Source organism: Eublepharis macularius, chromosome 2, assembly GCF_028583425.1.
Source record: "Eublepharis macularius isolate TG4126 chromosome 2, MPM_Emac_v1.0, whole genome shotgun sequence".
In the NCBI taxonomy this organism is placed as follows: domain Eukaryota; kingdom Metazoa; phylum Chordata; class Lepidosauria; order Squamata; family Eublepharidae; genus Eublepharis; species Eublepharis macularius.
Window position 1 is genome coordinate 148,810,824 of NC_072791.1, and position 137,452 is coordinate 148,948,275.

Genomic DNA, 137,452 nt, shown 5'->3' on the forward strand with positions numbered 1-137,452 from the left:
GGACCCTTAGTCCATGCCTGCCAGAGAGCAGAAAGTGCTGGCCTTGGTGATTTCTGAGATTGCAAAGAGGTCCACATTGGGTGTTCCCCATTTTGCAAAAATAGGGAGTAGATATTTCAGCTTGACTGACCATTCGTGGTGAGGTTTGAACACCCTGCTTAAGGAGCCCGCCCCGTTGTTTATGGTGCCTGCTATGTGGATAGCTTGGGGGAAATACACTGTTCTGTATGGTCCAGTGCCATAGGTCCGTGGCTTCAGAGCACGAAGCCAGTGAGACAGTTCCGCTTTGCTTGTTCAGGTAGTAGAGGGTAGTCGAGTTGTCGGTGTGGACCTGAACCCTCTTGTTGCACAGGATATCTGCAAAGGAACCAATAGAGTAATGGATTGCTCTGAGTTCTAGGAAACTGATGTGCATAGAGTGTTCAGATTGTGACCACAGTGTGCTCCCCAACCTATGAGTGAAGTGTCTGTGGTGACAGAAATGTCCGGTAACTGGATTCCAAAAGGTGTACCCCTAAGGAGGTTTTCGTCACATGACCACCAGTTTATGGGTCTGATTATACCTCTTGAAATGGAGAGTCTCCATGGTTGGGAGTCTAAGTGGATCAAAGTGTCTGAGGAGCCAGTTTTGTAAAGGTCTCATGTTTAGGCAGGAGAAAGGCACCATGTTGATGGTGGCCACCGTAAGATCTAGAAGTCTTTGAATGTCTCGTGCTGATTGGAAGCAATTCGCTTGAAACCTGTGGACTAGAGCTCGTAGTGACCTGGTTCTGTCTAAGGGTAGGAAGGGCTCTCCCTGTGGTTGCATCCAATCTAGCTCCTATGAACTAGATAACCTGAGTAGGAACCAGAGACAAGTTTTTCCAATTTATAATGAGGCCCATACGTGACATAGTTTGGATGGATATATTCACATGTTCTAGAAGAAGGTCAAAGAGGTATTTCCAGTTCGAAGCCTTTGGGTAAGTTGTGCCCAGTGGTAAAGGGAAGGCTGTTGGTACAGCTGATGTGGTATCAGATGAATCGGAACTGAAGGGCGTTGAATTGTGCTTGGGTTCAGAGACAAATGAGAATGGAAGTCTTCAGAAGACTTCACCCTCCTCCTCACGTTGCAGTGAGGGGGTGGGTGGAGGTGATGGAGTGAGGGGTGTTGTAAGGATCTCCTCTTCAACAATGGGAGATGGAGTAGACGTCGGAGAGTGGTGATGGTGGTGATGTGTAGGGATGGAAGCTCTTTCACCCCGGTCCGGAGATTTACATTTCTTCGGATCTGACTTCTTCGCACAGTTGGCAGGTGCTGAGGTGTGTAGTGAAATATCATTTGGAATGGAGGGAACTGGAGATCAGTTTTGTGCTGGATCCAGAGTGCATCAAGGAGGTTCACTTCGATCATGGCTTCGGTTCCTACTCAGCGGATGGTATTGCCGTCGGTCTCTTGGAACCTTTTAGGGACATTTCCCTTAGTCCTCCTTTAGATGAGTAGCACAGTTGTTTCTGGCCTTTGGTGTAAAGCTTTTGCAGTGCCGACAGACCATGTTATGGGTCTCACCCAGGCAGAGGTCATGCTCATCTGAATGAGGCATTTTCACGTTACATCATGTACACTTTTTAAATAACACCTTGTGAGACATCTTCCAGCGAACAACGATTGTAGATTAAACTGATCGGAAAGAACACTCTGAAAGACTGGCTTATACTACATTGGAATTGGATGGTCTAGCTGTTTTGCTGCTACAAACTAACACGGCAAACTCCTTTGAAGCCTCACACAGGCCAACTGATCTCCACACCAAAAGGAGATGTTTACATTTACTAGCAAAGGAATGTTTTGGTTGCATCCTCCCTCTCCCCCTCTAATTGCATCTTGTCTCTCCTCCCCCCTCCTCTTCTATATTTGACCAGTTTCTGTACCATGCATCTGACAAAGAGAACTTGATTCTCGAAAGCTTATGCTACGATAAAATTGGTTAGTCTTAAAGGTGCTACTGAACTCTTTTTGATTCTGAAAGAGGAGAAACAGGAAGAACCTTTCACAGCGGCTGCAAGAAAGGAACTGAGGGAAGAGTTGCTGCTCTGCCCAACAACATTGCATTCGGTGGGAAACTGCTGCACATGTGTGGAGCTGGGGACAGGAGCACCCTCTACTGTTTGAGAGCTTGAGAATCTTTTCCAGCAGCCAGCCTGCGCAGCCCGTGTGGACTCTACTGAAGACCGATGACAAACTGCCTATTTATATCTCTGTGTGTGTGTTTTGATTTTTTTATTATAAGGTATTTTGAGGGCTTGGTATAAATTTGAAAACAAATATTTGGTTGATCAGAGAATAGAAATATTATTTTCTCATTGAACTTCAGCCGCTAGGGAGCAAGGAGATGAGAAAAATTAAGTCATACTTCTGTAATTCACTCAGAGTATTATTCAAGGATCCTCGGTATTGGGCACTGAAGTCTTTGCTTTGCCTGACACACCCTGGAGAGTTGCTGACAATACTGAGCTCAATGGCCCATTGGCCTGACTTAGCATAAAAGAGTTTCTGATATTAAACTATTAGCATAAAACAGTTTCTGACATTAAACTATTCATCAGTACACTTTTTTTAAAAAATAGAACATTTCTAACTAGAAGTGAACTCCTAGAACATTCATGAGAAAATAAAATTTAGCTATGTAACCATACAATGAAGCTTAGAAAGTTGACCTTGGGGCTTCAGGTTACATTTTCCTCCTTCCTTTATTGCATCAGAGAAAAGTGCCCTTAGAGATGAGCTCTAAGCTAAACAATAATCTCATCTACACGTGGTGCTTCGGTAATCTTACATCTAGATTAGCACAATTTGCTTCATATGGGGTTGCCCTTGAAGACTGTTCAGAAGCTACAACTGGTACACAAGAATGTAAGCCTACTGCATTAGTCTGCTTTTGCAAACAACATAGGAACATCTTTCAGATTTGCTTTTGACAGTTGATAAATATGGACTCCTTCACAATGGGTTTTGCTCTCTCTTACAATTCTTGACTTACATCATTTGATGCTTATTCATTCCAGCTGCGAGCCAGTGAATGATTTGCAGAGGTGGAAGGATTTTTTTTCTCACCTCCACATACTCATTGCAGCCCAGAATGCTTGCCTCTGCTGCTCATGGGGGTACCCTCTCTTCAAGAAGCAATATTACTTTTGGCTGCAGCAGGATGGGGGAGACAACAAAGTCCTGCTCCACAGGCAAAAATCGTTCAACCTGTGGAAATGATATGTGGAATCCAATGCAATTTTACTTTGGGATGAGGGGGACTTGAAGTCTACTGCTTTCTGCCAGTGTTGCTTGAAAATGTTCATTCTAGGCATAACTACTGAGTTCAAAAGTTACCAGCAATGGAATCGGTACTCTATGAAAAGATTAATAATGATATCTTCTGTTATTGAGGTTCAGAATGAAGGAAGGAATGCTCTTCACTTACCTTTGGGAAAAAACCTTTGAAGTTAAGTGTTAGGCATCAGTACATTGCCCATAGTGTCATCTAAAAGGCTGTATTGGTCAGCACTGCAAGACCACACTAAAGGACAACCACCAGAACCTATGTCATCCCCAAGATAACAAAATAAGAACTACACAAGTATGGAGGGAGTGGCTCATTATATTTTTATTCCTCATTTTAAAATGGCTAATCATAATAAAAATAAAAGTGTGGCTCTGTGGAGAGCACAGTAAAGATATTGCCATAGAGAAAGAGTCAGTAGTGCCTAGAAACTGTTGGATTCCTGGGTTGCTGTATTTTTTTTTTTAATTTCATGGGTAGAGAGAGATTTTTGGCATATGAAAAAAATAGTGTGTTTTTTATTTCAAGGGTAGAGAGATATTTTTGGCATATGGAAAAATATTGCTTTTTGGTTTTCTGTTTTTTCCTCTTCTTTCTCTTGCCCAGTTTGGAAATCACTGACACCGCAAGAAATCAACACGGAGCAATTCATACAAGCAATGTAAAAAAAAAAGCAGGAATACCACCTGGGAGAGGGATTTACTAAATACAAGTGATATCTCCATGTCAGGGACCCAGCCCCAATTCCAATGCCTCCCTCCTTCCTCAGCACAATACCCCAAGCCCTAATACACACCCAACACCTTGCATGCTGCTCTGCCTAGCTTACTGTGGATGATGTGTTCACTTAGAAGTTTTCTAGAAGTCTAAGCCTGTCCGGAAGCCAGAAACGCAGATCTTCATAATCTCTCCTTGTTTTCCTGAACCCTCCAAGTCCCTCAAGAAAGGAAGGATCTACCCCTGGGGAAGTTCCAGAAGGATACAGCCTGGGCATACAGATAAAAGAAAGTTGATGGACTTCATCCTTCCCCTCCATGTCCTGAATGGACGAGCCAATAGGTGGGTAAACAAGCCAGGATCATGCCCAGCTGGTAGAGGAAAGGCAGGCTACAGTCACTAAGATAACCAGGCAGAGAGCAATGGTCAAATATCATATTGAACTAGACGCGGCTGTTTTACAGGGATGTCTTAATCCTCTAGGCTGCCTGGCCCAGAAAGCAAATGACTGGTCTGATACAATCATTCAGACACTTTTGAACTTAAATGCTTTATACATGTCTCCTCAGGCCCTGTTAATGAGCTCTGCCTGGGTCTGCCTCCCTCAATATGGGTAGATATATAATTTCTTTTTTATATTTATATTTATATATAGATATTTATATATACACACACCCAGTAACTCAGAAGAGGAAAAAAATAGAATCCGTAACAATAATAAAAAAAATTTAAAAATGATCCACTCCTACTGCATTAGGTGAGCGATTGCACGAGGTCCACTACTGAATGTCCCGTTGGTGGTAGTGGGGCAGGCTACAGCTTGCACCTTCTCCCACAGAGGAGAGCTGACCACAAGCATCTCTCCCCACCCCCCTTCTCTCTCGGCAGTGTATGCTACAAATTGCAGTCTCTTGGCTGGTTGAGAGGAAGAGAGCAGACTGAGGAGCAGGCTGAGATCCTGCTGTAGTGTTTAGGGACTCTCCCAATCCCAGGTATTTTAATTTAAAAAGGTAATTGTCCCTGCCAGTTTCCACATCCCCCAAAACTGAATTTGTTAAAAAAACGAGTCCATGCACGTGATGGGGTAACCGTTTGCTGAGCATATCCCCTCACCAGGGACAGTGCATTTTGGAATCAGCCAGGGAGATGACACTGGGAAGATCTCCTCCTCATACAGAAATCTCATACGTAGTCCCACCCACTCCAGAGACCTTCTTGACTCCTCCACGAGTGGGGCTGCTGAGAGGTGGCTGGCCTGGGGTGGGCGTGGTTGAACCCAGGCTCTTGGGCTGTCCATTGGACTTGCTGTAGGAGGGTCTCATCTGCACCTCGTCTCTGGGAAAAGGAAGGACATAAGGGTGTCAGGAAGTGACCATTCACTCAATGGCAATGGAAATGGACAGTGTCACACTCTCAGATAGGGGAAGGAAAGGAAAGCTGGGGAAATAGCTTGCACTGCCGGGGGTTGTGGAAGGGAAGAGAGCCGTGGCTTGTCAATATCTACAGAGCAGTGGGGTACTACCAACATAGCACCAGCAAGGTGCACCCACAAATTCACTAGATTGGTCTAGATCTGTCTACACATGCAGCATCATTAAGGAAGAATGCCACATGTAGCCAATACAGCACTCACCGGAAGGAATTAAAGGGAAGAAGGTGTTTGACAAAAGAAAAAAACTCCCAAGGATAAGTGACAGATGGTTCATGTTTCCACCATCTTCAGAAGGACAGATGATTTCTCACAGCCCTTTTTCTGATGATGGGCCAATGTGTCTCATGCACAAAGTCAACACAGGGAAGAGAAACATAAACTGAAGGAAGGTATGTAAGCAGGCATTATGTATATAATACAGGGAACTCATATGGAAGCCAATGGCCACTTTGCAACTAAGGGAAACAGGAAAAGGAAGACCCTCAAACCCACACACCTCACAAAAAGGAAGGTGATATTATGGGATTTTACTGTATTCTATAGTGAAGGGAGCGGCAGATGGGCTGGCCCACGCACCAGAGGGAGGAAAGGAAAGAAGGGGCAGACGAGAGCAGGTACTATCTGTAGATCATCCCGGGCCACTCCTTTCAGATGCTGTTGAAAGGAAACAAAAATGCTTTGGGGTCCTTGGTCAGAGCAGTAATGGGGCCAGGCTGAACGTAGCGCATCCTTCACCAAGTCAAAGAACACTTAAAGCGTGAGGCAGGTGTCACTTGTACTTACTTTGGCGCCAGTAAAGGCTGCAAGGCCACCTCCTCAGTCTCTGGGACGATGGCTTGGGGTGACTGTTTTTGGCTGCTGTAAGACACAGATTTGCCCAAGTGGGGGGCCGCAGGCTGGTCTGGTGAACCCAGTGAGCGCATTCTGAGTGCATGTGATGGTTCTGGTTTACCAAAGCGAGGCGGCACTGGGCGGGTGAGTGGGTTCTTGCCAAGAGGCGAACGCTTTGAATCGTCCGAGGAGGAGCTGGTACGTGGGGCATTGCTGGAGCCTGGTGTGGACTGGATGCCCGAGTCCCCTAGCCCTGTATCCTCCTCTCTGGCCAGAGGTGGTGGTGTGGGTGACTGCTGCAGTAGTTTCTCCCTCTCCTGCATGGAGGCCACAATGTGGCGCGAGAGATTGTCATAGCGGACAGGTGAAGGATCACGGGTTGGCTGGTGCTTAGGTGAGCCAGAGCTTGGGAACCGACTGTGCAGGTCAGCCTCCCGCTGCTGAGCAATACGGGCTGAAAGGAAGGGAGAAGTATAACCCATGGGAGTGTCTGGCTCTGGGCCTGCCTGCACTGACTCAAAGTCAGGGCTATCAGAGGGTGTGAGAAGGCTGTCATATGACAAACTCCCATTGCGTGTCTGGTTAACCAAACTCTTGTAGGATGTTGATGTGGTACCCTCAGAACGGATTGACTGAAGATGGCCTAATTCAAAGCCCGTGCCTTGGGCAGACTTGAGGCTGGAAGAGCGGGAGCCACTGGAGAGAGGATCAAAATGGAAACTCTTGCCAAATGTGGGAGACCGAAAGCTTTCTGGCTCAAGACTTGGCTCAGAGCGGTAGCTGGGATTTCGGCTGCTCTCAGCTATGGAGGTAGGCTCCTTCAGGCTGTCTCCTCGGTTTAGCTGCAGTATAGAGAAACAGATTAGATATTTGCAAGTCTCCTGTGTTATGGATAATAATTCAAACATATAGGGTCCCTTGTGGAGTTTATTCTTTCAAAGCACACTACAAACATGCACCTGAGCTTACTGCAAGTAATCGGGGGGTTACTGCAAACCCCCCGATTTCTCAGTATGAAAAGAACACTGCAAATGCACTGTAAATACAATTATGCAAGTTACATAATCTGAGAGCCAGTGTGAAGCAGTACACAGAGATTTGCCTTGAACCAGAGAAACTCAAGTCAACTCCATGCTCATCTGTGAAGCTCACTAGTGACCTTGTCCCACTCATTCAGGCCTAGTCTACTCAAGCAACAGAAAACAGTGGCAGAGCTAGGTGAATGAAATGTACCAGCTCAGACTGCAGATGAGGGATTACATTTTTCAAAGTATAGTGAAAAAAATAGCACAGCATAGAATATCTCTCCATGATGTACCAATGTTTTATTTGTAGCAAGTTTCTATAGGTGACACATTAAAAAGGTGACTTTCCCTACATCTGAAAGGGTACAATCCATTTCCCCCCTCAGAATTTATCCACCATTTTTCTGCAGTGTAGACCAGGCCCTCTTAGTCAGTGTGCACCTTACTAGGTTGTTAAGAAAATAAAATATAGCAGCCCCACGTACACCACAGAGCAAGATACAAATGTAAAGAATACACATTCATAGGACAAGACAAGGAGCTGTGAAGGGTGAAAATGGTTCATAAGAGCCCTCTTCACATACAAAATCTAGGACTAGGGTCTTTAACAGACTTGTGATGTTTTCACGAATGCCCTTTTCAAACAGTAGCGAAGACTAGTATTCTCAGCATATACATATGGAATACATATTCTATATAACAAGCCAGAGTTCTTGATTATAGAGGATTAAGCACATTGACCAAGCTACATCAGTGTGAATGCTACTTTTTACTCCTCATCTGCAGTTATCCCAACCTTTCATTCTAAACAAGTGTAAAGTTTCATTACCTTGGCACTGGTGGAGTGAGGCATTGCAGCTGACGAACTGCTGCTGCTATAGCCTGGTCGGTATTTATACATGGTTGGAGTCTGAGGGCTGTCCTTGCCTAGCAAGCTGCTGTCTGCAGAGAGCAGGAACAGATATACTCAAGCAATGTTATATGCTGCCCTGTGACATTTTCCCCAGCAGGTTCCAAAAGCCTCTCTAGAACACCTTACCAAAGTTTCACATATGGTAAGTGATGGGTCCCTAAGAACCAGACAAAAACCTCAGGCAGGTGAACACACCATGGAGGTCTAGGACTCAATCAGGAAGTAAGGAGTGTATCACAGGGAGGAGTTGAAATGGAGCAAGAGGAACATTTCCCCAACAATAAAATCACACATGTAGATTCCAGCATCTGCATGCAAGCCTAGCCAGACCTGGCATTTGGGGTTCAGTAGTGAGTACTTGTAAGCTGAAGTACAGCATTGATCAGTGAACGCTAATGTTAAAACTAAAAGAAGAACACTGAGCACTCCACATATCACATTTTCTTTCAGGGTGCTGCTCCAACTGGAAACACTAGAACCACAGTAAAAATTAACCAGGTATCACACCCGCAAATGTGAAGTGACACTAGCCTTTTATGTCTTACCAGCTCAGACAGCAGAACAAAGCCTCCTCTGGTAGCCCTATAACCCACCCACCCCCCTCAACATACAGTCAACTTCCATCCCCAAGCCCTGACAGCTCTTGGCAGTCTTCATGCCTGAAAAAGAGCTGAAGTTGGGGATTTTAAATCCACACAACTTTTTTAGAGTGTAACTTAGCTACCAATATAGAACCTGCTCCAATAACCCACTTGAAGCTTTCCTTAAAGGGAAGACAGGCAGCTTATTGAACAATTTCTACTTCAGTACCATCCTAACAGCAACTCATATGACCTAATGATTATTTCCAAAGCTAATTCAGCTGTCACTGGAGTTTGTCAACAGTTCAGAGCTACCTGGTACGGTAGTCATGAACTGCAGCCCTCATGGCAGATTATTTACTTTATTTATAGTCTGCCTAGTGCACAGTTCTTTACATTCCTTGTCTGCCTGACATGCTCTTCTTACCCTCATTGGTGGCCAGGGTTAAATGTGTCCTCAGGCCTGTGTAGCGGCTGAGGTCTGGCTTGGGTGGGGGTGGTGGCTCAGCATCAGCAGACTGGCTTTCCGTCACTTCAAGGCTTCCTTTAGACTGAAGAGACAAAGTGCAGAGAAGCAATCAGAAGGATAAGGCAGAACCCTAAGTCCTGAACATTGCCCCCAACTGGAAAAAGGAGCAAGTAATATCAGAAGGACTTGCAGCCACCTAGCATTTCTATTAGTGATTGTAGACTGTGCATGCCTCAGCTGCTGGATGAGGAGAGAAAGGACAAGTCAAAATTACCTAAGACACACAGGAAGCCACTCCTATGTAGCACTAGCCACATGGGAAAGAGGGAGAACTTCACTCACCCAGGAGAATACAAGGAGTGATAACATGGAGGAAGGATGTTTAAGAAACTCATTTGGTCCCTACTCACATGCATAGCTGCATCATCAGGGTTTTGCAAAAGGCCACTGCTTGGGCAACATCTTCATGTCCTCCTTACCTTTGTTCTCTTCAGCTCAGCCTGGATACCATTGTCCATGATCTTTACAGCAATCTGCCCATCTGATATTTCTGGCCGCAGGAATGGTGGCCTCACTAATACAGTCTGCTCTGGCTTTGGCCGTCCAAGGTATCTAGTGGAGCATAGAAATAACAGAGGTAACACACTCCTAGACTGAAGTTAGCAGGGAGAACCAGTAGTGGTATAGTGGCTGGTGTCAGACTAGGATCTAGGAGACCCAGTTTCAAATCCACACTCTGCTATGGAAGGTTTCTCGGGGACCTTGGACCACACTTTCACAGGGTTGCTGTGAGGATAAAATGGAGGAGAAGAGAATAATATAAGCTGCTTTGGGTCTCCCCTGGGGAGAAAGGCAGGATATACATGAAGTAAATAAATAAACAGGGATGTCAACAGGAACAGTGTCTCTTACAAGCATGTTGCGATCTTAATGGATATTTTTACTTGAACCAGCAGGACTACGTAAAAATGTCTGGGGCATGAGCTTTCTTGAGTAAGAAGTCCTCCTTGCTTCATGATCTAAGATGTGTTATTCACAAGACTTCTACTTGGTATGAAAGAATCCCACAGACACCTGTGATTTCATAGCAAATGCAGTTGTGCCCCACCCAGCTATGCAGAAAACAATCTGTTAAAATACTGTATTTTTGTCTTTTGGTTTCTCTGGATAAGAAGTTAAGATTAAACACTGAAATTAGCATGTTGTGTTTCAAGGATGCAAGTGAAAGGAGCCAATACACAGTTGGAAAAACTTGAGTATACCATAGAAAAGGCAGTAATTATTGAAATACTTTAGTAACTCTGAAGAGTGCCAGCCTCCAGAAACCTCTATAAGAAGCAAGTGCCAAGTCATGGAATTGTGAATGTAATCTGCCCTCTCTCATACTCATTCATGTAATTAAACGTAAACAGCTTTTTCACACCAGCAGCCTGTTCACACTTTTAGGCAGCTGTGAAGGGTATATAACACGTAACAGATCACAGAAGGAAAAGGTAGTGTTACTAAATTCTGACTTGTAGGAGTGCAGACATGCAGTGCGCAGAAAAGAAACCTACAAAACTCAAGTGCAAATGCACATTAAGCATATATTCATCTCTACAGTAAAATCCTACTATAAAGAATATTTACCATCTTAACTCAAAAACAAGACAATATTTTTTACTTGGGGGCTTTAAAGGAGGGTCTTCAACTCACAGACAAATTTACTAGCATGTAAAGTTCATCCCATTCTATTACTTGAAGGCTGTACTGGGGCAGAGGAGCTGCCATTCCCACAGCTTGCAGAGAGCAGCAAGAAGGTAGGCCTTCCATTAGCTGGGTCTTGCAGGCTGGAAGCACTGCTGGGTGCACTCTCTCCCCCTCTACACTTTGTGGTCAACCAGAATGCATGGAGAAAGACAAGCCAGCCATTATTTTGGGGAGGAGGTTTGAAGCAGCCCACACGTACAGAGAGAGCCCTTCTTTGGTCTGGGTGAATGGGAAGGAACTAGTTGAGAGAAGGTCCACATATGTTACAGGCACAGAGGGATGGGGTGAGGGAACAGCAAAATGGCACTGCCTTATACCCACCCAGAAACCCATGCAGAACCACCACAAGCATCAGCAGCCCCAAGAAAAGTTGAGCCCCACAAAGGCTCTCACATTGGTCAACGGACAGAACCAAGCTGAAGAGCCAGGTGCTTGGGTCCATATCCAGTAGAGGAATTGCAGTACCTGACAAGCACTGTTTTTCTCAGGGCTGCACTCTGAATTGTGAGGGGCAAGAGAAGGAGGAGGAGGCAGTGACAAGAGGGGTCAAGGGTAGGAAGGGTGATGGGAAGAGAATGGCATTCCATACTGGCTGGATCACCTCTTTTTTGAGGAGTCATCTGCTTTTATGTATTGGCTTCTCTTTTTAGGGGGGTTATTTTATATCCAGGGCCATCTTCCTTTCAAATAAATACAGTATCAATATTTCAGTCTACACAGTTTATGCTGAAGTGTTTATAAAAGGATACCAGAAGGTCTTCTACTAGTATTGTAATTTGCCTTTCACTGGCAAACTGCCCAAATGGCAAGCTGCACAATACTACTGCAGCACACTCACACCCCTTTCTCTACTTTCAGGGTACAACTGTTTAAGGCTACACAAGAAAAAGGTGAACCGCATATTAAGTTGCCTCAGTGCTGCCCTTGAGGGGAAATTAGGACTGCTGACATGCCATCTAGTTTAAGCAATATGACTCTGAAAATCAGGGCTTGGCAAGTTGCCACAGGTGTCATCCAGAGACCCATCTAGGTGACCTTTTACTTTTCCTTTGTCTACTAAACTATCTGTTCTCTGCAGCTGGGAAATTTATCTCTATATCCTGCCAGAGGATGGAGAATACAAGGGGATCCATTGCTACTGGAATTACCCTTGACCACTCAGGCTCAAGTTAAGCAGCAGTCCCTGTGTTTGGTTTCCTTGCTACTGGGGAAGAGGAGGTGGCAACCACCATAAAATTAAGTTAGTTGCAAGTGTGACATATCAGTTGCATGTTAGTAGTAACATCTTATCAAAGATACAATTATACTCAATTCTTCACATTATATTTGATTAGTGAAGGAGAATGCTAACAGAATTGGCATTATCTGGCACACAGACTCTTTCCAAACTTCCTCAGGACTTTCAGTACCTGATGGCTATTATACACTATGCTTGGATAGCACTTTTAACACATATCTCCTTGCTACATGCCATATATCTAGCAGAGCTACGTTCAGGCTTCATTCAGACATCAAACACCTGGTTTATTACCATACCCATGAGGTTTCTCCTAGAAACTGGTTACTGAAATGAAACCAACACCAATTTGCTAACGTTCTTGCATTCAGAGTCTGAGCCAAGACTTGAAAGCCTGAAGTCTTCAATGGCACTCCATCTACAGGATGGAGAAGGGAGGGAACGTGACAATAAACTAGTTTCGTGCTCAGCACAAACTCTGGGTTGTTATTGTGATGTCTGAATAGAGCCATTTAAAAATCTGCCCTTCAGTAAGCTACTAGTAAACAAGACAATGAACCACAGTATCTGCGAAAGCACAAACATGGACACACACACACTTGCTCTCTTTGGAAAGAATGACTTGAAAACTAACTACTAGAGATGGGTATGAACCAGAAAAAAACTGAACTTTGAGATTCGTGGTTTGGCCTGTTTGACAAACTACGAACCACGAATTTTTACGAACTTGCCTGTTTCACAAATCGGTTCATTTGGTTTGTCAGATCCCAGGGCCCTAGAACAGCCCCTTCACACTCAGAGATGCTATACTTGCAGGGAGTCTTCAGAAGGCTCTCCTCCAGCCACCGTCAAAGTTTTACGAAGACTGCAATACAGATCTTCGAATTATAGACCCCCAAAGCCAGTGCTCCCAGGAAAGTCCCTTTGGATATAATTGGAGCTATCAATGGCTCCATTTAAAGGCACTGCAGGCAGCACCAAAAAGTTATAGGAAGGACTTAGAGAATCTTCATCTGACAACAACAAGAGTGCGATGCACCAAAGAAGTGCACAATAAGAGAGAGAGCAAACAGAAGAGTGAGGAACCCACTAAGCTGGGCCCCGGAGCCAGGCAGTGGCCCTGAGTCTCGGCTGGGGGGAGAGTCCCAAAACCACCACACAGACACCTGCCCAGGCAGGACAGGTGCACAAAATAAAACCAAAGGAAACAACAAGAGTATGAGCCCTCAAAAGAGCAGAGAAAGAATTAAGAAGAAACAAAGACAAGCAACAAAAAGGGGGGTGGAAATGTCAGTCAAGCTAGGCCCCAGAGCCGGGCAAAGGCCTGAGATTAGGGTGGGGGTGGGTGGAGGGGAAAAAGGCACCCTCACATAAAGACCTTCCCAGCAAGGACAAGTGAGGAAAATTAGAAAGAGGCTTTTCAGTCTCTTTTTCAAGCAGCAAATCCAGCCCAAAGCTCCCAACTCCACTCTCTCGCACTCCAAATTCCAGCAACAGTTCCTCTCTCCCTCTGTCTACTGGAACTGAAAGCATGAGGCAGAGAGCTGTGCTTTATAATAAGAAACGCTCACACAGAGCAAAACAGGAGCTCTCTGGTTGGCAGACTGACCTGCCTAACAGGGTTTGGAGGGATGAGATTGGTGTTCCCATGGTTACTGTAGGCCCATCTTCTCAATGGCCTAAGGGATTAATCCCCCTGCTCCTTGCTGTATAGGGCAGAATGGGAGCTCTCCAGTTGGCAGGGAGAGCTGCCTATCAAAGTTTGTGACCTAAGATTGGGAGCAACAAAAGATCTAGCCTCCATTGCCTGGGGAATCAATGGATCAGCGCTAGGCTGTCTGGAGTCATGGATTGATTACGAATCAAACGAACCAGCAAAAAAAAGTCGTGGAGTTCGTGAAAACTCGTTGTTTTACCGAACTATGAACCAGCCGATTCGTCATGAAATTTGATTTGTAATTAGGTTCGTGTCCACCTCTACTAACTACACTTTTCACTTATGGAAGACACTGAAGCAAGGTGCGGGGAGAACTCTTCTGCCAATTCCCCACGATCAAAAATTCCTCACACTGTTCTGGAGTCTCCCAGAACAATGTGTTCCTCACATTGTTCTGGGAGGGGTGCATGGCAGGCTGCACCAGAAGGTGGAAGCTTGGAAAATGTTCTTCTGCAAGTGCTGCTGTGTTCACATAGCACATGCCTATGGAAAGCAAAATGACTAGCTTCATTGAGTCAGGCTGAGCAATTCCAATCCTTGTCAAAGACACCTTAAACAGAAGAGAAGCACTACAAAAATATGGCATATCAACACTAAGAACACTTCTCTCTGACTAATTAAATCATCTTCTTTAGCTAAAGCAATTAAAAAAAACTATAAACTGGTAATGCATACATTAAATTTTTAAAAATATGAACCACAATTACTATCTGAAGCAGCTTCCAGGCTAGAAAAAGAGTTTCAGAGAGAAGCTAAGATATCATTAACGATGGCATTTTAAACAAGTGAAAAACCATCTCTGATAAAAGGAAGGTTATAAGCTCTATATATATTTATTTCTTTGGTTCAGTAGTCACTGCAATCTTCTGTGATCATGCAACGGCAAAGAAATGGGTTAAGTATCAGGTTCATCTGTTTGGTAGTTATTGTCTCATGTACAGGAAATGAAAAGATGACCAATACTTGTCTATAGTAACACAGTTTACACCAGACTCCTTCAGCTGGAGGAAAGCTTCAAACTTTGCCAAGCAAGGCAGTAGGATAAAAGCCATTATCTTTTTGTTGAAATCTCAATTTAAAAGGCTGTTCCTTTTTCTGTGTCAGAATTTGAAAAGAAAGGTTAAGATATTGCAGAATATTGTTAGATGTGATCATGATTAATGAAGAATTTATATTCATGCAGAGTTCTGTCCTCACTAATCAAACAAAGGTGGGAAAAACACAAACGCATTTGTTGTAAGGGGAGGGAGAAATCATTGAAATCATCACACACTTAATCAGTGATTAACAGGCCTTGTCCATCACCCCAAGCAGGAGTACAGTGTTCAATGTTTAAGACTTTCCCTAATAAACAGGATGCTGAGAGAGCTAACACTACCCATCATCGCTTCTGAGGAACATATACTTTAGGTGAATAATACAAATGGAAGGACTCCTCTTCCACAAAAAAGGACTGCACCCATTAGCATTTAAAGGAACCCAGAGTATCATGAGCCTTAAGATAACTTTCACATTCATTCAATAGTATTCATGCATGATTCTCGAAAGCTTATGCTACAATAAAGTTGGTTAGTCTTAAAGGTGCTACTGGACTCTTTTTGATTTTACATATGCATCCACTCCCTTGAATTCAATCTCTGAAAGAGAAATCTGAAGCTGTGGTGTCAGTTCCTTTAGACCTAATTGCCTAAGAGCACAAGAAGGGCCCTGCTGGATCAAACCAATGGTCCATCTAGTCTAGCATCCTCTCACACAATGGCTAATCAGTTACACTGGAGGGCAAACAACAAGTCATAAAGGCTGAGGCCTTCCCCTGATGTTGCTTCCTGACATTGGTATTCAGAGGTCTACTGCCTCTGAATGTGGAAGTTCCCTTTAGTTACCATGGCTAGTAGCTGCTGACAGACCTATCCTCCACATCTCTCTTTAGTACCCTTTTAAAGCCATCAGTACTTTCTCTATTGCTTGTTATACAGTAACACTTCCCCACTGAAGCATTCGTAACTGCCTCTGAGTATTATTCATCACCTTTCCATCCTTTTACAGGCCATCCTCCCCAAGAAATTAGAACCATAAAGAATAGTGCTGCTACAACTTTATTGTTTGGGTCATAATTACCTGGGTGCCGGGGAGCTGCAGAGAACACGACTGACATTCTTACAGCAACCATTGGTAAATGGGTTTACTCCACCCCGAAATTTGCCCGTAACCTACCAAGACAAAGATTTGGTCAGGGGAACCATGGTACAATGAATCAAGATGGGATAGTGTGAAAAATACATACCTGTTCATTAGTCGTGCGACCCCTAGCTACCAACACTACATGGAATCCTGTAAGGCCAGCCACAGGAATGAAAAACAAGCCAGCCACACACATCACAGCCATACTGTCAAAGGAAACACAGTTAAGGACCATCATGTAATGTTCTGGGATGCCTTTTCTCAACATAGTAATAATCTGGCATTCTGTCTAAGGGAACACATCAATTCCCATCTTTATTAAGGAACTTCTTGTACTCCAGACAAATAAAGGATACGTGACAGCCATGCGGATCCCAGAGAGCTCTTCTACTTGATACAGAACATACAGTAAGCCAAAGCCAAATACACCCATAATATGTGCTGTCAGTGAGAGCAGAAACAGGAAGAAATAGCGGTAATTGCGCCGTCCAATGCAGTTGTTCACCCAAGGACAGTGATGGTCAAACTCCTACAAGTGAAAACAAACACAGAAAACTGAATTAGGTACTTCATGTCTAAGAGAATACAGTAGCAGTGTCTAATACCTGCAGAGCCACTTGGCTCCAGAACATCATCTTATTTCCAGCTTTCACCCCACTAAAATTTGACACAGCACATCCCCTCTGCCTCTTCAGTAGATTATTAACAAACTCTTCTCTGAGAAACACATTCCCATACCACAGGACAAGATGCAGCTCAGTAACAACAAGGACAGGCAGAAGATATGTTGTGGTTGGCTAGAAGTACTCCACAAATGCCCCACAACCATTTTACCTCATTGCCCCGCCTCACTTTTACTTCTTTAAAAAGGCATTTTTTGTGTATGAGAATTGTGCTGTACGTGTAATATTTACAATGGCCATCCTCAGCTTCTTGCCTGGGTTCTCCTGTCCCCATGAATAGCAACACTACGGCATCTGGCTGGTGCTTTCATAGCCTTTCACTGTGGGATAGTGGTATGAACTCACTGGTGCTGGTGGTACAAGGGATGGAATGCAACACTCTAGGCTTTGGTGGTTTAGACAGGTGGTAGAGCTTTGGCTGTGCAAGAAACTGTGCGGTGCTCACAGTAGCAAAGGCAACAGCATGGCAATGAATCCACTAGCCTCAGAAAAAACTGTTTCATACCTGTAACTGTTGTTCATCTAGGTCTTCCGTGCAGTAACACATGGGACTGCGCACGCACAGGCCTGCCGATCTCGGAGATTTTTATAGCTCTGAGCCACTAGGGGGCGCCCCAGCCTCTCTGCGCGCATGCGCGGCCGTCTTTTCCCGCTGAAAATGGCTTCTAAGAGGCGGGGAACCCCCGACGTACCCTCAGATCCTCTTCTGCCGCCGACTGCAAGGTAAGTACCAAGAGAATTAGCGGGGAAGGAGGGAGGGTATGTGTTACTGCACGGAAGACCTAGATGAACTACAGTTACAGGTATGAAACACTGTTTTTCATCGGCGGTCTTCCTGTGCAGTCCCACATGGGAGATTACATAGCATAAATACCTGGGTGGTAGGCATAGAGGTATCACGACAGGAATATTGATTGTAGGACCGCTGTTCCCACTGCAGTCTCTTTCCTGTCCAAGGCGTCCGAAGCATAATGCTTCACAAACGTGTCCGCAGACGCCCAAGTCGCTGCTTTGCAGATATCTTGTAACGGCACGCCTCTCAAGAGCACTGCCGAGGATGCTTGAGACCTGGTGGAGTGAGCATGAATCTCCAAGGGACAAGGCAAGTTAACACCCTTGTAACTCAACAAAATAGCCTGTACCACCCAACGGGCCAGTGTCTGAGAGTTAGCCCCTCTTCCCTTTTTAGGGCCTGCAAAACAAACAAAAAGGTGAGAGTCCTTCCGGAAAGGTCTAACCCTGTCTAAAATAAAAAAGGAGAGCTCTACGGACATCTAAGGTATGAAGAGATCTCTCCGCTTCCGAAGTAAAATCTTTAAAGAAAACAGGTAATGAGATTTCCTGTGCTAAATGAAATTTTGACACCACTTTAGGTAGAAACTCAATTTTTGTACGAAGGACCACCTTATCCTGATGAATGCTCAGATAAGGGGGGTCACAGGAGAGGGCTGCTAATTCACCCATCCTCCTGGCAGATGTAACGGCTACCAAGAAGGCTACCTTGAAAGATAACAAACTTAAAGGGCAGGAAGCCAAAGGTTCAAAAGGTTCTGAAAGGAGTCGCGTCAACACTAAAGGCAGCGACCACTGGGGAACCAACACTCTAATTGGGGGAAATAAATTATTAAGCCCCTTCAAAAACAATTTAGAGGTGTAGTGGGAAAATACGGTCTTCCGGTCAATAGGAGGGTGGAAAGCCGAGATAGCGGCCAAGAACACCTTGACCGAAGAATTAGCTAGTCCAGATTGTTTAAGACCCCATAAAAAATCCAAAACCTCAGAGAGGGAGGAAGCTGATGGGTCAATCCCTCTGTCCCTGCACCAAACAGAAAATGTGTTCCATTTCAGGGAATAGGACTGTCTGGTAGACAACCGACGGGCATTCTGGAGGACATTCATCACCTCCGCCGAAAACCCTAGTCCTGGAGGATCAACCATGCCGTCAGTCTGAGTGAATGTACTTTGTGATGAAGCACTCCTCGAAACAACAGGAGATCTGGGCAGTCCAGGAGATGACGCATCCGACTGTGCAGTCTCATAAGGGCATGGAACCATGGCTGTCTCGGCCAATACGGGGCAATCAGAATTCCTGATGCTCTGTCCATCTGGATCTTGGATACTACTCTGGTCAGCAGGGGAACCGGGGGAAACATGTAGAGGAGGGGACCTGACAAACTCAACTGAAAAGCGTCCCCAAGAGACTCGAGGCCGACGCCTCCTCTGGAGCAATACTGGGGAATCTTGTAGTTCTCTTCCGAGGTGAAGAGGTCTAACTCTGGGGTCCCCCAGTCTGTAAAAATAGGATGTAAATATTTAATGTGAAGGGACCACTCATGCGTGTCCGCCGCCAGTCTACTAAGATGATCAGCTGTAATATTCTCTTCCCCTGGGATATGGATAGCTATGAGCCAAATAGAGTGGCCAATCGCCCACTCCCAAATCTTTATGGCCTCCTCACATAAGGGCCTAGACAATGTACCTCCCTGTTTATTCAAATAAAACATGGTTGTGATGTTATCTGTTAAAACTTGAACAATCTTATTGCACACCATTTCGGAGAAAGAAATCAAAGCGTAGTAGACCGCTCTTAACTCAAGGAGGTTAATGTGCTCCTCACTCTCCGACTCATCCCACAACCCGTGGGCATAAGACCCCTGGCAGTGAGCGCCCCACCCTAGGTTAGAGGCATCAGTTGTAACTGTAAGGTCAGGCTGCCTGTAACCAAAGCCTATCCCTTCAAAAAGGATAGAGTCTTGTAGCCACCAGTCCAAGGATGACTGAACTGTGCGAGGGACACTCAATTTTTTGCGTTGAGAGTCCCTTTCCGGACTAAAGGCACTAGCGAACCAACCCTGAAGCGGCCTCATTCGTAACCTCGCTAAAGGTACCACAGCCGTAGTGGTGGCCATGTAGCCCAATAGGACCTGGATAAGCCTGGCAGGTTGAAACCTACACCCTTTAAATTTCCTAATAAGGGCTTTCATTTTACTCGTCCTGTCGGGGGGTAAGAAGCCAGCATTCTGATTCCCATCTATGATGGCTCCAATAAATTGTATGACCTTGGTAGGGGTGAGTGTCGATTTCTTTAAATTCACAAACAGCCCCAACCTTAAGCAGGCAGCCAGAGTGATAGCAATCTGGCGGGAAACATCATCTACAGATTGCCCAACGATGAGCGAGTCATCTAGGTATGGAAAAATACAGCAGCCCTGTGTTCTGAGGTAGGCGATTACCACCGCCACACATTTAGTGAACACCCTAGGGGCTGTGGATAACCCAAACGGGAGGACACGGTATTGGAACACTTGGGCACCATAAGTGAAACGCAGAAACTTCCTGTGATCAGGAAATATAGAGACATGAAAATATGCGTCTTTTAAATCTAATACCCCAAACCATGAATTTGGAGGCAATAAAGACAACACCATTTGCAGTGTGGTCATCTTAAATTTCCGAATCCTGATGGACTTATTCAATTTCCGTAGATCCAGAATGGGGCGAAGACCCCCATCCTTTTTGTCCACTACGAAAAGGTTTGAATAAAAACCCTGGGAGGGAGGGGTAGAGGGGACATCCTCTACAGCCCCTTTCAAAAGTAAGGCAGACAACTCTGAGACCACCCCAGGCTGGGGCAATTGAGAAGAGAAAACAGGGAGCGAGAGACTAGGGTAGTGAACAAACTCAACTTTATATCCAAACTTAACTATGTTCAAAACCCAAACATCTGATGTGATCTCACACCACTCATCAAAAAAGGAAAACAGCCTGTCCCCAAAAAAGGGTTCAGGGCCCTGTAATTGTCAGAATTGTTTCTGAGAATGTCCCGACTCCTTGGCTTGATGCTGAGGGGTGTTCTGTCGGGTCTTGGGCCCTTGTCTCTTCCTCAGGAAGGAGGGTTGTGGGCTATAATGATGCTGGCGTTGGGAGCCGTAGCTATAATAAGGTTGATATCGGTGTTGACGATACCTGGGATACGGCTTGTATTGCGGGCGACCAGGTTGGTGCTGCTGCTGTGTGATGCCATACGAGCGCGCCGTAAGCCTGTCTTTACGTTTCTTCGACAAGTACTCGTCTGTCTTGTCCAAGAACAGGTTCTGACCCTCAAACGGTAGGTCCTCCACCTTGGCACGCATCTCATTAGGCAAAGCCGTGGTCCTCAGCCAGGCAAACCTTCTCAGGACTAGGGAAGATAATAGTGCCCTAGCAGACGAATCAGCCATATTTCGACTAACTGTAATTTGGTGTCATGACAACCGGACAGCTTCCTCTTGGATAACTCGGAGGAAGACTCGCTGGTCTTCAGGTAACTGAGGGACGAACGTAGCCACCTTTGTCGAAAGTAGGAGTTGATAGGCAGCCATCATAGCGGCATAATCGGCTATCTTAATGCCAAAAGCTGAAGATGTATAGACCTTCCTGGCCAAAGAGTCAATCTTTCTACTGTCCTTGTTGGACGGAACGGATAGGGATCCCTGCTTGGGTTTTGCCTGCATATCCTCTGTTACCGGAGAAGAGGGAGGAGGATGTAAGGATAAGAAAGGACACTGTTCGTCCTTGATCCAGTAAAGTTTTTCAACCTTCTTGTTAGTTGCCGGGGTCGAGGCGGGTTTCACGTTAAGCCCAGACAGCAGCTCTTCAAAGCCTTCAATCGTAGGAAAGGCAATGGTTGGGGTCGACCCCGAGTACATATGCTTCAAAATCTTGTCTTTTGAGCGCAGTTCCGAGGAGACCACTTCGATTTCAAGAGCTCTCGCCATTCTCTGTAACAATTTGTTGTAAGCGCGGAAGTCTTCTGTAGGAGAAGCTTCCTCCGACGGGCCAATGGTTCCATCAGGCGACTCCGATGGTGGTGAGTCATATCTGCCATAGGCAAGGCAGTCATCATATTCGGTGTCCGAATACGCCGGGGTCCGTTTGGAGCCCTCTATGGACATAGCCGGTAAGAAGGGAGAGCGTGAACGGTGTCTCGGTTCACGATCGGAACCGAAGGAACCCTCTCTATAATGACGACGTGTTGAGTAAGGACTGTATCTGTCACATTTGGACGAACGTCCTCTGTCAGACCGGGAAGATCGCGAGGACCAGGAGCCACGAGATGGTGAATGGGGCACCCCCAAGGGGGTCGGAGGTCTTTCCACCATAATAACGTCAGAGTCTCAAGACCTGGCAGACACCGGTGTTCTTCTCGGAGAAGACGCGTCCCCGGAACCACGGGGGTCGGGTTCGAGGGGATGCTGTTGTACCCGCTGAGGGGTAATTACACTCTCCAAGACTTGCTTGTCAGACTTGGATGACAAGTGCTTCTTCTTCTTCTTCTTCTTGTCAGGGACAGAAGCCGGAGGAGTAGGATCCGAGACTAGCGGAAGGTCCAACACCGAGCCGCTGCGGGATGTCCACCGAGCCCATGCGGGTTCCGATGGAGCTAAAGAGCCCTCTCTTCCCAGAGAGGCGTTCGCTCTGGAGCCCGAAGGTTCCGATGCTGGCCTCGACTCCGACATCGGATCCAAGGAGGCCAGAAACGCTGGAGTCGAAGTGCTCCGAACCATCTGTCTCGGGCTCAGGTGACTAGACGTCGGGGAGTGTCGGGAACGTGACGACTTCTCAGAAGACTTCGAAGCAGGGGTAGAAGCTCTTTCGGGCGCAGGTGACTTGCCCTGAGCAGAAGGGTCGGTCGCAGCCATAGTGCGCCGCCACAAATAAGCCTGGAGTCTCCCCGAGCGTTCTGCCCTGGCCTTCGGGGTGAAGGTGCGGCAGTGTTTACAGACCTGCGGATTATGTGTCTCTCCCAGGCAGTAGAGGCACTCCGAATGACCATCTGACTTGGTCATTTTACGGTCGCAGGTAACACATCTCTTAAAAAGAGCTTTATCCGACATTTTCCTTCCAATGAAGTACCGAAGCAGAGCCAACAAGAACCTCTTCAGTCGGCGGCAAAAGAGGAACTGAGGGTACGTCGGGGGCGCCCCGCCTCTTAGAAGCCGTTTTCGGCGGGAAAAGACGGCCGTGCATGCACGCTGAGAGGCTGGGGCGCCCCCTAGTGGCTCAGAGCTATAAAAATCTCCGAGATCGGCAGGCCTGCGCGTGCGCAGTCCCATGTGGGACTGCACAGGAAGACCGCTGATGAAGTACAAGTTTCATACCATGCTGGTAAATGGGAGAGATCTATGCCCAGGTGCATGTTGTGACCATTCTCTTGCATCTTCTGCACTGTGCTCCCTATGTCTGTGTCCTATGCTGCTACCTGCCCTCCGTCCCATGCCATTCATGTTCTCTGCAGTGCACGTGCTTCCACTTGCTGCTTACTTAGCTCTCTTCAATGTCTCACACATATGCAAGCTACAGTATATGGTCAACTTGTAACCTGACCTGGTCTGATTCTCTTTGAGCTATTTGCTCTGCTTGTCCTTTAAGTTCTGTCATCGATTCACCATGTCTTTGGTACAGCTCATCTGCAGAAGTTCTCTGATCTGCATTCATTTTAATTCCTGAATGTAGCCTGGATTGGTTACATTGATCAATAGCTGCCTGATATCATGGGTGGATGGTAATGTGTGGTAGTGATACGGAACTGGCAAGCACAGTATGCAATATCTGTACTCTGAACAAACACTGAATTTTCTATGGACTACTCCTACTGACCTACCATCATAAAATGGTATATTTTATGACTATGAACTACATGACTAGTACCAGATGACAGACCCTACTTTGGCTAAAAAATTACAACATTCAGAACTAGATTTTGAACTTGCCTTTATCTATTGCCCTAAAATTGATCTCAAAATGCACAGAACACCTCAAATACTTCAGTCCCTGCAGAATAACCAATTCAGGTCACTTTAGACCACCTCTTCCTAGTTTCTCACCTCCACACAGTTGTCACAGACACTGCAATGGGAGCAGCGTGGAGGTCGGTAGAAGCGGCATGTTGCACACCATTTCATGCGCACCTGGATTCCCTTTATCTCTACTGTCTTGTAAAGTGGAGCTCGGAAGTCATCCTCCTTATCTTCATCTTCATCAGCTGGAAAAGAAAAACACACTCAGATCCAGTGCTACTAAGCAGATTCAGCATGCTGGTATGGCAAATCAATTACAGAACTACTGTTGTTATTATTGATTGTTATTGAACATACATTTTAAAGAAATAAATTATTGCAATGGCTTCCTATATTCCATCCTATTTCTTAGTAGATGAATGGAGCGAAAGGACTCAGACTAAAAATCTTAAGACCCACAATACCAATTCATGGATTCTGCAGCAGCTAAGCACATAATGCTTCACAAAGTAATATAATAAGGCTAGAAAGCTACTGATCAGAAGTGTCAAAAGTGCCCTGAATGTGAAGATTTGAAATAGCAGTGAACACTTAAAAACTTTTCAGATCAGTGCCATGCAAGATATTTGCTAGGCAGGAACAGTTCTTACCTCGAGGAAATATGCCTGGATCCATGAAGGTGGCCATGCTGAAGTTTGCCAGCACAAAGAGGAAGACCACAGCATTGTAAATGGGGATGATTGGAGAGATATGCAGGCTGAGCCCTGGGCACCTGGACAAACAGAAATTGGGGGAGTTGGGGTGAGATAAGTAAAGACAGCCCTGGCAGCTTTTTGAAGTGTACTGACAATTTTTTTGCTTCAACCTCCAATAAAAGGTTTGAGATCTTTTCACCTATCTAAAGCTGCAGAACAACAAATGGAAAAGAAAAAGAACAATCCCCTTATTGCCTTGAACAAAAAGTTACTCTCTTTCTTGTCTTTATGGTTGCTATTTTCACAGAAGTCCTACATAGCAGAACCTGGACTAATAGTAAGAAGGAGAATGTGGGTACGAAGAGTCCTCACTGTAGTCCAATGTTTCAAAGTACAAGCTGAGAAGTGGTGAGGCTTGATTGAACATGTCCCTAAATAGGTGGATATGTCTTCCACATCTACTCTACCAGCAATAAACACTCCTCTGCCTTGCCTGCTATTTGGTTTGTTTCAACAGACATTCTGAAGCATAATATAAGCACATTATTTGGACAACATGCCAGGGGTTCTTAAGACAATTGGAATCTATAGGGTACAGAGAGCCAGCTCAGGTTTTTTCAGGAAGCATTGCACACATTAGGCTCTGGGTCACAATATTCAGGACCCACATAAACTATCACACTTCTCTTGCATGAAGAGATTTTGTGCCCCTGTAGAAACACTATACACTATAGCAAGGGCAAACAGACTTTGACCTAGCTTCTAAGTACACACAATTTCCTTGGTGCTCAATAGAAAGGGATCTCAGAATTTACCCTTGTTCTATGACTCACACACTTTCACAAAAGGCAGTTCATAGTCAGGGAACTACTCAGGCTAGATACTGACTGCCCTATAGTAAGCAGCTTATGAATATGTTTATCAAAAGTCACTACCAGCATAGAAGCACTGCTCCACACACACTGATACAATCAATTTTTAAAAGGCTTAAATATATAATTTCATATCCATATAATACTAAGAGTCCCATGGCGTAGAGTGGTAAGCTGCAGTATAGCAGCCCAAGCTCTGCTCACGGCCTGAGTTTGATCCTGGTGGAAGCTGGGTTCAGGTAGCTGGCTCAGGGTTGACTCAGCCTTCCATCCTCCTGAAGTCGGTAAAACGAGTACCCAGTTTCCTGGGGGTAAAGTGTAGATGACTGGGGAAGGCCATGGCAAACCACCCTGCAAAAAGTCTTCCAAGAAAACGTCATGATGCGATGTCCGCCCATGGGTCAGTAATGACTTGGTGCTTGCACAAGGGTCTACCTTTACCTATAACACTAATTCTCTAATGTGTAAAATATCCCCAGCATCTGAGACTCCTCCTGAATTCAGCTTTCTTGGAAGATGGCTGGCTACAATGATCTCTCAGCAGAAATGCACTTTCATTCTTTGGAAGACTACAGAGAGCAGATATTATCTGAAGTGCTGTCTGTTTGTACTCCACTCCTGCCACAATCACGCACTGCCTGACGGCCAAACTATACATACAAGAGGCTCCTGTTTGGTAATATACAAGCAAAACATTCAGTAGATTCTAATCATAACATTCAGAAAAGAATGACATTTTCTGTTCTCCACAATGTACAGAATGTGGCAACTTTAGCACCTGTTAAATGTCTCAAATCAAATGCTCTCCTGTCCAGTGCTGTAAGCAGCTTTAGCATGCTCACACATGCGCATACCGTGCAACAAACAGAAAGGTCATTTTACCCCTTTTCCTAGATTTTATATTCAGGAAAGGGAAGAAAATAGGCACAGAGTGAGATTTGTTCACAGAAAGTCAGAAAAAGTTAGTTCCAGTTTCTTGATGCCAACTTTACTAAGGGCTAAATATTTCAAGTTCCTAGTTGTTCAGGAAATTAAAATCTAAACTTTTCCCAAACCAATTAGCATTCCTAGACAAACTCATTAACAGCAACAGTACAATAGCATACAGATATCATTAATAACTTTCCCCCACATTTCTATGAACCAATTTTGTCCCTGTAAAAGGTGGGGGTGGTTTAAGCAAGAGCTCATGTAGAGAATGGGGAAATATTTGGCTCAAGTCATCCCAGCCATAAACTTATTAAATGGCCTTTGGCAAGCCACCATTTCCGCCCCCCCCCCAAGTATAAGGATACTGTATAAAGATACTGGCCTATGTTACAGGTTATTTTAGGTATTATTGAAATAATGTACTTTGAAAACTCAGGAAGTATGATGTATACATAATACATGATGAAACTTTTGACATTGGTATTAATTGCACAGAGTTGCTAGTTTTAATCAAGAACAGTTTTCTGAAGTCAGGACATACATTATGATATGCACAAATTACCGCTGAAAGTAATTATGTAAATAAAAAAATGCCACCAGTAAGCAGTATCTGCTAACCTAGATACTACATAAGCATATATACATGCTTTTTAAATGCTTAACAGTTTTGGACAAATGACAAGCAACTATTGTTACTCAACTTGTCAGGAGGATGTGATGTAGTAAGGAAGAAGAGAAACAAGTCAAGCCTGTCTGACTAGACAGTTCAAATGAAGAAGAAACATCCCCTATTAAACCAGTTGTACTTACTATAGACAAGGGAAGGGACAAAAGACACTATAAAAACCACTTCAGAACCAAGTCAGATAAACCAAAATGTTTACTTACTGCACTGAAACCAATAATAGAGTTTCAGAGCGAGCTTATCATTGATCGGGCAGCAGATACAAAAGCTCTCTACACCTACGGTAAAAAATGGAATACAGCTGAGGTGGGAGGATTTAAGGGCTGACAGATGTAATGAATATATACAACGCTTGATTGCAAGTGATTATATTGGATTTGATGAGATCAAATGTGATAATGCTTCAAACCCAACATGAAAAGGGAAAGGAGTATACCTGCATCTACGCCTTACAGGAAATATTCAACATATACTAAACATTCATTCAGGACTGTAGCAGGATACACTGCTTCACATTTTCAATGCTTACAGATTAATTGGATTCTAGTCTAAAATAGTAAAAGCAAGAAGAGATCCTGTGTGCGCTATATTCTGGATTAACATGTAGAAGAAAAAAATAAGTAAACCCCAGAGTTCCAATTTCTGATATGTTCAGTGGAACTCACTACTAAAAATAATTCCATACTACTTTTCAGCCACAAGGTACTCAAATTGATTTACAATAAAGTATTATAAAACAAATTATATTTGGACTATGCCTTAAAGATATGAATGTAGCGAGATAAAAAATGGATTCAAGAAGGTTCATTAATGTAAGTGGTTCTATATACAGTAGCTTCATATCCATGTTTGTACAGAAGCACAGTAAACATTAGAAAACTAAGGCTATGTATGGGTCCTTAATTTTTGATTATGTAACCTTGTAATTATACGTGCTATATTGGCTATTTACAACTGTAAATAGCCAATATATCTGTAAATAGCCAATATATCTATTTACAACTGTTGGCTATTTACAACTGTATCTCAGCATGGCTTTGATTATCTTGTTTTGCATGTACAGTACAGGTAAGCTGAGAATAATCAGATACTACTAGAACCAAGGGTACCCTGATATATCACTGTGACTGCAGAGAACAATATGTGCTGGCATGCTTCTGTGAAAGTAACAGTGGGTATGCTGCATGTTAGTACTATACTTTTTTAAAGATAGACATACAAAACTAGCAATATAGAATAAATACAAACAATGTTGCAGTCCTTTGTTGTACAAAGCTCTTACAGAGTCTATGTCTTTAAAGCATCCCCCCCCCCATGTAGTATTCTTCATAATTATAAAAACCAAATGACTGAATATTGGCTTGAAATCTCATATTTCAAAAGTAAGTAAAATGTTTTTTCTATGAAACTGTCAGCTGAATCACTTTTCCTTTTGAAGTATGCCAATTCAGATATGAAAGCAGCTGATCAAACATTTCTAAACCAAGTTATCAAAGGAAAATCTTATTTTTTTCCCAAGGCAATACACATTTTAGAGGCAAATAACAAACACATCACTAATTCCCATTCAGAGATATTTCCTCAGTCTATGAAATAACCAATGAAGATCACCCTAGAGGACTAAAATGTAGCGCATACCCTGTTATATTTCTCATTGTAGAGTGCACCCAGTTGATTTTCCCATTATATCAAGAATTTCTTACCAGAAGCAACTAATTTTTAGATGAAGCCAAAAGTCATGTAAAAAGTCAAGCACTGTGGTAAATGTGCTTGACAAATATACAGAAGGCAATATACCATATACAAGTCTGGACCATGTATAAGCACGGGGGTTTGTCCATGTTTCATATTCATTTCATTCTGCCCATCTAACATCCATCCAATTTTTATACTTTTTCTCTTCAACGTGACTGACTTGCAGCACAACAGCCTGGACAACTATAGATAAATAGGCTGTATTTACTTATGTGAGTTGGAAATTTTTCCATAAAAATACAGCATCAGAAAAAATTCTAGAAATTTTTCCGTCCCACATCACTGGTAGACAGTTCTCACCCTTTCCTGCAAAAGCATCATATACTTTCTAACAGCACTTCCGAACCCAGCCAGCACCAACTTATCCCTCCTGCTTTAGTATGATATTTCAAATGGGGTTATGATGCTTGCAAACACTCATGTCATTACACCAATACAGCAGTCTGTATATGCCAACCTGAACACTTTTTATTCAAGCAGTGAATTGTTAACTTTGTTCCTTGTAGTACACACTGTAATGCAATTTTTAGTTACATGTTCATTCATGTACTACTATTTCCAGCAGACTTCTTTTCTAGCTAAAATCAGTTCAGGTAAAAATAGAACAAACAGATGCTTGCTCTGATTTATAAATTGTACAAAACCAATTAAAATTCAAACCCATATGTTTTTTGAAAACCTATGCTATACTGGGAACTTACTAACATTAAATATAAAGAAGTAACCCTCACTTTTCCCAATGTTATCATTTCTTAGTTTCTTACAGTGAAATCCTAAGATGAGTTACTCCAGTCTAAGCCAATTGAAATCAATTGACTTAGACGGGAGTAAATCTGTTTAGGATTTCACTGTAAGTCAGCAGTGGCAAGAAATAACTGCCCTGACAACCAAGACCGGCAGGCCCAAACCGAGTACAGCTGCAGCACACATGACTATGTTCCTTCAAGGGCTTTTAAAAGTTTAATGCAAAATGGGAACGTCGCACATCCATGTGCAGAGGGAACATGGCGCTTTCAGAAATGGGTATATGCTCTTTCCTTGCTGCTCTTCTTGATTGGATACTATATGGAAATAAGGTTTTACCCATTAAGCAAACAAGGGCTTTCTAGGGAAAAATAGAGTGAAAATAGTAATGTTTAAATAAAATATAAGTAGCCACACTTTGAAGTACAGTATTTTATTCTATTATCTATTTCCAGTTGCAGAACATGTGACTGACTACCCTCTCTGAGACTAACTTTTGCTCTTCCTTTTTTTCAAAAAAAATTTCCTCATGTATTGCAATGTTCATATTTTTAATTGTTTCAGGTGGGTAGCCATGTTGGTCTGCAGTAGAAGAGTGGGGCCCAGTAGCACCTTAAGAGTTTATCTGATAACAGACTGAATGAACCATCTATTAATTACAAACAATGTTTTCCATGCATGCTTAAAGCTCAGCTTCCTTCTTTACTCCATCTTGCAACCAACACTTAAAGCTGTCTTGCATCCCATTTGTAGCCTCCCTACTATCCCAATCACTCTGGGCAATCCATTAAACTCAGCTTTTGTGAAAACAATTTCAATTTATTCAATATTTTATTTTTTAAAATAGAGTATTTATTTTGGTAGCAGAGCTCCTTAGTACATTTTTAGACTCCTAAACACATCCATATCACAAGATCTCTCAGGCAGTCATACAAACCAGATTTAGTACCCAGGTACTCATGCTGTATCAAGGCTAATTTTTTTTAAAAATAAGTTGCGATGATTATGGTAGTGCACAAACTTCATAAAGTCACGCTTTCACTACTGCTTGTAGTCCTATCCCTAAGGCCTGACAGATTATATTACACTAAAATTCCTTAATGTTCAATGCTAATGCAATTATACCTGGCTTTGAATTAGATACCAGGTTAAAGTATGTACATCCATAATTCTTCCACCCCTTTTTATATTTTTCTTCCCACCCACAAATTAGGGCAAGGGCAGAAAGCATTACTGAAGTGGCTGGATGTAGCTTGAGCTATGAATGCCAATATGACCACAGCCCTGCAGTAGTTAGTCATGGTGTATCACCATGACATGACGGGTCAGATGATAAATCATGCTAAAGTATGATACAGCGGCCTCACATAAGGCCTTCAGTGGCTCAGGTAGTACACAGCAAAGGGGGAAACGGGATGACAATATACATCATGGCCTCCACTGACAGTATGGTAAAAAAGCACTATGTTAGACAGATAATGTCACCTCCATCTCCAGAAAATACTCAACGTTTTTTGAACATGATATATGCAACTGAGTCCCACATACTTTTGTCTTTCATGCTGACAACTGGTAGTCCCACAGTTTCCCTCAACTTCTTCCTGTAGAGCAGAAGGACCAAGCAATGGATAGGGCAGGTACTCCTCAAGCTAGTCTGGGTTTACCCGAAGCGGGGGGAAAAATCTGGAATTACCAGAATCTGGTATTTGGCTCGCTTCGATATGCTCTGTAAGTACTGAAGTGAGAGGGAGCAAACCCCCCACCCCCCCCATACCTGGCCGGCAGGGAGAGGGGAGTCTGATCAACTGGGCGGCGGGAGGACGGCGGCGGCCCTGTTGACATGCTGCTGCATGTGGGCCGTAGCAGCCAGCTGGGCAGTGGGGTAGGCTGGAGCCACCCCCTCCAGCCCTTCCTGCCCCTCAAATGGCTGCCATGGTGGACATTTGAGGGGCATGAAGGGCCTCCTCCACCTCGTTCGCTGCTGGGTGGAGGGAGGGGGGAAGAGTTTAAAAGGTAAAACGCTCCCCGCTCCATTTACAAATGGCGCGGGGAGCCTTCTACCCTTTAAACTCTGCCCCTTTCCAGCCAGCTGGAGGGAGGGGGGGTTGAGTTTAAAGCAAAGGCTCCCTGCGCCGTTTGCAAAAGGCGCAGGGGACATTTTCCCCTTTAAACTCCCCCCTCCAGCAGACCCAGAAGGTCCTTTAAACTTCAGCTGGCCTGTGGGGCCAGCTGAAGGGCCCCAAAGCTTCCCAAAGTGACCCGAAAGGGCCCCAAAGCTTCCCGAAGTGACCCAAATAGCTTCAAGAAGCTTTGATTCGCATGTTCTAAATTGGGGCCAGGTTTGGAAAACCCGAATCTTTGCAGATCGGGTCCAATTCAGGCATTTTTTCCTAATCGGAAACCTGAAGTGCACACCCCTAGTTAAGAGCACAGGACTCTAATCTGGAGAACTGGGTTTGATTCGCCACTCCTCCACTTGAAGCCGGCTTCCGGTTTGGGATTTATGGAGGTCTGACGCAGCTCCAACTGTGGAGCTGACCGGACTGCCGTTTTAACCGGCCGGCGGGGGCAAAATAGCCCGCGGCCGACTGCTCTCAGGCGGAGAGCAGGCAAAGAACGCTCAAGACCTCAGGGCGCGTTGATCTCGGGCGAGGGGGGGCTCTACGTGACGGGCCCCCTCACGACCCTTGAGGTCCCACCCTGTGACAGGTCGGCAAAGATCTCTGCGGCAGATTCGGGGCCAATGCGGTTGGCATAAGACCTACGTACCCAAGCTTCAACAGGGGAAAGAGGAGTGGAGGAGAAACGAAGATTGAAACAGTGATTACAACCCATGGAAAGTGAATGGGAAGGTAAAGATCACTATCTCCTGATACGGGACAGATTGTTAAAAGTAAAGAAGATTAAAAGTTGATTTTAAAACTGCAACAGGCTAATTATAACGGGGAGAAGACTCGGCAAGAGTCGAAATAGAAAAAAGACTAAGTTTAAAGAAGTTATTAAAGAACTAGGACTATTGTTTTGAATACTTGCGGTTATGGAGCTGTGAGAAAATTCTGCCATCGCGAGAGCTACTGCGGGAAGTCGGGAAACAGGAAGTACGTAATAACAATAGAGTTGCTGGAGAGAAGCGGCCCCTGCCGGAGGGCAGGAAGAAGGGAATCGCCATCTTTGAAAGGGGAAAAGCCGCGGCTTCAGCGGAAGAGGAAGTAAGCCATCTTGAATTACAAAAACTACAGAAGAACCATAGAGAAAAGACGCCCGACATTTTGGATTCTTTAAAAGTTTTTTCTTTGCAAAAAAGACTGGGACATTTAAATTAAAAAATAAAAAGACGCTTAATTTCACGCCACGGAGTTAAGGAAGAGGGCGGACTCGTGGGAGCGAGCCAAGGCAAGCCCCACGATGTCGAAAAAAGAGTGGCAATCAGCAATAGAGAATCTAGATAAAAAACTCTTAGAAGTGATCAAAGAGCTTAAGGACATTAAACCGGAGCTGATTAAAGAGGTTAAACAGACAGTGAAAAGTGAGCTGTCAGAAGTAAAGAAAGGTATGGAAATAATGCAAAATGAACTGCAAGGAACACAGCAGAGAGTTAAAGCAGTAGAAGGCGCAGTGGAGAATTTAACTGACACGCAACAAACAGAGATGAGGCTGATGAAGGGGAGAATGGCGGTTGCGGAAAGCAAACATATGGAGAAGCAGCTAAGATTTCGCGGTTTGCCAGAAGTGGAAGGAAAAACAGCGCAAGAACAGATGACGAGGTGTTAGCTGAATACCTGGGGAAGGAGGAGGAGGAAGTTGTGGCTATCCTGGACGTGGCATATCGTGTAAATTCAAGAATTGCGACCCAGAGGAAACTACCAAGAGATGTGATTGTGCAATTTACGACCCGAAATATGAAAGAGAAGATTGTGACTAAACAGTTTCAAGATCCATTGGAGATTGACGGCAAGACGATTATCATTATGAAGGAAATACCCAGATCGGTGTTACTGGACCGGAAAAAATATAAGGCGTTAACTCAGATTTTGAAGGACATGAAAATCAGGTACAGATGGGAATTACCAGAAGGAGTGTCCTTTGAATTTGGAGGGGCCAAAAGACGCATCAGATCGGAACGAGAGATGGAGCGATTTATAAGAGACAATGAAAAGGACTTACCAGCAACAAGATTATGAGTATGGAGTGTAAAGTTATATCTTGGAATGTAAATGGACTTAACTCACCGAATAAGAGAAAAAGCATCTTTCACTGGCTATTAAAACAAAAATGTGATATTGTTTGTTTGCAAGAGACCCATATTCGAAAACAAGATGTAAAGTATTTAAAATCAAAAAAATTGGGCAATGATTTTGCAGCGGCCTCCAATAAGAAAAAAAGAGGAGTAGTGCTTTATATTAAAGAGGAGCTGCAGCCAAAGTTTGTAATGAAAGATGTGGAAGCCAGATTTATAGCAGTGGAATGTGTATGGAATTTAAAGAGAGTGCTGGTAGTTGGAATTTATGCACCTAATGGAGCAAAAGAAAGCTTCTTTGAGGACTTAAGGAAGCAATTAGATGAACTTTCATATGATCAGATAATACTTGCTGGAGACTTCAATGGAGTGACAAATCTGGATTTAGACAAAAAATCATCAACTGCACAAAAGAAAAGAGGATTGCTACCAAAGTTGTTTTTTGAACTGATACAACAGGAAACCTTAGAAGATGTATGGAGAAGACAAAACCCGAAAAGCAGACAATTTACGTTTTACTCCGCAAGACACTTTACACTATCGAGAATTGATATGATCTGGGCCTCAAAAGACTTAGCGTTATGGACTAAGGAAGTGGAAATAATGCCGATGGTAGGCTCAGATCATAATCCAATTATGTGGAAATTGGGGAGAAGGAGCAAAAGGAAAGGATGGAGAATAAATGAGGACTTACTTCAAGAGGGAGAGAATATGGAGATGCTGAGAAGAGAGACAAAATTCTTCATACAATACAACATGAATAAAGAAGTACCAACCAACAAGGTTTGGGATACCTACAAGGCGGTAATTAGGGGCATACTAATGGATTTAAACGGAAGAGCCAGAAAAAAGAAAGAGGAGAAGAGGCAGGAGATTATGGAAAAAATAAAAGCCAAAGAAATACAGTTAAAGAAGAGACCAGGGAAAAAGAAAATTTACCAGGACATTAAAATATTACAAGAACAGTTGACAGCAATGAATAATAAAGAATTGGAGTGGAATCTCAAAAGACTGAATCAAAAAGGATTTGAAGGTGCAAACAAACCTGGGAAATATTTGGCATGGCAATTGAAAAAGAGAAAGGAAAAGAAAATAATAAACAAAATATGTGAAGATAACAAAACGTATTTGGAACAGACATCCATTAGTAGAGCCTTCTATAAATTTTATGCTAAATTGTATAATAAGAAAGAGGTCAATAAAGAATCAATAGCGACATATTTGGAGAAAATGAAGCTCCCAGTAATTTCGGAAGCGTGGAGAGAGAGATTGAACAATGAAGTAACGGATGAGGAAATAAAAATGGCAATACAATCAACAAATTTGGGAAAGGCACCAGGGCCAGATGGACTTACAGCTAAATTTTATAAGACAATGGCCAATGAACTGGTACCATTCCTAAAAGAAGTGATCAATGGAGTATTAAAGGATCAGCAGATTCCAGATACCTGGAAGGAAGCCAACATTTCACTGATCCCTAAAGAGGGCCAAGACCTAACTAATGTGAAAAACTACAGGCCTATATCCTTACTTAACAATGACTATAAAATCTTTGCGAAGATACTGGCAGAGAGAGTGAAGGGATGGCTTTCGGAAATTATTGAGGAGGAACAAGCAGGTTTTTTACCTGGCAGACAAATCAGAGACAATTTAAGGACAGTGATCAATGCTATTGAGTATTATGATAAGCGTTGTGACAAAGAGGTTGGTTTCTTCTTTGTCGATGCAGAAAAAGCGTTTAACAATTTGAACTGGGACTTTATGTTTGCCACCATGGAAAAGCTACAAATGGGAGAAAAATTCATAAGAGCAGTTAAAGAAATTTACAGAGACCAGAATGCAGCAATTGTGGTGAACGATGAGACTACCAAGAAACTGACTATAAGTAAAGGAACAAGACAAGGTTGCCCGTTGTCTCCGCTGTTATTCATTTTGGTACTGGAGATACTGATGATACAAATACGACAAGATGAAGAAATCCGCGGAATAAAAATAAAGGACTTTTCCTATAAAGTTAGAGCATTTGCGGACGACATAATGTTAATTGTGGAAGATCCAACGGAGAATATGCCAAAAGTGATAGAGAAGATCAAAGAGTTCGGAGATTTGGCAGGGTTCTATATTAACAAAAAGAAGTCAAAGATATTATGTAAAAATATGACTAAGCAAAAACAACAGCTGTTAATGGAAATAACGGACTGTGAAGTAACAACCAAGGTGAAATATTTGGGAATTGAACTGACTGCAAAGAATATAGATCTATTCAAAAATAACTATGAAAAATTATGGACTCAGATTGAGCAAGATTTGATCAAATGGAATAGATTGAATTTGTCATGGTTGGGAAGAATTGCAGCAGTTAAGATGAATGTGTTACCAAGAGTAATGTTTTTGTTACAGACAATACCAATTATCCGAGACTCTAAGCAGTTTGAAAAATGGCAGAGGAAAATATCAGATTTTGTTTGGGCAGGCAAGAAGCCTCGAGTGAAAATGAAAGTTTTACAAGATGCAAAGCAAAGAGGCGGAATGCAACTGCCCAATCTAAGACTTTATTATGACGCAATTTGCCTAGTGTGGCTGAAAGATTGGATGACGTTGAAGAATAAGAAATTATTGGCCCTAGAGGGATACAAAAAAATATTCGGATGGCATGCATACCTATGGTACGACAAAGTAAAAGTGAACTCTATGTTCCTACATCATTACATACGGAAAAGCCTATACGCAACCTGGAAGAAGTATAGAGACTTCCTACAAGAAGGAACCCCCATGTGGGTAGTTCCGTATGAAGTAATAGATCCGAGAGCTGTCTATACTGAGCAACAGTGTTTAACGTATAAGGAGATAACTCAAATAGAATCTTTCAAACTTAAAATAAAGACACAGGACGAGTTATCACCTAACTATGATTGGTTCCAGTATAGGCAGATCAGAGATCTCTACAACTCGGACTGTGCAAAGGGAGGCATAAGAACAGAGAATTCGGAACTAGAGCAGACACTTTTAAAAGAGGATAAGAAGGAAATCTCCAAGGTATACCAAGTACTGTTGAAATGGTATACTGAAGATGAAATAGTTAAAGTACAAATGGTGAAGTGGGCCATAAACTTTAATAAAGAAATAACAATGGAGGCATGGGAACACTTGTGGAAAAACACAATGAAGATCACAACGTGTACTAATATCAAAGAGAACATTTACAAAATGATCTATCGTTGGTACATGACACCAAAGAAGATTGCGCTAGGGAATCTAAACATTTCTAATAAATGCTGGAAATGTAAAAAACATGAGGGCTCTCTGTATCATATGTGGTGGACGTGTGAGGTAGCTAGGCAGTACTGGGGAGAAATAATAAAAGTAATAAGTGAGATTTTACAATTTCAAATCAATAAGAACCCAGAACTCCTGCTACTGAACTTGGGAATGGAGAACATTCCAGCCCAACATAGAACATTGCTATTTTACATGACAGCAGCGGCCAGACTTTTGTATGCGCAAAAATGGAAAGTACAAGAAGTACCAACTATTGAGGATTGGACTTACAAATTGCTGTATATGGCCGAAATGGACAAAATGACAAGAAAACTGAGAAATCTGGACCCAGGACAGTTCAACACAGACTGGGAGAAGCTGAAGCAATATGTGTTGAAGAAATGGGAGGTGGGAAGAGAACTGTGGCAGTTTGAGAACTACTGAAATATGACAAAATGTAGAGGGGGGTGACTTTACCGGGGGTAGAGAGAGAAATGAAAATGTCTAAGCAGCTATTTTGTTAGAATGTTATATATAGAAAAATATATAGAAAATGGATAGAAAATAATTATAAGGACCGACTAATTAACATCGTTTCTGGTATAAACGTGTAACATGTTAAACTGAATGAACCTACGTGAAGAAATATATGGATTAAATTGATTGATAACCTTTGAGGATAGTTATACAAAGTAATATACGGAATATAAGTTAAATTGGTTGACTTATATAAATGTATGGGTTATAGGGTTTATATGGTATATGGTTTACAGAAATACTTGAAACCAGGAAACTATGAAATTATGTTAAAAAGCGACAAATTGTTTGTCTAATATGGAAGAAAGGATTCCAAGATAAGGTATAGAGTAATAAAAAATAGTTAAAGAATTATTGCTTAGATCAAAGGGAAAGTATATGTTTGTTAGATAGATGAATTTAAAATGAGTAAGAGAAAAGGGACAAAGGGTTGGAAAACTGTTGGAAGTCAAAAGAAAAGGGGGGAAAGGGAGGGGGTTAGAAATTGGGAAACGGGAATTGATTGTAATGTGAAATTATTTTATTCTAATTCCAATAAAAATTTTATTAAAAAAAAAAAAGAAATGGGTATATGCTCTTTCCTTGCTGCTCTTCTTGATTGGATACTATATGGAAATAAGGTTTTACCCATTAAGCAAACAAGGGCTTTCTAGGGAAAAATAGAGTGAAAATAGTAATGTTTAAATAAAATATAAGTAGCCACACTTTGAAGTACAGTATTTTATTCTATTATCTATTTCCAGTTGCAGAACATGTGACTGACTACCCTCTCTGAGACTAACTTTTGCTCTTCCTTTTTTTCAAAAAAAATTTCCTCATGTATTGCAATGTTCATATTTTTAATTGTTTCAGGTGGGTAGCCATGTTGGTCTGCAGTAGAAGAGTGGGGCCCAGTAGCACCTTAAGAGTTTATCTGATAACAGACTGAATGAACCATCTATTAATTACAAACAATGTTTTCCATGCATGCTTAAAGCTCAGCTTCCTTCTTTACTCCATCTTGCAACCAACACTTAAAGCTGTCTTGCATCCCATTTGTAGCCTCCCTACTATCCCAATCACTCTGGGCAATCCATTAAACTCAGCTTTTGTGAAAACAATTTCAATTTATTCAATATTTTATTTTTTAAAATAGAGTATTTATTTTGGTAGCAGAGCTCCTTAGTACATTTTTAGACTCCTAAACACATCCATATCACAAGATCTCTCAGGCAGTCATACAAACCAGATTTAGTACCCAGGTACTCATGCTGTATCAAGGCTAATTTTTTTTAAAAATAAGTTGCGATGATTATGGTAGTGCACAAACTTCATAAAGTCACGCTTTCACTACTGCTTGTAGTCCTATCCCTAAGGCCTGACAGATTATATTACACTAAAATTCCTTAATGTTCAATGCTAATGCAATTATACCTGGCTTTGAATTAGATACCAGGTTAAAGTATGTACATCCATAATTCTTCCACCCCTTTTTATATTTTTCTTCCCACCCACAAATTAGGGCAAGGGCAGAAAGCATTACTGAAGTGGCTGGATGTAGCTTGAGCTATGAATGCCAATATGACCACAGCCCTGCAGTAGTTAGTCATGGTGTATCACCATGACATGACGGGTCAGATGATAAATCATGCTAAAGTATGATACAGCGGCCTCACATAAGGCCTTCAGTGGCTCAGGTAGTACACATAAAAGGGGGAAACGGGATGACAATATACATCATGGCCTCCACTGACAGTATGGTAAAAAAGCACTATGTTAGACAGATAATGTCACCTCCATCTCCAGAAAATACTCAACGTTTTTTGAACATGATATATGCAACTGAGTCCCACATACTTTTGTCTTTCATGCTGACAACTGGTAGTCCCACAGTTTCCCTCAACTTCTTCCTGTAGAGCAGAAGGACCAAGCAATGGATAGGGCAGGTACTCCTCAAGCTAGTCTGGGTTTACCCGAAGCGGGGGAAAAAATCTGGAATTACCAGAATCTGGTATTTGGCTCGCTTCGATATGCTCTGTAAGTACTGAAGTGAGAGGGAGCAAACCCCCCACCCCCCCATACCTGGCCGGCAGGGAGAGGGGAGTCTGATCAACTGGGCGGCGGGAGGACGGCGGCGGCCCTGTTGACATGCTGCTGCATGTGGGCCGTAGCAGCCAGCTGGGCAGTGGGGTAGGCTGGAGCCACCCCCTCCAGCCCTTCCTGCCCCTCAAATGGCTGCCATGGTGGACATTTGAGGGGCATGAAGGGCCTCCTCCACCTCGTTCGCTGCTGGGTGGAGGGAGGGGGGAAGAGTTTAAAAGGTAAAACGCTCCCCGCTCCATTTACAAATGGCGCGGGGAGCCTTCTACCCTTTAAACTCTGCCCCTTTCCAGCCAGCTGGAGGGAGGGGGGGTTGAGTTTAAAGCAAAGGCTCCCTGCGCCGTTTGCAAAAGGCGCAGGGGACATTTTCCCCTTTAAACTCCCCCCTCCAGCAGACCCAGAAGGTCCTTTAAACTTCAGCTGGCCTGTGGGGCCAGCTGAAGGGCCCCAAAGCTTCCCAAAGTGACCCGAAAGGGCCCCAAAGCTTCCCGAAGTGACCCAAATAGCTTCAAGAAGCTTTGATTCGCATGTTCTAAATTGGGGCCAGGTTTGGAAAACCCGAATCTTTGCAGATCGGGTCCAATTCAGGCATTTTTTCCTAATCGGAAACCTGAAGTGCACACCCCTAGTTAAGAGCACAGGACTCTAATCTGGAGAACTGGGTTTGATTCGCCACTCCTCCACTTGAAGCCAGCTGGGTGACCTTGGGTCAGCCACAGCGTCTAGGAGCTCTCTCAGCCCTACCCACTTCACAGGGTGTTTTGTTGTGGGGATAATAATGACACACTTTGTAAACTGCTGAGTGGGTGTTAAGTCGTCCTGAAGGGTGGTATATAAATCAAATGTTGTTATTATTATATTACTATTCCTGTAGCCAACTGTAGTAAGGCAGTACACCTTGTACAACCCAATGTTGCCCTGACCAAGAAAAAGCAGTGTTGATCATGAAGTGGGCCTGTCCTGCCAGCATGGAATGTACCAGAACTGAATGCTCTAGACTCACCATACTGTCAGGGGTATGACAACCACATCATGCTATATTGCTTCAGCCACATATGGCCACTTGTCAGTGCCTTTCTCATTAGCTACTCAAACATATACACACAATCACTTCAAGCAACTACACATGGGAATTACAGAGGATGACTATGGAATCGTAATAAGTACAATTCGACCATGACTTTCAGTACTCCAGGCAGGCTCAAAGCAAGGTTATCTGAGCATAGTGAATGACTGTGGTTCAGATGAGGGGACAACTCACCCATGCAACTGAGCAGCTATGTACCCCAAATGGCCACCTTATAAAGGTGCTGCTCAGACCAAAAGATTAACTTTAACATCTGTAAAAGATGTTAATTTTGTGGCCTAGAGAAGAGCAGCCTGTTAATATTATAGACATACCTTATGCTACATATTTAATATGATGCTATCAAACTGCATCTTGGTTTTTTTAAAAACAAACTTGTTGTCAGGCTATGGATGACAGGATACAGCAGACAGATCTCTGGACCACTGCAGCAAGACACAAGTGCTTGGTCAAATGGCTTTTATGCAGCAATCAGATCATTTCTATATACAGGTCCATAGGGCTGCTTAGAAGCAAGGTAGACATCTAAGCAGCAAGAGTAGAAGTTGACAGGAATGACATTATGTGAGAGAAACTTATCTTTTAAACATTCTAGTTTACTCCTTTCTCCCCCCTCCCAACTGTAAACAATACTTTGGCACTCTCCTGGTGTGAGAACGTTTCACATATTTGTGATATCACGTTGAGCTACTAGGAAGCAAGACACAGCACTGTCTGGGAATGAGCACAAGGTCATAAACACTGGAAGCTGTTACAGTCCAACAGATAAACACCTGTGAAAGCCTGAGAAACGAACAGTTATGACACTAGCAAAGTGATATTGAGCCATAGCAAGATACATTGTGTTCAGCAGAACAGAATCAAAACTGGCATGGATGGGGCTCAGACATGACACTTGTATTTCTGCCTTTGGGTAAAATTCAAATTTTGGGGAAATACTAGGCTCATAGTTGCTATCATTAGGGGATACTGCAGTCTCTTGTGCCAGGGCAAATAGTCACATGACTAAAAAATAAAAAAACACAAGTTGTAACTAGAAATCAGAAAATATTAAGACGATAGGAGGGATTCAGGAATTGCTTCCATAGAAAAGCCTGACTTCAGGACCCAGCAGGCTTCCCTCTTGAAGGCGCCGGTGTAATACCCTAATCTCCTTTGCTGCTGGTAGTTTAATCCCAGATTTAGGACAGCATCTGTCCCTCTTTCCCCAATCAGAGCAGTCATGATCAACAGATGGATTTAGGCCACAGAAGCACAAAGCCAGGAAGAGAAATGCTTGACCACCTGAATAGAACGATATATGGAGCAAGCCAAGTAAATGATAGCATGCTCTGAACCCACCAAGGAAGTCTAATAAGATAAAGGCGTGTGAGGCATCCCTCCCCATGTATTCTCTCCTACTCAGATCTTATTACCAAAATATCCATAAGGAGGCAAAGGCCATTTTTGCTCTTCCTTGTGTTTATGGGTCAGTGGGAGCACAAGTTTAATCTCTAATACAAGGCGAAGGAGAGACTGTAGTAGCAACTCAAAATTGATTCAACAAACCTAGCCTACAGGCACCAGGCCAGCTAACGAAAATCATTTCAAGAATGAAAGGGTGGCAGCTGGAGGAAAGGAGAATGACTCAAACTTCAGTGTATTCTGAACAGCAGCATCAGGAAATACTAACAGCCATGCAAGAAAACACTTAGCACACCGAAGAGATTACACAGTATATGGAAAAGTCTTCATATGAGTTAAGGAGAGAAAGTCTCCTGGAAAAAAAGAGCAAGATTCTAGTACAGTAGCACCTTAAAGACTAACAAAATTTCTAGGGTATAAGCTTTTGAGAATCAAGCTTCCTCTGTCAGCTACCTGGTATTTGACAAATGGAGTTTGACTCCTGAAAGCTTATACTCTGGGAAACTTTGTCTTTAAGATACTACTGAACTCGAATCTTGCTCTTCGACTGCAGACCAACATGGCTACCCTCCTGAAACTCTCTTGCCCCCTATCTCTCGTCCCATGACTTAGTCATGGTGATCCATGCAAAAGTTACCTCCAGGTTGGACTACTGTAACTTGCTCTATGCAGGGCTCCCCTTGGGCCTGACCTGGAAATTGCAACTGATCCAGAACACAGAAGCACAGGTCCTTACGGGGGACACCATTCAGGACACACATCCATCTAATGCTATGCCAGTTGCACTGGCTCCTGGTTGAATTCCAGATCCAGTCCAAGGTTTTGGTTTTGACATTTACGTTCCTTAATTAACATACTTGTGGGGCCACCTCTCCCAATATGTCCCCCAGAGAGCCATGCACTCAGCTGACAAGCAGCTACTGGTAGTCCATGGCCCGAGGGACATTTGTCTGTCCTCGATTAGGGCCATGGCTTTTTCAGCACCGGCATCGGCCTGGTGGAACTCTCTCCCAATGGAGAACCAGGTCCTGCAGAATCTGTTAAAGTTCCACAGGGCCTGTAAAACAGAGACGTTCTGCCATGCTATGGCTGAGGCTCGATGATGACCCCCTCTGATTGTCCATGCCCCTGCTGTGCTGCCTGGAGCGTGACTGTTCCATCTTTTCACTATCTGCAGTTTATGGTCATAGCTCAGCCTGTATTTGATTGGTTTTATGTGTTTTATTGTGGTACTAGGTGTATATTTTAAACCCTGTATTCAAACACTGTTGTGAGCTGCCCTGAGCCTGTGTGCAGGGAAGGAGGGATATAAATGTCATAAACTAAACAAACAGATAAATAAAAGGGAAGAGATGGAATCTTTTGCCATTAGACTAAGGCAACCTGTATCAATCTGGCAATCAGTTCCATCTTTTCTTGCTGACCAGGTATCATAACACTACAAAGTAAGCATTATTAGACATGAAGATATCATTACAGCCATTACCATTTCAAAAGACCAGAGAATACAGCCTAAAGACCAGACAAGACCCTGTGGAATTAAAAATATCTGGGAAAGTGAAAAAGATGGCAAAGCATACTAAGAAGAGTTGATGTTGTTGCTGATCACGAGGCAACCAAAAAAGGTACTTTGATTCTTTTAAAAGTATCCATTCTGTGTACATGTGGCAGAGCAAATATCTAAAATCTCAGCTTCAAGGAATACCAAGCAGAAAGAAGAAAATACACAACATGAGACAGTCTGTCTGCTTGCCTTGCTGAGCTGAAGTGCTCTGTGATGGAAAAAAAATAAAACAAGGTGGTAGCAAATGAAAAGTGGCCAGTATGTTAAAAACAGCCAAGTGTTGAAGGTCTCGCCCTGGTGGCAATGTTTAGGGAGGTGACGATTTGGATGAAGGAGGTGATGATTTTGATTTAAATGATTTTAGGGAGGTGATTATTTTGATATAAATTATTTGGATGAAGGAATAGAGGGAATGCTTACTAGATTTGCAGATGATATTAAATTCGGAGGGGTAACAAATACGGTAGAAGACAGAGTCAGGATACAGAATTATCTTGACAGGCTGGAAAACTGGGCTAAACCAAATAAAATGAATTTTAACAGATAAATGCAAAGTTCTGCGCATTTAGGTAAGAAAAATCAAAGGCATAATTATAGGATGGGGGAGACTTGTTTTGGTAGTAGTATGTGCAAAAAGGATCTAGACGACCATACACTGAACATGAGTCAGCAGTGTAACGTGGTAGCCAAAAAGGCAAATGTGATTTGGGGCTGTATCAACAGAAGTACAGTGTCCAGACCACGTGAAGCGATGGTATCGCTTTACTCTGCTCTGGTTAGAGTAGATAAGAGTATTCTGTTCAGTTTTGGGTACCACAATTTCAGAAGAATATAGACAAGTTGGAACATATCCAGAAGAGGGTAACAAAGATGGTGAGGGGTCTTCTGGAGATCAAGTCCTATGAGGAAAAGTTGAAGGAGCTTGGTATGTTTACCCTGGACAAGAGATGACTGAGCGATGCTATGATAACTTTCTTCAAGTATCTGAAGGGCTGTCATATAGAGGATGGTGCAGAGTTGTCTTCTGCTGCCCCAGAAGTTCGGACCAGAACCAATGGATTGAAATTAAATCAAAAGTTTTTGGCTAAACATTAGGAAGAACTCCCTGACACTTACAGCAGTCCCTCAGTGGAGCAGGCTTCCTCAGGAGGTGGTGGGCTCTCCTCCTTTGGAGGTTTTTAAGCAAAGGTTGGATGGCTATCTGACAGCAATGCTTATTCTGTGAACCTAGGCAGATCATAAGAGGGAGGACAGGAAGGGTTACATCAGTGCTTAGTTCTTGTGGCCCCTTCTTACATGCCCAGGGTAAGGCCAATCGCCACCTTGGGGTCAGGTAGCAAATTTCCCCAGACCAGTTTAACTAGGGATCCTGATGGTGTTTTGCCATCTTCTGGGGTCACTAGGGGTGTGGGGAGGGGAGGTAGTTGTGAATTTCCTGCTTTGTGCAGGGGGTTGGACTAGATGACCCTAGAGATCCCTTCCAACCCTATGATTGTATGAGATACTCAGGCAGGAACTCTAACAACCTATCCCAGTAATTAACCCAATTTATTTATCACTCTCTCCTTACAGACATTATTCCAGCATCCAGCTTAGAATTCCTCCCAAACATCTGTATGGCAGATGACACCTGTATGCCCAATCCACTTTTGTATTTTCCTTGCTGCAACAAAATGGAAGGTAAGAAAACATGACTCGTTTACAATTCTTCTCCTATTGGTGAACCTTCCCAGGCTTCCAGCTATGTCAGTGACATTCCAAGCCTATTGCAGAGATGGCTGATAGCGTATACGAGGAAGACTATACAGCTTATTCATCAGGAATTTGGGATGTCTAAACTGTGTGTTCTTGATTACATCAGTCACAGAGGGCCTACATAAATCTGTTGTGAGAAGTACATTGATCTAGATGAAGAGATAAGTGGGTAAGAAACTGCAAAGAAGGGTAAGCATGACCAGCTGCAGAGACAAAATCCTCAGTGGTGCTCCAAAGCAGGTCCAAAAGGATCTTCCACAAGGTGAAGAAATTTGTTAGGTCTCTAAAAACATCTTAGTGGATTGAAATGTGAGCCATAAAACTTATTTTGGACACTTCTGAAGCTTTAGCTGTTTTTGCATTATTTTGCCCGTGCTGGGAAACCAGACTAAATAAGGATCAACAACACACTTTCTGTTTAAATCACCATTAACCTTGTCTAAAACTGAATTTGCCTACCTATATATCTCAACCCTCTTCGAAGAAGCTCATGCTGACGTACAAGGTACTCCCCCTCCTCTATTTTATCCACACAACTCTGACAGGTAGATCAGCCTGAGTGAGAGAGTGGATGACCTGATGTCATTCAGAGAGATCCACAGCTGAGAGGGGTTTTTGAACCCATGTCCCCAAGTCAGTTTGACACTTTAACCATAGAATACCATACTAACTTGGATGGACACACTGATCACATCTTTGGGGGGAGGGACTGTTTCTAAAAAAAAAAAACACTTCAACTGAATCTTACTGTAAAGCACAGATCTTCATCTCCAGAAAATAATCAGGTAGCTGCTGATTAGGCTTGGATTTCCAGAAACATGTATAATAAGTACTGGTTTGCAATAGTTGCAGAGATGAGCCTCTTCTTTTACTGTACTTTTTATAGTTGCATCATAGATGTCTCTTCCTTAAGAATCAAAATTAAAATATATTGCCACCAGGGCAAAGGGGAGGAGCTGGCAACAGGAATCTACCTGCTTTTTGAAACAGCCCATGAAAGATGTTGGGCTGTATTTCAGCAGGAAGCAGGGGCACCATGGCTCCCTAAGGTCCCAAATCCCCCAAATTTGCAGGAGACCTACTCCTAACTGTCCTCTAAAGACCCCTCAAGTTTCAGGGAGATTGGATCCTGGGGAAGCCATGATCCATGTGTTTCTCAAGTGGTAGTTTTTCCCCACAATAGAAACAAATGGGGTGGCTGGGGTCCCTATTATTCCCTGGGGGGAAAACTATGAGGGCTATCCAGGGGGATAGGGCAGTTTTTTTCAGAAGAAACCTACAAAATTTTCAGTATATGTACCACTGACTGTCTTCTAAAGACCCCCAGATTTCAGGGAGATTGGACCAGGAGGGGACACTATGATCCATGTGATTCTGCAGTGGGATTCATTTTTTCCCCACAATAAAACTAATGGAAAGTGGCTGGTCAGCCTGCTCAGGGGGTCCTGAATGTTTTGGGAGGGGCTTCATTTTGGTTCTGTTGGGCTGTCTGGTGCGGAGATTGTAATTGGGAGTGTGCCTGTGGCCATGGCAGCCTTGATCTATGTGTTCCTGCAGCTGGATTCAGTTTTTCCCCACAATAGATAAAATGGGGTGACTGGGGACACCTTATCTGGGGGGGCCATAAAATGCCCTCCTGAAGTCCAATCTTTAATAATCTTGGGCAGCGGGTCTTTAGAGTACAGTCAGGGCTATTTCCACCGAAAATTTTGTAGATTTCTTTTGCAAAATATGAACCCTCCCCCCCAACAAAAACAATCACCCCCTGAGCAGAATGACCAGACACTCTCCATTAGTTTCTATTGGGGAGAAAAAATTAATCATGGATCATCCCCCCCCATCCAATCTCCCTGAAACTTTGGGGGTCTTCAGAGGACAGTTAGGAGTAAGTCCTCTGCAAATAGAGGGGGTTTGGTTGCAAAATGCCACCCTAGCCCCATGTTTAGCTCCCCTAGATAGCTCCCTTGGTTAGCTCCCCTAGTTTTCCCCATAGAGAATAGTGAAGATTGGAGGTAGATAGGGGCACCTTCTATAAAATGCCTTCCCAAGTTCAATCTTCATGAGACTTGGGGAGTCTTAAGAAGACAGTCAGGGGTATATCCCCTGAAAATTTTGAAGATTTATTGTGTAAAATGCTACCGCTGTCCCCTTGGGTAGCCGCAAGCTTTCCCCATACAGAATAATAGAGATTGAAGTGGATTGGGGCAACTTCTTTGGGGGGTCATAACATGGCCAATCAAAGTCCAATCTTAATGAAAGTTGGGTGGTCATAAGAGAACAGTTAGGAGTAGGTCCCCAACAAATTTGGTAAAATTCAGTCAAAAATGCCCCCCCAGCCCCCCAGAAAAACCTGAACCGTGTTTCCCATTGGAAATAGGCAGGAAGCAGTGATTCTTGCTGCTGTGGCTCCCGAAGCTTTCTGAAGCACTTTGATAAACTTAGGTTCAGTATTACTGTATCGCTTCAGTAATACTGAACATGCTTCAATTAATACCTAATCCTACCAAAGCGAGTAAAATTCAGTATTAAAACCTGAATCCTGAACCCAAATTGCACATCCCTACACCCAAAACAGAGCCATAACCAGTTCCAGTTTGGCAAGTACACTGCTATCTGGTCTTTTTTTTCCCCCTAAGGGTAGGAACTAGGTATTGTAGTCTTAGTATTTGAAAGGGTTGCAAATAGGTTCCCCTAAACTATTGATCAATTAACCTGCTGGATATAGCCTTCAAGACGCACAGCAAAATTTTGCTGTGCAAACTGGAGGACTGGGAAACCTCCGATAAGGTTATCCATCCTGAAGAAGTAGAGTTCAGGAAAGGGGTAGGCACTACTGATCACTGCCTAACTCTTTACCAGCTGCCTCAGAGTATCTAGGGCCCCACCAATTAGATTTACATCCTGCCTTCCCAGCACAGAGGCTCAGGGTGGCTCACAGCAAGCACCTAACTGCCGCCTTCAGCTCAGTAGATCAGAACTGACTGTGAGCGAAACTACCAGGTACTAATATGGATAAACGCCTATTGTTCCTGATTTGGGTATTTCATTCTAATATATTTGCTAGAGTTAAGGTAGACCCCACAGGCTCTCTACAACAAGAGATTCCAATTATTGGAGGAGGGGAGGTTGAAAAGGGTATGTTTTGGCCACTTTGCTCTTCAATTGGTATTGAAACAATATAGTTTTAAGTCTGCCAGGCCCTGAGTTCTTTCCACCATCTTTGGGGGTGGGGGAGTCAAGTACTGATTCTCCTATATGCAGGTGACATTTAGTTAGTTCCTTAACTTGTATCAGTTTAAGAAATATGTTGTACAAACTGGGCAATTTCTGTAAGAGTGAGACTTTAAACATCAACTTTACCAAGACCAAAGTAAAGGTCTTTGGGAAGAGACCTTGAAGATTTAAATGATCAATAGATGGCAATCCCACTGGTCAATGTAGAACCTTTAAGTATCTTAGGGCGACATTTACTGAAACCCTCTCATGGGAATCCCAACTGACAATTGTAGCTTTGCTTTGTGGCACTCCAGCAGCTTTGGTGCAGGCTGAACCTGGGTTATCTTCTATCAGAGCCCATCTGCACCTGGCCTTATTTATATTCTGATAGGGGTATGCATCAAAAAAAGATCTGGGTTTCCTGCTTCAGGTTTACTGAAGAGGGAAAAATATTCAGGTATTTTAACTCCTTTGGGATTACTCGGTAAGATTCGGCCAGTGTTTCCAATGGGAAACTCCATTCCTGGCTATCCGGGGGCCGGGGGGGGAGCATTTTCTTACCAAATAATTCCAAATGTTCAGGGGACCCTCTACTAACCTTCCTCTCACAACCACCCTAGTTTCAGGGAGATTGGACTTTGGGGGGCATCTTATGGCCCCCCAAAGAAGGTGCCCCTATCCACTGCCGATCTCCATTATTCCCTATAAGGAAAATTGGGGGGAGATCCTAGGTGGCTTGGGGTGGCATTTTGCAAGCAAAATGCACCAATGTACAATGTACGCCCCCATTTTCCTCACAGAGAAAAATTGAGATTGGCAGTGGATAGGGGCACCTTCTTTGGGGGGCCATAACATCCCCCCCAGTCCAATCACCCTGAAACTTGGGTGGTTTTGAGAGTAGGGTTAGGAGAGGGTCCCCTGCAGGTTTTGTGCGTTTTGCTTGCAAAATGCCACCCCCAGCCACCTAGAATCTCCCTGATTCAAGTTGTTCAAGAGAGACCATGGTAGAGTTCCTTATCTGACCAAAATAATCTTTTCTAGTCTTAGAATGGCTTTAAATTCTCTGAGGTTTCAAACCATGCCCTCAGCCATTCTAGATGGTCATTCTGCACGAACACCAATTACTGCCTTTTTTTTAATATTGGGAGCGTCAGTTCCCAAAGACCTTCCACACTATATTTTGTTCTACCCTTTGTATACAGAGCCCAGAAATGTGGTTAGAAACTATCTGTGGACCTTCAGCCATTGGAGGCATCCAGTTAAAGCTATAGGAGCTCATTTTATAATTTTGAGTTTTTTTTTTTTTTTAATTTTGTCTGCAAACCCAGGGCATTTTTCAGGTGTGTAGGAAGATCTGTCTTGTCTGTTCATGGCTTCAATTTCTAGATTTAAGTCATGGCTATTAATATAGAAAATAATTCCTATATATACTGAAAACATGCAACATTTTCAAGATTTTTATGTAGTATTTTGGCAACAATTAATATACTGTAATGCGTTTAATGTTAATACACTGAGAAATTAAGCGTTCTCAATATTATACAATTTAGTTAAAGATCTAAACATGCTTGATGTTTTGCCTTACTGTGTTTGAGAATGTTTCTATGCAAATAATACACATTCCTTTAAGAATGAATAGGGCACGGTTTCCAGTCCTGAAAAACACCAGACTAACAAAATACCTGACATCTTATAATAGCCCTACAGATAAGATTAGCATGTCAACCACCAATCCATATGCAAAAAGAACCTCCTCAGGATACAGTGAAGCGTCCCTCCATTCGCATGCCAAAACCTGGGTAACTCTTACAGGATGACTCAGCCCAAACTCACCTTCCTGAGTAGATATAAATTACCTGCTAACATTTTCTCCACACATTGACACTGAGAGAATTCTGTCTTTCAGAGCTACACCTCTGAAGATGCCAGTCACAGCTGCTGGCAAAACATCAGGAACTACAATGCCAAGACCACAGCCATACAGCCTGGAAAATCTACAACAACTAACACTTCCTTTTGTTTGACAGAATTTGTTTCCTAATTTCTACCTTCAACTCTTTGCCCCCTACTTCTCAGATAGCAAAATTATATACTATATGTAGTATATATTATATACCATAGTGTGTGTGTGTGTGTGTGTGTGTGTGTGTGTGTGTGTGTGTGTGTGTGTGTGTGTGTACACACCATATATATACCATAGTGTGTGTGTGCGCGCGCGCGCGCGCGCGCGCATGCAACTCCTGCCTGGTAGACATAGTTTTTCTTACAGAAAATTAAAACATTTATAACTTTTAAATTCCATAAACATGCCATATAGTAGAATATTATATGATAAATTATAAATGATGCATTTTAAGTTGTTAAATCAGTAAAAATGGATAGGAAAGTACGTATTACATATCTTCAATTTCCTTCCACATTTCATTTTTTTCATGGTCATGAACTCAATGCTGCCATGTGCACAGTGGGACTTTTTGCCTTTCCCCTCCCATAACACCCCTTGTACAATTTGACACGCTGTTTCAAAGTACTTTGTGAGGCAATGTGGATGACCTGTGGTTAGGATAAGTAACTCAAATGTTCTTTATCTGTGCTATTAAATAAGGAAACTCTCATGACTAGAGATAGGCATGAACCACATTACGAGCATCAAAAACCCATGAAAATGGCGAACGCGTGATCGTGACCCAGCGGATCGTGATTGTCCACGGCCAACGATCCAGGAGTCGGGAGAGGCCTGGATCGTAACATTCAGGCTCAGTTCGGGAATCCAGACACTCAGGCGCCAGCAATCTATTCCCCTGGCAACGGAGCCAGGAGAATGCCTGAGCTCTGTCTGCCCTCCTTCTGTCACCCTAGAAACCCAAATGGAAGCCCAGCTTTCCTTGATCAGCAGGGCTTCCTTCCAACCACGGAGCTGCAAAGCAGTTACAAGTTGGGAGAAGACACCCAGGGGAGGGAGGGGGAAGGGGGTGTTCTGTAGCCATGGGCACTCCAATCTCATCCCTGCAAACCCTGATAAGCAGCTCTGACGGCCAAACAGACCTCCTGTGTTGCTGAATAGGACCCATGCTTATAAATAGCCATGGGCTGGGAACAGCGGCGCGCCCCGCTGCGTTTTCCACGATCCACGATCCGGGTTCGGTTCGGGGACAGGATGGTCGTTGCTGTTCAGGAACTCGGGATCGTGGTCCGCACCGAACCACGATCCGCTGGTTCGATATTTTTTTTTGGTTCGTGCCCATGTCTACTCATGACCACAGCCTATCATGCTAAATGAAATCTCTCTCTCTCTCAATCTTTAAAGAACCCAGAAAAAATTCTCACACTGCTTAGTGGCACTGGGAATGCTGACACAAAAAGGCAAATACTACATCTCTGCAGTTTCAAAAGACCTGTGTAATACCACTGGATGAAAGAAGCTGATCTAGACACAGAGAGAACCAGAGTACTAATTCCAATAAGCTGATCTTATTTCCTCATCCCCAATCCTCAAATGGTGAAACTGGCTTTAAGAATTATGTCTTTCTTCCACTTGGAATTAACTATTAGCTTGTAGGAAGGGTAGGGTATAAGCCAATAAAAATAAATAAATAAACTTATGTCAAATGCTTGGTTTCTCTACTGCACATTCAAGCCATCAGGTAGTAGGAAATACCAGCTCCTGAAAGAATTAAACCTATTTCCTAGCCTCTGGTTCTCACTTTGACAAGTGTACAATCATCATAAACAGCTAAATGATTCAAGTATGCAAACTGCCAAATACCATTCTGTAGACAGTGAAAGTTAAAATCCTTGACTTGTTTCCTATTCTGAATGTGAAACCATCTTGCCTAGAACAAGAAAAGTACACAAGCATTTGAAGACAACACTCTTTCTGGGACTAGGCATTCATATCCCAAACATGTTACCCTAAGAGTCCACACTTTCCTCCACAACTCAAAGGACAATTCACAATTCTAAGTTTACATCTATCATCCTGCTAACAGTACCAGTTTACACATTCCAAACAGCAAAGTTTGCCCATTCATTTGGACCTCAGTTACAGATGAACAAACTGTCAATCAATCTTCTGCTTTCTTCTCTCCCTTCTATCTCAGGTCTTTCAACTACTCTTGATTTAACTAGAAATGTAAAATTTCCAGAAATGTAGCAGCCACAGGAAAACCCTTTTTTTAAAAATAAATAAATAAATTCAAACTTTGGGGAAAAGTGACATATATGCAATCCTATTTTCCTATCACACCTAAATCTAAATTCTTTACTGACATTAGATGCATCATTTAATGTCAATAAAATAAATAAATCATACTGTAAAGATATAAATCATACTATTTGGCATATCGGTGGAATTTAAAAGTATAAATGGGTTACTTTCTCTAAGAAAAATTATAAGTATATGCTTAAATGTTACAAACTACTTCACCCAACATTACTTACATATATGTGCTAACATATATCTAAATTTTTCCTCAGAGGAAGGGAAAAAAATAAAAGCTGACGACAGAAAAATTCTGTAGTCAACAAAAGAGAATGTATTATTTGGACTGAAATACTCATACACAGTCACAATAAGTAGGGCCACCAATATATGTGGATATCAAGTTAAACTTTATACCACTGAAAACAATCTATTCTTTAATAATACTATCATTTAATACAAAGCAAAAATATTTGTCTAAATAAAAACATAAGGAATTATCTAATACTGTAGACTGTCTTACTTTAAAATGTTTGTATTACACATTGAGAATAGCTTCATCTTGAAAAGCATTGCACTCGTTCCTAAGGGGGGGGGGAACCAGTTTCTTTCAAAGTTTCCCAAAATTTCCCAAAGTCCTTAAACTTCTTCATACTATACATTTTCAGTAAGAAACTTTGTCTTAAGAAGCATTTCACCCATTCCAAAGGAACAAATGTCACAGGAGTTTTCCCCCGCCAATGTCCCCTCCAAATTTCCGGGGGGGGGGGTTCTCTAACTTTTCAGGTTTTTATTTTGATCCCTCATATCTCGAGATCCAACTGTTTCCAACCAACTTTTTCTTAGCCTCCTTTTCTCCAGCTGTCACCAAACTGTTTCCACTCCTACTCTATTTACCTCTCCTTCCTTTCCGTCAATATTATAAAATGTCATTGTAATCTGGACTGAGAAGCAAGGAGAATGATCCTTTCCTACTTTTTCTAGGGGGGGGGGGGAAGGATGAAAACTTGCAGTCCTTAATTTACTGGGCACTCATTCCACAGGTTAGTAGATCCAGAAACTACATTAAAACAAGGCAGTATCCATGAAATACAAAAGGTATGGCAAGGACCATTTACTTGCAGAATTCTTGCTCAGGCAGATAATAGAAAGCCCACCATATCTGAGACAAATGAAAAGCACTAGATGAATTACAAGAAAAAATCTCAAAAAACAAACATCCCAACCAAAATGGCACCAAGGTATCTACAAGTTTAAATTTCATCCATTCTGATGAGCACAACATACTGCTAACTTGGGAGGAGTACTTTACATACAACTGCCTACCAAGCATTCCTGAAAACAATTTCAAGTGCTATTTTAATGTAGAGACACTCAACATCTGCTGAATCTTGTTTTTCACCAATGGTAACAGGTCTCCTAGAAACTCCACTGTCCTGGCTTGCCAAATACACCGAGTCATATGAGGCCTCTTTTTGTTAATAGTTCAAACTGAGTTGAGACAGTTTAAGTATAATATCTAGCTGTTTGAAGGGTGTTTGTCATCTGCTGCAAAACCCAACAAGATTGCTGTAAAAAAGAAACTTTAGAAGCATAAGCTGCTAAGCTGTTCAGCCAAGTTTGTAATGAGGTGACTTGGTTATAGTTCTGCCCACATTCAGCAGAATTGCATCATACCTCGTGGGGCACAAGATGTAGCCTTCACTAGTTTCAAAGACCCAATGACTTTTGTTACAAAGCTGGTAGAAGACCAAACAACACATCTTTTCAAATAATTGTTCTTCTGTCTATAAGAAATCTGATACTCTTTAGAACAGAGGTCCCAAACCGTTTTGAGCCGTGGGCACTTTGGAATTTTGAGAGGAGCGGTGAGCATCCCAAAATGGCTTCCACAAGAGGTAAACCCAAAATAGCTATCTCAGGAATCGCAGCTCAACACAACACTTCCTCCATGCTTTGCAAAATAATTGCAGAAGAGGGATAAAGAGAAACAAAGGAGCAGGGGGGGGGGAGAGAAGGGGGAATTAAAAAGAAGGAAAACCTGAAGAGGGAATGAAACCACAAGCCCAGGTGCTTACCATTCCTCCCGATCCTTCAGCAGATGCAGCTGACTTCATTTCAATGAGGACAGCTAGATGGACACCCCCCCTTTCTGAAAAGCTTGACAGACACCAGGAGAAGTGGGTGAGCACTATGGTGACCATGGGTGGCACGTTGTGTAACTCTGCTTTAGAATCTTGCTAGTGTGCCAGAATACAATGTTGGACCTATAGTGGATGCTCCTTCCGTTCCAAGAGAAGAGCATTCTTGACTGAAGAGCAATCTGGCCTACTTGAGAGACATGCTCATTGCTCCTGGCAAGAGGCACTCATGCTAAACTTTATAGACTACTGGAAGGAACGAGGTAGTCAAAAAGTCACAATTATAGGTTCTGCCTCACAGAGCTGGATATGGGACTGTAAATTTTGTGCGTTAGAGGATTCATCCTGATGACAACTCATGCTTAAGGAATTTAACTTCCCAAAAGAGATCCTGCAAACCTGCAGATGTGCCAATACCAGAAACGTAAGACTACTGACCTACAAGTTACTGCCCAGTGCATCTATGATCACTCCCAGATATTATAAGTTATTGTTTGGAACTGAAGAAGTCTTTCCTTGTTTATTAAATACTACAAGTGGGGGGACTGCAAAAGTCTCATCTTCACTTCCTTAATATTTCTTCTTTCCCTTTCCTGAAAGCTCTCACGGCCTCTCCCCTTTCCTTGCTTCCTTCTCTCTTTCCCAACCACAGACAACCTACCTTATCCACCCTCCCATCTTCACCTTTCCCTCCTTGGCACCCACTTGCAGCCTCTACCCAGGAAAATGCTACCCAAGTTGCACAATGCCAGCTAGGCTAGGCCCAGTTGCTTTGTGTGTGTTACACAAAACCTTGAATTGAGTCTAGTAACTGATAGGTAGCCAGTGGAGTGACTGCAGAATGGGAGAAATATGAATACTCTGCATAGCTCCCGATATGAATCAAGCTGCAGCATTCTGCACCAACTGGAGGGGCACAGTAATCTTATCTTGATATTACTGTGGCATGGATCTACATGGCTAGATCAGCCATGACAAGATAAGAGACCATCTTCCAGGCTAGACTGTGTTCAAAAGACTTTTTTTGCAGCTGTATTTCCTTGCTTCCCTAATAGCAACGCTGGATCCAGTACAACCCTAGGCTCTTAACCAAGTGTGCAAGGATCAACTGAACCCTACTGAAAGTGGAAAGCACAATGTTCTTCAAGATAACAGGGTTGAACATACCTGTAACTACTGCTCATCGAGTTCTTCTGTGCAGGCACACATAGTGGCTGGCCTGCACACATGCGCAGTCTCATGTGGGACTACACAGAACAACAACAATGAACTCCATCTTCCTCACCAGTGTCACTTCCATCTTGTTTTGGTTCAGTTTTTTAAAAATTTATTTTCAGAACAAAGAGGGGTACAAAAGAAGAAGGGGGAATAACAGGGTCAGAGGAACATTAAGATTTTGCACTACAGGAGTTGTTATAATAAAATGCAGAGTACCCAGAACGTAACTTAATCAGAGTTCATCAATATTGTATCTCCTATTCCAACTCCTGTGTGTCTTCTCAAACTAAATACGATCTTTTTCCTACACAATATTCAATTTTAGATCAACTAAAGGTCAAAACAAGTGGTCTCCCTGTACATTCTAACTGCTATATCTTAGTATGGTCTATTGCTTCTATACAGATCATTTCTATCTAGCTTAACTATTTTGCCAAAGTTTCCATATCATGCATTCTACCTCATTGCTAATATTTAACCAATTTCATCTGATCAGAACCTAACCTTATATCCAATCTATATCAGTTTACCATCCTATTCTGGTTTCTAAAACTAAGACATTTTATGCATTTAATCCTTTGTAAGCAAAATAATTTCCCCATTTCTCTTAGAATTCTCTCATTGGTCTTCTGTTTAAATAGCTTGTTAGTTTTGCCATCGCTGTGTATTCTGCCATCTTATCTCTCCAGATTTCCTTAGTTGGGCATTCATCTTCCTTCCATCTGGTTGCAAATACCACCCTTGCCACCGTCATTAAATATCTAAATAGTTCATGTAATTTTCTGTCTACATTTTCTGGTAGTATTCCCAACAGCATAGTTTGTGAATTCATGGCAAAGTCAAATTTTAAAATCTTTTGCATCTCAGCATGTATTTCTTTCCAGAAGTTTTTGCTTTTGTGGCAAGACCACCACATGTGATAGAAGGAGTTTTGGTTCAGTTTCAATGTGTTCGCTTTCAGCCATTTGATCACAGCAGTGAGGTTGCAGAACTTCTACTGCAACACCAGGGAATTTGCCTAGCAAGATATAGAGCTGACTGTCATCTGCATATTAATGACATGCAATTCCATAGCTATGAATGGTTTTCCTAAATGGAAAATCCATGTACAGGTTGGCTTTACACGGAGGTTGAATAACACTGGGCATAAAAGTGTTCCCTGTGAACCCCTGCAAGATCATTCTTGTACTGAAGATAGCTGATCTGCAACAGCAAACCTTTGAGTCTGTTCCATGAGGAGTTATTTAAGCCAGTACATGGTACATCCCCTAACACCCACTTCCATCTCTAACAGCTTCAACAGGATGGCACGATATACTGCATCAAAGGCCACAGATAGATCCAGGAGGAGCAACAGAGAATCATGGCCTTTATCTACATTCAGATGGAGGTCATCTATTAAATATAACAGAGCCATATGAGCCATAGCCTGGCCTGAAACCAAATTGAAAAGGGTCCATAGCACAAGAATTATCCAAGAAGACCTAGAGTTGGTCTGCTACTGGTCACTCAATCACTTTGCCAAGAACGGACCTTTGGACACTTACCGTGAAGGGTCCTTCTCCTCTGAGGAAAGGAGGACATCTTGGGTGTTTCCCATCATCCTATCGGGGAGGCAGAAAGTAGAATTTCTTCCTCTTACTCTAGTAGGGGGGACCACCCTCTCTATCCTCAGTTCAGGTGACTCCCTTCAGCAGTGTACGTTCCCATAGGAGATCAACTAGTAATCAACCTGTAACAACTCATAACAAACTCCCTACCAGCTAGATAACCAAGCAGCATTCAAGAAAACTAGGAATGTAGAGAGGAAAGAAAGACAGATACTGGGAGAGAAAAAACAACAGTTCTTAAAAACATCCTAGTAGTCTCTTGAAGATCTTGGGAGGGTAAGATGTCCTTCTTTCCTCAGAGGAGAAGGACCCTTCACGGTAAATGTCCAAAGGTCCGTTCTCCCTCTGAGGCGGAGGACATCTTCATCTTGGGTGCTCCCAAAACAGTACACTATTTCCTGGACAGGACCAGATCTTCATTCTCTACCACGTGTTGTAGCACCCTTCTTCCAAAGGCTGCGTCGGCTGATAAGTAGGTATGTAGCTGATAGTATTTGATGAAGGTAGAAGACAAAGACCACATGGCAGCTGTACAGATCTCTTCTAGTGAAGCGTCATTCTGAAGGGCGGCATTGGTCACAGCGCTTCTGACCGAGTGTGCCGTAATTCCCTCAGGAATGACCAACTTGAATACTCTGTATGCTTCCTCGATGCAGGTCTTGACACTATGAGCAACAGCTGCTGGAGACATCCACTGACCCAGCTTAGGAGGTGTGACATTACTGAAAAGAGAGTCCGTTTGTCTGATATGTTTTGTTCGGATCAAATAAGCTTTCAGGGTTCTCCGCACGTCTAAGTTATGCCACTCGCGTTCCTTGGAGTGTCTAGGATTAGGGCAGAATGAGGGCAAATTGATCTCTTGAGAACGATGAAATTTTGAATATGCCTTGGGTAAGAAGGTCGGGTCTGTTCTCAAGACCACTTTATCTTGGTGAAAAATACAGAGATCCAGTCGTATAGACAGAGCCCCATGTTCCGATATTCGACGAGCTGAGGTGATCGCTACTAGGAACATCGTTTTTTATTTCAGCCATCTCAATGGAACATCCCTTATTGGTTCAAAGGGGGCTTTCATAAGGGCTTTTAATACCAGATGTAAGTGCCACGTCGGAAAACAGTGCAGCATTGGAGGGCTCAGCAGCATCGCCCCCCTGAGGAAGCGGCGTATGTGAGGGTGTAATGAAAGCGACTCATCCCCTACGGCTGGTATGACCGTACTTATTGCTGCTACCTGTTTCTTTAAGGTCGCTGGTTTTAGACCCCTGTCAAGACCCTCTTGAAGAAACCCCAAGATGGTTTTCAGAGATGGTTCCAATGGATCCAGCTTTTTGCGTCTGCACCACCACGTGAAGGCTTTCCAGGTGGCATTGTAGATTCTGGTTGTTGAGTCCTTTCTGGCTGCTAACATGGTCTTAACTATCTGTGGCTGGTAGCCCAACAGGACAAATCGTTTCCATTCAATTTCCACCCTGTCAGAGACAGCCACTCTGGGTGAGGGTGCCAGATCGGTCCTTGCTGTAATAGGTCCGGCTGTGTTGGTAGATGGAGTGGTGGCCCCTCAGATAGATGATGAATGGAAGAGAACCAAGGTCTCCTCGGCCACCAAGGGGCTATCAGTATTACTGTCGCTCTTTGATCCCTTATCTTTCTTAGCACCTTGGGGAGCATTGGAATTGGAGGGAAACCGTATAGCAGCTCCTTCGGCCACGTAGAGGTTAGGGCATCGATGCCCTCGGCTTTGGGGTGAAAATACCTGGTGAAGAACCTGGGAAGTTGATGGTTCAGGTGTGAGGCAAACAAGTCCACTGTCGGAGATCCAAAGTGGGCCGTGACAAGAAGAAAAACCTCCCTCTTGAGAGACCACTCCCCCGGGTGGAGGCATTCTCGGCTCAACCAGTCTACTTGGACATTGAGTGTGCCCTTTACGTGTTCTGCTTGGATAGACAGTAGATTCTTTTCCACCCAGCCAATGATCCTGTTTGCTTCCCTCTGGAGTCGCAATGACCTCATCCCCCCTTGTTTGTTGATATACATCTTTGCTGCTATGTTGTCCGTTCTGATCAAGACGTGTGTATGAAGAAGCTGACTGCTCGACCTGTTTAATGCAAGATATATAGCTCTCATTTCCAGTACGTTGATTGGTAGAGATAACTCCTTGTCTGTCCAACGTCCCTGGGTTGGGGACCCGTTCATCATGGCTCCCCAGCCCAGTAGGCTTGCATCCGTAAACATCTGCACATAGGTTGGGGTGAGAAAACTCTTGCCCTGTTTCAGATTGGACTCCGACCTCCACCATTGTAGGCTGTCCTTGACAGGTCTTGGCACTTGTAGCTTGACAACCCGTTTTTGTGCTATCTGCATCTAGAATGGTCTCAGGAAGGATTGAAGAGGTCTGATGTGGAAGGGGCCCCACTGAATCACTTCCGCGTCCGCTACCAGCAGGCCTTGGAGCTTGGATAGTTCCATGAGCAGAGAGGCAGGTTGTCTGATGATGTTCACTGTCATCCGTCTGGTCTTGTGGATCTTTTCCTTTGGAAGAAAGAATTGTCCCTCCTGAGTATTTATTGTCAGACCAAGATGCTCTAGGCTCTGTGATGGTTGAAGGGAACATTTGGCCTCCTTTATGATGAAGCCGTGTTTCTGCAGAAACTGAATTATGTATGCAGTGTCTTGATGGGACACTTCCCTCGACCTGGACTTTATGAGGATATCGTCCAGATATGGATGGAGATGGAGCCCCATTTCCCTGAGTCTGACTACTGGGACCACAAGGAGTTTGGTGAAGACTCTTGGGGCTGTCGCAAGACCGAAAGGCATCACTCTGAATTGCAGATGAATGTCCCCTATGCAGAACCTCAGATACTTGCGGTGAGCGACAGCAATAGGCACATGTAGGTACGCCTCCGTTAGGTTTATGGAAGTTAGAAATTCCCCTTTCTGGAGGGCCTCTGCTATTGATCGGAGGGTCTCCATCCGGAAATGACATAGTCTTATGAACTGATTCACGTACTTCAGATCCAGGATGGCTCTCCAGTCCCCATTCCGTTTTGGGACCGTAAAGAAGATGGTAGACCCCTCTCCCCCTTTTGGAAAAGGGAACTGGTTTGACTGCCCTGATATCTATGAGGTGACGAATGGCTTTGACTGTGATATCATGTCTTTGTGGATTTCGTTTCAGCGGCGAAGTCAGGAACCGCTCCGGTGGAAATGAGGCGAATTTGATCGAGTAGCCGTTGGATACTACTTCTCTGGCCCAGGCGTCCGCCTTGGATTCCAACCATGTTTGTTGAAAGAGAAGTAGCCATCCGCCCACCGGAGTCTCCTGTGAGTCAGGGTTTCTGCCCTTTGTCCTCCATGTCTCATCTACCGCCGCGATTCAGTTGTTGTCTTTGAGACCTGGTCTGAAGGTTCCTCTGCGCGTCTGATTTTTCTGGTAGGTCCAGTTACGTCTGTTATCTTGTCGAACCCTGGGAAGGGTGTGCTGTGATTGGAAAGGCTAGTAATTGAAGGACCTCCTCTCTGTTTGTTTCAGGGATCTAGGAAGAGCCTTTTTCTTGTCTTTAGTTTCGACTAAAATCTTGTCTAATTGTTCCCCAAAAAGTTTGCCCCCTAGAAACGGGTAGGACATCAGAATGGTTTTGGCCTGTACATCCGCGGGCCAGGCTCGGAGCCACAGAAGGCATCTCACAGATGTTGTTGAGGCCATTGCTCTGGAAACAAAAGACATGGTGTCGAGTGCAGCGTCTGCCGTGAATGTACTAGCTCTAAGTATCCTCTTGGCTCCTTCCCGAAGTCGTTTGCTGTTGCTAGGTAGCAGCTCCATTAGTCTCCTGACCCACACTACGGATGCTCTGGAGACGATTGATGCTATGGCCGAGGCCTCATTGCCATGGCCATTGCCTCATGCGCTCTCTTGAGTGCCCCGTCACCTTTCTTGTCCAGACCGTCTTTGATGGTCCCCTGGCCATCTTCAGAAAGTAAGCCATGCAATTGTAGGGCTGTAACTGGGGTGTCAACGACCGGCACCTGCAACAACTCAGTAGCAAAATTTGGAAAGACATAAAGCTTTTTTGTTGAATTAGAAAATTGTTTGTAAGCCGCTGGTGTTGCCCACTCTGCCCTTTATTGTCTTTCAAAGTACTCAGGGAAGGGAAAAACATTAGGCCTGTCTTCAGATCTTGGGAAGAATTCCCTGTTCCCCTTGGGTCTGACCTTGGAGCCCTCTGGTTTGGGGTCTTCCTCCTCCCTCTTTTGGGCCTCCTTGAGGTCTAAGGCTGCCAGGGTTTTTGACAGAAGGTACTGATAGTCTTCTGTCTGGAAGAGCCTGTGGGCTTGTTCTGCTTGGCAAGATTCCTCACCCTCCTCCTCAGCCATGAAGTCTCCCTCATCTGAATCCTCACTGGGAGAAGACCCTTCCTCTGGCCAGCTAACTGACCGGACTGTCTTTCTGGCTGCTTTAGTGGGCCAAGTGCCACCTATTACTTGATTAAGTTGGTTGGCCCCTGCAGGCGAAGGAGGGGAGCCCTTATCTGCTCCTTGTGTCTCATAGTGGCAAAGGGACAAAAGCTCTTCTCTCTTAGTCTTTCTGATAGCTGACAGAATTTCAGGGGACAGGCTACCGGCAGGGGCACTCACGGTTTCCCCTCAGGCCCATCTCGGCTGGAGCTCTGAAAGGTGCCTCTTTGTTCCAGATGATCTTCTCCCGCTGGGAGAATGGCAACCGCGTCTTCGGGTTTGCGCAGGAAAGTTTCTGCCACCGCAGCATTTCCCGCCGAAATGGAGCTCCACCGATTAGTGTCGCCCTCAGCCGGCTGGATGGGGCGTGCTGCCTTTGCCGACACCCAGCTATCGAGACGGGGCCGTTTTGGGTGCTTGGGTTCAGCCCGAGATCGTCCCTTGCCGGGGGGGCTGCGCAAGCCTCGGAGGATTGCCGGTGCCGGCCAGGTGCATTCCCACTGTCAGTAGGACGGTTCCTTGGGAACAACCTGCTGTCGGATTCAAAAAGCTGTCTTTGGAGTCCGAAGACTCCCTTGATGTCATGGCTCCTTTTTCCATTCCCGCCCCGCCGAGGGAGGGAGAAAGTTGGGGAAAAAGGTAAACGGCGCAGTAAAAAAAGGAATAGGGCAATAGTTCAAGGCACTGAGAAAGAATATATCAAAGGTTAAGAAGAATAGAGAGACTAAGAGTTAGGAATAGAATGTAGGTAGCAGAGCTAGCCTAGTATAGAACTGTTCTCCCCGGAGGCAGGAAAGAACTGAGGACAGAGAGGGTGTTCCCACCTACTAGAGGAAGAGGAAGAAATTCTACTTCCTGCCTCCCCAATAGGATGGTGGGAAATACCCAAGATGTCCTCCGCCTCAGAGGGAGAAAGAGTAGATTAGAGACTAGACAATAAAGGCCACATTATTTTTTATGGATTTTTGTTTTTGTTTTTAAGTAGTGGGTAGATAACAGCCTCTCTGAGTAGACTAGGAAGGGTGCCCTGAGTTTGTGACTGATTTACTAAACAGCATGGTGACAAGTAGATAAATATTCTTCTCACTGCTGTCCCACTCAGGTATGGGCTAAATGAACAGTTCTTGCTCACCTGAGTCATAAACCTGAGCAACACATACAACAGATGCTTTATAGGCCATGTTCCACAAAGATTTTTCTTTTCTAGTGATTGCCTTTTAAGGCAAAGAAATGTGTGACACTGTGCCTTTAAGAGTATTACAACTCTAGGCCTGCAGCCATTTTTACTTCCATTTTCAGCCCTTTTGTGCCTCAAAGGAACTTTGGCAGGCTCTGGGTTCCTTTTCTGGTTTCCTTTCCTTTCTAATATCCTCTCAACTAGAAATAATGATGGGTAGCCATGCTAGTCTGACTGTAGTAGCAGAAAAGAGCAAGAGTCCAGTAGCACCTATAAAACAAACAAAATTTATGGTAGAATATGAGCTTTTCTGAGTCACAGCTCACTAATAAAATGTGTGGTAGGGTATAAGCTCTTCAGAGAAGTGAGCTGTGACTCACGAAAGCTCATACCCTACTACAAATTGTATTAGTCTTACAGGTCCTACTTAACTTTTGCTCTTTTCTACTACTAGAAATAAGGAAAGAGAATAGTACCACAGCTAAGAACATCCCTTGTTTATATCTCAGCTTTCTGTTAAAAAAAGTTGCTGGTAGTTATGTATCTAGGCTTAGGGAAGTTAAATATGCAATGTTTTATTTATCAGGTCAAAGAAGCAAAAATATATTGCTTGCTTTACTCCCAAAACTATTATAACTGTACTGTTTATATATTTTTTGTTTGAATAAGATTGTACAAGTTTCAATTTAATGTCTTAATTCAGAATTTGCATAACCTTTATACTATGCACATACTTTACTATATTTTCTTTTCTTTTATATAAAATTCTTTTAGGAAAAAAAAGATTGCTGGTAATGGTGGAAAGCACACTCAAATCGTAGCTGACATGGCAACCCCTGCTTGAGTTTTCAAGACAAGAGACTAAAGAGGTGGTTTGTCATTGCCTGCCTCTGCATAACAATTACTCTCAATTACTAACCATGGCCGACACTGCTTATCTTCTGAGATCTGACGAGATTAGGTTTGCCTAGGATATCCAGGTCAGCAAAAAAAGGTTGCAAATAAACACAAAATATCCCAGCATATACCCTCTTGAGCTGATAAAATTACTGAGCTCTTTTTTCAAGTTGAAATCAGATGAGTTCTACTGATTTCTACTAAAAAGATTTTCAAACCCAGTAGTTAGGGTATATGTGATGTTCAGTCTGATCACATGCATATTTATTTACAAGCCCTAGAGGGTTCAACCAGGCTTATCCCAACTAACTGCACACAGGATTGCAGCCTTGAAACAAGAATGTTTTTACAATCAAACTATTACTCCAGCCAGCCTAGCACAATCTACTCTGACTGTGCTACATGGAAAATAGTGGTGGAACTGGACTTTGCCAAGTGCTAGTTGAAAATAAATGCTGGCTATCATGCCCAGCCACAATTTGTAGATTTCTGTCTATAGCACCAGAATGCCAAGATTTGAGGATTAAGAGAATAACTGAATATTTCCTGTTCACCTGGCCCTAAAACTAAAAAGTCTAGCAATGGTGATGTATCTCTAGACCACTGAGGTTTGAGATTACAGCTTCATCATCACCTAACCGTAAACCTCAGCAGTCAGTACCTATGAACATTTGTCCTACAGTGCTAGCCTGCAAATTTGCACAGTCAACTGATCATGAAGCTAGCTCTAGATCTCGGTAGACTGGTATTACTGTGCTATCTAGGGGGGTATTATGGAGTGCTGGTAAACAAAAGTTGAGAAGTTTTTTTTTATATAAATAGGATTGCTCAAAACTAGAGGTGGGTACGAACCAGGAAAAAAACGAACCGATTGGTTCATGGTTCGTCCCATTTCACAATCCATGAACCATGTGAACTTGTCCCATTTTGCAAACTGGTTTGTGGGGTTTAAATACCCCTTTCCATGCTGCTGTGAAGTGGCACAGAAAGGGGCATTTCACCCCCCGCCCACACACACACACCAGCTTGGATCAGCAGCTTGTTGGGGATCTCCCTGACAAGCAGCTGATGGGGGGGGGTTAAATGCCCCTTTCCATGCTGCTTTGCAGCAGCACAGAAAGAGGTATTGGGGTTTTACATGAACCAAACAAACTGGCAGACCAGTCTGTGGAAGATCGTGGAAAAGGGGCTTCCACGAACCGCTGGTTTGCAAAGCATGAACCGGCCCAGTTCGTGACGAACTTTAGTTCATCTTGCAATTCGTGCACATCTCTACTCAAAACGGATTCAATATGAAGTTTTAAGGAATTATGCCTATATGTCAATGATGTATACTTAGTATACAACCTGGATAATTACAAAGTAAAGAGTTGTAAAGCCAGGCTATTCTGCACAAAGTATTTCACAACTTATGACACGCTAACAGAAATCCATCAGTACAGAATACTGTTCTACAGAACTTTGCTCAGAGGTGTTTAAATTTTCTTTGTGAAATTGGGAATATTTCTTACCTTGGCTTGGTTAGCTTTTCTCGAAACACAACAGTCTACAACAAAAATCACTCCTAATTACATTTAAGTTTAGTCATATGACCTGATGCTTCTCCTAATTAAGTCCATAAATTAAAATGGTCTTCTTGGCCTGGGAATATAATTCTTAGTACCTGATGAGCCAATTGGAAGTTATGCTTATGCAGCATAAGAATTTAATACTAAATTAACTTGAGTCATGTAATTACCGAACATCAAAAGCTAAGTGCGTGCTGAATAAACAGAGCAGACTATTATCAATTTCTCACCCTAAAGTTAAAAAAGTAATCAAAAACCACATTAGAGTTTGACATCATGAAATTAAATCTTTTTCTTCATTTTTCATGTATTTGAGCTTCTGTATCTATGCTTTAACTTTTCCAGAAACACACACTTTATAGTGAGTGTTCTTATATGAAACATAGCAATAAAAAGACATATGCATCCAAACAGTCTTGCTGGAAATTCTTGAAATTAGCCTGGGTTGCCTTCAGTTGCCCACTTGACTGACACTCTTATTAGAAAAAAAGAGGTAGATCATCTAGCTCTGCCAAATCAACAGGACATGGCTTTAAGCCTTATACCTATTGCTTCTATGGATCTTAAGCTGCAACTTATTTACAAAAAAATATTTTTAGGATATACTGGATACCATAGCATCTTTTTAGTAAAGGATTAAGTGCAGCGTCCAACTGTTGGCATAATTTACAAGATGCATCTCTTAAGCATATGCTTTGGACATATCCAGTTACTCAGTCCTTTGGGGAGGAAGTTAGTAGTCATTAATTTTGTATTATAACACATTTATTTTTGCGGAAGTTTACTATTTTTTATCTATTTTCCTGTCTCATGGAACATAATCGTTGGTCAACGGAAAGGGACCCTCCATGTCCTTAAAGTCTCTAAAAGACTTATACTGCAACACTGGAAAGACAAAAGCCCAATTCCTGTAATTAATTGGATTGAGGACCTTATAAACTTATCAATATTCAAACATCACATATGGACAAAAATTGTGTATGGACTATTTGGGTACCTTTCTTAGAAGCCTATGTATAGATTTGCCAACATTGTTTTTGTTTTTTTGCTTTGCACAAGTAAGTTTTTTAAAAAAATAACCAAAAAGGGACCTCAATACGGATAAGATATTTATTTCAATGCCAGAATTTCAAAAGAATTATAAAATAATCCCTTCTCCCCACACCCCCCACCCCCAATTTCAGAATTAAGAAAATTAGGGAATTCCTAGAAAGAAGATCAGTTCACACATGCATGCTCAGCAGTGAATGATTGCAACATCAAATAATGACTTGCATATATGAACAGACACAGATCAACACTATGGATAGGCTTTTTGTATCATCTCAAATGAGATGGTTCAAGATAATTAGTATACATGTTCAATTTCGATCACCAAGAAATCATGTGATGTACATGCATTTACTTAACTGAAAAACGTATACTCCTACCTGTGGATCAAATGAGCAACAAAACAATTTAGAACATATTAAACAACTACAAGAAACACTAACTTCAGTACTTGCTCATATCCTGAAGCAGCTATGATATTAAAGTCCCTTCTAGGTCTCTGATGTTTCTTTCTCTTGCTACTATCCTTATGCAGTCACCAGGAAGCCTGTGGAAAATAACCTCTACAGGAAATATGCTGCCAAGTTGGAACTCTCTGTAGAAAGCAACATTTCTCCTTATCCAAACCACATAGTATGTAGCTCCAAGTTGTGTTCCGCATGTACAAACTGGCTCAGTTAGCTTTATTTTTCTCTCAGGGACACATGCAAAAGAATCAAGTATGTTCTCACACATCTACACCCACATCTAAAGATCTTTGAAAATGCAGTTGTTATAAACATGCCCATCTCAGACAGTTGCATGTTGAGAAAAAGATAAACATTCCAAACTAGTATATTTCAGCTATTAAAGTTCATTTTTAATATGTCTATAAATATGGGGGCTATACAAATTGTACCCATCTCTCTCAAAAGGATGTGAGATAAGAGTTCGGAAGTCTGGTTCAAAGATGTTTAACCATATGCTACAGTGCTAAGAGAGACCCCGACAAATAGTTCTGAAAAGAATTTAAATTGCAGGGCTTTGATCTGTCATGTCTGTGCCCCATCCATGCCACTACTTGATGCTGACCTGTTGTTTGCTGACCTGTTGTTTCTGAAACAATGTTTCATGCTATAACTTGATGTCATATTGCCAAAGCCATAACTGTTTCCTTTCAAAGGCTTCTTGAAGCTCCAGGTGCCTTATCTAACGGACTGTAGAAACGTTCAGTGCTTCTGACCTTGTATACTGCTCACTCCCATGAACTGCTATGTCTCAACTTTGATCTCTTGCTTTCTCAGTGTCTCGACTTGATAGTACAAATATGTGAGACGTTCTCAGGACAAGGTCGCGCCAAAAGTCCTGTTTTACGGTTGGAGTGGGAAGGAGCAAATGTGTGTGTTAAGAGGAAGGATTTTCCCACAGGTTACTATTCCTGTCAACCTGTTCTTACTGCTTAAATGCTTACCTTACCTCTGAGTAATTCTATGGACATATCTGTGGAAATGAACTGATTTCTGAATAAAGCCATTTAACCAAGAGCCTGGATTAATTGTTGCAATGGTACAGGGATCTATCTGCCATAGCCTGTCATCCATAGCCTGACAGCCTGTATTCATAGCCTGTATTACAATGCTTCAAATTTAATCTGAAGTTATAAAAAGTAGGCTAGCTAATTTCAGCTGACCTACAAACATAGCATGCATTCCAGCAGAGGCCACTTCAACAGGTACACATTGCAAACCCACAAAAGCTACTGCTATAAGTGTGCACACACTCCTCCCTTCCTTATGTACACTGCAGCAATCCACAGTGGGGAAGAACCTCAGCTCCCCTACTGCATCCTTCTTTGTACTTAAGGTGGGAATAAAGGGTTAAATGTTAGTCACTCCAGTCTATTATAGAATAACCCATGCTTATTAAAACTCATTCCTAAGAATGTGACTCAGTCCTAAGAATGCCTTTAAAAATTGATCCTGCAGCTAAACCTTTTCTGTCCTATGGACCGAAGCTCCAATATATACATAGTTTATCGCCACTGATATTTTCCTGTGTAGTCTGCATACACTCTCAGGAAAAATCAGCAGGCCTACCAGGTAAAATGTGATCGCATTAGATCACAGAAACACTCCTTCGTGCAACAAAGTAATAAATATTTCTAACAGCCATTGTGATAAATGGTCACATATATATATATATATATATTTATATATTTCAATTTATATACCGCCCATCCCCAGGGGCTCTGGGCGGTGAACAGTTAAAATCAATAAGAACAAGAACTAAAATCAATATACAAACAATAAAACAAATTAACAAAGTGCAGTGGTGGGGAGAACCCTCCCTCCCCCCACCCCAAAGGTGGGAGGCCGACATGGCACCATCCCCGAACGCCTGGCGGAACAGCTCTGTCTTACATATATATTACAAAGGCTGCTAATCATCATAGCACACCACCACTGATAGATGACCCCCCCCGCCATCAACCCGAAAACAAGCAATTTTTCCACCTATAAACCAGAGCATACTTTCTCCACAACAAAAGCCAAGTCAAAGCTTTTATATTAGAAACAGAGGACATATGTTTACAAAATTATAATGGTATGTATAGAACAAAATATCCCCCCCCCCGCCCATCTGTAACTCAGGGCCAAAGAAGTTAATGGTAGTACATTTGGAGCAGGTGACTTAGGAAGTTTGCTACAGTGAGATGGTAATGGAGTGTTATTGATCAAGGTCCAACATTTAGCCATTACCCTATACCAAACTGGCTACATTGCACATAAAATCATCACAGACAGAACTATCTTTCAGTGGAAGAGAATAGGACTCAAGCAGTTCCAAAGCAGATCTGCCTCACCATGAACAACTAACAAAAAGTGAAACTGAAGGTGCCCTCAATAAAAGTTAAATTGTATAAACAGACTGCTAATACATCCTCTCAGCTTTTTGAACGTACTAAAGTTAGTATATTAACTGTTTTATCTGGGGTTTTCCCCCTTTTAATGTAAGGAATGTAAGTATGTTACAAAGATATATAACTTTAAAACCACGTTGTGTGTTCTGCTGATTCTTCCAAAATAAAAATTTCAGTTTACTTTTAGCTACCAGAAAAACTTTGTCATTTATTCAACATGTAAAATGAAGGTTGTTGTGGGTTTTCCGGGCTGTATTGCCGTGGTCTTGGCATTGTAGTTCCTGACGTCAGGAACTACAATGCCAAGACCACGGCAATACAGCCCGGAAAACCCACAACAACCATCGTTCTCCGGCCGTGAAAGCCTTCGACAATACATGTAAAATGAAGTTTAACTATTTTTTAAACAGCAGTCAAACATGATAAATCTGAACCAAGCCCATTTAAGACACAGAAAGAATTCACATTTTACAGGATTTTACATTTTACATTTCACATCAATGACTATACTTGAAGAAAACAGAGGATGGCCATCAGTGTGCTTGTGAGCGTGCTAAGGCATTCTGCTGGTCATTTTTAGAGACAGAATGGAAGATTTGAATTCACTTACCATGAAGCTTCCTTTCTCGATGGTTCGGCAGTGGGGCATTCCGGAAGAATGGGAACTTAGCTCCTCCTTTCCAATGCAGGGTCAGCCGACTCTTTCGATCCCAGAGGGGAGGGGCTCGTTCCAGCATTCTCCAGTTCCTCTCTAAGCCATGTACCTCTGAACCTGCCTGAATCTTGGAAAACACCATGTTGCCCTCCCTTACACAACTTCAAACCCCTTCCCCCCACCCAAAGGTTGCAACTAAGAACTATTTACATCATTATGTCTACAGTGATCGCCTTCTCTAATCAGCATCTGCTTACACACCCTCTAATCCCCGGAGCCCTTCTCCCTTTATGAACTTACAGGGTGGGTCGGAATGCCCCACTCCTGAACCACCAAGAAAGGAAGCTTCCATTCTCCGGTGGTTGGGAGTGGGGCATTCCGGACAATTGGGACATCTAACAGCAGTATGCCCCAGGGAGGGTCCAATTTTAGCTCTGTGATTAGAGAGTATGTTGTAACACCCTCCTTCCAAAGGCTGCCTGTGCTGAGACTATTCTATAGGGCCTTGTGAAAGAATGCACTGATTTCCAGGTTGCTGCCTTGCACACTGTCTCTAGAGATGCAAATGCTCTATATGCTGCTGATGTGGCTGCCTCTCTTAAGGAGTGCGCTGTAATACCCTGTGGTGGTTCTAAGTCTCTGGCCTTATAAACCAAAATAATGCAGCCCCTAAGCCATCTACTTAAGGTAGAAGTGGACACACTGATTCCCAAGGAAGACCTACGAAACAAGTGACTCTGATTTTCTTATTAGTTTGGTCCTCTCCATATAAAAACTCAATGCCCTGCGAACATCCAGGCAGTGCCATTTCTTTTGTCTTGGACAGGGTTAGGGCAAAAGGATGGGAGGACTATCTCTTCATTCCTATGAAAGACTGAATTTATTTTAGAAATGACAATTGGGACTGGTCTAAGCATCACTTTATCTTTGTGGAACACACACAGCTCTTTATCCACAGACAGGGCTTTAATTTCAGAAACCCGTCTTGCTGATGTGATGCCTACGAGAAAAATGGTTTGAAAGGTCAGTTCTTTCAATGGAATCAGAACACCCAGCTATTTACGGGACACCACTGACTTCCTCAGGAAAATACAGTCCATTGACAACCTACCTGATGACACCATCCTAGCAACCATGGATGTGGAGGCTTTATACACCAATATCCCACATGCAGATGGACTACTAGCCATAGGGAATACTATCCCGGACAAAACCACAGCACACCTCGCCACTGAACTTTGTCACTTCTTACTCACTCACAATTACTTCGAATTTGGTGACAACTTATATCTACAGATTAATGGCACAGCCATGGGCACACGCATGGCACCACAATATGCTAACATATTCATGGCGGACTTGGAACAATGCTTCCTCAGCTCCCATCCACTGGAACCACTACTATACTTAAGATTCCTGGATGACATCTTCATCATTTGGACCCATGGGAAGGAAGCTCTTGAGAGATTTCATCAGGACTTCAATAACTTTCACCCTACTATCAACCTAAGCCTGGACCACTCTACACAACAGGTACACTTCCTGGACACCACTGTACAACTACATAATGGACGAATAAATACCACCTTATACCGGAAACCAACAGACCGATACTCATATCTACATGCCTCCAGCTACCACCCTAAACATACCACTCGGTCTATTGTCTACAGCCAAGCCTTACGTTACAACCGTATCTGCCCCAATGCTCTCGACCGAGACTCACACTTAAGAGATTTACAACAAGCACTTTTGGGACTACAGTACCCACCAAATGAAGTGAAGAAACAAATCAACAGGGCCAGACCAGTACCCAGAAACAGTCTACTCCAGGACAAACCTAAAGGAACTAACAACAGAACACCACTGGTTGTCACCTATAGCTCCCAGCTCCAACCCATCCAACGTATCATCAGTGAGCTACAACCCATCCTGGAAAATGATACCTCTCTCTCAGAAGCCCTGGGTGGAAGACCTTTCCTTGCCTACAGACAGCCCCCCAACCTTAAACGACTTCTCACTCACAACCATGAATCGGCCAGCAGAGTCACCAGCACAGGTACCAGGCCCTGCAACAGACCCAGATGCCAGCTCTGCCCCTATATCTACCCAGGGAATACAATTACAGGACCCAATGGCATCAACTACACTGTCTCTGGCTCTTACAGCTGCTCATCCTCCAATCTGATATATGCCCTCATGTGCCAACAATGTCCTTCTGCTCTGTACATTGGACAAACCAGCCAACCTCTACGCAAAAGAATAAATGGACACAAATCTGACATTAGAAATGGAAACGTCCAGAAACCAGTGGGAGAACACTTCAATCTACCAGGACATTCCATCAAAGACTTAAAGGTCGCTGTAGTTCAACAGAAACCTTTCAAAAACAAAATCCAATGGGAGGCTGCTGAACTGGAATTCATATGCAAATTTGACTCTGTCAAGCTGGGACTGAATAGGGACTATGAATGGTTATCACATTATCACAGGTAACAGATTTCCTCTACAGAGGTGGGGTCTGGGGGAGCTCAGTGGCACCTGACGTGGGCTTTCGGGAACCACAGATCTTTGTCAGATGCATCTGGCAGGGAGAGCTGTGGTTATCGAAGGCTCATACTGCATTGGAATTGGATGGTCTAGCTGTTTGGCTGCTACAAACTAACAGGGCAAACTCCTTTGAAGCCAACTGATACACACACTAAAAGGAGATGTTTACATATACTAGCAAAGGAATGTTTTGATTGCACCCTCCCCCTTCCCCCCCTAATTGCCTCTTCTCTCTCCTCCCCTTCTCTCCCTCCTCTTCTGTATTTGACCAGTCTCTGTATCATGCATCTGACGAAGAGAACTTGATTCTCGAAAGCTTATGCTACAATAAAATTGGTTAGTCTTAAAGGTGCTACTGGACTCTTTTTGATTTTGCTACCACAGACTAACACGGCTAACTCCTCTGCTTCAATGAAATCGACGCCATCGATTCAAAGGGTTCCTTGGTTACAGCTTTCAATACAATATTGAGGTTCCATGTGGGGAATCTATGTACACTTGGACAGTAGATGAGTGTACTCCCCCTTAAGAATCTCTTGATGTGTGGGTGTTGAGATAGAGGTCCCCTTTTTGTAGGACCCCTAATGGCTGAGATAGCTGATACTTGTCTCTTGAGGGTACTAGAACCAAGCCCCTTGTCCAGCCCCTCCTGGAGGAAAAGAAGAATCTCTTTAACTGGTGCTCTTAGAAGATCCGTTTCTCTCTTTGTACACCAGTCCTGAACACCTGACAGGTGTTGTAACTCTTGTTTGTGGAATTTTTTCTTGATACCACCATCATCTGGATCACTGGCTCTGCGTATCCCAGTTCTTTCAGTTGTTTGCGCTCAACCGCCACACTGTGAGTCTTAGCATAGCGGGTTGAGGATGTTGGACAGACCCTTGGATCAGTAAATCCTCTTGTAGCAGTAGATGCCACAGTTCCATGATCAATAGTCTCACTAATTCCTGGAACCATGCCCTCTGGGGCCAATGTGGTGCTATTAATATTACCTCTGCTTTTTGTTTATTTTTTTGTACTACTCTGTGAAGCAGTTGTACTGGAGGAAAGGCATACAGGAGTTGTTTCGACCATTTGCAATTGAGGGCATCCACTGCCCATGCCTGAGGATCCTGAGTCCTTGAGATGTAAGTTTGTACCTAATTGTTTGGTTTGCTTGTGAAGAGGTCAACCTGAGCCTTCCTGAATCTTTGGCAGATTTGGCAGAATATTGTTTTGCATAGCCTCCATTCCTCTTCATCTACAGTTTTCCTGCTCAGCCAGTCTGCCACTATGTTGTCCTTTCCAGCTAAGTGTGTCACCTTTGTGGATTTGAGGTGTCTCTCTGCCCAGATCATGATTACGCTGGCTTCTTTGTGAAGAGATTTGAACCTTGTTCCCCCTTGTCTGTTGATGTATGCTTTTGCTGTCGTATTGTCTATTTGGACGAGCACGAGACAGCCCATCAACAGGTCCTGGAACTCTATCAGACCTCTCCTGATGGCTCTGTGTTCTAGCAAGTTGATGCTCTGGGACTTCTCTTCTTCCTTCCACTTCCCTTGGGCCATCCTCCCAATGGAATGTGCCCCCCATCTCCACAGGCTTGCTTTCGTGGTCACGATTATCCTTTTTCGGCTTTCTGAAAGGGATTCCCTCTGAGAATCTGTTCGGATCTTGCCACCAGTTGAGCTCTTGAATCAGATTTTCCAGAATCTGTAACAGTTTGTGCCTTTTCTGTGCTATGAGGTCCTGGTATCGCAGGAGAAATTTCTGAAGGGGATGTGTGTGGAACCTTGCTCATTGTTCTATGTCCTGGCATGAAACCAGGGTCCCCAACAGTTGTGCCAACATCATGACTCCAACCTTCCATTGGTTTCTGACCTGTTTCAAGATGGATATGAATTTTACTTGCCTCTCTTGCGATAAGAAGACTCTGTCCCTGATTGTGTTTATGTCCACCCCCAGATGGGTGATCATTTGGGTGGGGAAAAGGGAGCTCTTTTCCATGTTTATTATGAATCCGTGCTCTCACAAGCAAGATGTTGTAAGATCTACTGCCATCAAGCCTGCCTCCAGCGATGGGGCTTTGATGAGTAAGTCATCAAGATATGGGAAGAGGGACACACCCTAAAGCCTCAGGTGTGCCACCACAGTTACCAGTATCTTTGTAAATACTCTGGGCAATAACTTCAGACCAAAGGGCAGTGCCCGGTACTGGTAGTGCTCCCCATCGTACACAAATCATAGGAATATTCTGTGTGACTTCCTTATAGGGACATGCAAGTAGGCCTCCAAGAGATCAATGGATGCCAAGAAATCCTTTTCTTGAATGGTTGTCACTATGGAGCTGATTGTTTCCATTTTGAATTTGTGAGTCCTGACAAACTTGTTTAGCCACTTTAGGTCCAGTATTGCTTTCGTGTCTCCATTCTTCTTTGGTACAATGAAGAGGACTGAGTACACCCCTTGGGCTCTGTGATCTTCTGATACTGGTTCTACAGCTTCTATTTCTAGCAGGTGGTGAATGGCTTTTTGTAAGAGCATGTGTTTCCTTCCTGATTTGTTCTTTGGTACCTGTCTGAAGCAACTGGGGGGCATCAAGGTGAATTCTAGGATGTAGCCATTGTTTATTATGTCTAGTACCCATTTGTCCATCACTGAGCGATTCCATACGTGTGAAAACTTGTGTAGATGCCCCCTGACCCTCTGTGGTACCTGACTTCCCGGATAGTCATGCCAAGGGGATTTTTTTTTAATTTTTATTGGATTAGATTATAATATCATTCAGTGCATTCATTACCCCCTTGTAAGTCTATTTCTAACCCCCTCCCTTTCCTCCCCCCTTTTTAGTTGACTTCCAACAGTTTTCCAACCCTTAGTCTATTTTATTACTTAATTACTTAATATCTCATATACCCTATTAAACACACACTTAATACTCTTTTCTCTAAGCTTATTAAATCTCTACTAAAAATATCTCTATATCTCTATGGTACAAGTTTCCCTTTAAATACCTCAGGTAAACCATATATTCTACCTAAAATAATGCTAGCATAATCATATATATTAGCAATCAAGATATTAAAAATATAACATTACATCCATTTTACTTTCCGATTATCTAAACTCTTTACTTTCCACAATCCTCCTGATTCTAATATTAACTTAAACTCTAATATTCTATTACACACCCATCTTTTACTTTTTCTTGTTCTGAGCTTATTTTAAGTCTATAAGGTAACTGTTATACTCAAATATCTATTATATACTCTTTACTTAAACTATATATTGTACATAATATCTAGCTAGCTTAATCTTATATATCTTATGTATCCATAGTAAAACATCTATTATTTAATACTCTATAATTTTTACTTTTATCATAACCCCAATAGTAGCTTAGATTTCTATAATTATATTCCCCCTTTCCTGGTAAAGTCACTTCTCTCTTCTTCTTCTATTACATTTCAATAATTCTCGAACTGCCACAGTTCCCCTTTCACGTCCCATTTTTTTTCTAGATATTGTTTCAATTTCTCCCAATCTGCATTAAATTGTCCTGGATCAAGATCTTTAAGTTTTCTTGTCATTTTGTCCATCTCAGCCATGTACAGCAATTTATAAATCCAATCTTCTGTAGTTGGTATTTCTTATACTTTCCATTTCTGCGCATATAAAAGTCTTGCTGCTGTAATCATGTAAAATAACAATGTTCTATACTGCATTGGAACATCTTCCATTCCCAAGTTCAGTAGCAGCAATTCTGGGTTCTTATTTATTTGGGTTTGCAAAACCTCATTAATTACTTCAATTATATCTCCCCAGTGTTGCTTCGCTACCTCACAAGTCCACCACATGTGGTATAATGATCCTTCATGTTTTTTACATTTCCAGCATTTATTCGACATATTAATATTTCCTAGCGCAATTTTCTTTGGTGTCAAGTACCAACGATAAATCATTTTGTAGACATTCTCTTTAATACTTGTACATGTTGTAATCTTCAAAGTCGTTTTCCACAGGTATTCCCACGCCTCCATTGTTATTTCTTTGTGAAAATTTATAGCCCACTTCACCATCTGGACTTTTACTGTTTCATCCTCTGTAAACCATTTTAAAAGTACTTTATAAATCCTTGAAATTTCCTTTTTACCTTCTTGAAAAATTACATCTTCTAATTCTGAATTCTCCATTCTTATTCCTCCTTTCAAACAGTCCGAATTGTAAAGATCTCTGATCTGTCTATATTGAAACCATCCATAACATGGAGACAGCTCTTCTTCTGTTTTTATTCTCAATTTTGAAAATTCTACTCGAGTTATCTCCTTGTAGGTTAAACATTGCTGCTCATTATCAACAGCTCTCAGATCTATTACTTCATACGGAACCACCCAAGAAGGAATTCCTTCTTGTAGGTAATTTTTATACTTCTTCCAAATTGTGAAGAGGCTTCTCCGGATATAGTGGTGTATAAACATAGAGTCTGTTTTTACTTTATCGTACCACAAATATGCATGCCATCCAAATGTTTTTTTGTATCCCTCCATAGCCAATAACTTGCAGTTTTTCAACGTCATCCATTCTTTTATCCATGCCAAACATATTGCTTCGTGATATAGTCTTAGATTGGGCAGCTGCATTCCACCTCTCTCTTTAGCGTCCTGCAATACTTTCATTTTCACACGAGGTTTCTTGCCTGCCCACACAAAGTCCAATATTTTCCTCTGCCATTTTTCGAACTGTTTGGAGTCTCGGATAATTGGAATTGTTTGTAACAAGAACATCACTCTTGGCAATACATTCATCTTTACTGCTGCAATTCTTCCCAACCATGACAAATTCAACTTATTCCATTTTATCAAGTCTCGCTCTATTTGTATCCACAATTTCTCATAGTTATTCCAAGGGGATCTTTTTTGATCCCTTCAAAGGACATCCTGTTTTTCCATATGAGAAGAGTCTATTTGTGTCTCTGGTCTTTGGATGCCATTAATCTTTAATTGGTCTTGTGTTGTTTGTACACCATGTTCTCTTGGAGTCTCAAAAGCGCTGGAAATTCCTTGGTTTGCTCTCTTTTTTCCTCGATGGTAGGATCTTTTTCTTTTCTTTGTCCTCTACTAGATACCTATCCAAGGCCTCACCAAAAAGGTTGACCCCCTTGAATGGAATCCCTGCCACCTTGGCTTGTGCTGCTGGATCAACATCCCAATTTCTGAGCCACATATTACGTCTGGCTGCTACACTGAAAGCCATAGCTCTAGAGGCTAACTGCCAGATGTCTAAGGAAGCATCTGCTGCGAAAGCCGCTACTAGTGTGATCTTCATCTCATCTTTGATCTCTTTCAGCACTTCCTTCCCTGCCGCCACAAGGTCTGAGGCCCGGGAATATGCTGCCCTTGTGAAGAGTGAACCCGCCACTGATGCCTTGAGTGACATGGATGATGCTTCAAAATCTCTGTGGAGGGCTTGCTCTATCCTTTTGTCACAAGGGTCCTTGGGTATGCCTTGCGCATCCATGGGTAGCATGGAGGTAGATACCAAACTGTCCACTGGGTCATCTACCAGAGGCAACTTAAGTTTTTTAGTAGCCTCTGGAGTCAGTGAGTAAAGCCTCTTATAGACTACATAGGGAGCTTTTGGTTTGGCTGGGGTTTCCGATTCTGTCTTGATCACATCAAAAAATTTTGCTGGCAGTATGCCTGAAGTGACAGTCCCTGACTTGGGGAGAACTCTCTCTGACCCCTCTGGGAATTCCAGATTTGGTTCCTCTTTCCCTTATGGTTTATGTGTTATCTCCAACACTCTCAGTACTTTGGGTAACAATCTACTGTAAATGGTTGTTGTTGGTTTCCTGTAGACCTTGTGACCTAACTGAAAGTTTGCTTTGCGGATGACCAGGGTATCTAGAAATGGAAGTTTACCCTCGATTTCTTTCTCCATGGTGAATTGTATGTTCAGGTGGATATTATTTTCCAGAGGATGTAACAGCCTTATTCCACCATTGTCTGACAACCAGTTACTTCCAATGGGATAACGAATTCTATGAACAGATGGATGGGGTGGCCATGGGAAGCCGGCTCAGCCCAGTTATAGCAAACTTCTACATGGAACATTTTGAAAAGACAGCTCTAGAATCAGCACCCCACAAACCTAGTCTGGTTCCAGTTCGTGGATGATACCCTTATCATTTGGAGCCACGGTGAGGAAGAATTGATAGAGTTTTTAAACCACCTCAACAATATCCGCAAAGCATACTTTCAGTTAGGTCACAAGGTCTACAGGAAACCAACTCACAGGGATCGGTACTTACACAAAAACTCCAATCACCACCTTCGACAGAAAAGAGGCATAATAAAAACATTAGTAGACCGTGCAAGACGGATATATGACCCACACTTTCTCAACGAGGAAACTAATAATCTAAACCATGCACTTCAAGCAAATGGCTACTCCAGAAATGAAATCAGAAGAGTAATTAAACCAAGGATAAATCAAACAACTAAGGAAAAACAGTCTCCCACAGGGAAAGTGTTTTTGCCATATATCAAAGGAATTACTGATCAGATGGGAAAGCTTATGAAAAAGCACAACGTGCAAATAGTATTCAGACCCACCAGAAAAATACAACAGATGCTACGATCAGCAAAAGACAGTAGAGACCCCCTCACTTCTGCAGGAGTTTACTGCATACACTGCAGCTGTGGACAAGTTTACATCGGGATGACACAACGTAGCATCCAGACAAGAATAAAAGAACATGAAAGATACTGCAGACTTGGCCATCTGGAAAAGTCAGCAGTGGCTAAACACAGCCTAACCCAAGCAGGACACAGCATCCTATTCCAGGACACTAAAATACTGGATAACACTTCCAACTACTTCGTCAGATTGCACAGGGAAGCCATTGAAATTCATAAGCATAAGCACAATCTCAACAGGAAAGAAGAGACCTTAAGAATGAATAGAGCATGGTTTCCAGTCCTGAAAAACACCAGGCTAACACAGTACTCTACATCCTACAATAGCCGTGCAGAGAAGATTAGCATATCAAGCACCAATCCATATGCAAAAGAACCTCCTCAGGATACAGTGAAGCCTCCCTCCATTAGCATTCCACACCCTGGGAAACTCTTACAGGATGACTCAGCCCAAACCCACCTTCCTGAGTAGATATAAATCACCTGCCAACATCTTCACCACGCTGTGACACTGAGAGATCTCTGTCTTTTGGTGCGACACCTCTGAAGATACCAGTCACAGCTGCTGGCGAAACGTCAGGAACTACAATGCCAAGACCACGGCTATACAGCCTGGAAAATCCACAACAACCATCGCTCTCCGGCCGTGAAAGCCTTCAACAAAATCCACTGTAAAGCTCTTGAGGAAACAGCCTAGTTGTGTATGGTAGGCATTAGTTCCTCTTCCTCCTGCTCATCCGATAACTCACCCTCTTCCCTATCTGAGGCAGATCCCTGAGAGTTCTCTGATTGACTATCTAGCAGAGGGCTAGGATCTCTGTGAGCTTGTTTCTCCTCCCTCCTTCTTCTCTTAGGTCTTAAGGGAGATTGAGATAAATCCTCTCTCTTTCTTTCCCTGGGACTGAATCTCCTTTTAAGGGATCTTCCCCATCTCTCTGAGAGTCCATGGGGAGACATCCTGGGAAAGCTCCTTAAGGGCCTCCCTGAACTCTCTCTTAATTTCTGTCTTAAGCCATGTCAACAAACTAATTTTAGCCTCTTCTCCCCCCAAGTCTAGTTCCTGGGATCTCTCCTGCTCTCCCCTCCCTGATCTCTGAGAAGAGGTGGAAGCCAGAGAATTGGGCAGATCCAAATCACACTTGGCGTTTGCAGTATCAGCTGTATCAGTGAGGCCTGCTCTAGCTGCCATATCAATTGCCAGACGTTCCTTCCCACAAAAACAGGAGAGGTTGGAAGGGAGAGAATGAAACATGAAAATGAAATAAGAGGCAGGTTGGGGATCCCTCAAACTAGGCCAATCCATCCCTCTCCCCTTCTAGGTAGTCTTACCACCTCCAGTGCTTATGCTGTAGCCTGCTTTTGCTTGTGCCTAAGGGTAGGAACACAGTTTAACTCGTCCCTTCCTCGCACCACGCTGGGCTGCTGCAATCGTTTTTGTGCCTCCCTAGATGAGCAGTTGCCAATGGAGGGGGTTCGCCCACAGAGCCAAGTTCGTCTCTGGAGACCGTCTTTTTTTCTTTTTTTTTTTCCTGGCTCCTAGGAAATTCAAGGACCATCGGCTCTTGTGCCCTCTGTGTCCTGTTTCAGGGCAATCACCCTCCGTGGACCTGAGGAAACCCAAAAGTCCATCAGTTGGGTAGCTCTGTGGCTTCACATCTTGAAAGATTAAGAGGGAGGAGAAGGGGGCAAAAAAGCCATTCCCGTCCTTCCTTGAAGCTTATTGTGCTTTAGTTCTAAGTCCATCTGATCCTTTGATATGCTGGAATCATCGCTCTCTGCAGAGCATAGTCGGAGCAGACCTGCATTCAAGCAGGGCCAGAAAAACTGGAGAATGCTGGAATGAGCTCCTCCCCTCCAGGATCGAAAGAGTTGGCTGACCCTGCATTGGAAAGGAAGAGCTATGTTCCCAATCATCCGGAATACCCAACTCCCAACCCCCGGAGAATGCTGGACACATTGTATAATCCAGTTAGGCAACTCTTACACGCAAAACAAATACTTCAAGATGAATCAAGGAAGATCAATTGGTATTATGTAGTTTGCTTTTAGTCTAGGAAACAATTTCTGTTTTCTGCCCCTACAGTCCTATCAAACGATACCCAAGTGTAGACAGTTTCTTACATGAAAGTATACCACAAATATTGCACTGTGGGTAACTGGTGCAGTTGAATAGGTTGTGGGTGTGTCACCAGAAAAAGACTACAGAATAATGCAGCACAAGAGGTTTTTTTCCCTTCTATGTAAGAAGCTTGCTCTAGTCAAACAGTAGCTCCCTAAGCTGGTATCAAAAGCAAATTGACTGCCACTAGTAGTATGGACTATAAGGATTCTCATTATATTCTAGGTTGGAATGGACACTGGTGTCTACCCACAAACCTGCGGGGAAGACAAAAAGGTAAGCCCTCAGTACAAAGCATGAAAAAGACCATCATGCAAACTAGAACTACCTCATCTCTGAGGACGAGCAACAGTCCTTATGAGATTTTTCACCAACCTGCAGTATAAGGATAATCTCGCTCTCACCATAAACAGCTGCCATGAAAAAGAACAAGTCACCATTAGTTCACATGAGCACATTTGAACTAGAAACAGTAAGGAGTTATTCAAGTTTGTGCATTAAGATAGGTACATCACAGCCAATTTCTGTGGCTGCAATTATTTAACAAGACAGAAGCACTACCTCTATACTGATAATCACTTATTCCTCTCCAAATTCTATACTGAATGTTATTCCTCTCCAAAGTCCTTAAATAGCAAATAGGCAGTGCAATGATATTAACCAGGCTGCTTACAGATGAGCCCTATGACCACATGTATAATCTCTGCACCTTAACAGAGTCCACAAATTTCAGAAGATCCATAGAAACTAGTGATTTTGTACAACACAACTATACAACCTCTTAAGGTTTAATTTTTCTACTGTAATTCAGTTTTACAGCTGTCGAATAAAATTTTTCTGTATTTCAGATTATGAGGCATACTAACATTTAGAGTAGAGAAATACACACAAGATCTTCAGACTCACAACTTCAGTTCAGTTCTTTATTAGCATTTAACAGACATGCAAGTTACTCTGCAGTTAAAAAAGAAATCTCAGTGCCTATTATTGCTTACTGGTAGGTCTCCCACTGCTGGATAACACCTTTCCTTTGGGCTATAAGCAGGAAAAAGCAGTAGCAGCTCTACCTACCACTGGTACATGGCACCATCACTTTATAATGCAAGCGAACCCTCAGACATCATTATGGCACAGTCTCGGTGAGGATACCGAAAATGAGCTTCCTCAATAATCCCTACAATGTGAACCATTATGTTTGCTATGTATTACAATCAAGAATTCCCTTACATGAAGTCTATTATTTCCAACAATGTCCTGTTTTATAAGCTGCAAGAATGGGATCATTCAAGAAAGAAACAGAAATTGATCTTGCCCATTGAAAATGAGCAAGAGCTAATACTTTCATCTTAACTTATATGCAACATGCATGCAAACTTCAGAGCTAAACATAAATATACAAAACACTGTGTTCTGCGCAGATGACATTATGTTTTAATATCAGGTCAGATTTATCCCACTGTGATTTTATAATCTATACTTCTCTCTGCATAGGACTATGAAATAAGTATATGAGCTCTTTATGTCTTGTTTTGACCAAACAACCAAGTCTGCAAAGGCAACATAACAGAAAGAAATGCTGCTATTGGATACTCTCAACACAACAGTCTCCTGTCCAGATACTGTTGCTAGCTCAACCCACCCACTGAGACTAGATATTTTCTTAACTCACGTAAAAGCGAAGAAGAGGGTGGTGGCTCCTACTAGGAAGATTGCAGCAGCTGATACTGGGACATACTTGCTGGGTTTGAATCTTTTTCCAGATGCTGCGGGCATGTTGGAGCTCTGGAGGATGATCCGCCCTGCAGCATAGCCCAGGCCCAACTGAAGTCAGAATGGACACGAAAATGGGGAGAAGGACCTTCAAAAAGGAACACAACTGTGTGAAGGGGAAACGTTTAACAGTTATCCAGGTTCTTGAAATTAACTGATATACCAAAATTAGATTAGATTTATGGTATAATCCTGATGGAATTGTTATCAGCAATAGAATGAAAGATGGAAGTATTCAGAATCGAAGTGTCATAGCAGACAATCAAGAGAATTCTATACTGAATCCCAAGATTTCTGGGAGCAAAGAAGATTTTAAAAATAGGCTTGTATTCCAATTTAAAGTTCTAGGACTCAGAATAGCTAGCAACAGGTAGAAGTTCTTGCACCAGGCAAGCTTTGAAAGGAAGTAGCTTGTGGAGCTGGTCCTCTTCAGAAGATGACACAAAGAGTTGAGAAATATAGCAGATAAAGCAGCTTAACTTTTTATGTGCAAAGGGGCAGGCTGAGCCAGGTGAACACTCCAAAGAAGTTGATCAATAATGGCATCAAGTCTCCACCAGATATTTTTTAAAAACAGTCAGAGTAGATTCCAACTCAGAATTTGGGGGAAAGATTCTCCTTCTCCTTTTCAATCTGATCTTAGTGTAAAACAATGCATGGTGGTTGCTACTCAAAGGAAGGTTATCCTGCTAGCAAAATCTGCCAGTCTTGCACATATTACTTCTCCACCCCACCCCCAAGTCTTCCTCTCTTGAGGCAGGAGCACTCCTGATTCCACGAGGAACTGGGGCTGTCTAGCAGTGGTGGTTTAATTTTGTTTATTTCTCAACTGCTAAATCCAGATAACAGCTGGTGCGAGGTTGAGCTGTAAATCCTTTTCTTTCAAGGGGGAGTGGGGGGCATGCTGAAAGGCTGGTCCTGTGTTTTAGTCTTCTTATTTGTTCCCTTCCATACAATGCCCCAAATCCTTTTTTAAAATACAGGCAATTACATGTCAAATTACATCTTTAATGATGAATCAGTTGTCTCTAGAGAAAGCCCAGCTGAAGAGGAACACAGTCTTGATCTCAGCTTTCAAATAATATTTTCCTAAAAATCCAAAATGCAATTGTCAGTTCAAGAAATGCTGACCAGGCCCCTCCACTTCTGAGTCCTTAGTTTGCTCCAAAATGATCCATGGTCAGGGTTTCTTCGCACAAGTAAAACCAATCCTTATTCATTCATGTTTGCTTTAAAACTCTCTAGTGATTACAACTCATCATCTTGAGTTCCTCCTTTTACCTAGAAAAGAAAAAATTAAGTTAAGCATTTTTGATAGCACATTAAGAATACTGAAGAGAAATGACAGTGGAGTAAAATAACTTTCACACAAATGTTAGGAGAGTTGAGTACTCCTAAACAAGGGACATAGGTTTGTCCATGTGAGATGGGTTTTATTTAGGAAAACATCAACACACATTAAGGATCATAATTCATTTAAGGAAAAATCTTTCAGGAACTTAAGTATATATTAACTCGTTTGAAGTTTGGATTGGCTTCATTTTAGCCTAATAAAACTGAAGCTCAACTATCAAATAGCTTGCTTTTATACTGGGCACATCAAAGAAAACAGCAAATTCTCAAAAAAGTGAGTCTACTAAACAGCTACACTTTGAAAAAATATGCATGTCGCCTCAACATAATCTCTACTCTTCCAGAATTTTGAAGTTGTCTGTTGTTATGATATTTAGGGCTGACATATATTTAAAGGGAGAGAAAAAATATGAACTCTCTTCTACAGCCCAGTGTATTCTCCTTGAAAGGCAATATCTACAGTTTTAAAATAAATTTTAAAATGTATTATGTTTTAAAATACCTTTAGAAAATTTTCCTTTCACTAACATTGCTCTGCATAACATGATAAATACACTCCCATGTTCATGAGGCAGATGTAGAGCTCGTACAGCTAGGCAAACAAGAAGATCAGACGTGGATAGGCTTCTCTAAATGTCATTCAAAGATGACCAGTCCATTCAGAACTCTAAGCAGCAATTATATAGAGATTATTTTGAAATGGAGACCATTACAGACAACCTCATCAAATTTGGAAGTCTATACATCTCTATACATTACTGACAGTATAATTCTAAACAAAGTTACAATCTATTTAGGACAGCATTATGAACAACCTGAGTAACAGATTTGGTAAATTACTCCCCTTAACACAATGATTACTTGTCCTACAGCCAACACCGCTGATATTTTATATACAAATAGGATTCTTTTAAAAAACTAGCCATTTACACGAATTAGCACAAAAATCAGCGAAATTATTATAAATCAGGACAAACGGAATTTAGATTAAATTTCACTGCTAAGCTTCACTGCTGTCATAGTAACTGCAGTCAGTCTCACCTTCATTATTCTATAGCCTCTAAGGAAAATTCTATTACATTACACATAAATTAGTACTGTTTTCATTTTACTTCAGTTCTACCTGTGTAAGTGTATTCTAATAAAAATCATAGACAGATCTAGAAAGTCATGAAATTATGGCATAAGCAAAGATATATCCTGTAAAACAAAGTCAAATATATATTTATTCCATTACTGGAATAACATAAATTGTATGATGAGAATAATATTTAATTTCATTATTTTCCAATAAACTCATATTTAATACTTGCAAAATAACTCGGATATGGTGCAAGGCACTCTAGATGAGCCACTGAGAGTAGGGGTGTGCACAGGAAAAAAAAATTGGTTGGTTCACTTCAGTAATACTAAACTGGAAAAAACCTCAGAATTTGGGGAATACTGAATACATTCTCTACTTCAATTCGATAATACAGAGTAAATTGGGTAGAATTTGGCCATTATTTCCTACGGGAAACTGAATTTGAAAATTTCTAGTGGCCAGGGTGGGGGTGGGTAGTCATTTTTTTTATCAAATTCCACCAAATTTGCAGCAGACCTACCCCTAACTGTCCTCTAATGATCCCCAAGTTTCATAAAGTTTGGGCCCGGGGGGGGGCATTTTATGGCCCTACCAAAGAAGGTGCCCCCAGCCACCTCTAATCTCCATTATTCCTTATGGGGAAAACTCTCCGGGGGTTTCCAGGGGGCTGGGGGTGGCATTTTGCAAGCAAAATCCACCAAATTTGTCAGGAACCTACCCCTAACTTCCTTCTAACAACCCCCCTCCCAAGTTTTATGAAGACTGGACCACAGGGGACATTTTATGGCCTTGATTAGTAATTGGATGGGAGACCTCCAATGAAGACCAGAGTTGCAGAGGAAGGCAATAGCAAACCACTTCTGTTAGTCTCTTGCCCTGAAAACCCCACCAGGGGTTGCCATAAGTCAACTCTACCTCGAGGGCTCCCGCCTCCTTCTCCAATGGTGCCAACATGCACCTCCAATCACCATTATTCCCTATGGTTAGGAAGCAGAAGTATAAATTTCAATGTTTAGATTGCTTGGTAAAAATGAATCCCCTAAAAATCAAGATCATTATTTAAATTAATGGGTCAAGCCCATATAAATGAAAAAAGCTGGAAGGTCTTTCAACAACAACTATCCCTTGCCCTCTGAGTAAATTTGGCATTTGCAGATCTCACTGCTGATTTTAATAGGATATACTGGAATAAACTATGGCTGAAACTGTGAGGCACAATGGTGACAGACAACATCCCTATCAAAAATACTTTATACAAATACAATCAATAAGAAATGAAGTAGGAGTAGCTGTCAGACTTTACAATGTAATTTTACTACCAGAGGCATGAAACAAACCTATCAGATCAGATCCATTCTTATTCAATCATTACGTAAGTGGCTAGTTCTACAAAACACTGGGATATTGCCCTGTGTTAATTATATCACGCACAGTAACCATATTAGAATACACTTGGCGACACAATACTACTGTCAACTGCACAAGCTGATTGCTATAACATTATGGAACGTCTGTCAGAGGAAATTGTTAAATGTCAATTATAGCAAGACCAAGGTAATAGATTTGGAGTCTGTTCTACTTACCATAAACTGTTACTAAAAAGCCAAAAATCGAGCAGGTTCATATGGTTGGATCCTATGCAAAAAGCCCATGGAAGACTCTGAAACAGGCAGGTTTTTCTGACCTTTTCCTACTCAAGACAGCTTGTGAGCCCTAAAAAACCAATGCTGGATGATTGCATGGACAAAAAGCAGTGGCAGTGAGGAAGAAGAAATGGGGAGGGTTGTTGAACATGAATATTCATTCTTCTCACTGGACGGAGAACATCCTGGCTCAAGTAGCTCCTCTCATCTACTTCTGGAGACCAAACCGCAACACTTCAAATACTTCACCCAAATAGGGTGAGCATCCCCCAGTGTCTGCTAGAAGCTGACCTTATGACTGCTGGCCTGGCCTTAGATGGGATTTTTATGTTCACATCCTTCTTTCAGTTCAGAACAGATCTGAGGGTACGATGGGGGAAGGGATAATACTCAACATCAACTGGACAAGATACACTGTAAAGCAGTGTTACAACCCCTTTCTTTCTCTTGGGTAGATTTTGCCTTTAATCTTTCTCTTACACCCTCTGGGTAGATTGCTGCCACCAGGAATATTATATTCCAAGTTATTTTATTAAATTTCCCCTTTAGTAATGTGCCCAAGGGTCAGGCTTTTTCCTGGTACTATGTGGCCCTGAGGAAAGGCCACACAGGTTATATTTCTCTCAGACAACATAAACAAGCTCAGGCTGCACACAGCTTGACTCTCTTGCCATGACTGAATCTTTTTTCTCCGCTCTCAGTCTAAAACTACATTCACTCCACCCACTCTCTCAGTCATCAACCAATCATATCACCCACTCATCCCTCTCTTTCACCCCCACTCTTCATCTATACCACACCAAGCATTTAAAGACACACACACACACTTACTTAAAATCATGACAAATCCCCCCTTGTCCTTAAGGGTTCCCCAACTTGGCACCCATGGGCCTTTCTTTGTGTCCAGTAAATATTTTTAGAAAGTGGAGGGAGCAAAGTGGGAATATTTGAGTTTGATGTTTATGACATGATACAGACAGTGGCTGTATGTAAAGTATTTTACCTGCACAAATAGTGGAATAATATTCTAAAAATACAGTGGGACTTACTTCCGACTAAGCACGATTGGGCTGCATGGCTAAATGCTTAATGTGCCTAACTGGAACTTCTATTGAAGGCATCAGATCTTACCAGTTTTAGTGTATTCTTATAATTCATGGGGAAGCTGATAATCTCACTACATCAAATTTCACTTACTTTTCAAACATCATTTATGTTCCTGTCCAAATCTGACCAGAATATGCAAGGCGCTCTCACAAGCCCTTCAGCACCAACTGTCTTTGTTACAAGAAATAGTGCAAATTAAAAGGACTGAGCTAATGAGAAACTGGCTTGTACAAGATGGCAACCAGGAAAGGAAGCATTTGTTTTCTTTAACATAAGTAAGTTAGATGCCTACAAAATGAAACTAGCTAGCTCAATATTTATTCTTATTTTGTGTGTATGCAAGAACATTTTTAAATAGTATGTACATTTTAAAAGACATCACATTAAACAGAGCTTCTGCCTGAAATGATGAAGACCTACTATCAGAATTATTCATAACCTCACTCCCTGACATTTGATGGTTGGCTTCATCACCCTGTGACAGACATCCAAGGGTGCATGAAGACCCAGAGACTCTCTCCCCCAAAAAGAGTGGGGCAGGAGGACATGGGACACCATAGTCCTGCTATTCCATAAAAAACAGTGGGCCAAAGGATCCAAGCTACCAAGGAGTGGTCCTCTACAGAAAGCACTGGGAACCTGCACAATTCGTGTCACAGTTCAAGGGCACTTCCCAATCAATCAGCATTTTACTGTCAAGGTCAGACAGTTTTGCAATGGCAGCAGCCAAACCTAAGACTTGCCATGAGAATGCAGTGGCAATACTATCCCTCCAGCCAATTGAGAAGTCAGAGAGCCAAACTAGACAATACTTGTTTTATGCATTTGCCACAGAGCCAACTAGTGTTCCCCACAGCTACACAGCAGCTGGAGAAAATGGCTTCTTTTTATAAAAAAAAAAAAAAAAGAGCCCAAACAAGCTCAAAATGTTGCCCTGAGGGAAAGGACTCCATATCTGCCTCCCCCAAACCCATTTTCCCATACAAGAACAGCACTGGCAGGAGTTATTTTCCCATTTTCACTGCTCCATGTGGAGTATTTATGCATGTGAAGTAGTGAAAAAAGGGAAGTAATTCCCAACCCCAGTACTGTTTTTGCATGGGAAAACAGCTTGATGGAGAGGCAGGAGCAGAGTCCACCCTCTTGTGGCAGCACACCAAACCTGTTAGGGCTCCCCCCCTTTTTTTTAGAAGCCATAGGTGGGATCTGAGGAGAGAATAGGAGGTATCCAAGGCACAAATAGCTGATTTCACGTGCTCTCCCCTGCTACAGCTGCCCATGTTGCCTGGTTATTTGACTATGTAGGTCTCCAGCTTCTGGCATTGCCTTTTCATGGCTCACAGGCAGCAGTTGTAGGAAGGTAAGAAAGATCCACATCTAATAGCACATGATAGTTTGGGGAGTCTGCTGCAAAATATGCCCATCTAGCCTGAACCTCTGCTTCCTGTTTAAATCATTTATAATCCATAAATATAGTGACCTCTAATCCTATGACCGCTAAAAAAATTTAGGAGCCTTTGACAAAGGGATTTGTTAAAATAAATAATGTCTACTGGATCACCCTCATCTTTCTGCTCTGAGTTACATGGAGAAGTCGACCATAAATACTGTAAATAAATATAAATACATGCTTGTTGGAGCCTTAATTATTTCTAAAAGCTATTGATGCTTAGGAGTTAGAAACTAACAGGCATGCAATTGCACCCGTATTTAAAAAGTTAGTGCCGCATTAACAAGAGTATTATAGTGCTGTTTATTTTACTTAAAAGATCAACAATCTACAGATTAACTGAATTTGGAGGTGAATACTCTGACTTTTTACAGTGTAAATTTTTAGGTGAATGCTCTGGCTCCAGTGACTTTTTACAGTGTAAAGGGGATCTAAAGTCTTGGTTTTTGTCACACTTGACTAGTTCTTCAGATGCACTATGAACAAAATTATTTTATTTAGGCTCAATTTATACCCTACGTTTCTGTCTAACAGAAATTCAAGCCAGTTCATGTTAACCTTCTCTTTAAGATGTTTTTGCACTGAAGACAAAAGAATATATTTAGTGTCTCTGCAAAGAATGCACTTAATCCACAAATACCCATCTTCCTTCACTACTACTCTTATATCTATAATGGATCAACTGCTTCTCTGGCTGGTTACCTCCTAAAGATTTTTTTTTCATTTTCCATCTTTAACAATCTGCTCCTGCAATTCATTATCTGGCAATCCAGGCATAAACTAGTTGCCTCTCACTGTTGGTTCTATGACCAATTGTCCCAAAGCACTATCATTATTGTATCTAAAAATCCTCTCACTGTGGACATCAAATCTTCTTTAAAATTGTTAACCGTTTACACAAAAACAGCTGAGTGAAAATAATAAGCATATACGTGGTTATATTTCTTAATGTACTATATGAAAGGAAAACTGACAAAAATACACAGGGCTAATTATTCTGCTTAAAAAAATCAGCATGGATGTCAGGGAAGAAAAAGCCTTCAAGAAATGCTGTAACAGACATATCCCCTACTCATCACACCATCATGTAACTCCATCATGTAACTTCCAGATCTCCTGGAATTACAACTGATCTCCAGGCAACAGAGACCAGTTCCCCTGGAGAAAATGGCTGCTCTGACGAGTGAACTCTATGGAATTACACCCCACTGAGGCTCCTCAAGAGCCAAAAGAGCCTTGCCCCACCCCAAACTCCACCCTTTCCAGGCTTCACCCCCCACCCCCCAAATCTCCAGGAGTTTCCCAACCTGGACCTGGCAACTCTATTTCCTAGCAAGTGGTAAATACGATTGTTGGCATATAAAAATACTCTCACATTTATTATTTCCCTACCCTATTAAATGGCAATATTTTTCTATCCACAATACCAAAATTCACTAGATTGACAATTTTTATTCCAAGTAATTATGTTGGATTTTATCCTTATTTAAAATGTAGGCTCTCACCTAGTAAGCGTAATCATCTGTCACATTCATGTATGCTTAAACCAAGGGCTGCTAGTGCACAAATGTTACACATGTATGAACAGGTATTCAGAGTAATTGCTTTTAAATGTTATTGGCAGCATGTAGCTCCTATTCAGTTAAGAACTGCCTGCAGCTGGTCCTCAATGGTCACCCTATTATTTTGAGATTTACCTTATGGTCTACATGAGCTCTACCAGAGCTCACATTTCATTATTCTACAATCTCTTCTTCCAATCTGATTCCAACACTCTTGTTTCCAGCCTCTCCTCTCATCTTATCTCTCCCTTATCTTTTCCCACTCTTCTCTATGAAGAATTTAAAGCAAAAAAAAGTCTTTCAACCCACACACTTCCCACAAGCCATCACCTTCCTTTAAACAAGCACATGAACATGTTCTCCTGTTCACCTCAACACCTTTCAACTCAGCTACCACACTTAGCACTTTTTAAAGGCTACCCATATCAACAGACGCATCCTCTCCCCCTCCTTGGCCCTCTCTCCAGTTTTCCTATTAAGATGGTTCTTATTGACTATGCAGTTGTGTTTCATCTTTCCAAACTCCAGGATTGTTCCCATCTACCGTGACAGCATTCCTTAGGACTCTGCTCTCTAGTTTATTCACTGCTTGTCAAAATTTGCAATTCTTCTTTCAAAAATTCTTTTTACAGTTCTTGGGGGAATATTTTTGCAAGCATTCATATCTCTACTATCTGCAGAACCATTCTGTTTTACTCAAGGCACAGCCAATTTCCAAATTTATACTTTCACTAACATGTGCATGTGCACTCTGTCTCTCTCTCTATGGTGAACCAGAGTACTACCATCAATCTACCCACATACCTAAATTCAATCTACAGTTTGCCTTCACAATTTTTATTCAATAATTGCACTGCTGATGTTAAATTTCTTCCCCCTCTGCAGATTCATACTTTCCTTATTCTAGAATAGTTTATACTCCTAGAATAGTCATCCTGAAGAATACCAAACTTCTTTCTCCAAAACATATCAGCAACCAATAACCTCAAAGACTAGCTCCTCCCCATTCTCAAAGTCCTACTAAGGATATCAATCAGTATCACATGTTCTCTAGGAAGAACAGAAACAGTAGCATGAGTGTCACCTGGAACAACTTTCAAGCTACTCTGAGCAGCATGCACCCCCCTCAAGCTGCTACGCTAGAAAGACAGTCTTTTGTGAAAAACTGCATACATATATTATAGTTTTGGCAGTATTGAATTTTTAACCAATATGTGAATACAAGTATTGCAAAATCTCAATGAAGTTTCTTTAAAGCTGAATGAACTGTTTAGACAGTAATCTAATATATTTCCATAAAATTTGGGAATGTACAGTATAAAAGGGGGGGGGGGCAACAACAGTTGTCCTCAACCCACACAAAGGGGAGGAAGCAAATGCCCATGTGCTGCTTGTCCAAATTCAAAAGGTTTGTTTACTTGTCAACCTCACCTCCCTCACTCATTAAGTATCCTATTAATCACAGTAAGCAAAGACTGAAGGCCCACGCCAAATCACCATCAAGTCTGCTTACTCTTAAAAAAAATATTCTCATCCTCTTTTCCGTATTTCATCATCTTTTTCCTGTCATATCCCCACATTTTTCTCTTATGTCTTGGTTTGTACAGGTGTCATTTTCTTCCCCACTGAAAGAACAAGTTTCTCTTAAAGTAACATATGGTTTCTGCAGCAACCCCCTCCTCAAAAGCTTATCACCAAATATCTGTAACTGCTATCTTGAAGTGAAATAGGTTCTCCTAAACATACCATTTGCAGAATATGCTTCCTTTACACAAACTATAATCCATTTCTATGATTTTACATTGACAATGCCCTGATCTGGATGGGCCAGGCGAGCCCGATCTCATCAGATCTCTGAAGCTAATCAAGGTCTGCTCTGATTAGTACTTAGAAGCGGTACCAACAAGGAGGTCCAGGGTCATTAGGTAGAGGCAACAGTGACAAACCAGCTCTGAATGTCTCTTACCTTGAAAACCCTATGAGGTTCCCATAACTAAGCTGCAACTTGATGGCACCTTCCCCCACTATACTGACAATACAATAAACAAATCAGCCTTGTTGTCAAAAATGCCTTCTTTCAATTAAATCTTGCTCACAAGCTGGCTGGTTATTTATATTCTCTGGACATAACCACACTGATCCACACCACAACCTGATCCACACCACAACCTCAAGATTGGACTACTGTAATGTATTCTAGATAGAATTGTCTTTGAAAATGTCTCACTGTGATGCCCTCTCCTAGAATGTCCATACAAAAACAACTAGGTCTCAGGCTCTCTTTGTAATAGGTCCAGAATAGCTATGGAAGGAACTTTCCCTGGTTGCATTTAGGAAAGTGTGTAAGGCAGTTACATTTCAGAGAGAATTTGGTGGAGGGTAAACTGTACCAGCAGATTTGATTGTGTTTTTAAATATGTGCATTATTTTATTTAACTGTCTATGTTTTGGGTTCTGCAAATTGCAACTGCACTGTTGGCCAAGTAAATAAGGTGGAACAAATACTTAAAACAAAAATACATATATATTTGCTAGTCCAACTAACAAAAAAAAGACCAATGCTACACAATTCCAAAACAGGGCAAGTCTCATGTTGTACATATTTATTCTAGTACATCATGTATAAATCCACAAATATAATGATTAAGATTACCAACAAGACTGGAGTAAAATGTCCTGTCTCTTTAATAGAGGGATGTTATTTACCAGGTTATGTTACTTTTGAATTATTATTTATTTATAGTCCGCATTTCTCACTGAGATCCAAAGCGGATTACATAGTGCAAGTGAAAATACAACATAATCAACAGCTTGGACATTCGCTGATCAAGGTACAATAATGAACAGCAGTTAGGACATTCAGTGAAAGAGATACAATAGGTTATGGTAGTACAAAATTTGAAAAACAAGCATATACCCAAACACAGAGATGAAATCTTTCTGAAACCAAGCATAACTAAATAACAGGGATGTGGAAACTCCCTAGTAGGTGCATATCTGCTAGTACTCAATAGAGCAGAGCATAGTCCCGGCCCTTGCCAATGCATTTCGCTTGCCTACTTCTTATGACACAGCCCTATAATCTAAAAAGAAAGCCCTCCTGAATAATTTAGTCTTGCATAGTTTCCAGAAAGCCAGAAGAGTGGGAGCTTTCCTGACCTCCTTAGATAGGCCATTCCATAAGGTGGGGGCTTCCACAGAAAAGGCATGTGTGCAGACAGCTGTTGATTTTGCCCAACTACAAGGTGATATCTGCAGAACACCCTGTCCGCATGAGAGAAGCTACAGCAGTGGAACACAGCAGGAGAGGTGGTTGCACAGATATGAGGGGTGAAGGCCATGAAGGGCTTTGAATGTGACAGTTATGACCTTGAATTGAGCCCAGTAACTGATGGGAAACCAATGGAGTGACTGCAGAATGGGGGTGATATGTATGCTCCATCTAGCCATTAAAAGCTTCAGCCACCTATTTCCACAATATTCTGTTAAAGGAGAAGGACATTTTTCTCCAGACCAGTTGGCAACTCTAGTTACATATGCAGTTTACATAATAAGCTTGAGTAAAACAAGCAACACAGAAAGTAACTGTTTAATTCTCTTTGACCATGAAGCAGATAGAAGACACTTGATCTCACCAGCCATTAGTGGGTTTTAAACATGGTAGAAACTGCAAACATTCAAACACAGAAGTTTGTTGTATCGATATTAACAAATTATTCCACAGGGGTAGCTGTGTTAGTTCATTGCAGCAAAAGTAAGCAAGATTCTTGGATCCCCTTAAAAACTGACAATTTTATTCCAGATGTGAGACGTTTTTTAGTACTTTCCCTTATTTTGCAAACTAAGCTAATTTTTGGTGCTAGGCACAAACTAGGACAACTTAACAAACCCAATCAACTTTTAACTTAGGCCTACAGAGGCAGTTACGGTCGACTGAAGTTCCTTCTAATGTTGTTGGAGTAATGCAGATGAGAAGGGCCCACAACATAGCTCCTAACTATGACAATGTGGGCACTATTTATACAAAGGACAATGCATGTGCAAGTGCAGCATCCACACCTCCCATCTGGGCTAGAGCTCTTCCTGCTACTCTAGCAGTACAGGGGTAAGGTTTCTAGTATAAACACCACATAGTGCAGACATAAAAATAGTAGTATGGGATATAGAGAAAGAAGGGAAAGGAGAGGGGTTAAGGGATGGAGATACAGGGAAAAAAACTGAGATAAAAGGAGTAACAGGTGGAGTTGCAGAGAGACCTCGCCATATGTAAAAAGAAAAAGAGGAAGTGTTAACAGACAGATGTAGGGCACACAGAAAAATTGAAAACTGTGTTAAAAAAATTGATAAAGGGATTGAATTAAGACCTAAAAGTGGCCCTCAAAAGGATGTATAGCCACTTCAACTCTTGTTCTCTTATTTAGAAGCTTGTTCAGAAGTTAGGGCAAGAAGAGAGACATATGCACATCTCCTGCTCCATCCATTATCAAAGTGTCTTTGCACACTAGAAAAGATTTAGTTTCCAAAAAGTAGAACAAAGTAGCACTTGTGTAGTTCTGCTTAATAAACTTCCTTGGTTGAAAACACGGTGTATACATGCTGCTGTGTATTAAATATGACCAACTAATTTTCTCTTCTTTTTCTTCCCCAGATTAATGCAGTTGAACTGAAAAGTAGGAAGCTTAACAAGAGTCAAGTGTGCATGTAAGATTTAGTATAAAAGTGCTAGCCAATTAATTTAAGTATGCTGACCTACAAACACTTTTAAATCCTTAATCTCTTTGCTTTTTAACCACACATTTCAAGTTGTTTTGCTGAGGATTATCTACATCATCATAAAGATAAGCAAGGCTATCAGCATTTTAGAGTGAAGGTTGTAGTCACACAGTCAGAAACAGAAACCTAGTTTTCTCCACTTTCATTTAAGTTCCTAGACGACGCCAATCATCACCACATACCTCTAAGCCTGATCCACAACTATAATCACAGCCGCAGAAGCAGGCACAAGCTACTCTTCGAGAATCGCCTTGCCAAACGGCCGGTTTCGTCATACAAAAAAGACGGGTGGGGAGGCAAGAAAAGAATGAATTGGGGAAAGTAAATTGCCCACTTTTAGGTCTTGTGGTGGGACAAACTGCTTATGGCACGGCAACCATAAGAGACACTTTGCAACTCAAAGTTTAAAGCCTCGAGGGCTGGGACTGACCCCGAGACGGTGCAAAAAGGAGGGGGGGCGGGTGTCTCACACATGCGGAGGGCCCTAAGGGGTGGGCGAGGTGGAAGTTACTCTCACGACCCGTCCACAACAGGAAAGGGGGAAGGATGAAAAGAGGCAGAGAAGCGCAGGGAGAGCGCGGTCACCGCGGCCACTTTTCTGCTTCCTTCCCTGCCGCCTCCGCACAATGTTACCCGGGAAAGGGCAGGCTGCCGTTGGGCCCGCAGCGCCTCCACTCCGACCCCCGTACCTACGGTCATCTCACCTGGGGGAAGGGATGGACCTTCGCCTCCCCTTTAGCCCCTAGCCCGATACTCACCAGCCAGCGCAGCGCCGTCCCCCTCAGCTTTTGCCGTCGCTGCCGGAGCGGATTCCCTCCCCTTGCGACAAGGAACTCGTTCGCACGGCCCAAGCACTGAGGAGAAGCAGCAACACCAGCGGGGAGGTAAGGCACGCGCACGCGCGCTCCCAGAGTCGCGCCGGACCTCGCCGGTTGGTCAGGTCGCCGCCCGCCGGCGCGCTCCCCCGCACTCTCGCTCCTCCCACGCGCCCTCCCTCCCTCTCTTCTCACGTTCAGAACTGTAGTCGCGCTCCCGCAGCCGTGCACAAAAACGGATCGGTTCAATGAGGAAAAACTATTCGTTCACGTAAAGGGGGAGGGGCCACACTTCGACGAATCGTGATTGAGGTGAAAAGAGGCGCAGAAGCAACAGCAGGAAGGCATCTCAATGCGCATGCGTATACAGCGCGTCTCGCAGTTCGGAAAGAACGAGTACCAACGGATTAAAGAAATGGGAGGGGTGGAAGAATATACAATGAACATGCGCAAAACACCTTCCTTTTAATGTGCATTATTTCTTTGCGTTCGGGTGTTGAGAGTTCTTATTTGTAGGCCGAGGCTAAGATTGACAAACCTGGTATCCAATCGTTAGTTAGCTTTCCTCTAACGTAATAAATCTGCGCTGCCACTGACTCAATAGGAAATTGTTTTGCGTTAAATTGTTTTGCTTATTATGTGTAGTCATATTTGTTACTTAAGTAGTTAAAAAATCGTCCACCTATTATAAGAGTCTGCATGTGCTATATGAAAGATTACCCTCGAAAATTCATATATACATTGCAAACGTGCTGGTTTAAATTTGGGGCGTCCAGTGCCACCAAACATGCTTCTCATGACAAAAAGGATATTTCATACACGATGATGTTTTGACTACACATTTGAAAAGAGGATTTTAACCAAGTATCAGCATATATGAAAAGATAACTGTGGGCAGGGCTTTTTTTCTGGGAAAAAAGTGGTGGAACTCAGTGGGTTGCCCTAGGAGAAAATGGTGACATGGCTGGTGGCCCTGCCCCCTGATCTCCAGACAGAGGGGAGTTTAGATTGCCCTGTGCTGCTTGGCAGGGCAGAGAGCAATCTGAACATCCCTCTGTCTGGAGATCAGGGGGCGGGGCCACCAGCCATGTCACCATTTTCAAAAGGTTCCTGAACTCCGTTCCACCGCCTTCCCGCTGAAAAAAAAGCCTGGACTGTGGGTAGGGTTTCAAACGCAGAAGAAATGTCATGTCCCTTTAATAAGTGTGGAAAGGGGCGGCTGAAGTTTTTCATGTAATGGAGGTAAATAACATCACCTGGAAAGGAATATCTGTTCAGCCTCTATTAAAGACGAAAGACATTTTTCTCCAGGCCTCCTGACACCAAATCTTTGGGTAGTTTTCCTAAAGTGTTATGGTCCTTTACTTGAAGAAGCAGGTTGCAACCTATGAACGTTTTTTCTATATTAGGAATTAGATTGAAAACCCTATTTGATTCATAGCTGTAGCCTAAGACTAACACAGCATTTCAGATACAATTAGAGTTGTGTGCAATCATACGACTGTCCCTAAGAAACTTAAAGTTATTTCTTTGCTCTTTATGACAGCAGCCAGAATGGTTTTTGCTAGATATTGGAGGAAAGAGACACATCCAAGCATTCAGGGTAAAATTAAAGAATTTGTCTTTAATCTTATGCTTAAACTAGACTAAAATGAAGACGGGGAAATGTGGCTCAACTTGATTAATTATGGAACAACTTTCAACTTATGGAGGAGTAATTGTGTAGTGCTGGCAGTTTATGTTAAATTAAGTTCTTTAGTAAGCAAATGCTTGTGTTTGTTCGCTGTGTTTTATTTTCTGGGTTTTTTGTAGTGTTTCTTACTAGCATAATGTATTTTTAAAATTAGTTGTACATGTGTGTGTGTCTTAGGGTTGCCAGCTCCAAGTTGGGAAATTCCTGGAGATCTGGGGGGTGAAACCTAAAGAAACCTGGAGAAAGTGGGGGTTGGGGAGGGAAAGAACCTTGGCATGGCATAAGTTCATAGAGCCCACCCCCAAAAGTAGCCATTTTCTCCAGGTGAACTGATCTCTTTGGCCTGGAGACCAGTTGTAATTCCAGGAGATCTCCAGCCACTACCTGGAGGCTGGCAAACCTAGTGTGTCTTTTGAGAGCCACTTCACATGCTACATGTTTTATTTGTGAAAGTTTTTATATCCTGTTGCACAGATTGTTCTTGAGGTGCTTTCAATTAAAATAAAATCACAATAAAATAAAATATTAGCAACACAACAAAAACAGCATGAAAATCTACAAAAACAGAAACATATTACAAATTAAGAATTTACAGCACAATCCTATGTACTTGTACTCAGAAGTAGGCCTCACTATGTTCAACAGTGATGTGTTCAATGAACTTGAATAAAACACAGCATATAAACATCCATATATGAAGCAGAGATATAACCAAACTATACAGGGGCAGCATTGAAAACAGAAATGGAATCAACATTTCTCAGACTATATGCAAGAAGACAAAAGATTTTTTAAAATTAAAATTGCATAAAGGTCTGGGCAAATAACAGTGCCATCCTAAGAAAAGTTACACCTGTCTAAGCCTACTGAAGTCAATAGGCATAAGGGTGTAACTCTGCTTAGGATCACGCTGTAAATGTTTTCCTCTGGCACTAAAAATTCAAAACGCTTTGTGCTAGATGTATAGCTGAGTAGGGTTGCCAACCACCTTAGAGAAAATGTCCTGTCTCTTTTAAAAAGGCTTAAAAGGATGTTACATTTGGCTAAGAAACTGGCTGGCTGAAAGGGAAACGATCACTACAGGAGGTACATATAATAAATATTTACAGGAGGTAAATATAATAAATTAAATTAAATCCCTAGAGCGGTGTTTCCCAACCATTCTTTCCATGGAAAAACCCATACATTAATTTTTTTAAAATCCCGAATACCCCTACTTATAAAAACATTTACAGGCCAGAAAAGTTGATGGTATGGAGTGCAATTCAATTATTGTTAAGAAAATTCATTTTAAAGAGCAGCTAGCTAGCAGCTTACATCATGAGGGAAAAAATAACAAAATATCAAATAAAAATACGTCACTTGAAATCAAAATAAAGTTCACATTCAAAGTAAATATAAGGTTTACTTTTAGTGTGATATTTGTGCTTGTTTATTTTTGTACAAATGTTGAATTCTTGGCCAATTCTTGGCCAACTGTTACAGAACAGGGCGGAACAAAGGTCATATAGTAACATACTTCATGCTTTGTAAAGAAATTATTCTCCAGAGAAATAATACAATTACCAAAAATAAGGAAGCTATTATTTTCCAGGATCATATGTTCACTGAAGTGCTCTTCAGTGATATGTTAAGAAGTGCTCTTACCATAGTTCTCAACTTTCCCCTGTGGCAACAGTCTACGGGAACTAAGGGATCCAGTAACCAGCCTCGGATAGCAAATTAAGAAGCAATAATAGTTTTTAGAGACTATTATTTTAGAGACTGAGTCCTAAGGACTCAGCCATTTTCAGACAGCAATGTCCCTCCCAATTAGCTTCCCCTTACTATAACCTGGATATATTTCATTAATCTGAAAACTGTTGTCTTGGTAAATGCTCAGCAGTTCCAAGCAAACTATGTAGCAGTTACATAAAGGGATCAGCTCCATGGTTCTGTTCTGCTAACAGGAGAGCCTTCCTCCAATACAAGGAGACTTGCTCATGCAGAAGTGATGTAAAAGCACCTTGTATCAGAGAATTCCTGCTTGCTCTAGAGTGGAATAGAAACCCCATGCCTGAAGCAAGTGTTTTCAAATAGTAACTACTTCATACTCTGAAACTACCCTAGTGAGGGCAACTACATTAACAAAGCAGCACAGAGGTTCTTTGTCTTGGATCAAAAGGATTACAGAATGATCTTTCCCATATTCCCTTTCCCACTGTGCTCCCCAAAATGTGGCTCCTGGAAGCCTATGGGGAAATATGGGTTGCAATATTGGGGTTTACAGGCGACTCCCCACTGCACACATGGAAATCTCTCTCTACTCATGGAAGACTTTGGATCTAACCTTTTGCACTTAATGGCCATTTATTATGTTAAAGCCACTGTTTATTTATAAGATTTATATCCTATATTCTCCAGAATCTGCTTGAGGCAGCTGTTAATCATTTATAACAATGTTTCATTGCTAATGTCATTTGTGATGACCAAAAGATATACAATGGTGGATAATATCACTTCCTATAATCTTTTTCACTAGCTGTAATCAAATTTACCCACTGAATAGGTTTAAAATAGTAGTCCGACTCCTAACTTCTTTATAAGAGAATATAACAACTGCAATCCACACCGTGGACAATAGGGACAAGAACAGATAACACAGAATGATTTTGATTAACTGCAGTCTCTATTCCAGCATTCACAGAACTGATGCAAAAGAAAAAATCTTTTAACGGTAATCAACACACTGGTAGCAAATCAATATTGTGCCATGAGAAAATAAATAGAAATAAAAAAATCCTTCACATCAATGTCTTGATATCTAACATTTTCACATTTTACTTTTCTATTAAGCAACCTTCAAAACATATATCCTAAAAGGGAGTACAGTTACATGGTTGGTCTTGGTTCCAGGGTCAAGCTTAATTGTGAGTGAGTTCTTCCGAATAAAGCCAATAAAAGGTTATTAACTGATTCAGCACACCTGAACTAATCACTTCAGATGTAAGTTAAAGTGGCAATTTTAAAATGTTTTCATATTACAGTGCTGAACTGATGAAGTCATTTATAATTGGAATACAAGTCCATATGGACACACCCCAGGAACCATGACCAGGAACATTCTACCTATTACCCAAAATCTACAAACCAGGTAACCCAGGACACCCCATTGTTTCAGGAATTGGCACAATCACAGTAGGAGTCTAAGGATATATGGACTCTATCCTCAGGCCCTATGCCACCAGCACACCCAGCTATTTACGGGACACCACTGACTTTCTCAGGAAAATACAGTCGATTGACAACCTACCAGATGACACCATCCTAGCAACCATGGATGTTGAGGCTCTGTACACCAAGCCATCAGGAATATTATCCCGGACAAAACCACAGCACACCCCTTGCCACTGAACTTTGCCACTTCGTACTTACTCACAATTACTTCAAATTTGGTGGCAGCTTATATCTACAGGTTAACGGCACAGCCATGGGAACACGCATGGCACCACAATATGCTAACATATTCATGGTGAACTTGGAGCAACGCTTCCTCAGCTCCCATCCACTGAAACCACTCCTGTACTTAAGATTCTTGGATGACATCTTCATCATTTGGACCCATGGGAAGGAAGCCCTTGAGAGATTTCATCAGGACTTCAACATCTTTCACCCTACTATCAACCTGAGCCTGGACCACTCTGCACAACAGGTACACTTCTTGGACACCACCGTAAAATTACATAATGGACAGATAAATACCACCTTATACCGGAAACCCACCGACTGATACTCATATCTACGTGCCTCCAGCTACCACCCTAAACATACCACTTGGTCAATTGTCTACAGCCAAGCCTTATGTTACTATCATATCTACTCCAGTGCTGTTGATCAGGACTCCCACTTAAGAGATTTACAACAAGCATTTTTGGGGCTACAGTACTCACCTAATGAAGTGAGGAAACAAACGGACAGGGCCAGACTAGTACCCAGAAACAGCCTGCTCCAGGACAAACCTAAAGGAACTAACAACAGAACATCACTGGTTGTCACCTACAGTTCCCAGCTCAAACCTATCCAATGTATCATCAGTGACCTACAACCCATCCTGGAAAATGATGCCTCTCTCTCAGAAGCCCTGAGTGGAAGACCTCTCCTTGCCTACAGACAGCCCCCCAACCTTAAAACGACTTCTCACCTACAACCATGAACCGGCTAGCAGAATCACCAACACAGGTACCAGACCCTGCAACAGACCCAGACGCCAGCTCTGCCCTCATATCTACCCGGGAAATACAATTACAGGACCCAATGGCATCAACTACACTATCTCTGGCTTTTACAGCTGCTCATCCTCCAACGTGATATATGCCCTCGTGTGACAACAATGTCCATCTGCTCTGTACATTGGACAAACCAGCCAACCTCTGCACAAAAGAATAAATGGACACAAATCTGACATTAAAAATGGCAACATCCAGAAACCAGTGGGAGAACACTTCAATCTATCAGGACATTCCATCAAGGACTTAAAGATCACTGTAGTTCAACAGAAACCTTTCAAAAACAGAATCCAACAGGAAGCTGCTGAATTGGAATTCATATGTAAATTTGACTCAGTCAGGCTTGGATTGAATAGGGACTATCAATGGTTATCTCATTATCAGAAGTAACTGATTTCATTATCAGAAGCTACTGATTGCATCTACTCCCCCCTCCCCTGTCCGCCTATATATCTGACCAGTTTCTTCTTACCCTCCATGCATCTGACGAAGAGAACTGTGATTCTTTAAAGCTTATGCTACAGTAAAGTTGGTTAGTCTTAAAGGTGCTTCTGGACTCTTTTCTATAATTGGAATACAGTATCCTATGCTTAATTAAAAAAAAACATGTTAAACATAAAAGCCTACAACTTGCATAAGAATTTAGAATGTGGAATGGAAGGAAGTAAAAACAGCATATAAATCATGATTACTTGATATTGAAACAGTAATATGATAACAATTAAAAGCATATCCGACTGTTCCTTTTCTCATGCTCTGCTAGATTCCTTTTCTCTGGTCTCTTGGAGCTACCTACCTCAGAGCTTAGACACAAGGAGGCTGTTGAACTTTACAGTGTCTTCTCTCCCTTTACTAAGATGTTTATCTTCACTACCTGCTCTAGACTGCATGGTAGGTTTTAACCAGTAGCCTTCCTTCCCACCTGCTGTTTCCTGCTTTGGTAGGAAGCTCAGAAACCTGGACCAATTTAAGAGCATATAAATATTCTCTCACATATTTGTTTACATAGGCCTGTTTAATCCAGGTTGGGGCCTGTCATGCTCCAATACATCACTTTTTAAATTCAAACTCTTACTCTGAAGCAATGACCTGATTTAAGGGTGGAGAATTCAGATTCAACAGGAATTTTCAAACATATTTTGGAAAACATACACATTTGATTCCGTTTTCAACTGAGACTGTCACACTTTAATTCCATAATAATTATGTCACTATAATGTTATAGCACATCACCATATGGGTTCTTGTAACCTGTTTCCTTCTATGTTCCTAACTGCTAGTTTACTGTATGAAAATGGATACTGGTGTTCATAAATCTAACTCCTTGACTATTTACAATGGCCACCACTTTCTTTATATATTTTTGTGTGCTTCTACCTGGTAAATGTACTCATTCTTCTTATAATCTGCATGCTTCTAATAAAAACTTTCCCCTTTGCCTATCCCTACCCGTGAGTGCATGTTTTTTTACATTAGGAAAAGGCTTTACTCAGAGCACAAACATCCTCATCCATCAAAGCAGCAACGTTTTAGGAATTTATTGACATTAAAAAATATAAAGACTTCACCCTCTCTACAAAATAATCACAATGAGATGAGACAGTGACAGTGTAGGAAAGGATTCCCATTTCAGAGGCTGAAAACTCATTGGAGGAAAGAAGACTCAAGGAAGAATGCAACCCAGCTAAATTCAGCACACACCACTTTTCTTTGTTATAGCAGTTCATAAGTTCAAATCCACAAGTCCTCCCAGTTTTACCCTCCGCCATTCTACAAAGTGGTTCTTTCTAACGTATAGTAAAACTGAAAGGACTATTTCAAGATTGTTCAAAATGTACTCTTATGAGGATTCCATTTTTCCCCTCCTTTCCCCAGTCTTCGTGGTAATGCTATTCTCCTCATAATGGTTTATCTATGATGAAGTGTATCTACTTGAGATCCATGAAACGAATGTCCATGATGAGCAGGAAGTTCTTGGGCAATGGACGAGGTGCTGGTGAGAGCACTGTGAAGACCTGCCGCTCCAAATCCACTCCAGTGACTACAATGAAGCCAGCCACACTAGTCTCAGAGATGTTCTCATCAGTGCCATCAGCAGTACTAACACTTAACAGATGGTGTACCATGTCACGTCCAGGTGTAACTGGTACCAACTTAAGCTGGTTATCTTCTTGTGACATGCCCAGGGGCAGACATGAGTCAGGGATGGTAGGGGCTCCCACCTTGTATATCTTAACATCTGAGAACTTGACATCAAAGGCATGTGGGTAGAAGCATCCTCGAAAACCATAGAAGTATTCACGTATGCGTTCATCCCGAAACTCCCGTCGGAAGTCCTTGGAACGCTCCACTACTCCACCAGACTTGGGGAGCAGCACTGTTCGAACAAAGTGTGGCAGGTCTCGCTTCAGTTCATTGTAAAGGCGCTCCTGGTCCAGCACTACTACAACATCAACTTCAAAGGCTGAAGCAGCATGTACAAGTGCCTGGTACCCAGATCCTTTCACCCACCCACAGGTATTAATGATACAACCACTGACTGAAGGCCGACGATTAACTTCACAGCGCTGGTTGAAGACATCTGCCAAGCGGGATGTGATCTGCAGAGAAGCAGCAGCAGAAACAACATAATTAACAAGAAACAATATATATTTAGAATACTTAGAAGATGGAATGGCTGCCCCATAATTTCTACACCCTGCCTGTTTCAAAGGCTAGTATTCGAAGTGTGTTACAACTATCTTATCGTAGACCTATTTTTAAACAAGCATAAATATCCGTTGCCCTTCTATGAACATATGAAGCTGCCTTACACTGTGTCAGACCATTGGTCCACCTAGATAATATTGTATATTCAGATTGGCAGTGATTCTTCAGAGGGCTAAAAATGCTCCTCCTGCATAATTAAGTTTTAGATGGTGTGCAAAATTCAAGGGGAGTGGGAGCCTTCTTGACCTCATTAGGCAGGGAGAGAGGTCCTGCAGATATGAAGGTCCAAATTCATGAATGCCTTTGTATACGATAACCAATTCCTTGCATTGAACCTGGTAACCAATGGGCAACCAAAGGACGTGACTGCAGAATGGGAGTAATATGTATGCTTCAACTAGCTCCTGCTAATAACCACGCTGTAGTATTCTGCACCAAGTGGAGTCTCTGAGTTAACTTTATGGGGAGATCAATGGAAAGTGCATTATAGAAGAATAGTCTTGATTCTACTATGATGTGGATCCAGGTGGCCAGATTGGCTGAGTCAAGGTAGGGGGCCATCTTCCAGGCTAAACGGAATTGGAAGAACACATTTTTTGCAGCTGCGTTAACTTGCTTCTCTAGCAGTAATGTCAGATTCAGTATAACTCCTAAGCTCTTAAACAAGTCAGCATCAGCTGAACCACACTGAAGTTAGGAAGTACGATGTCCTTCAAGATCTCTACTTTCTCAACCAACAATACCTCGTCACAATTAAGTTTCAATTTTTTCACTTTTAACCATTTAACCATAGAAAACCACCAGTGATTTATGACCTCAACTGCATCACCAGGAGATTTGGATAAGTAGATATAGAGTTGCCAAAGAGGGAGGGAAAGAGAAGAGCAACCACCTGCTTGACTATAAGAGAGAAGCCAGCCTCTCAGCCCTTCTCTGTGCCTGAGGTACTTTAAGAATATTGCCTCCGGGAGCCTATGTTACCAGAGAGGGAGGGAAGAAGAAGAGCAACAACCTGCCTGCCTGCGAGAGAGAAGCCTGCCTCTCAGCCCCACCCCTCTCTGTGCCTGAGGTACTTCAACAAAATCTGCCTCCAGGAGCCTGTGTTGCCAGAGAGGGAGGGAGAAGAGCAACCATCTTCCTGCCTCTACGAGAGAAGCCAGCCTCTCAACCCTGACCTTCTCTGTGCCTGAGGTACTTTAAGAATGTTGCCTCTAGGAGCCTGTGTTGCCAGGGAGGGAGGGAGGGAGAACAGCAACCACCTTCGGGGCCAATATTTGATCATTTCAGCCCACTCTTTGGGGAGGAGATTGACAGGACCCTGCGATCAGTTAGGCCCACCACATGTCCCTTGGACCCATGCCCATCGTGGCTGATAAAGGCCAGTGCTGAGGGGCTGCGGTCCTCGCTGGAGACCATTGTTAACCTATCCTTAGGCTCCAGGGGTTTTCCTGGGCCATTAAAGGAACATGTGGTGAGGCCTCTTTTAAAGAAACCATCACGGGACCCCACTGACCTGGTCAATTACCGCCCGTTTTTGAACCTCCCGTTTCTTGGAAAGGTGATTGAGCAGGCGGTGGTGGAACAGCTGTGGGGCTTCCTGAAGGATGTCTCAGCCCTGGACCCCTTCCAGTCCAGGTTCCGTCGGGGACATGGGATGGAGACGTTGCTGGTCACCCTCACAGACGATCTTCGTAGACATCTGGACCGAGGCGGCTCAGCGCTGCTGATATTATTGGATCTGTCGGCAGCGTTTGATACAGTCGATTATGATCTTCTGACTCACTGCCTCGCCAATATGGGGATACGAGGGACTGCCTTACAGTGGCTTGTCTCTTTTGTCCATGGTCAGGGACAGAGGGTGGTGCTTGGGGAGAAATTGTCATCCTGCCACCCTTTGGTGTGTGGGGTCCCACAGGCAGCAATACTCTCCCCATTGTTGTTTAACATCTATATGCACCCCCTTTCCCAGTTGGTGCCAAGTTTCAGACTTGGGTGTCATCAATATGGAGATGACACCCAGTTGTATCTGATGATGGACGGCCAGCCCAACTCAGCCCCAGATGTCCTGGAACATGCTTTTGCAGCCATGACTGGTTGGTTGAAGCAGAGTCGGCTGAAACTGAACCTGATGAAGATGGAAGTTCTGTACTTGAGCCACGGGGGATTAGGTTCGGGACTCTGGCTCCCGGCCCTCAATGGGGCACCGTTAGTGCCAGTTCCAAGGGTTAAGTGCCTGGGGGTGATCTTGAATGCCTCCCTGAAAATGGAGGCACAGGTCACAGCAGTTGTCAGGTCCTCTTTTTTCCATCTACGGCAGACCAGGCAACTTGTCCTTTACCTGTCAACTTGTGATTTAACTACAGTGATCCAAGCAACTGTCATCTCTAGGCTAGATTACTGTAACTCGCTCTACACGGGGCTGCCCTTGAGCCTGACCCGGCGCATATAACACCGTTCTTACATGAACTGCATTGGTTGCCAGTGGAGTACCAGATCAGATTCAAGGTTCTGGTATTAACTTATAAGGCCCTGTGCGGACTGGGACCAGCGTATCTACAGGACCGTCTCTCCCCATATATTTCCCAGAGGACACTCCGATCAGGGGACAAACAGCTGTTGGTGGTCCCTGGCCCCAAGGAGGCCCGCCTAGCCTCGACTACAGCCAGGGCCTTTTCGGTCCTGGCTCCCACCTGGTGGAACGCTCTGTCTGCTGAAATCAGGGCCCAGCAGGACCTACTATCCTTTGGCCGGGCCTGCAAGACAGAGTTGTTCCACCAGGCTTATAGCTGAGGCTGGGCCTCTGCCAGCCTGAAAAAAAAGGGGTATATAAAATCTTAACCCTCCTTGTGAAGGCTGTCCACCATCCTGTTTTAAATGTGTATTAATACATTGTTGTTTTAATGTAGATGAATTTTTATTGTATTTTAATATGTTGTTATCCGCCCTGAGCCCACTCGCGGGGAGGGTGGAATAGAAATTTGAAATAAATAAATAGATAAAAATAGTGCTGAGTGTCATCAGCATATTAAAGACTGCCAACTGCAAAATTATGAATGTGTTGTCATAGGATTTTACATAGAGATTGAATTGTGTGGGGGGTAGGATTGTGCCCTGTGGAACATCACAAGATAGGTACCACACAGATGACAACTGGTCTCCAATGGCAACCCTTTGAAGCTGATCCGTGAGGAATTATCTGAACCAGTCCAAAGCATGATCCCTAATTCTGTCTCCAAACATCTAAAGAAGATGGCATGGTCCACTCTATCAAAGGTTGCAGCAACAAAGGAATCAGCATCTGCAACAAGGAGGCATGGCCTTTGTCTACATCCAGATGGAGGTCATCAACTAATGCTACAAGGGCCATCCCTGTCCCATAGCTCAGCCTGAAACCAGACTAAAAAGAGTCCAGAATAAATGAATTACTGAAGAAGACCTGGAGTTGGTCTACTCCTGCCAGCTCTCAATCACTTTGCCCAAATTGGGGAGATTAAAGACTTGTCAATAATTGGCCACATCATTTTTTTTGTAAGGATAGTTTTTTAAAATAGTGGATGGATAATCACCTCTTTGAGTGGTCAGGAAAAGGTGCCCTGAGTTAGTGATTGATTTATGATAGACACGAAAGGCTCATTGATGTGGTCCTCACATGATGTTAGCTGCCAGTATGGGTAAAGAACCAGGGCAAAAGTAGAAGCCTTCACAGATCCCATGATACTGTCAACATCCACCACTGAAAATGGGGTCAAAATGGTCCATAAGTAGATCAGATGATGTATTATACAGTTTCTTCTAACTGACCTGTTGTAACCAGCATCCATCTCACAGCATATTCACAATATTTTACCACTAAAAAACTTTGCAAAAGTATTATAATTGTTCATTTTTGAGACAATAAAGGCTCAGATTTAGGAGTAAGCAGATGCTGATTCCTCAAACAACTGCAATGGTTGTGAACTAGCTGATGCAGTGCTAGCAGAGAATTAACTTTTCTTTGCTGCTGTCACCACTGCTTCATAGGTCTTTCAGTAGGCTCTACAGTACAATCTGTCAGGTTCAGTACAAGTTTTCCACCAGCATTGTTCTAAACCTCTCCCAGCTTTCTTCAGGTTATGCAGCTCAGTGGTAAATGGGGGGAGGGTTCTGTCACAGGGGCAGGAGAGGTTGACAAGGGGCAATCTGAATACTGAAATCAGTTGTCTTAGGAAAATGTAAACTCGTATAGGCTAGGACTGCATATTAATCACAGTTGTAAAATAACTTCATCCTAAACAAATTAACAGGATTAATGTAGGAAAAGAAGGACTACAAAGCAACAATTTAATTATCTTTGCCTGTACAGGTATGGTCTTTCAGGTACACTGCTAGAGATCCTGAAAAAACAACAACTCCATACTCCTCCTTACCGTAATGAATGCTCATTAAGCATAAACTTATGTTCTCAAAAATTCAAAAATAGAGAGCAAATGTCCTATTCAGCTAAAGCTGATAATTTCTTCATCTTGCACTATATAAGCTTGTGTGCATAAAATGACTCCAAACTGCAATTTCCCCATTATAAAAACAAGAACAGATTAACAATCCATCTAACCCACTACTCTGTCTCTGAAAGTGACCAGCCATGTGCAGCACGTGAAATTCACAAGTACAGCAAGATAGTGATAGTCATCTCCTATTTGTCTACACATATGGTAATCAGACAAGGACAATCTTCCATTTCTAACTATCATAGCTCACAATTATTGATGAATCAATTCTCCATTTGATAGGTGTATTTATTATATTAATACTGGAGGACAAACCATCCCCTCACATCCCAATGGAATCAGGATGAATGCAGAGGATCAGTACATCACATGACTCCAAACCTGTTACTCACCTTATTATAGAGCTTGATGTTAGTACCAGGTGTGGTGGACCCAAAATGATAGATCAGGGGGGCCTGAACTGAGAAACCTTCTTCAACATCTGCAGGACGCTCAATATAGAGAGCCCCCATAGTGCCTGGAATAGAGATTGAACCCTGACCTACATCTAGCTCTACAAAAGTGGGCCGCCGCCCTAAGCGCACAGCATAATTCAGCAGCAGGCGGCAAACAGTTGACTTGCCTACATCTGTAGGGCCCACCACCATGACCCGAGGCCCCCGCTCATCTTCACGTTCAGCCTGCCACCGCATCTGCTCCAGGGCTGTATGGGTGTTGAGGTACAGCAGCATGGGGGTGTCTTTGGACACATAGGCCACTTCAGTCCGACCAGTAAGCTGCACTGAACAGCCATGCCAAGTGAAGACAGCCACTTTAGCACCAGCATCAAAAGTGAATTTCTTGTTGCGTGTCAATTCAGTTCCAAAGATCTCAGCCATGCCTGTCAAAAGCTCCAGTTGGACAGTTTGCGAGGCTTCAACTTCAAAGCGAAGCTCTGTTTCCCTCTCCAGTTCAAACTTGGCCACCAGTTTCTTTTCATCTCCAGCTTCCTCTGCCATCTTGTTTTCCTTGCGACTGTTATGGGCATAAAACGTGGACTCCTGTTGAGGGGAATGCAGAGTATTTTCTTTTCACTCTTGAAACAGTATGTTTGACAAAATTACGTAAAAATAAAGAGAGAGGTTTTTCCCAAAGGAGTGTTACTTTCAGATTTACAACTTAACTAAGGACTAATACAACATGTATTAATCTGAAAAAGGGACTAATTTGGGAAGTGACTGTAAGGTTGAGTTGGCAGTATTCTGCCTTACAGGCAAGATGGTTACACTTTAGGTTCATGCCCAGCAACTAGTTTTAGGATAGGATAATGGTCTATTCCCTCCTTCCTGCATATGTGTTAATGCATGGAAATAACACACTAATTTATTCACACACACACACACACACACATATATATCTTTTGCTTCTGAATTGTTTGGGGAGGGCAGATGACACATTTTAGAAGACCAGAGTTAGCCCAGAGCTACCACTTGTCAATCTGAACAGCAGGAGGATCCTCATACACATTTGTTTCCCTGGGGTTGAGATCTTCCCAGTTTTAATCCAGTTAGGATTTCTCTTTCATAAACCAGGTAAAAGGTATCATTTGTACTTTGCTGACACTAGTTAATACACTCTTTTCCCAATGGCGGTCCAATCCCCTCCAACCCCAGAGGCTTCAACAGCTGAGAAGCAGCCTACAGGTATTAAGGCAGGGTCATTCGTAAACACCCTCCCCAGGAGGGCCTAATGAAGAGGAAAAAGTGCCGCTCCGCTGTCGCCCTCGCCGTATTCCGAGCCACACCCAGCAGAAGGCGCAGCCAGGAGGCTGAGCGTCTCCATGGGAACGGCGCCCGATCCTTGGGGAACAGAGGGCAGCCACCCACCTAGAGAATCCACGGGGATCCAACCACTTGAACCTCGAGTTGGAGCAGGCGGCGGAAGTACCGGTTGCTCTGGAAGTAGAACAACGGCATCACGCTTCTCATGTGCCTCTGGAACCACCCCTTTCTAGCCGAATGAGAAACGCAGTTTCCTTGCCAATGCACTTCACCGGAGAAGGATGGACATGCGTGCTCTGCGCATAGCCTCCTGGGAAATGTAGGATTTGAGTCCGACAGCGCCTTAGATTTCTAGGCACCTGGGAAATGTAGTTTATTACTTCAGCTCGCGTCTGTTATGGCTTCATTTTGAGTTCCGCCAGTTTGGATACCTATGCTTTTCCTGCCTGATAGTGAGCGACCGTGAATAATTTCCTTTTGACATTTTAAGTTGGAGATGTTGGTTTTCCAAATATCGCAGTGAAATATTTCTACACAGTTCCTTGCTACACCTGCCACGGTAAAACATCCTGGCTCAACATCTGTGAAAAACCTGGTGGAGAGGGGTTGTGCATCAATAGCTGTGTACTTTTAAGAGCACTTCGTTTGAATTTTCAAGTTCCCAGTGCTCAAATATGCTGCACCTGTTCCTCTGTGGTGAGTCTGATCAGAAACGGGGGAGGGGGGACACAATCCTACTGGCTGCTGCTGTCCAATCAGTAGTTGGTTTCTCCAGTTTTCACTTTCCAGCAGTATTCAGTAGCTGAATGTGTTTTACTGTGTTAAGGCAAGAATTGACCTGAACAATTTCAAGGTGGCATTTCTTATGGTTTGCTGCCCTCACTAAGCCTCCAAATCCTGGAAGATATTTTCCAGTTTTTCATGTATATCACTGAAAACACGACTGTTAAGATTGTCTCATGTTCAGCTTGCAATTATTAGAGAAGATGTCTCTGTCATTCCACCTAGTAACACTATCAATTGAAGCACAAACAACATTTGGCATGTGAGGGGAATGTAGGTTTTGTCTATAGTCTCAGTTCCAGGAGATCAAAAGTGCAGTACAGGATGGAGAAGATTAAAGAACTAGATAGACAGACAAGAAGAAAATGGACAAGACAGTCCAGTTACATTTTCTCAATGACAACTTCCTAGAGCACAATATAAAATTAGAGCCAAAATGGATTTATCTTCCAAACACTCCACAATGAGAGAGATACTGGCTCCCTTTTACAGGAGATATGTAGTAACACACAGTTTCCAAATACTTCTGCACCGAACACAATTGGCCATGGAAAAAGCCAGTGGAAATGCCAGGAATGAGTCCAGGATGTTCTGAACATTGTCCTGCTAATTTAACTACAAAATCAAAGTTGATTCCAAAAGAACATTTTTTCCTCTTAAGAGTTTCCTCTTATTGGTTACTAACCAAAGGAGCAAACAACATGGAGGCGATGGGGAAGAAAACTGAACACCAGTATAGCAATGGTTCAAAACATTTGTGTGTGGTTTGGATGTTAAAATGAGAAGGAAAGTCTTAGGAGCCTATGATTTATGAAGGCATCATACAGTTCTAGAATATCACCTGGATGTTTTCTGGAATAAAAAACAGTTATTTAGGATTAAGACCCACTTAAAAGATTTTCAGTCTATGGCAGCTGCAGGGATTGGGGGGGGGGGGGTGTCAATTCATACTAATATCTAGCTGTGCAGCCAGGGGTTCAGCCAGTATGATGTACGCTGACACCATGCAATGAAGTCTGCACCTAGTGGCTTTGAGCAGCCCTACAACAGCCCCTTCTGATGGCAAGCATACATAAAGCTTCAGTGAACAATGTCTATGGAAGCTAGACTTGGTGTTTCTATTATACCACATTAACAGTGCAACCCTAAGCAGAGTTACTCCAGTCTAAGCCAATTTAAATCAATGGTCTTAGATTGGAGTAATTCTTTTTAGGATTGCACTGTAACAGTGAAACCAGCCTCCTTCCATCTCTGGATATCTGCCTTCAACCTTTCATAGTCGACTTAGTACTTCCACCTAGAAAAACTCCTGCCAGTTATCCTCTGTAACAAAGACTTTTTTTTTCTGAGGCTTGGTAAGAGATTAAGCAGCTGCAGCCTTATGCTGGCAGATCTCAACCAGCAAACTCCTATCGATCTAAACAGCGCAAGGCTGTTGAGAACTTCTCTGAAAATTTTTGATCCCTAAAATTGGTTTAGGAAAGATTTAGAGATATGGCAAGGCTGTCGATCTTTTCTTGAGCAGATACCGATGGGGGAGGGAGCAATGACGGTGCTTCTGGCCGCTCAAGGTTGAGACATCGCAGGATTCTGAAGCTTCAGGCCATAATGTTTGGGGTGCCATAAGCAGCGTTTTCTCCAGGCTGCAAAGCGCGCATCAGAGAGCGATCTTGCAGGTTTCCTGTCCGTGACCCTCAGCTTCTCCTCTCTCTCTCTGCGTCAGTGTGTGCCACCGGCGCGCAACGCGGGATTTTTCACCTGCGCGTCTCTCTCCAGATCCTCATTCTCGTCGTCCGAGCAGCCGCGTCCGCGCCCTTGAGCGGCTGTCTCGCTCTTCCTCTCCCCGTCCCCGACCTTTCTGCCCCGCCGACGCCGTACCTCTTGCCCCGCTGCGGCTCCCTTCTCGGCCAGCATCTCTGTTTGCCCCCTCCCTCTCTGATCCGTGTCTCCGGCCCCGCTCTGACGTAGCGGGAGGCTGAAGAGCGGGGGAGAGGAGGGAGGGATAGATGACTCACAATGTTATGATGCGGTTCCACAACAGACAGCCACATTCGGTTACAGACGGAGCACAAAAGCAGCCCTTAGGCTGCCCTGAAGCCGCGCTCCCCTTGACGCCACCCCTTCTCGAGCGGCAGCTGGACGCAGAAGCGGCGAGAGCCCCCCGGGAGCGGCTTTCAAGGTGAGCGGCGGAAGAGGGCAAAACAGACGGCGCTGCTGAAACTTTCCCTCCCTGCCTCCCTCCGTCCGCGCTTGGCTGGGCGAGCGCCTTGTTTGGCCTTCAGGCCACCTTTCACCGTGCAGAGCAAAGCCCCGACCCTCCCCAGCCCCCCTCGCGGTTCCTCCTCTGGCAACATCCCTACGGAAACTTCGGCGACGCCAGAGCCGCCTTTATTTTTCTTCCGCGCGCAGCCACGTGAGTCAGACTCTGCGGTGATTAAGGCGTGGGGTCCCTAGGCGCCCGAGCTCCTCCCACTTCTCATCGCCCCCCCCCCCGCTCCGGGCTGGACAAGACGAAGCGGACGGGGGAGGATGTCAGTCAAATGCGGGGTGCATTTGTTTCGCTGAGATGGGGGCAGCTGCATTGGTCAGTATCCGGGCTCTTGGAAGCTGAAATTGCGTGCGACGTTGACGCACCGCGCGCTGACTTCGTTGCAGGACGGATGGCGGGGACATTAATGCCTTTGGTGACAAATCCATCAAACCTCCGGGGCTTCCGAAAGTCAGTTTAAGGAGTGTAATGCTCCCTTGGTACCGGTAGGGGGCGCGATCGCGGGGCTGGGTGTGTTAGAAAGCAAGGGAGCGGGAGACTTTGAATGAAAAGAGGCTTCGAAATAACGTCGAAATCCCAGCAGAGGGCTCTCTCACTGTCACAGTAAGGAGGTGGGTAGTGAGTGGTGTCGGAAAAAAGGAGTGCTTTCCCGGAGTATTGATTGATCAGAAGACACTGGAGCGCAAAGGTAGTGTGGTGCAATGGTTTCAAGGTGGGAGGTAGTGATTCCAGTCGCTGTTCAACTGTAACTCGGGGTCAGTGCCTTAGGCAAGTCATCTCCTTTCACAATGTTTTCACACATGACAGAGCCACTTTGGTGATGTGACATGTTGTATAATAGCATATGAATGATGACCTTGTGGAACAGAAAAGCAAAAGAGCCCTTTTAAAACCAAACTGGCATTCTAGACAAGGGGGTATTATTATTATGTGGGCATCTGCAAACAAAGAGTTTTAAGGATGCAGTCCTATACTCACTAGGTTGAATTCATTTTGGGCTGCATCTACCACATATAAACACATATAAATTGAGATTTGAAAATATAAGTTTGTTGGACTGGTCAGGAATGAAATGTAAATAAATTTCCTCCATTCGTTCATCTTCATAAGAATCATGTAAAGGAAGTGGAACAACAGGTTGATTGGGGATTTGAATCTTGCATATTCAAAATTGCTTAACACAGATTTATATCCCCTTGATGCTCTTTAACCTATTTTTTAACCCAGGCAACATGTTAAAAAGGCAGATCCTGTCCCACAGCTTGGTTTTTCAGTGCATGTTTATCAGTTGGATTGAGAATCCTGCAATCCAAAACTCAATTTCCTAGGTAAGGATTTACTTCTGAGTAGCCCTGTTTAGGATTGCTTCATTTTATAAACCACACAACTGATTTTGAATATGGAACAAGGACCCGGTGGTAATTATTTCAGACTGATCAATCCATGCAGCTACCTATTCTCTATAATGCATGTAATGACCTCCCAGAAGGTTTCAGGACTTCAGGTCACCTTCCCAAGGGTCTGACATACAGAGAACCTGAAGAATGATTTAACCCACAATGCTGATTTATTGTTTTATTATTATTAGTTTAACATTTATTCATTTATGGTATTTTTAACCATCCTTTCTCCCCATGGAATCAAGGTAGCCTGGCTACAATATTATTTAAAACACAATTAAAATTAATAAATATCTATATAAATATACATTTAAAATACATTTAAAACTGAAAATTAGAAGTCATACAATATACTTTTCCTGGCCATCAAAATGACTCCTTTGGAAAGGCTTTTCTAAACAATTTCACCATATAATGGTATGGAATGCCATTTATATGATTTATTCATTCTATTTTCTGTAAACTACTTCAAGCATAATATATGGAGAAAGAACCAAGAAATGAATATGTTGACAGACTGCTTCCTTGCTTGATAATTGTTCAGTTTTCTTTCCATAGGTGACTTCTCTTTCGGTCTGGTTCTCATCTGGGGGGGCCCTGGCAGTACAGCCCCCCCAAACTTCACTTCTCTGAAACACGGCTCTAGCCAACCTACTTCGTTGCTTCACTTGCGACCGCCTGTGTGGGGGCTGCACAGCACCTGCTCCTCCACCTCGACAGGGCATCGTTCTTCAGCCTGTCATGCCCAGCTGTGAACCAGTACCACCTGCTGCCTATCTTCCTACCAAAACCTTCCGCAGTTATCTGCCTCGGTGCCATCGAACATACAGCTGTGTCCACTGCCGGGCACACTTGGCCAAGCATGATGAGCTCATCTCCAAGGTCTGTAAGCCCCTTCTTCAGAGTGACAAGCTTTCATGGCAGCATAGTACCTAACTAGATTGCTGGCATTGTGTGATTACCCATTATAGTTCCAACTCTGGGCCTTACTAGGCCCTTCTGTACAGCAGTATTTTTGCAGCTATTTTACCAGCATTATCCAGACACAGTTTGACCTTTCTCATATCAGATACCCCTACCTTTAAACAAGATTGTTGGGTTTGGGAGTGGATTAAACAATCTTTCAAGCAAGATGGTTATAACTCCTGTACTTTATCTCCACAGTCCTTCCAGGGGAGTCATGGTCGCGCCTATCTTTTCAATTCTGTGTGAGTGTCCTCCTGCACTTGGATTTTTTTTTACGGGGGAGGGGATGTGCAATATGGGAAGAGAGCAGGAATACAGATAGGGATATGTTTTTGTATCTGCAGAAAGTATCTCTAAATGATGGTACCCTATTCCAAAAATGAAGCCATCCAAGAGGGGTTTAAATAGTCCTCAGGGAAGGATATACAAGATGGCATGTAGACCTTGAAACAGAGCTCCACCTGAGCCAGGGCTCACAATGCTGAGCTCTGGAACATATGAAGGAATAAAACAGTAAATCTGGATGCATGCAAAGAACTGAGTGGACACAGTCTGGGATTAGAGGAAGGGCTTCAGAATCAGTAGGCGTGGCATTTCTCAAAATCTGTCTCCATTCCTGGAGCCTCACTGCCATTTCCTAATATAGCTTCATTCCTCCTCTGCCTTAATATCCTCCTGCTGAACTCATGACAACACTGTCAGGCCATTATATAGGAATTCCCAATGTCTGGCTTTGTGTCATCTTAGTTTTTTCTCTTGGGTGTAGGTTCAGGTACTGGGAGGATGATATTCTCCTGACTTTCTAGCATAATCTACTGTTGATTCAAAATTCCTAGCGCTAGGAACAGTCATCCTCCGTCCTGACCTCATAGTATCAATACCATGCACTTTAATTATTTTTCTTCTGCTTTAACTTCTTAACAGTCCTTCTCCTGCTCTTTTGTTATTAGCTCAAGTATTTGCATAACAGGGTTATGATTACCTCAATGTACAGAGTCAGAGTAGAGGTTTCCTGACTGTTCCTCTGACTTACAGTACTGTTACTTGTATATTAGATGCACACCTGGTTTATGATGCAGGAGACTTCCCAGGTCCTTCACTACATGCCATAGTTTTGGCAGGGAAAAACCTACTACTATCCTTCTCTTCCTCATTTTTCAGTGGCTCTTGCAATGAGCAAGCCTAGCTTCAAGTCAGTCACACTAAGTCATAGGGATTTAACTACCATGGCTATTGCATACAATCTAGCAATCTGTTTTGGAATGTTTTTTGCTTCAGATACAGTTGCATTTTTCTCAGTGGTAGAAACCTATAGGACAATTGACTGAGAAAAGACTAAACAGCCTATATTTTACAGTCTGTGGGAGGTTCCTGTGAATATTTCATGTTACTTATTGACTAATCCTTCACTTTCCATAGATAAGGTGACAGTATTACATAAACAACTTCTAATTAGATGAACGGTTCATATCATATTTGTCCATGTAAGGACAAAAACAGGTGAAGATCATGCTAGAGAACATGAACAATAGAGAAATGGTCTAAACAAACTATGAAGAAGAGCTCTTATTCCTACTTCTCTGATTTTGAGGGGTGTGAAACTTAGCTACATATCTTAGCGAGGGATGCAGTTCTTGTATCTTTCATCTCAATGCAAGGTCTATTTACTAGTTGGACTGAAGTCACTGATGGAATGGAAACAGAACAAATCACAGTATAGAGACAGTAGAGAAATATGGTCTGACCTTCTTTTCCTCACTCCCCCTCTCCTTCAAATCTGATTCATTTCAGATCTCAGAGACTGTAGCTTTTCCCCAATGGATATCAGATTGAAATCATGAGAGAACAAAACCAGTCTTTTGGTGACCCCTGACCTTAATGTTCTAGGAATATAGTCCTGCAGCCTTCTGCTTTTATCATGGTCTCCTGCTCTCTCATGCTAACAGGGTATCAGTTATCTGTGGTAAGAGGCTGCCATGATAATTAGAACCACCATACTTTAAGGAGATGCAGGCATTCCTTGTGATAAAAAGTGACTGATCTTGGTTTCAACTAGCTAACTGGGGAGGTCTTTTTTATTCATTTATGGCTAATTTGGAAACTACATTTAGTTTATAGAAAACTTCACTAAAGATATTTTCTCTTGAGTTATTGACTGATCACCCCACATTTCAGCTGGCCAAGCAGTAATCTTCAGGAAAATTTCTAACACTGCTGCTTGGATGCTTGCTGTAGCAGTTATGTTATAGCTAAGCATGCAATACCAACTCTGACATGATGAAGTCTTGACTAAGATTGGGCATGGCTCCCTGAGCTCGCTCTTTTACCCAGACACCAGGGTGATAATTGGTGATGATTCTTCAGGACAGCATGAATGTGTTCTGATTTTTACATTCTTGGGAAAGTTCAGAGTTATGTAGAGACTTTTTCTGGCCATTGGAGGCCGCTATGCAACTGAACTCAGAATTTCTCTTTTGCTCTCAATGCTCCATCATCAGGTTCCTATCTGAATAGGCTGGTTTAAAAAAACCCATGCAAATTGTCAAAGCATGACATAATTTTTGACTCTGGCATTCAGTGTTTTAAGAAATGATCTGCTCAACAGTTTTGACCTGAATTATGAAATTAAGATACTGATTTGATATTCATAACCCAAAATGTAAATTACTGTATAGTACTGCTGCTGAGAATGTTCCATAAATTATAGCCTCTCACTCACACACCCTGCATCAGTAAACTTTAATAGTTTGCATTTTTTGTGGATTTTTGTTTTGTTTTGTTGCAAAAGTCTTAGGACAGAAGGGTGTCTCTTCCTCCCCACCAAGTGTTATGTGAGCTCCCTAGAAAGTGGAGTACAGGGTGCAACAGTGCTAAAAATAAAATGAGACACTGTGCCCTGTAATTTCTTCGGCTACAGGGTCAATGTGGGATGCGGTCCAGCTGAACAACGCCTCTTGCTCACTGGTCTCCATTCAGTTGCCGATATTTTCTGTGAAAGCTGCAAGACTACACTGGGTTGGAAATACGTGAGTAGTTAATACAGGTAGCTTACATATATAGAGAATAATGCAGCCTATTCAAAACAGGAGCGTTGCAAATCATTGCAAGTGTGAAGATGACACTACCCTAGTTAGCCTGCCCGCACTAATCCTAATAGTCTGAGTGGTTTAGTTATTAGTCTCAGACAACGACAGGGGAGACTAAGGTTCAAATCTTCACATTGCTATGAAGTTTACTAACAATGCAATCATAAACACTGTTACTTCCTTCTAAGTCAATTGAAGTCAATGGACTTAGAAGAGTTAAACTCCATTTAGGATTGCTCTGTAAATTGCTTTCCCTGAGCCTAATCTACCTTATAAGGTTGTTGTGAGAATAAAATGGAGGGTGAGACTCTGTGCCACCCTTAGCAACTTGAAAGAAGAGTGCGATGAAAATGTGGCAGGTAGATAACCATAGATGCCAGTCTCCAACTGTCATACTACCCCTAATGGAAATTCTGATTCTACCCATACTGTAATAGTTGGTTGCATTGCTTTATACATCATAGCTTGATATCCTTGCTTCGCTACAGTATTTAACTACTTTAAATCCAGTTATGATACTTATGGGTATGTAACATTTTGGGGGCGGGGGTTGAGTTGATAACCCTAGTGAACTTTTAGGGGAAGTCTGGAAGGTGCACTTTACCTTGGGACACATTCAATGACTCCCAATAGCAACTGCATACTGTTTAGAATGTGGGGGGCGAGGACCAATCAGGCCGCATATGCAAATGACCTCTGTGTTTCAACCGTCTGGGGGGGATGAGGTGTGAAATGTTGTGAGCCCTAATGAGCCTACATATGCAAATGATCTTGTAAGGCTGGCCCAGTCAGGGAAGAGTGGCCGAGCAGGCAGTGAGCGGGGGGGGGTGGGGGGAGCAGGCAGCAGCCTGCCAGCCCCACAGAGAAGCTGTATCCCTTTGGGAAAACACATTTTACCCCTTTTTACCCCCTTAGGGGGCGAATTTCTTAAAATCTCAGTGGGTGTTTACATCATGAAAGGAATGTTATTCTCAAGTTTCATGTTTCTAGGTCCAGGGGTTTGGGCTGGGCATCTATGAGTCAGTCGGGACACTTGTCTTTATATATATAGCTTGAGGGAGGGGAGAATTCTACTTTTGAATATGGTGCCAAGTGGAGGGAAAAGTCAGCAAGTGGGCTCATATCTTCCTATTTCCTCATTTGCCAGGAACAAGCCTTCGAGACCAGCCAGAAATACAAAGAAGGGAAATACATTATTGAGATGTCACACATGGTGAAGGACAACGGCTGGGACTGATGGGGACTCTGGGTGACCCCTTCCCCTGCAGCATGCCTTGCCCTGTCCTAATCCCACTGCCATCGCTGGCACCCTGGCACAACTAACCCTGCCCCCATTTCCGTGCCCCTAGGCTCCTGCACAGCATCACCCATGGAAGTGGAGATACCAGGACCCTTCTCCCAAACCTCTTATACTTTCTGAAGTGCTAGATTCACAGTTTGGAGGATCTCCCCAAAGTAAAAAGGGAACCTCACAGAGTTCAGGGGCCCAATTTCAGGATTTTGGATTGGATTCTACTTGATCTACTTGGGGGTATGCTGCTCTCATTACTAGCACCTGTTGGGTTGCACAGATGGTGAAATGCCTAGTGTAATCCTGGAAGCACATTTGAACTTTATGTTCCATTTTATATGGAAAACACAGTGCATTCTGGAATGGGGCAGAAAGAGCTGTAAGCATAAGGCAAATTCTTGGGGAGGAGCCATAGCTCAGTGGAAGAGGTTATGCTTTGCATGCAAAAGGTCCCTAGTTCAACCTTTGGTACTTCTTGTTTCAAACAGGACTAGGACAGACCTCTGCCCAAAGTTTTGCAGAGCTGCCAGGCAGAGATAACAGTACAGGGCTAAACTGACCAATGGTCTGGCTCAGCATAAGGCAGCTTTGTATGTTCATGCACTCGCCTCCTTTCTGGGGCAGAGCTGCATTGTAGTGGGAAACGTATGTCAGTCTAGTGGTGTTGGGCCGAAAAGGGTGGAAGGAGAGTAAATCCCAACAGGGGACAAACTTTGTCCTCCAGGTAGGGGATCCATGAGCAGTTCCTTCCAGCATGGGGCCATGGTAGTTTATGTTCCCCTTTACCATTCCTTTCCCCAGACACTGCCGTGGTATTTCCCCCCCATGTCTACGCAATGGAGTTTGTCGGGTTTTGATTTTTTTGGGTTGCCGTGTGCTTGTGATCCCCAGACACACTCATCCCCTGCATCCGCCCCCCATCCTACATGGAGATGGGTGGGGGTTGGGTGTGGGCAAAGCCTCAGCACTGTCACCAGCGCAGGAATTTTTTTGTATAATAAAGATGTTTTATATTTAAAAAGAAAAAGGAACCATACTAAGCAGCCTCTATCATCCATGCCTCTTCACAAGAAATGGGGATATTTGGGTGTATTTCAACAGCAGGGACTTGTTTCAAATAAGTACACGATTCCAAGGTAGCAGCAGATTTCCTTAACTTAGTACCATCTACAGAATTCATAAGCAAACAGCAGTACCATCTGCATGAGCATCTGGAAACCAAATATATAATAAAATTCTAGCTAACAAGTTATTCCCTATTTGAAATTTAGAGAACAGAACTGTGTGCGCAAATCTCTATAGTTCAGTAACAGTGTAATCTGAACCAGTTGCATCCTTCTAAGCCTATTGACTTGACTGGGCTTAGAGGGGTGTAACTCTGTTGAGGATTGAATTGTAAAGTGCTCACGCATCTGACCATATGCCAGCAATTTATCAGATTTTTTTTGGTCTTTGCTTCTAGGAGCTAAACAGCTTCTTTGCCAATAAACTTTACTATTCATTAGCAAGAAATCAAGTCTTCTGAAACATATGCCCAATAAAAAAAAACCCCAACAATGTAAATGTGGCATATGAACTATCTAAATCCGTAAGTTGGTGTTGAACAGATCCATTTGTAATATGGTGTGGATGGACACTTTTCACTTGTTACAGAGTACTGGGAAGGCATTTTAATAGTTCACTAATATGCATTCCTTTTCCTTCACATACTAGGGACTCATGACTTCCTCCTCTCCCTTGACTTCTGCCAATAAACGGTGATATGGAGGCTTCATGCTGCTGTGGCCACCCACCCAATGCCCTTTTTACATTGCACTGCTTGGGTTGGGCTCAGACAGTAGCACAATGTGAAAAGAGCCTCGGACAGGGGCCATGCCCAGTATAGCAAAGGCCCTTTGCTCTCCACCTTTCTATGCTGAAACCAGAGAATCACTTCCTTGCTTTGCTTTTAGGATCACTCAGGTAACTGTTTTATTTAATGGTATCAGTGTCTTTTCTTTAGAGAACCATCTGTGGAAAACGGTCTCAATTTAGTCTTCATCCAGCAGAAGCGTGTGAGGTTTCTGGAAAGACTGCTCAGAATTCCACCTAAAGAGAGAGGGGGGAATCAAAAATAAAGAGAGGCAGAATAACTTCTTACCGCTGAACTGCTCTGTTACCATGCCCACCAAGTCTTCCTCTAGGGCAGCGTGGGAGGGTATTCTGCTGAGACTGACTTAGAACAGTATTCATAAAGATACAGATCCCTATTATACTTGTTAAAACCTTCTAGACTCACCTCAGTGGCTTGAGCCAATTCACAGAAAGGACTGGCCTTCGTTCTAATTCAATTAGGGCAACTCCCCCTTTCAGATACTAAATATACAGCTACATCCAGAAAGCTGGGCTCAACTCCACCTTTCATCACACACTGTTTTGACAGATTCCTCAGTCTGCAGGCACTTTACCTGTCTGTATCAAGATGGAATGTAAAAAAAAATAGGTCACTGTTTTTAGGAACACCAGCCACTAATAAGATTCCTGTGTTTATATGGTTCCTGGATATAAGTTTTAAGTCTGTACCACTTTATTTCTCACACAGCATTTTTGGCTCTATACCCTACATGACAGCCAGTGAGGAATAGCAGTTGGAGCATCAGACCACGGATCTGGGAGACCCAGGTTTGAATCCCTACTCTGCCATGGAAGCTTGCTGGATTACTTTGGGACCATCACATGCTCTCAGCCTAATCTACTTTACAGGGCTATTGTGAGGATAAAATGTTGGGGATGATGTGCACATTACCTATCACAAATGCTGCGTGCATGCACGCGCACACATTCACACACATTTGATCTGAATAATCATACAGGTTACCAGATTCAGATTACCATGGTGCAGAATTCTAACATTTTTCAAGTGCTGTGCTGCCTGGTTGACTGTGGTTCTATTGACCCCACATCTTTCTCTATAGGCGTCATAAATATCATCATGCGACTCCGGCAGGAAACTTGGGAGAAATAGTTTTATTACAGAAGCTAAAAGCTATATTATTGTAAGCCCTGAAGACGTTTAGAGCAAAGGGTTTTTTTTTGCCCCCTCCAAACTTATAGTAAATAGATAATAAATGTCGTGTTGACAAACCAAGGTACTGGTGTGGGAAGCTGATTTCCCAAGGCAATTAATGCAGTGAGATGAAGCAGGGATCTTGCACCCCAGTTCCTTAACAAAAAATCCTTTGCCCCTTTACAAAATAAGGCCTTGGAATGTGATTCATGAGAGCCAGTGTGGAGTAGTGGTTAGAGCATTGGACTATGATCTGGGAGACCCCAGGTTTGAAACCCTACTTTGCCATTTAAGCTTGCTGGGTGATCTTGGGCCAGTCACACTCTCATCCTAACCTACCTCACAAGGTTGTTGTGAGGATCAAATGGAGGAGGAGACTGTCGTAATCCACTTTGGGTCCCCATTGGGGAGAAAGGCAGGGTATAAATGAAGTAAACAAACACACACACACCAGGTAGAGAAGCTAGCCAGGAATATTTGCTGTTAGATTCAAACATTATTATTCCAATGTTATCATATTTTGTAATTGGTTTACTGATTGACTGAACAGTTCTATTGTACTTGCAATCTGCCTTGAGTCCCAGTGAGAAAGGCAGACTATAAATGAAAACAAATAAATAATCCTTAGGCCAAAGGGTTCCACAGAACCAAAATCTTGCTTTACAATACATCTGCCTCAGTAGATATTCAAAGCCCTCCAACAACCATTAATGTATTATTTGACAAAAGAAAATGCTACCCTAAATCTGTTAGGTGATTTGGCTGGGAGTAGTGCCATAGCAGAGAGAGAGAAAAAAAACTTGATCATTTAATGGCAAGAATTTGGGCCAGTGATACAACAGGATGCCCTCATCTCTTACCAGCGGGTCATTCACCTAACAGTGGTGGTGAACCTTGCGACTGATGATATCTGTGGAAAGATGACAAACCTCTAGAGCAAAGGGACAAAAGAAGCAACTGTCTGGGGGAATCTGAAGAAGAAGTGAACTGCAAGGACACACAGTATTCTTTGTTATGGTATAAGAAGGGAAACAAAACTCTGCTGATAAGAGCCGCTGCCCACATCTAGAAAGTCTGTTTCACTACTGGATCCAGATTTTCTGTTGCTATAAATCTATGTAGCTTTCTTGGTTGCACAAATTCAGTGATTAATAATGGAGAGGACTAGAACTGACAGCATATAGTCATGCCTCTTTTAGAATGCAGCTTATTAGACTGCTCTTTTTTTCTTGGCTGATCAAGGCCATTAAAATGTGTCTAGCCATGGCACCTCTTTAGGGGAAAAGATACACTGGATACATAGCGGCAAATCTACTTTTCTCCTAAGCAGCCCACTTCTATATTTAATCAGTTGCATGATTTTAAAACTCCCATGAATGGCAAAAAGATAAAATAAAGCAGAAACAGTCTACTAGTTCCTGGAAGCCAGTAATACAATATTAATTGGGGAAAGAACAACCCAGAAGTCATTAAAAGGCCATGAAAATCTGCAAAATCAAGAATGTGCATCTGTATGTGTGTGGACACTCCCCTCCAAGGAATAGAAACAAATGCCTTTGATGACCACTGTTTCTTAAATCAATTTAAGTGAGTTCATGAACATGTTTTATAATTTGAGAAGGGGCTTTAAAACTTCATGGATTTTTAAGCACAAAATCATTAGGACTCAGAGGCAAATGTGCTTCAAATATGATCGATCGTTGTGAATGCAACAGTATATACAGCAAGGATGAAAGCATTTTCCACTATGCCCTTTCACGAAAAGTTACAGGAATATACAGTATTAAATACAGGTAGTAAATAGCCCAAGACCATTGGAACAAGTGAATATTCAGTCACCTTTGGCCCAGATAAACCTAGACTAGACTGAACTGAATAGAAAAGACCATACCAAACTCTCAGATTTGTCCTATGATGAGAGCATATAATAGATTATCACCACACAGCCTTAGAATAATACATTCTCGAGTATTTCATGGGATTCTTGTAGAATTATATAATGGTAGTGCTATTTGCCTTACTTTTAAAATTAAAAGAGTACTGGTCCAGCAACACAATGGATTGAAGGAAAGAGGGAAATAGGAATAAAATCTGAAATAGTCACACTATATATAGGCTCTTAACATTCTCATTGGACACAAAGGCCCTAATTCAATGATGTTCTTATGCCTAGAAGTGCCACAAGAGGGAAACATGGATCAGAAGCCATGATTCACATGCCTGTTCAGAAGTGTACAGCCATTCACAGCCATGGAGAGAAAATTCAAACACCTATCATACAAGAGATAGGTAGAGTTGTACCCATCTGTGCATGTACAAGGCCCTTTTATTCAGAGGCAGAGCAGTAGATTGTTTTTCCAATCTCTGCAGGACACTTTAATTTCTCACATTTACTTGGGCAATTCTTGTTTTATGTAATTAGAACAGTTATGTGCATGTAATCATTTGAAAGTGATCAGCGATCACTAGGTTCAAGAGAAATGTTACCGATTAATAAGAAGCTACTGTATCATGTTGGCTAAGAGCTCAAATTCTGATCTGTGATGTCCCTGGTTCAAATCTTACCTCTATCACAAACTGTGGCTGTAGACAAGTCACTCATTCTTAGAGGTGGATAGAGGTGGCTGTAGACAAGTCACTCATTCTTAACTTCAGCCCACCATTAGCAGCATGGGGACAGTGACACTGGCATGCCATACAGGGATGTTGGAAGGATTATAGCAAGATAGCATGCTAAACACTAGTGCCACAACCACTGCTCTGAGGCAAATAGTAGGCTAAGTGCGTCAATGGTTGGGATTCCTAAAGTGCTAAAACAGTATATGCTGCTGGAGTTAGAGAATTCCTCCAGATTTTGGGAGCTGAAGGACCTTAGAAACACTCCATGGCAGGCACTCCAAGCGCCCTCCTTTTCTCCTTAAAGTACTTGACATTTGTTAGGTGTGACAGTGCTTTCTGAATGACCGTGACAGAAAATATGCAAAGGCCCTTTCCCCAATACAAAACAGTCAACTTCTTCACACTGTAGTCAGGCGTGGTGCCTATTCATATAACAGCTTTCTATTAGACTGATTTAGTGAAACCCAGAAATAAAACCTGAAAAGATAAGGCCTATTGCAGCTCTGGGGGTTGTACACGACTGCCACTACTTCCCTCATATGGACTGTGCAAATGCCGTGCCATGTGCAGCTCATGATTACCTGCCCTCTGGACTACAAAGGGAAAAGTACACTTATTGCGGAGGGGATCAGATATAGTGAATAAGAATATGAGAGCCCACAAAACCTATCCTAACATATCCTAGCAAGAGGAATCCAAAGATAGTTTCAAAACACAAGATGTTTTTATGCGTGGTATTAAGAGAGCTTTGCATGTACTGCAGCCAAACAGAAAACTCATGCTGTATAGGGTGTATACTCAGTGTTAAGATCCTCCCACTTTCTATCCTGTATCTGCATGTACATGAATACTGAGAGAAGGCATTTTGTCTCACAGGGAAAAAAATAATCTGAGGAGATAACCAGGAGCCTGAAGGGTCCTGGTTTTGCTCTTTGATCACAGTAGTCAACAAATAGGGTGAAAAACACTCTCTTCCCACACCTTATACCCACTCCAAGGGGATAAGGACTGGGGAAGGGCCTGGATCTCACATCTGACTGAAAGTGCTTAAAAGAACTGGCCTAGGGGCTCGACAGAGACTCTTGCCTGCTCCTTCTCTACAGGAAGGGAGGGCCAGAAAGGGCCGGTTAGGGAACAAGGAAGACTTCCCATTTGCCATTCTTCTCGTCTCTGCCAAAGAAGGTATAGCAGGCGTGTATTAGCGGGCGAATGTCTGAGAGAAAAAGCAAGTTAAATACACATGACTCCCCCCAATATCTTCCAGCAGGGCTTCTTGTACTCTCTCCCCCCACAAACGAGAGCACAACCCACCAGCCTCCTCTCCCTACTACCACCCAGGTCATTCCCATACTCTAAACGACACTAACGTGGACGGAAATTTTGGGGGCGAGGGCGGCATAGCCTGTCCTTGAGGGAGCACCCCCTTTGTGCCCAGGAGCCAGTCGTTGGCCATCTTTACCCTTTCAGCAGCTCTTTAGCTTCTCCTCGTCTCTCGCCTGCCCCAGTAGCAGAGGTTAAAACTTTGGGGTCTCCCCCTTTTTCCCCCGGCATGACAGCGGTAAGCACTAAAAACAGCTCCCCGATCCTCTTCTCCGCGTTCCCTTCCGTCCATCTTGAATACTTGAGATTCTTGAATGGAGCGTGTGGGATCCGCTCTGCGTGACTTCCATTGGCTGCCTGTTAACCCTCGGAGAGGGGCTTCGCCTTCCCATTGGATGTGGCGTCTATCATCCTCCCCCCCCTCCACCACCCCGCAAGACCCTCAAGGGTTCCGCTCACAGCGCCTCTCCGCGCGGGTTCCTCGATCTGGTGCGGTCTCGCGCTTGTGTCACCTGATATTGTTGGGAAAGTTATTTGAGAAAACACATTTCCGTGCGGGTGTCCGTGGCGATCATTAACGTCATACTATCCCTGCCACCGCAGCCACCACCCCGCCCCGGCATGCCTTGATCTGCAATTTCCCCTCTCCTAATAGTCGTGAACTTCGGACACAGAGAGAAGGGACACACAGAGGAAAAACTGTTATACTCGGCGCTGCACACCGGTCTTGTCCGGTTTATACCAGGTGGAAATGGAGAGGACAGAGGGCACGCGATCGCCGCTTGGCACCCAAGAACCGCTTGTATAACAGATCTTTGAATTAAGAGGAATTGGGGTGCCCCTATGTTTGAATGCCGGGAGACTAGTTATGTCAGAGTCATTTGGACGCTTAAATACATACCTAACATATGAAGTGTGAATGGGACAAATTATACAAAGTACACTCATCAGGGAGCCGCAGCTATTACATAATGACAAACTCGAGTTTGCCTCTCTTGTAACCTGTGAAATTTTTCTGCACAAGAGGACGAAGTGTGTTGCAGCACTTGAGAATTGTTCTCCTGTGTGCAAACTGGGAAGCAATGAAAAAAGGAATCCAAAGAGCACACCATACATGCTGGAGCACTAAGCAAATTACACCAAATAATTGAAATAATATTCTAATGTACACAAAGTCATTTGAAACTTATGGAAACATAAAGAGTACATAACTAAAGATATGATCCTATCTTCAACTAAGGACCGTTGTGCCATGAAACGCTGGTGTGGCTGCCTGGAAAAGAGCAAGAGGGTTGGACTAATAAAAGGTCAGGGTAGTGTTGGGTTTGTTTGTTTGTTTTTTTATATTCCGCCTTTCTCACTGAGACTCAAGGCGGATTACATAGTGTGAGATTAGTACAATCAGTGGCAAGGACAAGGGTAGGCATTTCCATATACTGTCAAAAACATTTCCATAAACAATGTCATAGGGTAAATGAATACAAGTTTACAAAGACAGTATTAGCAAGGATCCAATATGGGGTTGAAGAATTGCTGAAACAGAACATAATCAATTCTAGGACTTTCATTAAACAACATGAAGCACAGGTAGTGTATGTAAAGCAACATAATGGTGAAATCTATGGTTCCCAACTCATTAGCAAAACATCTGGGGCCATGCAACCACATCAGGTGCTATAACTCCCAAGAGCCCTGATTCTACTGCGGCAACTCTGTCTGCAAGGACAAAGTACCCCATGCTGGTAAGGGAGTCCATAACATGAAAAAGCATTTCTGACCATTCTCCAACCACCACCACTGCACAGCATCTGAACGTGTGCAGAGCATCCAAGCAGCTAGTGTCCCTTGCCTCTGACAAGCTTCCCAACATGGTCATCACATTGGTCCACCCACCATAGCTATGAGAGGGCAGGTACAACAGCAGCAGGGCTAAGTGAGCTGCACAGACATACAGACAAAACTGACAGAAGATGGAAACACTCACCTGGGCAACAGGAAAGCAATTCAATTAGGTGTATTTATGAGCTGGCTTAATGTGGCCACTCTGATTGGTGTCTATGGCTCTAACTGCAGCATTTTGGACAAATAGACTTTTCAGAATCATGTTCAAGGGAAGATTGGAAGCTTTGCTGGTTCAACAGTGCCCATAAGGCTTGCTGTTGTTGCCTTGGCTTCTGCCTGCTTAATGCATGCTTGCCTTCACACCTATTCTGCTTTACTCCTGCCTGCCTTGTCACTTCTGGGTGGGATCATCCTTTAATAATTTCCTGATCAGTGACACTAGCCTCTGGTATCAGAGACGGAGCTTTACTGGTGATTGGTTAACTCCACTAGTCAATCTTATAGAGAGGAGGCTGGCTTAGATCCCATTGCCCATTGTCTGGGCACTCCAAACCTTTTCTTTGTTCCCATTTTGAAACACTGCAAAATCAAGAGAGACCAGAAACTGTGGAAAAGGGTTAAAGGGGGCGTGGCGTCGGAGCCTTCGGGTATGGACGCACATTGAAAGATCTCTGTCTCCTTCCTCCCTGTAAACCCTGGAAAACAGCTGATATCGCTTACCCTGCATTATATATTTGAGAAAGCAGACGCAGAGGGAAAAGAAGATCTATCCAAAATCAGCAAGAAATTTGCAGCAGCTCTTTTACAGCACAACTCAAACTATGCCTCAGGAACGCAGCAAGGCCGAGCTATCCAAAATGGCCGACAGGAAACTTGTAGAAACAAATGCAGCAGCAAAAACTAATAACCACTCCCTTGAGGCACAGTTTGCAAAATTTGAAGAGAACCTGCTCAAGCAAATGACGCTGCTCATCCAACCGCTATCTACACAATTAACAGAAATCAAATTAGAACTTCAAAAGACAAATCAAACAGCTGAAAGTGCTATGGAACTTAGTATCATGACTCAAAGAGACGTAAGAGAAATACATAATAAACTAGAACAGCAGGAGGAAAGAATTCTTCACCTGGAAGTGTCAGCTCGTTACAGAAATCTCAAGCTCCGTGGGATTGAAGTGTCCCTTATAGAAAATGAAAATATAATCAGAACATTAACACCTTGGCTATCCAAGCTGCTGGGCATTAAGGAAGGCACAAGCCAACTCATAACAAAAGCTTATCGCATCGGATCTTTAAGCCAGCAGAAAAAAAGTAATATGCCGAGAGATATCATTATTGAAGTACCAGATACTAACATCAGGAAGAAAATAATCAATGAAGCAAGATCCAAAGGCTTTCTATTATTCAATAACACCCAGATACAAGTATACAGTGACCTGCCTAATGAAGTTCTCTTAAAGAGAAAAGAACTTAAACCCACAACCGAGACTTTGAGGAGAGCAAAAGTACAATACAAATGGTGGAATTACACGAAACTACTGGTCTATCACAAAGGACATCGTCTTATTGCTTCGGACTACGACTCTGCAGCATCAATGTTAAATGAACTGAACTTAGAAGAACCGATGGAAACAAGCAAACCAAGTCAAAAAAGAAAATTTTCTCAGTCAACATCTTCATCCCCTTAGAAGGGAAGTAAAATTTCAGTAAGAGACAATTGATTTAGACACTTAGCCACAATGCTAAAATTTAAGGGAAGCGTTATCATAATACTCTTTATTGAAGATTCAAAACGGGGTAAGAAAGGGAGGGGGGAGTTCGGTCCTTTCAATGTAACTCCTTTTTTAGTTAAGCCCGGTAAGTTTTGGTATATACCAAACTAGTGTGTGAATAGAACACACTAGCTAAAAGGGCTTTGGGGAACAAATCTATTATTTTTGTGCAGTTTGTAACAACTGGCCAGGGGATTTGTGGGAGGGAAAGGATTAGAAATAGATCTCCCATTATTGTGATCTTAGAGCTAATCAACCAAGAGTTCCGTGGGAGGGAAAGATAAGATAACTAGGGAAAGGGGAAAGGGAAACATCAAGGGAGGGGGAGAAATTTCTAAAGCTCATTTGTATTGCTAATTCAGACTTAAAGGGCAAAGTTGGGTGGGTTAGGGAGGAGGAGGGAATAGAAAGGAAAAGAGAGGGGGGAAAGGAGGGGGGAAAGGGGGAAAATTAAACGAAATAAGTTGATTTATCTAAACAAAGGATATAAGAAAATAGAACAGAGTAAGGAGTTAGAGAAAAGGAGTGGACAGCTAGGGAAAATCAAATAAATCCTTCTATATTACATTCAAACTACTTAGTGTGAAACTACAACACTGCAAAAAAGAGGGAAAGAAAAGGGTAAGAGGTCAGTGGAAAGGAAATCAAACAATTTATTTTCAATAACTATTTGAAGTGTGAATAAAACACTTCACTAATAGAATCATTTCTCTTATTTTATTTTGGCCTATTTTTGTCTTAAAATAAACAAAAGAGAGAAAAGAGAAAGAGGCAAAGCTTAGAAACGTTCAAGGGTAATTGCTAAGTTATATAAAGCTGAATTCATTGTTCAAGTTAATAAAAATCTCCATAAGTTATAAACACAAAAAAAAAAAAAAAGAAAAAAAAAAGAAAAGGGTTAAAGACTCCTCTATGGTCTTAGTACTGCAAGGAACTCTGTACATGCTCCGAGGAGCCTGCTACAATCTAAGTAAAGTGTACTTAGCTGAGTTAGATCAACTTTATTGCTTTATTTTGAAAAAACTGTGTCCTGGGATGTTGTGTGCCCTTCTCTGTATTTTTAATTTATTGCTGTTCGCGCCTCTATTGAATCCATCCAACCACCCTCCATTTTATCTACAATAAACCTTCTTTTTATAAAGACTTTTTTGGGTTTCATTAGTGCAATATATTTCTCTGGGATATTCCTTGGGTGTCTGATCTCATAGATGCTACTTAGTTCCCCCAAAGTAATCTCTAAGGATTTCACCCAGTTATTTCTTTACTGGTTCTAGTACAGCACTGAAAAGGTACCTTCTCGGATGGTCAGTCTAGATGTTCTCAGGAGATCCCTGAGTGGTAGCAGCTGGTTACTAGAGTGCTTTCCATGGAACTCTTAGTTTAAGATAACCATCCCAGCAAGAAAAGCTACTCCTTCCCCTTTTCTTCTGTAACATTGTCAGCATTATCAAAAGCTGTAACAGGTCCAGGAGGACCAAAAGAGAGACATTCCCCCATTTGCCTGACCAACATACATGATCTAATAGGGCAAACATAGCCATTTCTATGCTATGACTACATCGGGATCCACACTAAAAGGAATCTAGATCCTCTATTTCATCTAGGAGAACGTGGACTTCTCTGCTTACCACTGTTTCCAAGACTTTTCACAAAAAAAGGGATACTGGCTATAGGCCTATAATTATTTCCATCTGTGCTATCAAATGATTTTTTTAAGCAGGAGTCCTTTAACATTGCAGGCATTGTGCCTTCTTATAGTGAATGACTGACAATTGGCACTGTCCATTTTGTCAGCACTTCACTGGCCTATCCATGAAGCACTATCCATGTGGGACTAATTGGCAATTGGTAGACCACTTATCTCCAAGAATCCTGTCCATGTGCTCAGACTGAATTAATTGAAAAGTATCTCCATATGAACTCGACAAGTTGAAACTTCTGGACCATTCACAGTATCGTATATACTAATAGCCAAGGGGCCCTGATCTGTGGATGGTTAAATCCAGAGACTGGAGTCAAGTATGAACAGGGGAGATCTTCCTCCACATCTGCACAATGCCCCAGGTTTGCTAAAAGAAATCTGAAATCTTTTAAAAAAATTATAAAAACCAAAAATTATTTTGAAAGAAGCACTTGTAGTTTTAACCAGATGCTCTCAGTGGCTGTTGTTAGGCAAACATAACAGTTTAGCCAATATTCCAGGTTTGGTTTCTGTCAGTAAAAGGCAGAGGGAGGGGCAGGACCCTTTCCAAGATTGCTTTGGCCTTTGAGGCCAAACCTCCAAGATCCCTATCTTGCCTGGAGGAAAATTTCTTCCTGACCCCAAAGTGGCGATTGGCATTACTCTGGGCATATAAGAAAGGGCTGTGAGAGCCAAGCACCAGCTCATCACTTCATGCCCTTCCTCTCCTGATCTGTGTACATTCATATTAAGTCAGAGAATCATCATAGTTGTCAGATGACAATCTAGCCTCTTCTTAAATACCTCTAAGGAAGTAGATCCCACCATCTCCTGAGGAGCCCGTTCCACTGAGGAAGGAACTGCTCTAACTGTCTTGAAGTTCTTCCTAATATTTAGCCGAAAACTCTTTTGCTTTATCTTTAACCTGTTGTTTCTGGTCCAACCCACTGGGGCAACAGAAAACAACTCTGCTCCATCCTCTATGTGACAGCCCTGCAAATACTTGAAGAGGGCTATCATATCACCTCTCTGTTGCCTCCTCTTTAGGCTTAATATATCCAGCTGCTTCAACCATTCCTCATAAGACTTGATTTCCAGACCCCTCACCATCTTTGTTGCCCTGCTTTGGACATGTTCCAGCTTGTCTCTTTTAAACTGTGGTGCCCAAAACTGTGCACAGTACTCCAAATGAGGTCTAACCAGAGCAGAGTAAAGTGACAGCATCACCTGGTATCTGGATACTTATCTCAATGCAGCCTAAAATCATATTTGCCTTTTTATCTACAGCATCACATTGCTGACTCAAGATACCTAAATACTTTTGACATGTACTACTGCCAGGACAGGTCTCCCCCATCCTATAAGTGGCCCCTTGATTTTTCTTATGTAAATCTTTGTTGAAATTCATTTTGCTAGTTTTAGCCCAATTTTCCAGCCTGTCAAGAAGATCTCCCTGAATCTTGCCTCTGTCTTCTACTGTGTTTGCAACCCCTCCCAATTTAGTATCATCTGCAAATTTAATGAGCATCCCCTCTATTCCTTCATCCACGTCATTTATAAAAATATTGAACAACACAGGCCCAAGAGAGATCCCCGAGGCACTCTACTTGTCACTCCTCTTCAAGAAGATGAGGAATCATTTACAAGTACTCTTTGGGTACAATATGTCAACTAGTTACAAATTCATCTAACAGTAATAGGATCCAAACCACAGGTTACCAATTTGTCAACCAGAATATCATGTGGAACCTTATCAAAAGCCTTACTGAAATCAAGATAAACAATGTCCACAGCATTCCCCTGATCCACCAATGTGGATCCACTCTCTCAAAAAAGAGACAGAGAAACAGAAAAGACACATCTTCCTACACACCTGAAAAACACCCCTGGTTTTCAGAAAAATCCAAAATCAAAATAATGATTTAAAGTGTATGTGTCTTTAAATGCTTGGTGTGGTACAGATGAAGAATGGGGGTGAAAGAGCAGGATGAATAAGTGAGATGGTTGGTTGATGACTGAGAGTGTGGGCAGAGTGAACTGCTGTTTTTAGTTACTGAGAGAAAGAAAAAGGACTTTCTGGTTTAGACAGGCAAGCTGTGTGCAGCCTGAGAGTGTCTCTGTATGTCTGAGAGAAAACATTCATTCTGTCTAAAGCAGGCAAACTGTGTGCGCACCTGAGAAAGAGAAAAAGAAGCTTTTTGGTTTAGACAGGCAAGCTGTGTGCAGCCTGAGGGTGTATGCATTTCTGACAGAAATATTGATTCTGGTTTAGACAGGCAAACTGTGTGTGTGCCTCAGAGAAAGTCAATGTACATTTGAGTGAGTGAGTGATCTATCTGAAGCAGGCAAACTGTGTGTGTGCTTGAGCGAAAGTTATGTATATATCTGCATGACTGAGCCTATGTAAAGAATCTTTAAGAACTGAGAACTATATTTGAAACCATAAGACTTAGGTACCAGTGTGAAACTGATACACTTCTTGTAAAAATAAAAGGGTTTTTTTTCCATCCTAGAGTGTATGTTGTTCCTCTATCCCATTCCTTTCCTCAGGGCCACATAGTCCCACGAAGGAGCCTCACACTTGGGCACATTATTAAAGGGGAAATTTAAATGAACTGATTTTGAATATAATTCCTGGTGGCAGCAATCTACCCAGAAGGTATAAGAAAAGGGTTAAAGGAAAAATCTGAGAAATAAAGAGGGACTTAACAAGCCCCTGCAGCTTTAACCAGATGTCTTCAGTGGCTGTTGCCAGGCAACCATAACAGTCTAGCCAGTATTCCATTGGTTTCTGTCAGTAAAAGGCAGGGGGAGGGAGCAGTACCCTTTCCAGGGCTGTTTTGGTTTTTGAACGAGGATTAGTTGAGGCCAGGCCCAGAAAGACCCACCCAGTGACTTGATACCACAAGACTTGCATGGCTCACCTAGGCCTGGTTGTTTGCTTTTGTTTAACAGCCCCTCCAAAAAGCCGGTGTAGTGCAGTAATTAGAGTTTCAGAGTAGAATCTTGGAAAGCCAGGTTTGAGTCACCATTCTGCTCTGGAAGTTCACTGAGTGACTTTGTTCCAGCCACACACACTCAGCCAAACCTACCTCTCAGTAGGGTTGTCTGCCTCCAGGTGGTAGCTGGAGATCTCCCAGAATTACAACTGATCTCCAGTCAACAGACCTCAGTTCCCCTGAAGAAAATGGCTGCTTTGGAGAGTGGACTCTAAGGAATTATACCCTGCTGAGGTCCCTCTCC

The 137,452-nt window shown here is 42.7% G+C and overlaps 3 protein-coding genes and 1 long non-coding RNA gene across 6 annotated transcripts; 1 reads left to right on the forward strand and 3 right to left on the reverse strand.

The window, feature by feature from the left end:
* Positions 1-3,628: 3,628 nt before the first annotated feature.
* On the reverse strand, positions 3,629-97,427 carry ZDHHC5 (zinc finger DHHC-type palmitoyltransferase 5). 2 transcript variants are annotated; one of them, XM_054971517.1, is made up of 12 exons: positions 97,164-97,427; positions 83,333-84,714; positions 24,279-24,400; positions 23,716-23,873; positions 16,523-16,695; positions 16,270-16,372; positions 16,104-16,195; positions 9,762-9,894; positions 9,241-9,364; positions 8,149-8,261; positions 6,247-7,136; positions 3,629-5,366 (listed from the first exon to the last, which is right to left on the reverse strand). In XM_054971517.1, exons 2-12 carry the CDS (start codon positions 83,434-83,436, stop codon positions 5,201-5,203), a joined length of 2,178 nt encoding a protein of 725 aa, XP_054827492.1. In that variant the 5' UTR covers positions 83,437-84,714; positions 97,164-97,427; the 3' UTR covers positions 3,629-5,200. The 2 variants fall into 2 exon arrangements, with proteins under 2 accessions (XP_054827492.1, XP_054827493.1); XM_054971518.1 differs by lacking the exons at positions 23,716-23,873; positions 24,279-24,400; positions 83,333-84,714; positions 97,164-97,427 and adding an exon at positions 17,724-17,799.
* Positions 97,428-104,718: 7,291 nt separating this feature from the next.
* On the reverse strand, positions 104,719-112,360 carry CLP1 (cleavage factor polyribonucleotide kinase subunit 1). The gene is made up of 3 exons (XM_054971727.1): positions 112,240-112,360; positions 110,767-111,414; positions 104,719-105,778 (listed from the first exon to the last, which is right to left on the reverse strand). Exons 2-3 carry the CDS (start codon positions 111,370-111,372, stop codon positions 105,107-105,109), a joined length of 1,278 nt encoding a protein of 425 aa, XP_054827702.1. The 5' UTR covers positions 111,373-111,414; positions 112,240-112,360; the 3' UTR covers positions 104,719-105,106.
* Positions 112,361-114,955: 2,595 nt separating this feature from the next.
* Positions 114,956-123,707, forward strand: YPEL4 (yippee like 4). Of its 2 annotated transcripts, none has more exons than XM_054969891.1 (5): positions 114,956-115,096; positions 117,145-117,468; positions 117,751-117,794; positions 120,470-120,578; positions 121,786-123,707. In XM_054969891.1, exons 2-5 carry the CDS (start codon positions 117,328-117,330, stop codon positions 121,873-121,875), a joined length of 384 nt encoding a protein of 127 aa, XP_054825866.1. In that variant the 5' UTR covers positions 114,956-115,096; positions 117,145-117,327; the 3' UTR covers positions 121,876-123,707. The 2 variants fall into 2 exon arrangements, with proteins under 2 accessions (XP_054825866.1, XP_054825867.1); XM_054969892.1 differs by lacking the exon at positions 114,956-115,096 and adding an exon at positions 115,431-115,501.
* Positions 123,708-123,870: 163 nt separating this feature from the next.
* Positions 123,871-129,317, reverse strand: LOC129324694 (uncharacterized). The gene is made up of 2 exons (XR_008596553.1): positions 129,054-129,317; positions 123,871-124,017 (listed from the first exon to the last, which is right to left on the reverse strand). It is a non-coding gene; the product is annotated as an uncharacterized LOC129324694 (long non-coding RNA).
* Between the last annotated feature and the right edge of the window lie 8,135 nt (positions 129,318-137,452).

Coding starts and splice junctions, on each gene's coding strand:
- CLP1 (XM_054971727.1), bottom strand. CDS start 111,372: ATGGCAGAGGAAGCTGGAGATGAAAAGAAACTGGTGGCCAAGTTTGAA. Junction 105,779..110,766: donor ACATCAAGCTCTATAATAAG/GTGAGTAACAGG, acceptor GCTTCTCTGCAG/ATCACATCCCGCTTGGCAGA.
- ZDHHC5 (XM_054971517.1), bottom strand. CDS start 83,436: ATGCCCGCAGCATCTGGAAAAAGATTCAAACCCAGCAAGTATGTCCCA. Junction 23,874..24,278: donor TCCAGGCATATTTCCTCGAG/GTAAGAACTGTT, acceptor TTTCTTTTCCAG/CTGATGAAGATGAAGATAAG. Junction 16,373..16,522: donor GGGATCCGCATGGCTGTCAC/GTATCCTTTATT, acceptor TTCCTTTGACAG/TATGGCTGTGATGTGTGTGG.
- YPEL4 (XM_054969891.1), top strand. CDS start 117,328: ATGCCCAGCTGTGAACCAGTACCACCTGCTGCCTATCTTCCTACCAAA. Junction 117,469..117,750: donor ATGATGAGCTCATCTCCAAG/GTCTGTAAGCCC, acceptor TTATCTCCACAG/TCCTTCCAGGGGAGTCATGG. Junction 117,795..120,469: donor GCCTATCTTTTCAATTCTGT/GTGAGTGTCCTC, acceptor CTTCGGCTACAG/GGTCAATGTGGGATGCGGTC.